Source organism: Pelobates fuscus, chromosome 1, assembly GCF_036172605.1.
Source record: "Pelobates fuscus isolate aPelFus1 chromosome 1, aPelFus1.pri, whole genome shotgun sequence".
Classification (NCBI taxonomy): Eukaryota; Metazoa; Chordata; class Amphibia; order Anura; family Pelobatidae; genus Pelobates; species Pelobates fuscus.
This window is the reverse complement of record NC_086317.1, coordinates 442,364,358-442,507,933: the sequence shown is the minus strand read 5'-3', so window position 1 is coordinate 442,507,933 and position 143,576 is coordinate 442,364,358. Positions and strand designations below refer to the sequence as shown.

Below are 143,576 nucleotides of genomic sequence, written 5' to 3'. Positions count from 1 at the left end.
TCCTCCCTCCTCCTTCAGGCTCAGCCCCCAGCATTAGAAATGCCGCCGGACCGGCGAGGCTGCCACCCGGTCCGGCGGCTCCAGTGTGGTATGCGGCCGCCCCTATCAGAGTATGTGCCACCGGACCGGCCACCCGGTGGCACATATATTGCCAGAGCAGCCTCCAGGTGCCGCGGCCCACCGGGAAATTTCCCGGTATCCCGGTGGGCCAGTCCGGCCCTGTTTGCAATGCTCCACTTGAGAGGGAAGATTCCCACACCGATAGAACTCCAAGTGGTGTGCTCACTGGAAACTGGTAGTACTGTGCAATATAGGACAGAGAGAGGCAGAACCTCCAATTGAATAGTATCAAAGACAATTTATTGAAAAACAACGGTTAAAAACTCTTACTTTGCGAGTGGTGGGTTATGCTGACATAGCTACCCACATAAAAGCATGTAAACAGCAGCTAAAAAGTCACTTCCTGGTTTCGTCCGTCCCGATCACGTGATCACTTTCGGGTCCGCCTCTCTCGTGACGTGTGCGTGACGCGTTTCGCCCGCCTCCACAGGCTTCCTCTGACAACGTCATGGACATCCAGCCCTTTCTTTTAAGTGTCTCACTCCTCCCCCTCTGTTATTTTATTGGTCTGGGGGCATGGTTTACTCGTAAAGGCTGGTTTCATTCTTCCTCTATGGGAATCTAAATCTAATGTCCCGCCTACATTTGCATGTATATGTTTAATCAGGCAACCAATATTTAAGGGCTAGTGTCCAACCTACTATTGCACATAATGACTAAATTAAACACACAGAATGTCATATATAAATTTGCCTTTATGTTGAAACTATATTGGTACAGAAATATTAAAAAATTATATCATAAAATTCAGGATAAATTCAGTATACAACTTATGTAAGCAGAGACTCCACTTAGAGATCCAAATGTAGACAGCTAATTGTTAATTATCAAGAATATCTCTGTATTATAATTAAAGAATAGGTATTGCTGAGTTCAAATACAGAATTTAAAGGGATATTCACCTCCATAATATCACACCTTATTATTACATATGGTTTAGCGACCCAATATAATATAAGGGTCTATATTTATCCTAAAGGGATAATAAATCTAACCTTTAATTATTTCGGATCAGTAAGAGAAATCCTGCTAAAATACAAATAATGGAGAAAAAAATAAATACGATCACATTCCATACTATATCTTGTCATTTGAGATGGTATTCTTACTAGAAGAATACTTTAAAAATGGAAGTAGTGGATACATTTAAATAGGATACATCATATTTAAAGCCCAATTTCTAAATGACACACACTATGTACACATCTAACTATGCTGTGGAGAGGAGATTTCATATACAAGTACTAACAACTTTTCTTCTAGAGAAAAACGAAAGAAAGAATGTTAGGAATCATAATAAGCAGACATAACAAGCTTCAAGACCCAATTGTCAATTATAGAAAATGGCAGATCTCAAAGTCCTCATTTAGACCTTTAGGGAATAACGACTTCAACTTAAACACCCATCTCATCTCTTGTTTTGCCAATTTATTATCCAGATCCTCCCCCCTCCAATTCCTATTAACTCTTTCAATCCCAATAGGCAAGGCATTGCAATGTGAACATACCGGACCTTAGAATGGCCGGACTAACGTACGGAGAATATAGAGAATGGTCAGAGACAAGCCGAGGTCGAGGGAACGAGAGGACAGGTAAGCGAGGAACAAGCCGGGTCAAGGATAACAGAGGTAAACAGAGTAAGTCAAACAAGCCGGGTCGGAACCAAAGGGATAACTGAAAATACCAGAGCACTGTGTGACTAGGCAGGCTAGAACCACGACAGGGCAATGAGCAAATGAGAGAAGCACTGTTAAATACCCTGGCTCAGAAGGGTAGACACGCCTCCGACGAGTCCTGATTAGTCTCCAAACAATTGAGTGACAGGTCGTTCCGGGTTGGCGTCATGACGTCGACTTCCGGACGTCATGCTACAAAAGGAAGTGACTCCCTCGCGGCCGGCGTTTATGTGACCGAGTGGACCGCGAGGAACATGGGAAACAGACCGTCCGGATGGATAGACGTCTAAGTCTCTACCTCTCCCAGAGGTAGAGACCTCAGGTACCCTGACAGTACCCCCCCTCTCAGATACGCCCACCGGGCGGAATGAACCGGGACGAGATGGGAAGCGGAAGTGAAACGCCCTGCGGAGACGAGGAGCATGAACATCCTCTTGAGGCACCCAACTCCTCTCCTCAGGACCATATCCCTTCCAATCGACCAGATATTGTACTCTCCCCCGGGAGATTCGAGAATCGATGATAGCGTTAACCTCATACTCCTCCTGACCCTCCACCTGAACAGGGCGAGGGGAGGAGACCGTGGAGGAAAATCTGTTACAGACTAGTGGTTTCAGCAATGAAACATGAAATGAGTTAGGGATGCGTAAGGCAGATGGAAGAGCTAGACGATACGCAACTGGGTTAATTCGAGTCAGCACCCTGTAAGGTCCAATAACGAGGAGCGAACTTCATGGAAAGTACTTTTAAACGAATGTTTCTAGTACTCAACCATACTCTATCACCTGGAACAAACACCGGAGCCGCCCTTCTACGTTTATCAGCGTGTTTCTTAACCAGCATAGAATTGTGCAGAAGAATTTGTCGAGTCTGATCCCACAACTTCCTCAAATTGGCAACATGAACATCAACCGACGGTAACCCTTGGGAAGGAGAAGCCGAGGGAAGAATAGATGGATGAAAGCCATAATTCATGAAGAAGGGGCTTGAATGAGTAGAATCACAAACGAGATTGTTGTGTGCAAACTCCGCCCAAGGAATCAAACCAACCCAATCGTCCTGGTGTTCAGAAACAAAACAACGTAAATATTGTTCAATCTTTTGGTTGGTGCGTTCAGCAGCTCCGTTAGACTGAGGATGATAGGCAGAAGAGAAATTCAATTTGATACCCAGTTGAGAGCAGAAGGACCTCCAAAAACGGGAAACAAATTGGGAACCTCTGTCAGACACAATTTGGGAGGGTATCCCATGTAAACGAAAAATCTCCCTTGCGAATATCTCTGCCAATTCGGGGGAAGACGGGAGTTTAGGCAGAGGAACGAAGTGAGCCATCTTGGTGAATCTGTCAACCACGGTGAGGATAACAGTTTGTTTTTTAGAGATAGGTAAATCGACAATGAAGTCCATAGCTAAACAGGACCATGGCTTCTCTGGAACCTCTAAGGGATGCAAAAATCCACATGGGAGCGTATGAGGTTGCTTAGTCTTAGTACAGACCTCACACGTACCGATGAAATCCTTAACATCCTTAAGTAAAGCAGGCCACCAGAAATCTTTGGAGATTAAAGCATACGTCTTGCGAATGCCAGGATGCCCAGCTACCTTGCTGTTGTGGAAACACCGTAACACTTCCAGTTGGAGAGCAGGAGGAACGAAGTGTCTATCCCCAGGAGTCTGTTTAGGAGCTAGATGTTGTAACTTCATGATCTCAGCAAGCAACGGAGAATGAATCCTGAGATTCGTGTTAGCGATGATATTACATTTAGGAACTATCGAGGAAAGAACTGGCTCAGCTATAGTGGACGGTTCATATTGGCGAGATAAAGCATCGGCTTTAGAGTTCTTAGAACCAGGTCTATAAGTAAGCACATAATTGAAGTGAGTCAGGAATAAGGACCAGCGAGCTTGCCTGGCGGATAGGCGCTTAGCCTCCCCAATATAGGACAAGTTCTTGTGGTCCGTTAGAATCGTAACAGGATGTAAGGTCCCTTCTAATAAATGTCTCCACTCCTTTAGAGCCATAATGACCGCTAACAGTTCCCTGTCACCGATGTCATATCTGCTTTCAGGGCCAGATAGTTTCTTAGAGAAAAAACCACAAGGGTGTAACGGTTTGTCCACCCCTAACCTTTGTGACAGAACAGCACCTACTCCCGTCTCAGAGGCATCGACCTCGAGTAGGAACGGCAGAGTCGTATCAGGATGGACTAAAATTGGGGCAGAAGCAAAAAGTTATTTGAGAGTCTTGAAAGCAACAAGGGCCTCAGTAGACCAGGTCTTAGTATCAGCCCCTTGTTTGGTCATATTGGTAATAGGCGCAATAATAGAAGAGTATCCCTTAATAAAGCGCCTATAATAATTAGAGAAACCAATAAACCTCTGAATCGCCTTGAGTCCCTTAGGCAATGGCCAATCTAAAATAGATTGGAGTTTGTCAGGATCCATCTTAAAGCCTTCCCCAGAAATCACGTAACCAAGAAAGTCTATCTGAGACTGGTCAAAACTGCATTTCTCCAATTTACAGTATAAGCCATGTTGCAGAAGTTTGTGCAACACCTTTCTGACTTGTCTGTGGTGGGTCTCAATGTCCCTAGAGTGTATAAGTATGTCATCCAGGTATACAATAACACAATCATGTTGAAACTCCCTAAGAACTTAATTAATCATATCCTGAAATACTGCCGGAGCATTACAAAGACCAAATGGCATAACCGTATATTCATAGTGACCATAACGGGTATTGAACGCTGTCATCCACTCGTGTCCATGCTGGATTCTCACCAAGTTATACGCCCCTCTGAGATCTAACTTGGTGAAAATTTTAGAGCCCTTTAAACGATCAAACAGCTCGGTAATCAAAGGAATCGGATAGGCATTTCTGATGGTTATCTTATTCAAACCTCGGTAATCAATACAAGGTCTCAGAGTACCATCCTTCTTTTTAACGAAAAAAAAACCAGCCCCGGCGGGAGAAGAGGATCTCCTAATGAATCCTTTTTCTAGATTCTCACGAATATATTCCTCTAGAACGGAGTTCTCTTGAGTGGATAGAGGATATACATTGCCCCTCGGAGGCATAGTACCAGGTAGAAGCTTAATTTTACAATCAAATGACCTGTGTGGAGGTAAGGTATCAGCATTCTTCTTGTCGAATACTGCTTTTAAGTCCTGGTAGAGAGACGGTATCTGTCTCTCTGTAGACTGAGTGGAAGTACCTGGTGTGTTTATTACAGCCAATGGAGAAACCCTGCGTAAACACCTCTCCTGGCAGCCCTGACCCCATGAGAGTATCTCCCCTAACTCCCAATCGATAATAGGGTTATGTCTTTTTAACCAAGGGTACCCCAGGACTATGGGGACAGAAGGGGACGGAATGAGCATAAGTGATAACTTTTCCTCGTGTAAGATACCAACAGTTAAGTTAACGGGTATGGTCTCACGGGAGATAACAGGCTCAAGTAAAGGTCTACCATCTATGGCCTCAACGGCCAAGGGTGTATCCCTTAACTGGGATGGGATAGTGTGTTTAGTAGCAAAGGCTTGGTCGATAAAATTCTCAGCAGCTCCGGAATCTATCAAAGCCATAGTCTTTAGTACTCCCTTCTCCCAAGTTAAAGAAACTGGTAGCAGAAGCCTGTGATCTTTATAATTATGAGTAGAGGACAAAATAGAAACACCCAAGGCCTGTCCTCTAGAGAAACTTAGGTGCGAGCGTTTCCCGAGCGATTAGGACAATTCAGGCGTAAGTGACCTCTGACTCCACAATACATGCATAATCCCTCTCTTCTCCTGTACTGTCTCTCTTCTTCTGAGAGGCGAGTATTGCCTATCTGCATAGGTTCAGGAAACAGTGAGGTAGTGGAATCAGGACTTTGAAATGCGGGAGCTAATTTAAAGGAAGGTCTAAGGTTCCTCTCTCGAGTGTTTTGTCTCTCTCTTAAACGCTCATCAATACGAGAAATGAACTAAATTAAATCCTCCAAATTTTCAGGGAGTTCTCTAGTAGCAACCTCATCAAGGATTACGTCTGATAGCCCGTTCAAAAATACATCTATATAAGCCTGCTCATTCCACTTAACTTCTGACGCCAGAGACCTGAACTCTAGTGCATAATCCACAAGTGTTCGGTTCTGCTGTCTCAGGCGCAACAGTAATCTGGCTGCATTGACCTTTCTACCAGGGGGGTCAAAAGTTCTTCTAAAGGCAGCTACAAAGGCATTATAATTATATACTAACGGGTTATCGTTCTCCCATAGTGGGTTGGCCCATCTCAGAGCTTTCTCAATGAGTAAGGTGATAATAAATCCAACCTTTGCCCTATCTGTAGGATAGGAATGAGGTTGCAATTCAAAGTGGATACTAATCTGGTTTAAAAAACCACGACACTTCTCAGGTGAACCACCATAACGTACTGGTGGGGTAATGCGGGAGGAGGCACCTACAGTGGCTACCTCTAGGCCAGAACTTACAGGGGAGATAGAAGTAGTACGTGTCTCCTCTGGTGGATTATTGGCACGAGATAATAACGCCTGTAGCGCTAGGGCCATTTGATCCATTCTGTGTTCCATGGCTTCGAACCTAGGATCAGAGGGACCAAGCTGACTGTTTGTACTTGCAGGATCCATTGGCCCTGTCGTAATGTCAGGATCGGGACAGGGATCCAACACGCAGAGTACAAACAGGTACAGGATACGTATACCGGACCTTAGAATGGCCGGACTAACGTACGGAGAATATAGAGAATGGTCAGAGACAAGCAGAGGTCGAGGGAACGAGAGGACAGGTAAGCGAGGAACAAGCCGGGTCAAGGATAACAGAGGTAAACAGAGTAAGTCAAACAAGCCGGGTCGGAACCAAAGGGATAACTGAAAATACCAGAGCACTGTGTGACTAGGCAGGCTAGAACCACGACAGGGCAATGAGCAAATGAGAGAAGCACTGTTAAATACCCTGGCTCAGAAGGGTAGACACGCCTCCGACGAGTCCTGATTAGTCTCCAAACAATTGAGTGACAGGTCGTTCCGGGTTGGCGTCATGACGTCGACTTCCGGACGTCATGCTACAAAAGGAAGTGACTCCCTCGCGGCCGGCGTTTATGTGACCGGGTGGACCGCGAGGAACATGGGAAACAGACCGTCCGGATGGATAGACGTCTAAGTCTCTACCTCTCCCAGAGGTAGAGACCTCAGGTACCCTGACAGGGCGGCCACCCGCGACATACATTAAGGGGCTGCTGCTACAGTGTTGCAAAAGTGTGTGGTCTCCCATTCGGTAGGTTATTCGTTTCACGAACAGTGTTGAAATTCACTGTTTGTGAAACTGCAAGCTGAATGCGTGCGGCATTCGTATGCCGCTAGCATATGAATGATATCTATTGTATGCAGAGCGGAATAATGAAGAAACACATATCCAGGCAGTTTTTAGGGCAACAATATTATGGGTACACAGTCTTAAGTGCCACACGCGTTGTATTTTAAGGATTTGTTAAATAAAAATAATTTTTCTGACTACCTATCCACTTGGTCAATCTTTATACTTTTTTTGATTTTCATATTTCCTTTGTACCTGACACATCCCATTATCTACAGCATAAGAGTTGTCATCCAAAGAATCCTAGGTGGGGATTGTCCACCCACGCTTGGCAGATAGAGCGGTTTGTCTGCTCTAAAAATTGTAAGTATATCTCTTATTACCCTTAACACTTACTTATATAGAGAGCACTATGGGCCTCCCTTTTGGTTTTGTTCTATATGACCTTAACTGCAACTACCGTCAGAGGGATATCCTACAAGTGGGGAGTTTAAATACCACTGCACACTGTTTTACCTGGAGCTGGGCATAGCTCCTTTAAATGTAAATTGGCATTTTAACCTCTGTCTTGTCTGGAGCCATTTTTCCTACATTATTGCACTATTGGTCCCCCCTGTTTCTATTCTTTTTGCATATGCTGCTGATGTTCTGAGCTACACCCAAGACGTTACCTGAACATTTGAAGACTTTTGTGATCTATAGACTTTTTATTACTCCTATCTAGTATCATAATTTTTTATTGTATTTTTATCGTTGTTTTAGCTTTTTATTAGCTTTTAATTTTGGCGCACCCGGACACAGTTGCGACCCATGCGAAAGTGGTAGTTACACAACTGGCTTTGGGGTAGGTTTAAGGTTAGCTTAGGTTACAGGAGGTTTAGGGTTACAGGAGGTTTAGGGTTACTTGAGATTTCGGGTTAGATAATATCTGTCTGCAAGATTCTGTGGACTGCAACTATCATGGCTCATATGCGATATGTGGTTTAGATTGATGGGGTTTACATTCTACATCATCTTTAAGATGAGCCTCTAACAACAAGCCCCCCAATCCCTTACCAATTCCATAACCTATGTCTCTAATCCCTAAGCATCAATACAAAACAAGTGTACAGATTGCTAATTTGGTCCTATAACATCATAAAAACCTGGCAACTGTATACAGAATGTGATGAGTATTTCTGTATCAAGAAATGTGGCTGAGCACAATTTACTACAGTAAATCACATCAAGTTTAATAAATACTCTGTGAAAATGTAGTGTGCATGTAAAAAAAAAAAATGAATAAACTTTGAAATAATTTGGTGAAAAAATAGCCCCACAATAAGAGTCAAATTATACCACGTGACATGCCTTCAACGTGTCTACTTGTGTAAATAGTATGCATTTGTGGCATATTTTAAATTTCAGAGGTTTTCAGACCCAGCACTGTATTTTAACTTTAACAAAAAATAAGATGAAGTAGACAAAATTGTTAAGTTCACAAAATCCTGGAAATGTATACATGGGGGTACTGCTGTATTCATGAGATATAGCCAAGTACAATTTAAAAGGGACTCTGTAGGCACCCAGACCACTTAATCTTAATGAAGTGGTCTGGCTGCCCTGTCTTTAAATCCTGCTACTGAAAACAATGTCGTTTTGCAGGAACAGCAAATTTTTCACTGCTGGGTGAACACGCACCCCTATATTGACTGTCTTCCAGAGAGCCACTAGAGGTTCTACTGCAGGTATAACTGTGTTAAACTCTATATAGCTCAAATGACTAGAGAGCATTTGATTGGCACTTCCATAAAGGGAAATACTGGATTGGCTGTGATCATCAATCATGATGATCACAGTAAGGGAGGCTGAGGGCAGGACAGAGACCAGCATGTTGCAGAATTTAAGGTAAGTAAATCTTACCTTTTTAACCCCTGCAGTGGAGGGGGACTATAATTTTAGAACACGTTTGCATTCATAAAACTATAGTGTTCCTTTAAGTTGTTTTACTGCAATAGCAAATACCAGATTTCTGAAACACACCACTAAAATGCAAAGTTCACATGCAGAATCCAGGAAAACATTATTACCACAAACAAAGAAATTGATTATTAAATGGATGTCTTTAAGCAGCACTACAGCACATATTAATCTTTCATATTACCTTGACACTGCCTAAATGACAGGTCCCTCTTTTTTTGGTCATAACGAACCCGTGATTCTCCCACTGCTCACCAACATTGCAATTGCGCTATATTATCGTTTAAGTGAGGTAACCAGCCTCCTCGGCTTCCCTAGAGGTATATCTCTTCTTGATTACACTGCTCGTAACTGGCGGCATTATCTGCTCCATGCCCTTACGTATCGCTCTTACCATTTTCACAACTTACCATGGGCAGCGGATGCAAGTTATTTAACTTACTGTTGAATCTTATGTATTTTAATCTAAAAATATAAAAGTCACACGGCCCCAATTACCCACTGCGTAACTACTCTACATAAAGTACTATGTTGTTTGTGTTTTCCGCTCCTTACTTTTTTTGCTTACTGTATAGAAAATTGACATGCTGCCCGTGAATAAAGATAGACTGAAAAAAAAAAAAAAGAAATTTAAATGGCTGCCAAGAATGAACAGATGTACAGATTCCCCAACACGCAAATCCAATACATAAAGGAAAAGCTTGTATTACAGGTCCTTAGAGGTGAACAGAATGACAATACAAGGTCAGAAAACTAGAGACCAGCAAGCAAAGTCAATGTACAAGCCAAAGTCAAAAACCAGAATAGTAATAATACAGAGGAACACACTCTCATTCTACTAGAGACCACAACAAGGAACTGATCTCTACAAGGTGCGAGTATATATAGGCCTTACATCATCACTATGGGACCTGGAATGACACTGTGTTTGCGTCATTTTGGCTGTGTAAAGAGCTATGGAGAGCTTTTCATGTCATTCTTGAAGCTGATATGACACACATTGTCAATACGGAGATGTTGGTGATTGTCATCATCGATACAAGAAGGTGCAAGGCATCTGTAACATGAAGAGATTAGACTGGTCTCAGGCTTGAGGACCAGAGCTGACCTGCCACAGTGTTCGTCCCTTCAACCTGTCCACAACAGCTCTCTGAAGCAACCTCCAGGAGTTATTTTGCCAGTAATTTTGTTTCGCAAGTAACCCTCAGCCAGCCACTTGAGGGAATGTTGAATATCTCTTTTGCATCTCTCCCCAAACACCAAACAAGACTTAGTGAAAGGGAATAACAATATGTGTTTTATTAAAAGGAATATATTTTTATATAGGGAAAAGAAAGGGAGGGATAAAACATAAAAACCAGTAAGAGCGACAGGACTTTGGAAAGTAACTAATAACAATAACATCTTTAATTAAATTACACCCAAGGGCGGGCTTAGGACATGCAAGCTGTGCTACCACACAGGGCGGTTTGCCAACAGGGCAACACAGCTCGCATTTTAGAAAACACAAGGGAGACAATTAGGATGGACATTGGCATAGTAAATGAAAATTATTCCCTTATTTCAAAGTGCTCTAAAGTGAAAATTGTCAGGAATTCAAAGTGAATTTCACAGTGAGCTATGTTTTCAGTTCAGCTATTTTAGATTTGGATTGCCGACAATTCTCTGTTTAGTAAATTACCCTGTATGTAGGAATATGCCTGTTTATGTTGGTGCGTGCTTATGTATGTGTATAAAGGGCTATAGTATATACTAATCAGCCACAACATTCGAACCACCTGCCTAGTATGGTGCAGGTTTTCCCTCATGCTTCCAAAACAGCTCTGATGTGTCGATGCAGGTGTAGCGGAGCTGAGTTAAGTAACTCTGTTAAGAACCTCTCCCTTACCCTACAAAGTAATTGGTGATTATAGCCCTCAATCAAACATTAGCCAATATACTTGATGAAGGGTGAAAATACTGAATACTTTTTTTGTGTAAAACCCCAGGTTTATATACACAGACCTCCAGCACGGGGTCTCCAGCAAAAACATAGGTAAGCCTGCTCAGGCGCCTCTGTGTTTGAGAGAAGATTGCAATTTGCAACACACACCGCTTAACTCAATTAAATTACGGGCACATCCGCGCTAATACAATTGTCCCCCAAACATATTTAAAAATTCCAAAAATATACAAAAAACAGTGGTAACCCCCACACATGTGATTTCCCCAGATAGCACATCCCTGATCGCCCAATCTGGTAAAATAGCACTCTGATCCGAAGTCTGTTGCGGAAACACCACCAGGTGAAAATTTTGACTGCGATTCAAGCCGAAAACAGTTCCATAAGGCCGACATGAAAACAGTGCTAGCTCCCCCTCGAGTCTTGCTGAAAGGGACAGGTGGGTTGTGGTCAGAGCGCTCTTGCTGGGGGTGTCTGACAAAAACTCAGGGTAGCCATTTTAGCCATTAGCAGCAGGTCCTTTTAAGTTCTGCATGTTGCGAGGTGGGGCCCAGAGCATAACACTGCCTCAAGAGGGCCTGCCTTCTTCCCATAGTGCATCCATCTGACATCTCTTCCCCCGGTAAATGACGCACTCGCTATCCACCTGATCCAGGGGCGTTCTGGGATGGGGGCAGGGAGGCAATTGCCCACCAGGCCGCCCTAAATCCAGGGCCGCCTGCATTCAGCAAAAAAGGGAAAAATCTGAATCCCCTGCCTCTGGATCCGGCCCTGCCTCTGGCTGGGGACTCAGATTTTTCAACTCACCTCTCTCCCTGCAGCCTGCAGCCAGTGGAGTCGGCCGGCCTCTTCTGATGATGTCAGGAGGAGGGGGTGTGACTTCCACTGCTCTTCTCCCAGGACCGCTGGGGAGTCTGGGAGAAGAGCAGAGGAAGTCACGCCCCCTCCTCCTGACATCATCAGGAAAGGCCGAGTTCACTGACGGCTGCTGCTGTATGCTGGCTGCTGCCCACCCCTCCCTGGCCTAAGGTAAGACTCAGGGAGGGGGGAAATACAATTTAGTGTTTTTTTATCCCCTTCCTCAACCCTTTCCTCAGACCCTATCTCCCTTCCTCACTTCCTGCCCCCTTCCTCAGCCCCTGTCCCTTTCCCAGCCCCTGTCCCCCCTTCTCAGCTCTGGACCCCCCTCTTTGCTCCTGCCCCAACCTTCTCAGTTCCCTCCCCCCCCCCCTTTCAGCTCCTGTCACCCTTCCTCACCCCCATGCCTCCCACCACAGCCCTCATAACAACCCCACTACAGCTCTTCTCCCCCAATTGCAACCCATATCACCGACACCACAGCCCTTTTCCCAAATTGTAGCCATCAACCTACTTCAGCCCCTATCCCTCCATTACATTTCCTAACCCCCCAATTACAGCTCATACCCTCCACTACAGCCCCTGTCCCTCCCACTACAGCACCCATCCCCCTACTACAGCCCTGTGCCCTTACTCTACTGGCTTGTTTACTGGCTTTAAAAGTGTAAAGTTTGTATGTGTGTGTGTGTGTGTGTCAGTATGTCTGTCTGTGTGCCAGTATGTCTGTCTGTGTGTGTGTCAGTATGTCTGTCTATGCGTGTGCAAGTATGTCTCTGTGTGTGTGCCAGTTTGTCTGTGTGTCAGCCAGTATGCCTGTGTGTGTGTCAGTATGTCTGTCTGTGCGAGTCAGTATGTGTGTGTGTGCCAGCACGTCTGTCTATGTGTGTGCAAGTATGTCTCTGTGTGTGCCAGTTTGTGTGTGTGTCAGCCAGTATGTGTGAGTCAGAATGCCTGTAAGAGTGTGTCTGTCTGTGTGTGTCTGTCAGTGAGTGTGTGTGTGTGTGCGCGTGTGCCTGTCAGTGCCTGTTAGTGTGTGTCAAATCAGCAAGTGTGTGTGCTGTCAGTGAGTGTGTCTTTTTAGGTGACTGCCCCCCCTCAACCCCTTCCAATCACATGGGAAAGGTGTTTTTACTCTCCTCTTGGTGCAATGGGCCACTTGACTGTATTTGCCCCCCAGGCCTAAGGCTGCCAGCCCTCCCCTGATCTGATCTAAAAGAAAACGGGATTCAATAGACCAGGCAACCTTCTTTCATTGCTCTGTGGTTCAGTTCTGAGGTTCACGTCTCCATTAAAGGTGCTTTCGATAGTGGTAAGGGGTCATCAGGAGCAAGCACTCTGACCGGTCTGTGGCTACACAGCCCCATATGAAGAAAACTGATGCACTCTGGCACTTTTCTATCATGGCCAGCATTACGTTTTTTTTTTTAGCAATTTGAGTTATCAAAATTTGGCCCTTATCAAAGTCACTCAGATATTTTCGCTTGCCCATTTTTACTGTTTCCAAAAGATAAAATTCAAGAACTGACTATTCACTTGCTGCCTATTATATCCCAACTCTTGACAAGTAACATTGTAACAAAATAATCATTAAATGTTTTTCACTTCACCTGTCAGTGGTGTTAATGTTGTGGCTGATCGGTGTAAATAAAGTGGTTAGTTTACTACACAGCATCCTTCACAGTAAGCGTCCCTCTGTGGGCGATTGTCCCAGGGCTCCACATAAACTGTAATTCCTACCTCCCGAAAGATTCAAACATGATAGCAATACATCTACATTGTAAATCACCTTAGTGCTGAGAAGCACTTCTGTCCCAGAGAGATCACAGAATACCTAGGCCCTATAAAAAGTGCATACGCTCAAAGTGGCAACCCCTAAAAGGACACTCCAAGAACCATTATAATATATGGATATTCATTATTTAGCAAGGAGAGAGAAAAAATAGATCAGGGGAAGGGACGTGTTTATATATCAAACTTGTACTAAAGAAATTATATGTGATGATAAAGGTGAGAATGTGGAAGACTTATTGGTAGAAATATTCAAAGGAGGAAACAGGGGGGTTCTTTCATTGTAGGAATATGTTGCAAACCCCCAAACATTAATACTGATGAGGATAAGCAACTGTCATCATAAATTTATAAGGCTGAACATCTAGGCTACTTTTAACTCCTTAAGAACACAGCTTAAGAACACATTGCCCCTGCCCCCGCCCCCCATACACACACACGTTGCCCCTGCCCCCCATACACACACACATTGCCCCTGCCCCCCATACACACACACACACGTTGCCCCTGCTCCCCATACACACACACATTGCCCCTGCCCCCCATACACACACGCATTGCCCCTGCCCCCCATATACACACACATTGCCCCTGCCCCCCATATACACACACATTGCCCCTGCCCCCCATACACACACACACACATTGCCCCTGCCCCCATATACACACACAATGCCCCTGCCCCCATACACACACACATTGCCCCTGCCCCCCATACACACACACATTGCCCCTGCCCCCCATACACACACACGTTGCCCCTGCCCCCATACACACACACACACACACACATTGCCCCTGCCCCCCATATACACACACATTGCCCCTGCCCCCATACACACACACATTGCCCCTGCCCCCCATACACACACACATTGTCCCTGCACCCCATACACACACACATTGCCCCTGCCCCCCATACACACACACATTGCCCCTGCCCCCCATACACATACATTGCCCCTGCCCCCATACACACACATTGCCCCAGCCCCCATACACACACATTGCCCCTGCCCCCATATACACACACATTTGCCCCTGCCCCCATACACACACACATTGCCCCTGCCCCCCATACACACACACATTGCCTCTGCCCCCCATACACACACACACACATTGCCCCTGCCCCCCATATACACACACATTGCCCCTGCCCCCCATATACACACACATTGCCCCTGCCCCCCATACACACACATTGCCCCTGCCCCCCATACACACACACATTGCCCCTGCCCCCCATACACACACACACACACACACAGTGCCCCTGCCCCCCATATACAGACACATTGCCCCTGCCCCCATAAACACATTGCCCCCATATACACATACACTGCCCCACATACTTACATTGCCCCACACACACACTGTAACTGTCACACACACACACACTGCACCCCTGACATATACTGCCGCCCTCACGTACACACTGCAACCTTCACACATTGCACCACTCACACATACCACTGCTCCTCTGCCCTACTACAGCCCCATTTCCCAGAGGACCTCAGGTAAGTTGTCAAACAGTTCTTAAACAGTTTGACTACTTACTCTGGGAGGGGGTCTTGGCATTATTGGCACTATAACCACTACACTGAGCTGTAGTGGTTATTGTGTCTGGATTATTTATTTAACCCCTTAAGGACATATGACATGTGTGACATGTCATGATTCCCTTTTATTCCAGAAGTTTGGTCCTTAAGGGGTTAAATAATCTACAAGTGCCCCTCCCGAGATCAGGCTCTGGATCCGCCACTGTTCAAAAGCTTGTCTTACCCTTAAGGACACAAGCCATTTTTGCATTTTTTGCGGTTTGTGTTCAAACGCAATTTGCATCTCTGTCATTTATTGCACCAACACATATTATATACCGTTTTTTTAGAGGGCAAACAGGGCTTTAATATTATGTCACATATACATAGATACATTCTCATTAATTATAAAAAATGCCAAAAAATGGGGGAAAGAAAACAAAAAAATGTTTTATTTTTTTACAGTTTTGGCAATAATAGCGTGTGCAAAATATGTCCAGCTTAGAAAAAGTAATTCAAAATATTTATGTGTCTTGATTTATAGAGTTCATAATATGTATAGGATTTCAGCTTATTTTGAAAGTTACAGGTCACAATACAAGAACTAAAATAACATTTTAATGTGAAACAATTTTAGAAGTTGGTATGTTTGTCTTGTAGGTTTAGTAGCCACCACAGAGAACAAAATTGCCGCACAAAAGTATATATTTATATAAAGTAGACATCACAGGCTATTTACCTAAGGTTAGTTTGACACTTTTTACGTAACCATTTCATTGCCTATCTCTGCTAAATATTGGAGTAAAATTTAGTTTTTTCTCTATTTTGGCATATACACATATAAGAAGCTTTTTGTAATGTGTATTTCATAAAGCTGGTGTGTTCTATTCCTGCGCAGAACCCCATATTGTATTCAGCTACATTGTATTCAGCTACATTTGCTGAGTATAACGATATCCCATTGTATGCCTTTGGCATTATTCTGTGAAGCTACAATGCTATATAATAGACAAGACTATTTCAGTTTCTATAGTTAGAATTGTCGTAGATGCATTTGACAGGCCTAAGTCTCAGTTTAGGGTATTATAGCTAAAGGGCCCACAAAGGGCTTTTTTATTTGATAAAGCAGACACCCCAGTGTATCTTATATGGTGTATATTGATCCTTAACTTGTCACCATTTTTTCACCAATTTATGTCAATGTTTGTGGTGAGGGGGAAAAAATTAAATCTTTACATATATGTTGCATTTTTGCTAAGTATTTCTTAAACTTGATATGTACCACTGTCATAACCCCCCCTCCCCCAAATTATGCTCAGTTACATCTTCTGAGTAAAACAATATGCCCAATGTTTGACCTAGACTCTATTTTGTGAAGTTACATTGCTGTAAAAGAGACATAACAAGTTCAGGTTTTTAAGTGTGAATTTTCATGGAGGGTTTTGATGCATCTGTGTCCCACTTTGGAGCACTTGAGCAGGCTACATATTCCAACTACACCATAAAGGCATACAATTTCTTAAAGAAGACATGCCAGGGTATTTCAAAAGACATATTTCGAACTAAGCGTGGGATACTTTTTCCGCTAGCTTGTACCAAGTGAAGTGGTAATAAGCATTTTTTCTGCCTTTTTGACACACAAAGTGAGTTTGCACAGTATATTTTGCAAACCTTATGAGTGCCACGACTGTATAATACTTCATATGTTACTCAGCTATGTCAGCTGAGTACAGCAATACCCCCATATGTACCTTTGCCAGGTATATGTGGACATTGAAGGGGCACATTTGAGACACAGCCATTTCAGTTTTTTTCAAACCTTGAATTTTTACGCTGTGTCCATGTCCCATTTTAGAGTATTTTAGCAGGCTATATAATCCAACTACACCATAAAGAAGACATCCAAGGGTATTTTAAAAGGTATATTTTGAACCTCAGCATGGGATCTTTTTTTCGCTAATATGTTCCAAGTGTAGTGGTAATGAGAATTTTTTTAAAGTTTTTTTTTTTACTTTTTAAAACTCGTTTTAAACTTTTTTTTTTTTTTTACTTATTAAATGTTTTAAACTTTCTTAACTTTTTTTTACACTTTTTACCGTTAACCCCTAACAAGCAGTAAGCAGCACTAACAGTAAATTCTCCACTTTCCCATAAGTCCCACCCACCCCAGCTAGCAAAATATATAATTTTAAAATATTTAAATTAATGAATGAAATAAATTGAACCCCTGAGGGTTAAAAATTAAAAGTTAATCCTCAGGGGTTAAAAAAAAATGAGTTCACAGTATAATACTGTGATCTGTATTTTGATCACTGTAGGCAGTGATCAACTGGTTAAACACTGGAGATTTTAATTATCCAGACACGGAGTGGGCCAGAGGGACTAGCAGTACAGTTAAAATGGATCACTACTTCTGGGGTCTTTGCATATTTCGCATAGACCCCTAAAAGTGACAGATCTATTGTCGGTCCTGTGGCAGGGGGTGCAGGGGTAGGTAAATTTGAATTATGATGTAAGGACAGAAGGTGGGTGAGCCTTAAGGGAATTGCCAGTGATACCACTTGTGTCACTGGCTGTAATGGAAGCCTTAGTTAGTTTGGCTCACGGAGGGGCATGGAGACCAGACTCCTACCTAGAGACCATGGACCCTTTGCTGATGAAACTGGACTCAGCATTTACTATGGCTAATCATCCAGTTTACAATAGTTGGGACTCTTTGTATTGTATGGTTGGACTTGAGTTAAATGTATTGCGTGCATTTTGAGTGTTTCCTTCCTCCCCTATCCCTACCTTGTTTTTCCAACAGGGCGTAGTCCCATTGTGTAGTCCCAGGGCTTTCAGACTTGTTAAACTGGCTGTTCTGCCACACCCTTAAGTCTCCCATGTGGCCCACAGTCCTTCTCATTGTCTGTCCCCACCATTCCTTGTAAACATTGTACTGGCTGTAATTTAATGAAAGGGATACTCTAAGTGCCAGGAATACAAAGATGTTATTCTGGCTTTATAGCTCCCTCTGCCTCCCCCCCTCCCTTTACTTACCTTATCTCCCTGCACTAATCTCCCTTGACACAGGGTTGCGATTCCGCCTCCTCTGACGTCCCACGACGAGCGGGTGCTAATTCAAATGCCGCGCGGGCATTAGGCCTCCCCATAGGTGATTCTCAAAATCATGTGGAATGTGAGGACATCCAGCGTCAGCGGACTAAAAGTCTGTTAGCAGCCAGAAAACGTCTCCAGTGGCTGGTAGACAGCCACTGGAGGTGGACTTAGTGCTACATAGTAGCTACATAGTATATATATATATATATATGGTATATATATATATATATATATATATACACACACACACATACTGTGTCTGTCTCAATAAAGGAGTACTTGTGTCTTGGCTGATGTTTGGGGAAAATGCTAAATAGACTAAAATCGTTCTTGATGTCCAAGCTATACTAGGGAGGGAGATTAATGTAGATACTCTAGCTGAGCGCGGGAGTTCAATTACACTGGCGACATTCAAATTGGGCTGTCCCTCCATGACCTGGTCCCGGCTCCTCTAGTCCAGAACGGTCTACTTGGATGGACTCCAAGTGGGCGACTGTACCGTGATCTCAGAAGAAAGCAGGAGTGTTTTCAGCATGATAACTTTGTTCTGCCTCCAAGCCTGTTTTTTTTTTTTTTTATAGAGGATATCTTGTTGCTTATTTTTACATTTTTCTTCTCCTTTTCCGTGCTTTTTTATTCGTTTTGTGAACCTTGTTTGGTACCTCTTTGGTTATGCTCAGTTTATTTTTAATTGTATTCATATTTCTTTGAAGAATTTATACAGACTATAGGAATGGATGAGAATAATGAAAATGAGCTTTTGTAGAGAAATTAAAAAAGAAAATATATAAATATCAAAATACACTTAGAATGAAATACATTTTATATACATATATATAATAAAAATTGTATATATATATCTATATATGTATTCTTTAACTGTATTTTGATGGTAATATATATATATATATATATATATATATATATATATATATATATATATATATATATATATATATATATTAAAATACACTTAGAATGAAATTGTATGCACCCAAGCAGAAAGTGTATGCACAAAGAGTCCGTCTCCATGCCAGATTTCCCCTGGCGAGATCTGCATAAGAGGCCAATGACATCTCCTTAAAGAGATAAGATGATTGTCCTCTGGTGGCAGCCAGGACTGCTGCTTTATCCTTATGGCTTTGGAACTGTATCACCACGTCTCCATGAGCTGTAAGTGGTGCCTTGGCTGGTCTTGTAAAGCGGAATATTCCCTTCAGCGTGACTGCCCTGGCCAGTTTTAGAGTCAGCAAAGGGCACGAGGAGGCGTCTGGTTAAGTGTGGCAATTCGGCCTCTGGGATACTCTCCGAGACCCCCCTCATTTTCCGGTTCTTCTGAGTTGTCTATCCTCCAATGTGGCAAATCTGTGTTCATAGGTGAGATTCTGCTGCTGCAGCTCGTTGACCACTTGTTGTACCTCTAATCTGTTGTGTGTGATTGCTGGATGTGCCTTCCACTACACTGAGTCGGCCACTTAGACTCCGAAGGTCCCTTCGTATCATGGCCACATCAGCCGAGATTTTTTGTGGAGGTCCGCCATAAGCTCTTTGATAGCATCTATTGTCACCGGTGCGGAGTCGGTGAGGTTCTCTAGGCAAGCTTTCAGCTTAGTCCAGCAGGGGTTCAGGTTGTGACCATAGCATATGAGTCCGAGGTAGTCGGTCTAGGCACAAATTCTGTAGCGTTCACTGAATCCCAGCGCGTGGGGCCTGCAGCCTGGGCGGGTAGGCCAGGCAAATCAGGAGGAAGTGGTTGCGGCCTCTTGGAGGACGTGTATGGTGTACGTTGTGTCCCCCCCGGGAGACAAGCAAGGTGCAGGATAGACTCCAGCAGTAACGGATATTATGTGTATGTAGGAGTAAAATGTTTAATGCTGATGATATCATCAATGAATGTGCCGTTTGTGTTTGAAAAATTAAAAAAAAACTAATATAAAGGCTAACTTTGGCTAGGGTTTGTGACTAAGTGGCTAGTAAAAAAGACTGGACATACCCCATTTTGAATACCTCCTATAGACTGTAAGCTCATTTGAGCAGGGTCCTCTTCAACCTATTGTTTCTGTGACTTTTCTTGTAATTGTCCTACTTATAGTTAAATCTCCCCCTCGTATGATATTTTAAAGCGCTACGGAATCTGTTGGAATCTTTTTTGTATTTTAACTCAGATTTATGATTCATATATAAATATTTTTGGCGGCAACACCCCCTCTTTTGGAGATGAAACCATTATTGGAAGATATTTGTTTTAACTCCAGAAGCAGTAGTGTTGGTTCAAAAAGGCACAGAAGCTTGCACGTTTAGAGCTTAATCGCAAAAAAAAGGGGCTCTTTTAAATGTCAGTGGAACTATACTCACTATATATTGGATAATATACCTGATTGCACTATTATTTTTTCTTGCATATAATTTGACTTCCCCAACGTGCATAGGGGTAAATTGTTAACTATATCTAGAGCTGCGTTCCCACTTTGTTTTGTGTGGTGAGTTTCATCATCTAAAAACACTAAGTAAATGCCGTTTTATTAATATTATGGAAGTGTATCCACAGAGTATCCACAGAGTGCCACAGCGGCTATCTTCATTAAATACCTTATCAACCATCACTTTATAAAACACCGCAATACTCACTTTTTGGGGCAATTTTTTCAGAGTTTAGAAATGAGTTTGTGTAAATAAGACACATTATTCTTGTTCTAATTCACATTTTACTTGCACAAACTGTTATTAGTAAGTTACCTCAAATTTCTCGCTCCTTACTGCTGGTCCCAACCCCCTAAAACTAAAGTGTCACTCTTTGCCCATTTGAATTGTTGGGAGGTATGAAACAATGGTAGATTTGGCAGCCTTAATCCCATTTTATGATAGAGCAGTCTGTTATGATTAACAACTAGTAACTATGTCTGGATATATAACACCAGCAATGGGATTAAGAGAAACTCAAACCACAGTGGATATGACTACCAGAGTGGGAAAGTGACTTTCATAATCCCTGAAGGTTATGGGAGCAACAGACACAGAGAGGGAGCACCCTGATGGCACCACCCAGTGCTGGAAAACCCTGAGGGCACCACCCAGCGCTGGAGCACCCTGAGGGCACCACCCAGCGCTGAAGCCAGCGCAGCCGCCATCTTGGCTCCTGAGTGACGGAGCTGGGTCTGGCTGTCACTGCCCCAGACCTTGTTCTCACTCCCTCACATCAATAACGAGGCTCAGTAACCAAATAACTGCGTGGGAGTTACCCTCCTGGGTACAATAATAAAAAAACAAAAGACAATGAAGCGCCACTGCCACAGATGTGAATGTGGTGTCTGCAAACAAAATGGTGGCCGCCACTTGTTGGGTGTGGGGGGTCCATCCCTGACCGGCTGCTCTGAGGGGGGGGTCAGTGCTCAGGGCGAGCTGGGAACATCGAAACAACACGAGTTTACCTCGTGAATTGCGTTAAATATCTATATGTGTTAATGTTATCCCCATGTTAATGAGGACAGGGAGCCTCCACACTGCCTCCCACGGATGGCGGCGGGAGATGTGTGTACATGCGATGCGTGACCAGTGGGGGAGGGGGAACCCGCCAGGCGTCCCCAGCTATCGCCACCGTCGTACATAGCCGCGTAATCGCAGCCAATGCGTATAATCATAGACTGAGCGATACAACTCCCATGATGCTCTGCCATCCAGCAGGCAGGCACATCGATGGAGCCCTATCTCCAGCCCGGCCTGTGGTATGCTCCCTATGACGCACAGCCAGCCGTGTGAAAGGTCCGCAGTGGCCTCGGGCGGGTTATCTCGCTCCCGGGCTATGTACTAATCTGGGAGAATTACATCATGTGGGGGTGAAGGGGACCCGGATAATGACTCCGGGGGCGGTGAGGGAAACAGAGCTAGGACTGCCACCCCCAGCCATGTCGTGTCTGCCTGAGGGCTGGGCTCACACTGGGAGTTGTAGTCTGTGTGGTGATTGTGTGTATAACAGAGGGTAGGCGGATTATCGCGCCATGTAGCTTTCCCACAGGCACACAGCGCTGCGAGCTAGCATTCCTTCTCACAGACCCCTCCCGCCCTCCTCCTGCCGAGCTACAAGCAGCAATGGGTGGAGACTGCTGCCTTGGCAGTACAGCGCCATGCTAACACAGGCAGCTTCCACCTCTCCCCCCCTCCTTCTCCCATTGACTGCAACGCATGGGCGGGGCCTCCCGCGACACACTGTCAGTACTGCGCTTTAACACGGACGAGGAGGGGGAGGCGGGAAAATAGCTTCCCAGGTAGAGCGACAGCACCGCTGGCCAATCAGCGCGCGGGTTCTGTAGCAACTCGCCGATCGGGTGCAGCCAATCACAGGGCGCTGGTGGGCGGGGCTTCTTTGCGCCCCTCCCTCGCCTTCTCCAGCTTTGCCAGAGCAGGCTGGCTCCTCCCCCTTAGCTCCGGGACCGGACGGGAGAGCGAGGCTGCTGGGGGACAGAGCGCTGTGAGGATCGGGCGGCTCCGTCCGTTCGCTGTTACCCACCCGCAGGTCAGTGTGCCCCCCCGCCGACTGTGTGAGGGAGTCCGAGCGGTTACCACTCCCCCCCCCTCCTCCTGTGACGAGGATCCCCCGGCCCGGCTAACCCCTGCCCCCTAGTGGGGGCATTTCATAAATACCCCGAGCTGGGTCCCCAGGCGGCTGCAGGCCCCCCTCACGGCCACGGCGTGCTGAGGTAACTCCCCGGGCGGGTTATCCCCCAGTGCCCTGTGAGGGGGTATTTCCCGGGGGGGGTGTGGGCTGCCCCGGCCGGGGTAGGAGAGCCGCGCTCGGTCACAGCATTGTTTGCTGACTCTCTCTGTAATGGCGGACAGGAGGCAGCCGGGGCAGATAGCGGCCGCCTGGGCGGGGTAATACCCCTCCTCGGGGGCAGCTAGGGAAACGGAGGTAAATCTCCTCACAGCAGCCGCCAGCGATATAACAAAGCTGCCCCTTACCCCCGCCCGAGGCCCTCTTACCCCAGGCCCGGGCTCCCAGGATGGGGGAGGGGAGAGTCTGGCTCGGGGCCAAGGCAGCCACTGCCGAGCTCTGCACTCCACCTCCCCGGGCCGGGACTACCATCATCCTCGGCCAGCTTAACTGAGTCAACTGACAGTTCCCATCATGCTCAGCCAGTCGACATTTTGTTAATCCAGCCTATTAAAACGGGTACCATCACGCTCAGTCAGCCATCTATCTGGTTTATCCAGCCTTAAATAACGGATCCCATCACGCTCAGCCAGCCATTATATGGTTTATCCAGCCTTAAATGACGGATCCCATCACGCTCAGCCATCTATCTGGTTTATCCAACCTTAAATAACTGATCCCATCACGCTCAGCCAGCCATCTGTCTGGTTTATCCAGCCTTAAATGACGGATACCATCACGCTCAGCCAGCCATCTATCTGGTTTATCCAGCCTTAAATGACAGATCCCATCACGCTCAGCCAGCCATCTATCTGGTTTATCCAGCCTTAAATAACTGATGCCATCACGCTCAGCCAGCCATCTATCTGGTTTATCCAACCTTAAATGACAGATCCCATCACGCTCAGCCAGCCATCTATCTGGTTTATCCAGCCTTAAATAACTGATGCCATCACGCTCAGCCAGCCATCTATCTGGTTTATACAACCTTAAATGACGAACCCCATCACGCTCAGCCAGCCATCTATCTGGTTTATCCAGCCTTAAATGACGAACCCCATCACGCTCAGCCAGCCATCTATCTGGTTTATCCAGCCTTAAATAACTGATGCCATCACGCTCAGCCAGTCATCTATCTGGTTTATCCAGCCTTAAATAACCGATGCCATCATGCTCAGCCATTCATTTTGTAAATCCTGTTCCCATCATGCTTAGCCAGCCAAAAGGCTGTGAACCCTGGTTTCCCATCATGCTCAGTCAACCATAAGGTTGTAAACCATTATTCCTATCATGCTCAGTCAGCCAACAAAAGCCTGCTTAACGCCTTCCAGTAGGCCCAGTCAGCCACAAATGTGGACTACGTTCACCTTATCTAAACGTGTTCTGGGTTATATTTCCTTGCATGCTGAGCAAACTATGTTGACTACGGTTCCCATGATGCTTAGCTACCCTATTGTCGACCTGGTCTTCGTCAACCCGCCTGTTGGCGAATCATGGGAAATGTAGTCCACAGCTGCTCTCATGCCAAACGTTATCCTCCTCTAGTCTATGGCACTAGTAATTTGTATTGGTCTTTCTCCTCCAGGGCCCGATTTTAATGTCGGCCGGCCTGCAGCCCTGACAAGGCTCTGCTGTGAGTAAATATCTGTATTTACAAAGAGGGGGTCTGTGTGTCCACGTGTAGCCTGCAAGGTCCTGTGTGCATTGTTTGGAAAATGTATCTGAACGTTTTGTGGTTAATACAGCAATATGGATGAATGTTATTTTGTTTTCCTGCATTTTATGGGAGGCTACAATTATTTATGGCATAGTAACGTTGACATAGTTAAACCTCTCTGTTTATGTAACTATTTCTCATGGGTACCTTGTGTTATTTTTTTTTTATTATAGTATGTAGGGAGGAAGCACTAGCGTTGTGGGGGTTGGCTATAGAAAGGCAGTCATGGCTGTGAGGTTGATAGTGGGAGGGCTCAGAGGTTTGTATTTCCCTGCAATACAATCTTTGGCCATTGGGATTTCTCTTGCAGTCTGTACCCCCCACGCAGTGTATAGGAGCACATGGGATTGTCCTATGCAGCATTTGTGACAGCTCAGAAGACCAGCTTTATTACTCTGGGCAAATGTTTGTGGCACTTGTTTTTTTTTTTTTTTTTTTTTTTTTTTTTTAATTTATTTAATAAACCTCTTGTGCAGAAGGGTATTTGAGAGCTTAATTATGTTCTTTAAAAATGTTTTTTGGCAATTTGATTGGGTGCTGTCTTTGCCAGTTTTATATGTGTAACTGTTAAGTCTGTTGTTGTACGTTTAGCTTATATTGTTATGGGTAATAGTAAGACTATTACATGGCCAACAGCCGTTGTGCTGCAAAATTTACATTTATAATATCTTTGCTGCATTCAAACTCTAACTCCTGATGGTTGGCCTGGTAATTGTTAACTCTATGTATATTCTTAATGGCATCTGTAAAAATAATTAGGAACAATTAATGTAGAAAACCATAGACAGTCTCACCATTTAGCTCTTTTCATTTATTTTGCTTTGGTACATTAACATCGGAGAGTCCACCTTATTTATGTAAAATAAAATAAATATAAAAAAAATACAAAACAAAGTACAAGAAGTGTAACATCTTTTGATTCCTTGTATGTGATATACGCATTAAATCTCAATACTTGCCTGCATGTATCTTACACATTTAATATCAATCATTTTCAAAGTGGAATAAGCACAACGTGGTTTTATCTCAATCTATTTTATGATGACAAATTCATTTCAATTTATTTTTTTCTAGCAGGGCCAAAGACACACAGTTGTAGAAATCAGTCTTCGATGCATTATTTCTGGTCTGTTTGTTATATGGTTTAACAAGGATACTCAATGGTGAACATAATGCAGCCATTCTGATGAATAGGTCATGCTCCTGCAGTGTCACTGCAGGAGTTAAATCACTGTTTATATAGCCCTAGTCACATCTCCCTGCATGTGACTTGCACAGAAGTCCTAATCTTTTCCTTAAAAGGAACCTAGGTATTCTATGTTCCTTTATTGCACAGTCTGTTTAATCTAGAATATCTTATTGCCTGCTCTGTTAAGTCTTCTAGAGTTCAATTTTTATAGAGCAGGAGATGAAAACTTTTGAAAATTACCTTTTTTTTTTTTTGTCACAACCAGTAAAGGTGTGGCTAGGGCTGCAAAACAAGTGATTTAACTCCTAAATGACAGAGAATTGAGCAGTGAAACTTCAGAGGCATAATCTATACACAACTGCTTCATATTAAGCTAAACTTGTTATGATGCATGTATGTAGCACTCCTTTAAGGCTGTAGGCTCTAGCAAGCAATTAACATTGCAAGATATAAGAACTTCTAAATTTAAACTTTTGGCAAAAGGGGAAGCTGAAAGAAACCGTCTAGACACCATAACTGTTTTATCAGAATAAAGTTATGGTGCTCAGTGTTTCCTGGCGCAGGTTTTTCTTTTAGGGGTTAAACAACTCGTTAATGGATAATCCCTAAAAGGAAGTAGGTGTCAAGGACCTCCTAACACAAAAACAACTTTATTCTAGTAAAGTGCACTCAAATGTTAGAAATGCAAACACATGCTCCTAAAGTTGTTTTTTCCAACCTATTTTGATTTATTGTCCCCTTTACGTTGAAGATAACCTGTCATGCCTGAAACTACCTTTGCTCTTTTTAAAGAACAATAAATACCATCTATATATTGTACTAATAGTTTTGATTGAAAATGTATAATTTGGGAGAAAACAGATCATTTAAATAATGAAGATTTACTTGTAGTCCTCCAGTATGCTGCTGGTCCAGTCCACATATGGAAGCATTTGGTGGGCAATCACTGCACCACTCCTATCAGCATCTCCTTATAGATTTGCATTGGCTCAAAGTATCTCTATGGGGAACGTTACAATATTCATGCAGATGGTGACAACACTGAACATTGACCCTGCAAAGATTGTAGGTCTGCTTCAGGAAAACGTCCCCATGAGCGGTTTCAGCGACAGCCAATATTAGTTGCCTTAGAATGCAAGTAATCATTCTTTTCTCAAAAAAGCAGTGTTAATATCGCTGAGACTGCAAGGACCAAACCAACTTTAGCTTAATCAAGCCATTTTAGTGTACTGATCTGAAATTAAAACAAGGTGAAATAGAGGGATAAAAATAAAACCTGCAAAGTGATAATGTCTCCTTTAGGAGCCTATTCAAAACTGGATTGGCACACTCAGTTACTTTTTGTCAAAATGTATAGAGCTGCCAAAAAGTATATAAGTGAAACCTTCTGTTTTGGCATAGAGTATACAGGGTCATATTTGTGATGTGACCATAGAGCAGCAATTGGTGCTTAAGGGTGAAATTAACTATAGCTAGATTTTTGCACGTAGCTTTATTTAACAAAACGAGTATATCTTCATAGGAGATAATTCAGGATTTGCAAGGTAATATGGGAAAATAGGTCCTGGCGCAGAGAATTAATGCCCATGATCTACAAGGGAATAGACTGTTTCTGTGCTCTTTGCAAAGACACAATTTCTGTTTGCGCACTGCATCTTTAAGTGATGTGATATAGCATGCTCCTGAGCTGTTAATGAAGATGTCGTACAGGGAGAAGAGCTGTCTCTGCAACTGGATCATACAGATACAACATGCTCTGTGCTAGACCAGATAGAATGCTGCATCTCCTGATCTTGGCAACTTCCTCACTGCCGACACAAGCGCATGCACAAGAATAGGGTACTGTATTGCCACCTAGGGGTTAAACATTATTCCAAATGTTGCTCTGTGTGCAATGCATAAACTGCTGTTGCTTCATGTTACTGAAGCAAGATCTCAACAAGATGAAATAAGCTGAAAGTACAAACTATGCAGAACAGACTTTTTGGCAATATAGTATAGTGCCAAAAAGCTTGTACTTTCAGCTTATTTAACACAATATAAACAATTGTCTCTAATGAAATTCTTGAGCATCTTCAATCTGTTTCTTCACCTCTATATTCTATCAAGACTAGCATAACAGATATGGATAGAGTGAAATTATTTAACTAGTAATGGCACATTTTGCTTTCTCTAATTTACAAGTACATCCTAGGGTTAGGAAGATTATACCCAATTTAAAGGAACTCGATAGCCGTAGGAATACAATTGTGCATTCCTAATCCACATGTTCTTGTCACATCCCCCTCCCCCAAGGGTTAATAATAGTTAACTTACCTTAACTCCCACTCTACGCTGGGCCTGCCTCTTTGCTGAGATCATTAACCCCTTAAGGACCAAACTTCTGGAATAAAAGGGAATCATGACGTGTCAGACACGTCATGTGTCCTTAAGGGGTTAATCTTGGTGATCTCAGTCAATCCAATGCTTTCCCATTTTTTTTGCGCATGTGCAACAAACCACAGCGCTTTGCTAATCAGATGGTACCTTGTGGCTGATTGAGTGATTATTTAAACAATGAAAGATGAAATGCAATGAAAGAATTTACTTTCCTGTAGGAAAACAAAATATTTTCACTTGCAGGGTTAAAACTAGAGAGGGATGAACTGGTCTGGGTGCTCATAGAGTGCATTTAAAATACCATATGCACCAAAATAACTTTTGCTTAATGAATCCCTTTTGGTGTTTAGATAATGGCCCTGTACTCACTACTCCGTTGTCTGCCATTTTGAAGTTAAATCACTTTGTAGCCACTCCTCATCTGTGTGCAATTCAGTGTCCATGAAAAAAGGTTTTGTGTACAGCATAGTGTTAACTCCTGCTCTGTTAATTGACGTTTAATCACACACAGAATGCTGTTGTAGACACTAATAGGCAATCAACATAAGAACAGATATTAAACACATTGTGCAAAAAGGGAAGTTTAAAAAAAAAAAAAAAGTAGGCTAGTTTTCAGTTAGTGCATATAGGCTGTGTGAGTCACAGCCTAAGGTGGTGTGGGTAGGGCTGCGTAAACAAAGTGATTCAAATGAGCACTATAGGGTCAGGAACACAAACCTAAATTTCTTGCCCTATAGTGTTAATCCTTAACCCCTTAACGACGTAGGACGGTTCAGGACCGTCATCGGCATTTTCCCCTTGCCGACCGACGACGGTCCTGAACCGTCCTAAATTTAAGAGGTACTTACCCGATCGGCGGTGCTCCCGGTGTGGGGAGACTGCCTGCAGCCCAGACAGTCTACCCATGGCGGATTAGGACCCCTGGGGCCCATGTGATCGCCCAACAGGGCGACCACATGGTCACAATAGGTGTCCTTGTCTCTGCCTGCAGGGGGACTGTCTGTGCTGACAGGCAGTCTCCCTGCAACTGTAAAATCATAAAAAAAATTAAAGTGAAAGTTAATTAAAAAAAAATATTATATATATGATATATAGACATATATTATACCTATATATGTCTATATATCATATATATATATATATATATAATGTCATACTAAGTGTATTTTTATATTAATATGTACATATATTAATATAAAAATACACTTATAATTAAATTACACACGTATATATAATAACTATATATATTGTATATATATATTATTATAAAATACAAATAATAAGTAATTTAAATTAAATTAAACATGTAAAAATAATAATAAAAATGTAAAAAAAAAATATATATCTATACGAAATTTTATTCTAACTGTATTTTGATATTAATATATATATATATATATTTATATCAAAATACACTTATAATTAAATTGTATATTTATCTCTGTATATATAAATAAATAAAAAGAATACGAACTATTCATATGTCCATATACAAAATTACATAAATAATTATATAAATATACACGTAGACTTCAAATATATAAATATGCATATATATTTAAATTCTCGTGCGTATTTATGTAATATTTTTACATAATTAAGTTATTTTATTGATTGCAATTTAAGGGACCTGCCTGCCAACCCAAGCTGAAAGTCCAGAGAATTTAATTTGCTGTCACTGTATTTTACCCTGTAACGTTCTACGACACCCTAAAACCTGTACATGGGGGGTACTGTTTTACTCGGGAGACTTTGCTGAACACAAATATTAGTGATTCAAAACAGTAAAACATATCACAGCGATGATATTGTCAGTGAAAGTGACTTTTTTTGCATTTTTCACACACAAACAGCACTTTTACTGATGATATAATTGTTGTGATACATTTTCCAGTTTTGAAACACTAATATTTGTGTTCAGCAAAGTCTCCTGAGTAGAACAGGACCCCCCATGTACAGGTTTTATAGCGTTTTTGAAAGTTACAGGGTCAAATATATGGGTCAAATATTTTTACATTGATAATGGCCAGGTTGGTTACGTTGCCTTTGAGAGCGTATGGTAGCCCAGGAATGAGAATTACCCCCATGATGGCATACCATTTGCAAAAGAAGACAACCCAAGGTATTGCAAATGGGGTATGTCCAGTCTTTTTTAGTAACCACTTAGTCACAAACACTGGCCAAAATTAGCGTTCAATTTAGTTTTTTACTTTTTTCACACACACACAAACAAATATGAACGCTAACTTTGGCCAGTGTTTGCGACTAAGTGGCTACTAAAAAAGTCTGGACATACCCCATATTGAATACCCTGGGTTGTCTACTTTAAAAAAAATATGTACATGTGGGGTGTTATTCAGCGATTTATGACAGATAATAGTGTTACAATGTCACTATTGATACATTTTAAAAATGTAAGTTTTGAAACCGCAATATCCTACTTGTACTTATAGCCCTATAAAATGCAAAAAAGTAGCAAAAAGCATGTAAACACTGGGTATTTTTAAACTCAGGACAAAATTTTGAATCTATTTAGCAGTTTTTTCATTCGCTTTTGTAGATGAGTAAAAGATTTTTCACATAAAAGTCAAAAAACATGTATTTTTTTCAATTTTTCATCACATTTTTTCATTTTTTAAAAATTAAATTACATGATATTATATAAATAATGGTATGTAAAGAAAGCCCCTTTTGTCCTGAAAAAAACAATATATAATTTGTATGGGAACAGTAAATGAGAGAGCAGAAAATTACAGCTAAACACAAACACCACAAAAGTGTAAAAAGATGCCTGGTCGCAAATGTACAACATCGCAAAAACAGTCCGGTCCTTAAGGGGTTAAGGACTAAACCAAATGTACACGTTTTGGGAAAAAAAAACGTAAACAAAACCTGGAATTCAACTATATGTCCAACCGTAATTCACCTCTTTCATATTATGTGCACCCGCACATATATCATGTTGTTCAGGAGAAACAGGGCTTTCATTTAACATCAAATATTTACCTATGAAACATACCGTATATACTCGAGTATAAGCCGAGGCCCCTAATTTTACCCCAAAAAACTGGGAAAACTTATTGACTCGAGTATAAGACTAGGGTGGGAAATGCAGCAGCTGGTGGTAAATTTCTAAATAAAATTAGATCCTTAAAAAATTATATTAATTGAATATTTATTTACAGTGTGTGTATATAATGAATAGTGTGTGTGTATGAGAATGCAGTGTGTGTATGAGAATGCAGTGTGTGTATGAGAATGCAGTGTGTGTATGAGAATGCAGTGTGTGTATGAGAATGCAGTGTGTGTATGAGAATGCAGTGTGTGTATGAGAATGCAGTGTGTGTATGAGAATGCAGTGTGTGTATGAGAATGCAGTGTGTGTATGAGAATGCAGTGTGTGTATGAGAATGCAGTGTGTGTATGAGAATGCAGTGTGTGTATGAGAATGCAGTGTGTGTGTGTATGAGAATGCAGTGTGTGTGTGTGTATGAGAATGCAGTGTGTGTGTGTGTATGAGAATGCAGTGTGTGTGTGTATGAGAATGCAGTGTGTGTGTGTATGAGAATGCAGTGTGTATGAGAATGCAGTGTGTATGAGAATGCAGTGTGTATGAGAATGCAGTGTGTATGAGAATGCAGTGTGTATGAGTGCAGTGTGTGTGTATATGAATGCAGTGTGTGTGTATGAGAATGCTGTGTGCATGAGTGCAGTGTGTGTGTATGAGAATGCTGTGTGCATGAGTGCTGTGTGCATGAGTGCTGTGTGCGTGTATGAGAATGCTGTGTGCATGAGTGCTGTGTGCGTGTATGAGAGTGCTGTGTGCATGAGTGCTGTGTGCATGAGTGCAGTGTGTGTGTATGAGAATGCTGTGTGCATGAGTGCAGTGTGTGTGTGTATGAGAATGCTGTGTGCATGAGTGCAGTGTGTGTATGAGAATGCTGTGTGCATGAATGCAGTGTGTATGAGTGCAGTGTGTGTGTATGAGAATGCTGTGTGTATGAATGCAGTGTGTGTGTGTGTGTAATGCAGAGTGTGATGCAGAGCCTTGGTGGGAGGTGGGCATTTTTATTTTTTAATTATTATTTTAATATTTTTTTTGTTTCATTGCATTTTTTTTAATTATTTTTTTATTTTATTATAATTTTTTATTTAATTATTATTTTTATTTTATTTTTTTTTATTTTTTTTATTATTATTGCTATATATAAATTTTTTCGTCCCCCCTCCCTGCTTGCTAGCTGGCCAGGGAGGGGGGCTCTCCTTCCCTGGTGGTCCAGTGGATGGGCACTGTGTAGGAGGGGGCTGTGGGGGCTGCAGAGAGATGTTACTTACCTTTCCTGCAGCTCCTGTCAGCTCTCTCCTCCTCCGCCGGTCCGTTCAGCACCTCGGTCAGCTCCCAGTGTAAATCTCGCGAGAGCCGCGGCTCTCGCGAGATTTACACTGTGAGCTGACAGAAGAGCTGAACGGACCGGCGGAGGAGGAGAGAGCTGACAGGAGCTGCAGGAAAGGTAAGTAACATCTCTCTGCAGCCCCCACAGCCCCAGTCTGTATTATGGCAATGCAAATTGCCATAATACAGACAATTGACTCGAGTATAAGCCGAGTTGGGGTTTTTCAGCACAAAAAATGTGCTGAAAAACTCGGCTTATACTCGAGTGTATATACGGTAATTTATAATATGAATAAAATATAAAAAAATTTGAGAAGTTACAAAATTATTTTTTTTAGTTCTGCATGACATTTTAACTGTGAATGTCATAATACTGTTGGCTTTTACTGCAATAAAATACACATATTTGTATTCAGCGTTGTCTCACATGTAAAACACTACACCCTATGTACAGGTTTTATGGTGTTTTGGGAAGTTACAGGGTCAAATATAGCATGTTACATTTTTTAGTTTTTTCACATTGAAATTCGCCAGATTCGTTATGTTGCCTTTGAGACCATATGGTAGACCATGAATGAGAATTGCCCCCATGATGACATACCATTTGCAATTGTAGACAACCCAAGGTTTTGCTAATGGGTTATGGCCAATCTTTTTTAGTAGCCACTTAGTCACAAACTGCTATTCCATCCATGTGACCGTGAGGTCCTCGCGACCACATGGCCCAGGAGGGCCAGATCAGACGCAGGGGGACTCCCTGGGATGCCTGCTTAGTAACCCCCTTTTCGCAATTGCCAGCGAGCAGGTAAGTGGGAAGGACGGCGTGGACGTACAATGAAAACCACCGTCTAGCCCCCCCTGTTCCCCTCTTGCCTCCCTAAATATAGTAAAGCCTAACTTGTATTCAAGCCTGAAGCTGCTGGCTCTGCCCCTGTCTGTTTCAGAATTGCAAGCTGTCTGCTGACCTCATCAGAAGTGTTGTTCTGAGCCAATCACAATCCTTCCACATAGGATTGGCTGATACTGTAAAGGAGGCAGATCAGGGGCAGAGCCAGCACAAGTCAAACACAGCCCTGGCCAAACAGCATCTCGTCATAGAGATGAATTGAATCAATGAATCTCTTAGGAAAGTTCAATGTCTGCATGCAGAGGGAGGAGAGACTGATATGTTGTGATGCACACTAGGCAAGATTGAGCTAGAAAGCAGCTCTAGCAGCCATGTGAGGAGTGGGCAGTGAAGTTATTACTAGGCTGTAATGTAAACACTGTAGTTTCTCAGAAAAGACAGTGTTTACAGCAAAAAGCCTGAAGGGTATGATTCTACTCACCAGAACAAATGCAATAAGCTGAAGGTTTGGTGACTAGCGTCCCTTTAAAGTCTTATATGACAGATAACTGAACAGTGAGAGCCCAAGGGCCATGACCTAAACATAAAAACACCTTCATGATTTCTTTTGGTGCTTGGTGTCCCTTTAATTGAACTTACGTTATGAACCTCAACATGGTGAAAGGCTGAGTTGGCATACCCTACTGGTTCTCTGCATATTTTGTTCAATGGCTATTCATGACCCCTTTCTTATCCAATTATTTCTTCTGTTTCCCTGCAATATTTATGTAGCCCATTTCATATGACAACTTGCTATGCATGGAAACGTTTTGTAAAACAGTGCTGTGCAAATTAATAATTACACACACAATTACATAGTTACATAGCTGAAAAGAGACTTGCATCCATCAAGTTCAGCCTCCCTCACATTTGTTTTTTGCTGTTGATCCAAAAGGAGGCAAAAATAAACAATAAATAATTTGCTTGCTTGGGGTTAGTGTTCTCCAGTATTTTGCATGGGGTAGTATTGCCTCTGAATGTGTCCTGTGGCATCTGGTACCAAGACATTAGCAGCAGATCTTTTAAGGCCTGCAAGTTGCGAGGTGGGGTCTATATGGGTCAGATCTGTTCTTTCAGCACACCCCACAGATGCTCAATTGGATTGAGGGTTGAGAAAGGTCCAATTCTGACGTTCACATCCCCAGGGGGGGGGGATGAACGGGGGTCACCATGGGCACTCAGACCGGTCTGTGGCTGTGCAGCAGACTGCAAAGCACTGCCGGCATTAAAGGGGCCCTCCAGACCTCTAAAGCACTTTACCTTGCTGAAAAGCTTTGTGTGAAGCGTGTGTCCTATTTTATTTTCGTTTTGCAAAAAGTGCAGATTTCAATAGAACTGACAGTTTTGTTACACCCGTCTGGCTTTCAAGTAGACAAGCGGTCCTGTTACTTCCTAGTTGTTTAGCTCAGTGGACCTAAGCTCAAGAAGAAGCAATTGCTCAGAGCACCTACCTTGCAGAGACTTCTCATTGAGATACATTGCAATTTCTGTGATTGGACAGATAAAGAAAGTCTGGGTGGGGTTAGAAGGGGGAGACTTTGCAAAGGCAGCAAACAAGAGAACTGCAGATTTGCAAGCTGTTTAGATATACTAAACTTACTGTTTTGGAGATGCTGTGTGCAGTCGTCTAGCCATCACTATTTGGCTCTTGTCAAAGTCACTCTGCTCTTTTCACTTACCCATCTTTTGCTTCCCACACGTGAAATTCAAGAACTGACTGTTCACATGCTGCCTAATATATCCAACCCCATAACCAGCGCCATTGTAAAAATACAATCAATAAAACCTCCAGATTAGCCTTTCTAACCCAGGAAACTTTTTGAGGTTATTTTAGCTTTTACTTTTAAACTCAACTGTGGAAGGATTACGGAATTAATAATACCTGATTAGCATTCTTAGTAAGACTTGATTTTTTTTCTTTTTGTATATATATATTTTTTAATGTATTCAAAATACAGAGTTGGACCAGATCTCAGAAGTAGGGTAGGGTTGGCCTTAACATTGTTAGTGCTGGTGCAAGTGCTGCAACAACTATTCAATATAATAGATTTTGATTGCCAGCAAATCTCATTATCAATTAGTTGGCCTGTGCGGCCGATTTCTTAGTGTTGCAAGCGATGCAAAACTGTATTCTTAGCTCTATAGGAATTCTGTCCTTCCACCTTCGCGATGTGAAGGGTTAAAATAAAAAAAATACTTATCTGATTCCAGTGCTGATGTATCTCCGCACTGGGACAGGTTTCCTTCCACCGATGTTGGCCAATGCGGGGGACCTCCATGCTTTCATATGGGGATTTTGAAGACTCTGGACAAGTTTGTGCAACGGTTGAGGACGTCCAACTTTGTTTCACAGACTTTAGCTACATGAAACTGGAGGAAGCCCTTCTAGTGGCTATCTTAACCCTGCAATGCTTTATATTGCAGGGTTAAGGGAACAGGTACACTGCACCCAGACCACTTCAATGAGATGAAGTGGTCTGGGTGCCTACAAGGTCCCTTAAACTTTTAATATGTAGTTTAGCTGGTGTATACATATACCCTGTAGTAGTACATAAAATTAGCAGCTGTTTAACATGCATAATGGCCAAGTGGGTGCTTAAAGGAAAACTCCAGTGCCAGGAAAACAATCCGTTTTCCTGGCACTGCAGGTACCCTCTCCCTCCCACCTCCCATGCCAGGTAGCTCAACGGGTGAACTTGGTGGTGGTTTCGGGTCGGCGTCGCTCCTCCGCCCGCCGGCTGAGGAAACCTAATGCGCATGCCGCGCACGCACATTAGGTCTCCCCATAGGAAAGCATTGAAAACGATTTTTAATGCTTTCCTATGGGGAATAGAGCGACGCTGGAGGTCCTCACACAGCGTGAGGACGTCCAGCGACGCTCTAGCAAAGAAAATCTTTGCTATGAATCAGGAAGTGCCCTCTAGTGGCTGTCTAGTAGACAGCCACTAGAGGTGGAGTTAACTCTGCAATGTAATTATTGCAGTTTATAAAAAAAACTGCAATAATTACAGTTGCAGGGTTAAGAGTAGTGGGAGTTGGCACTCAGACCACTCCAATGGGCAGAGGTGGTCTGGGTGCCTGGAGTGTCCCTTTAAGGTGGGCGTCAGGAAAACTGTTTTCCTGGCACTAGATCTCCCCCTCACCCCTCCAAGTCATCCAAAGACCTGGAATTTCCTTTACTGTGTGTATATGTATATAAGCTACTCCCCCAAGGAAATAAGCATAATCTAGAGCAGGGGCAGGCAACCTTTTAGCAGCACTGTGCCAAAATAGGATTCTGATGTCCCGTAGCGTACTGTTTTTTTGTTTTTTTTTAAGTTGCATTGTATTTGTTCATGAGTTTGTGGTATCGTGTATGATACCTATGAATGTGCATGGGGACTGCTTGTAGAATTGTGTGTGGATGGATATGTCACATGGTGTGTTTAGGGTATTGCATGTGGGGTAGTGTGTGTGTGTGTGTGTGTGTATGTGTGTGTCGATTGTCAGTGGTGTTGAGCTTGTGTGGATTGTGTGTTTGTGTGTGGGCTGTTCTATTATTTGTATGAGGGGAGGGTTATTCTGCATTTCTGTGTATATCTAGCAGTGTGGGTGGGTTCCAGTGAGGACCAGGCTGGCCAGGTACATGTCAAGGACAGGAGCTGCAACAGCAGCTGCTGGCTGCTCTACTCCAGTGTGGATTCCCATTCACAAAGTGCTGGAATAAAGTGATCTGAGATCACTTCCTCTATGTGCTGCAATGCTTAAATTGAGGATTGCCCGTTACCACCTTTTTGTAATGGCAGGTATCTAAAGTTTACCTGGGACTCCTGATAGGCCAGAGCCTGTTTGGCTCTAGTAGCCTTGAGAGCCGTGCAAAGACCCCTCGAGTGCTGTGCATGGCACACGTGCCGTAGGTTGCCTATCCCTGATCTAGATCAAAGCAGCAGCATGAAACAAAAAATAAAGGAGTAATCAAATGTATTTTGTGTTACAGGGTGTGTGTGTGCAAAAAATTACTTTAATTTGTACATGTGCATAGAGATCTGAAACGATAAGAAAACTGTAAAGACTCATATTCATTTCAAAAATCCAAAATCAAAGACTGAGATATGTTAAATTAGATTTGGTTACAATGTAATGGAAACTTTAAATAGTCCACAGAAGTACTTCTGCCTACTTTTCTAATAGTTTTTTCTTTTCCCCTCTCAAATTAGGTACCCTGGAATGGACATTGGGACTGTAGGAAGATTGGATCATATACATACAAATTCACAATTTCATCATAAAACCATGGCTACTGGATTGACAAATGTAGGGAATGCTTTTGGAGGGCAAACCTCCTCTGCCTTTCAAAGCACTCCTATTGATGACGACGACGATGATGTGGTTTTTGTTGAGCCTGTACAGGTTACTCAAAGTACACCACATACTGATCAGAGAAGGGTAGGATTTCCTAAACCAAGGAAAGAACAGAGGGCAGACCCCAAATTACATTCTTCCAGCAAGGAGTTGGATTCTCTTAAAGGAACAATAAGTGAGACAATCATCATAGATGACGAGGAAGATCCTGAACCATGCCATGTGCAAGAAAAAAATGCTTCCAGCTTTGGTGACAGACTTCTAGACACCAATAGACCTATCAGTGTGGATTTTCCCTCCTCCTCCAGCTTCTCAAGGAGCAAAGCAAATTCTGGGATTATTAGTACTGGTATTACTACTGAGCCAGACTCTGAAATACAAATTGCAAATGTCACCACTCTAGAATCTGGCATAAATTCTGTGAATGATAGCCACCTTCAAAATACTGAGGGGCGTGATATGAATTTAATGATTACCCATGTAACCTCTTTGCAGAATCCAGGATTAGGAGAGGTCCAGAATGGATTGCATTCCAATAATTTTGGTGTTCATGTGCAAACATATCCCCCTACCCTTGCATCACAGACTAAACCTGCGATGGGTCCATACAACCCTGGAAGAATTGTTAGCGGAGATGTTTTTCAAAATGGAGAATCTGCAACTCATCCTAATCCTGGTAAGTATCGCTGTGCATATTTAATTATAAATACGAATGCAGGCATATCTATCCAAACCCTCAAAGACAAAGGGATTCTAGTCACCAGAACCACTAAATCCTAATGTAGTGGTTTTGGTGACTATGGCATGTCTCTGCAGTGTTAGCACTGTTTACATTGCAAACTAGGGACACCTCTTGTGGCAGTCACTCAGACAGCGACTGGAGGTGCTTTCTAGTCCAGTGCTGCACGTTTGAAGCACTGATGTTCAGAGACACTGAATGTTCCCTATAGCGATGCATTGATTTAATGCATCTCTATGAGGAGATGCTAATTGGCGCAGCGTGGCGTTTTGCTGCACATGCACAATAGTCTCCCAATGCCATCCTAAGCATTGGATTGGCTGAGATCATCCAGATTGAGAATGGAGAGGACCAGTAACCTAAATAGTCACCTGACACTATAGTAAGAGGGTTGCACTCAATCATAAAAATCACAGGGTGCTAGCAGAGTATGGGTCAGCATACCCCATAGAACATGTATCAAGGAAAAAATCTTAGGCACTTACTGTGATACGTTAAGCAGCTTTAATGGATACCGCAACGTTTCGAACTGTACCCGGAGTACAGGTCGAAGCTTTGCTTATCCATTAAAGCTGTTTAACGTATCGCAGTGAGCGCCAGAGTTTTTTTTGCTTGACACCTGACTCTATAGTGTCAGGAATGCATTTTTGTTTTTCTGACAAAATAGTTTTCCTTAAAGGGACACTCCAGGCACCCAGACCACTTCTGCCCATTGGAGTGGTCTGGGTGCCAACTTGCACTATTCTAAACCCTGCAAGTGTAATTATTGCAGTTTTTTTATAAACTGCAATAATTACCTTGCAGGGTTAACGCCACCTCTAGTGGTTGTCTACTCGACAGCCACTAGAGGGCACTTACTGGATCATAGCACAGATTATCTGTGCTAGAGCGTCGCTGGACGTCCTCACGCTGTGTGAGGACCTCCAGCGTCGCTCATTTCCCCAAAGAAAAGCATTGAAATGCATTTTCAATGCTTTCCTATGGAAAGCGCTAATGCGCATTGCCACGCATTAGGTCTCGCCGTCCGGCGGGCGGGATCAGTCTCGCCCACTTGCCGACGCAATGCGGAGGAGGAAGCAGCAACGTGGGGATTGGGGGGTGGGAGGGAGAGGGGACCTGCAGTGCCAGGAAAACGGATTGTTTTCCAGGCACTGGAGTTTCTCTTTAACCCCTTAAGGACACATGTCATGATTCCCTTTTATTCCAGAAGTTTGGTCCTTAAAGGACCACTCTAGTGCCAGGAAAGCATACTCGTTTTCCTGGCACTAGAGTTCCCTGAGGGTGCCCCCACCCTCAGGGACCCACTCCCGCCCGGCTCTGGAAAAGGGAAAGGGGTAAAAACTTACCTTTTTCCAGCGCTGGGCGGGGAGCTCTCCTCCTCCTCTCCGCCTCCGTTCCTCCCCGTCGGCTGAATGCGCACGCGCGGCTAGAGCTGCGCGCGCATTCAGCCGGTCACATAGGAAAGCATTCATAATGCTTTCCTATGGACGCTTGCGTGCTCTCACTGTGATTTTCACAGTGAGAATCACGCAAGCGCCTCTAGCGGCTGTCAGTGAGACAGCCACTAGAGGATTAGGGGGAAGGCTTAACTAATTGATAAACATAGCAGTTTCTCTGAAACTGCTATGTTTATAAAACAATTAGTTAACCCTAGCTGGACCTGGCACCCAGACCACTTCATTAAGCTGGTCTGGGTGCCTAGAGTGGTCCTTTAAGGGGTTAAAGTGGCACTGTCAGACTTGTGATAGCTGGGGAGGAGTGACACATCTAGAAGGCAGTAGCTCTGCACAGTGTCAGGTGTATGTAATATACAGAGTCAAAGTACTTCTCCCCCTCACCCCCCCAAAGTGGAGGGAAAGGGTGACTGCTGCTTTTAAACATTGCATTATTGTAAAGTCCATTTTTGTGATGTGCATGCTACCCTAGGGGGAAAAACGTTCTAGATCTGCCAAATTGACAGTTGATGTGTAAATAGTTACAGTTGGTGCATGCAAATTTGTTTTTATTTTTTTGTGGACAAATGGTTACTACTTAATGTATTATAAAAGTTAGATTTTCTCATTTGAGAAAAAAAACACGTTCGCTATTTATATTTGCATTAAATGCTGTGTTCAGTGACATGTAATATGCATAAGGAAAACTTTTAAAATTATTTAATTACAATTAAAATATTTTGATTAGTTTTGTTAATATTCTTACAAAAACTATTTGATATTTTAATATGTGGATTTTTTTTTTAAAGTTTAACAAAAAATATTAAATCATTTAGAAAGCTTATCCAACAGTATTAAAGGGACACTATAGTCACCAGAACAACTACCACTTATTGTATTTGTTCTGGTGAGTATAATCCGTCCATTCAGGCTTTTTGCAGTAAACGCTGTTTTATTTCAGAGAAAAGGCAGGGTTTACATTACAGCCTAGGGATACTTCCAGTGGCCACTCCTCATATGGCTGCTAGAGGTGCTTTCTTGGGGCAGTGCTCCACCCTCTGCATGCAGACACTGCACTTTCCTCATAGAGATGCACTGATTCAATTCATCTTTATGAGAAAATGCTGATTGACCATGGCTGTGTTTGGCTTGTACTGGCTATCCCCCTGATCTGCCTACTTGACAAGCTCAGCCAATCTAATGCTTTCCCACGGGAAAGCATTATTGGCTCAGATCAACGCTTCTGATGTCAGCCAAGCAGGCAGAGCCAGCTGCAGCAGACTGCAATAAAGGTAAGATTTTACAATATTTATGGTGGCAGAGGGGCTAGATGGTTTTTTTTTTACACTATAGGGTCAGAAATACATGCTTGTGTATTTGACACTATAGTGTTCCTTTTAAATCAAGACCTGTGTTCCTGTTAATTTCTTGAAAATTCAACATGGCTGTTCTTGCAATGCTACAGATGTGGCAGGTTCTGGATATTTACTTTTTTATATATTTTTTTTTAATTGGTGAACCGTTTATATGGTTATAAAGTACACTGTAATGTTAATTGACAACATGATGGTGGAAGGATAACAAGACCTGCTTTAAAGGAACACTCACATAAGTTTGACGTTGTAATGGAGACAGGTGTCCGGGCACTGTTTGGCTTCAGGAATTCAACTGTTTAAGCTGGAAGTTGGTCCTCCATCACAGATATCTCATTTCCTTCCTCTCTGCTGCCACAGTATGAGGAAAGTGTAGCCAGCAGGCAGTGATTGACTTCATCTTAGACTGTCACCTCATAGAGAGAAATGCTTTAGAAAGGTACAGACCTTTCTAAAGCATTCTTATCACTAGCACCCATTGGATAAACTTCCATATGGTTGCATATTAGAACTGGATAATGGCACAGCAGTCAAGACTACAAACTTGGAAGTGTGAACCAGCTGCATGTGCGGCCTACTTACCTCCAAATGATACAGGGGCATCCACAAATCCTAATGTACACCTGCATGCTTGGAATTCTGGGGTGGCCATTGATATTGGGGCAATGACGAAGTACAGCTTCTAAGTTTACTACAGTCTGCCATTCTCTGTGCAGAAAGTATCTATTAATCTATATACTTGCTGTTAATTTCTTCTATAATTATCTGAATGTAAACGAACATTACCATATTAGACCTGTCTGTGAGAATATTTTGTTTGCTGGGTAGACATTTCTACTAGTGTGTTAATGTGCATCTGTCATAGAATATAAACATTCTTTCTTATTGCTAAATTTTATTTTATGGAAATGTTTCAACCCTTGCTGTCTAATTTAAATTGGAGTAAACTCAGGGCCCACTTTATTTCTTTTTGTCCTCCTTTAGATTCTTGGATATCCCAATCTGCTTCTTTTCCAAGGAACCAGAAGCAACCAGGAGTGGATTCCTCCTCACCGGTAGCCTCCCTTCCAAAGCAGGTTCTTCAGTCTCCATCGCAGCAACCACAGCCACCACCTCCGAAAGCGGTTAAAGTCACTTGTGCGAATTGCAAAAAGCCACTCCAGAAAGGGCAGACTGCATATCAGAGGAAAGGCTCTACACATTTGTTCTGTTCCACCAATTGCTTATCATCATTTTCGCATAAACCAGCTCCAAAGAAGCTCTGCACAATGTGTAAAAAGTAAGCAACTTTCAAATGAATTTGTTTGTGATCCTTTATCTGATCCTTTCTATCCTTAAGAGTTATTAAAATGTGACGAATCAAAACTGTAGCTCCTTATCTTTTGCAGTCAATCAATTGGTTGAGCCTTGATGGGGAACACCAGTAGAACTGCACATAAATGTGTAATGCAAAAAAAAAAAAAATAGTTTCAATGTGAACAGGCATTGCAGTAGGATGAAAAGCACCTCAAATCCATCATTTTGTTTTCATTTTTATATTTTCATTTTTTTTATTTTCTAGTACTTAAAACGTAGGAGACATTCTTCCACATCTACTCATAGTAGCTGTATCATGCCATAGTATCTGCATTGTGGAATTGTTTCATTATTTATCTTAAATAAAACCTTAAAGGACCACTCTAGGCACCCAGACCACTTCAGCTTAATGAGGTGGTCTGGGTGCCAGGTCCCTCTAGGATTAACCCTTTTTTTTTTTTTATAAACATAGCAGTTTCAGAGAAACTGCTATGTTTATACTGAGGGTTAATCCAGCCTCCAAAACCTCTAGTAGCTGTCTCATTGACAGCCGCTAGAGGCGCTTGCGTGCTTCTCACTGTGAAAATCACAGTGAGAGCACGCATGCTTCCATAGGAAAGCATTGTAAATGCTTTCCTATGCGACCGGCTGAATGCGAGCGCGGCTCCTGCCGCGCATGCGCATTCAGCCGATGACGTCACAAGGAAGAAGGAGAGTAGGAGGAGGAAAGCTCCCTGCCTGGCGCTGGAGAAAGAGGTAAGTTTAACCCCTTCCTCCCCCCAGAGCCCGGCGGGAGTGGGTCCCTGAGGGCGGGGGCACCCTCAGGGCACTCTAGTGCCAGGAAAACGATTGTTTTCCTGGCACTAGAGTGGTCTTTTAATTTACAGAACCACTTATCATGAAACACTCATATGTATGTGAAAATGTCAGCATGTGAATCTGGCTCATGTCTTCTTTAAACCTATTACTTTCCTTAAAAAACAATCACATTTCAAATTGGTTATTGCTTTATTCAGTCTATTCAGCTCAAACCAAAGTAGCTTTTATATTTTACTTTCCCTCTATTAGCTCACATCAGGATTACAATATACACACTGAAATGAAATCAGTCATCCACTGAACTTCAAAATTTAAATCTGAATCTCAAAATTTAGCTAAACATAGCTGATTTAAATAACTTCTCAAACTCCACTATAGTTTATTTTAGCTCTTTGTTTTATTTTTTTCATTCAGATATCACTTCATGAGTAGAGTGAATTACTCAGACTGGTGTGCTTGTACGAGTGAAAACCACAAATTAAATATAACCAGAACTTTTGGATACAATGACCTCTTCTAAGCTTATTGGGCCAGCATATATTTTTTTAAAAAAAAACAAACAAACATCCAAGTGTATTTAATTTTTTTTTTTTTTAAATGCTTTGAATTTGTAATTCACATCTTACATTTGCCTTGTATCTTACTAAATTGATCAACATATTACACATGAGGCACCATCATTATACCCAACTGGAAGACAAGTAAACGATGGAACACGTTTTCTCCAGTTTGTTTCAAGGGGAAAAAAAAACCTTGAAAGTTTAAAGTTTTATAAAATCCCATAACAGCAGTCTATATGCTGTAAAAGGTGCATAAAAAAAGTTTAGTGAAACGGTTAATGGATCCATTATTCGATACACACACTTTTTACAGCCTTTTGATAGCAGTGTAATTAAATATAATCTATAGTTCTGTATTGTTTGGTGGGTTTAATTGGGATTTAATTTGACGCTTCCTTGTGTACAATTCCTAATTCATTTTTCTATTTCTTATCTAACCTAGGCCTTTATTTGCTATGAGAAATACTGAGGTTATATAAAAAAAAAAATGCTGCAGTTCATTTGATCACAATAGTAATGTGATCCAGATCAGTGCTGTGACTGACCGCCTGGCACCCCGACCGGTTACCTCAGTCAATTGCTGCTTCCTAGTACTTGCGAGCACCACTGGGACACCATAACTACCGTAAACCACACAAGCAGCAGCTTGGTTGGGGTCTTGCTGTCCTCCACCCACCCTGGACCCCCAGGATCGAGTTTCCAGTGGGTAGACCTCTCCTAGTCCAGAGAATGAAGCAGGTTCTCTTACAAGACCAAGTGTTGTGATCCAAGGGAGTATAGTAATTATAGCAATCCCCAGAGTGGATATAGCTCTCCAATCCCCCAAATATGAGCCTAGACTTCATGAAGGGTAAAACTAATCTTTTTAATGGCAGCCACAACTGGCCTTATATGCAGGTTCCCATGCAAAGGGCACTCTCCCCTGGAGAGTAGACTACAGTAAAAACATATACACAATCACATTGTCTCTCAGGTCCAGGACGCTCCCATATAAAATAGGTCAATCCCTCCCCTATGCCTGGGAGATAATTGAGTCAGTACTGTACTAAACTCAATTATCTCCAGGCACAGAAAACATAAATTTTTACAAAACCCACAAAAGTTATATCCCCTGATCTGGGTGACCAACATATCCAAAAATCACCCAGATCAGTTCATAATTTGACCGACCACCCGCATGGTCCCATGCCCAAAACCGTTCCAGAGAATCAGGGCTTGCGGTCGGTTTAGTTCAGTAGTTTAAAAATGAACAAACTACCGAACAGAGTTAATAGTCTTATCCTGAAACTTGATCCCCTTGTTCGTGGGAACGTTTCCACCGAACAGTGCCTTTCTAAGTGTTGTAGAACCGAACACAGGCGATGCTTGAAGTCCAGCTGTATTCGGGAGTTTGTCATTTTTCAGTTCCATGAGATTAATGCCCAAACCCTGCTGCTTACGTTCGCAGGAACAACATGTCTGCCACTTCGTGGTCATCCATTGGAATTGCAGCCACTCAGACGAACACTTAGAACTCTGTGATGGAAATTGCTACAAAGTAGCAATTAGGCTCAACAAGTTCCAGGATGGTCTCTGGTTCGTGCGGCTGTTTGGTTCCCGAGCCAAATATAAAATCACACGGACCAAGTGTGTTCACCTAGTTTTTTAAAGAGCCCATAGTCTTTTGGTAAGAGGCTGGCCAGCAGACCCCTCCAAGAACACGTTACGAGGCTCAGTTCGTCACAAGTGCTTACCAGCTTAGTACTTAACCCCTTAAGGACACATGACATGTCTGACACGTCATGATTCCCTTTTATTCCAGAAGTTTGGTCCTTAAGGGGTTAAAACACTTACAGTCCATGACTTGGGCAATTCCTAAAGGACCACTAAAGTTCTCAATGAAGTGGTCTTAGTGTACTGGCCGTGTCTTCTTAACACTGCATTGTAAAACCTTTATTTAGTAACCGCAATGTTTACATTGCAGTGTTTAATCCATCTCTAGTGGCTATCTTACTGACAGCCACTAGAGTCACACCGCTCACCGACAGAATAATACAGTCACATGACTTGGAAACTAATAGGTAAACATTGAATACAGTAGAAGCCATGCTTTTTTTTGTTGACGTTGCGGAAGACTGAGAGGTGAGCAGCACCGAGGGAGCCTTGACATTGAAAAATGCTTAAGTTAAACTTTTTATTGTTTAGGAGGGGGCTGTATATAACTAGGGACAGTTGTAGTGTTCCTTAATCCTCTTCATATGGGCTTACTGACCAAACCTGGACTGTGGTGTTCTTTGAGAACTGGGTGATGCTTATTGGATTAAGCATGAGATCTAATCTATATGTCATGCAAACAGTTTTGCTAGCAAATGATTAGATTAGGAGAAAAACCCATTTAAAAATAGGTTTCTCTCCCAGCTATCACCAATGCGGAGGTATTACTGCGAAAAGACTCCCACACGAGATCCCTCTGCACTCCTCCCATAGCAATTACAGCACAAGGGCTGCAGTTACTATGGAAACTCCATTGCCAGGTATGGAGTATTGGAGGAGTATAGGCAACAAAGCCAGCGTGCCAACGTCACTGACTAAATATTCTCTGCTTGGGTATACGTCCTAAGCAAGGAAAATCAAAGAAAAACAGGCGGAGCGAAGCAGTGGAAGACTATGTCCGCAGGTGGGTGTTACACAAAGAACCCACGAAGCATGAAGATTGCTGTGCTGGAATGGAGTAAAAGTTAGTAATTCATTGTTTTACATTGAATGCACCATATATGTTTGTGATATATTGTGTATTCAATGTACATGGGTGCGATTTTAAGGTAAGTTAAATCATTCGTAGCATCTTCACTTTAACCTTGCAATTTAAAACCAATGCAGTTTCTCAAACTGCACTGTTTTACTTTGTGGGTTAAGATGACAGGGACACGGTTTCCAGATTACTTATTTGAGACAAAGTGGTGTCGGTGACTATAGTGCTCCTTTAAGTTCTCACCTCTCTCAGATAATTTATTTTTGATTCTTTACTTGTCTACACATTGTTTTTGACATACCTGTATTCTGCTATTTAAAAAAACAAACAAAAAAAAAAACCTCTTTTGCTTAATTACTACAATTTGTCACACATAGTCAGTTAGAAGAAATAGCCCCTAGATGGCAGTAAAACATTGACTAAACTTGGTTTACTCCCAAAACTGCAATACAAATTTGATATACTAACCAGACCTGTCTGAAGGAAAATACAATTGGTAAAATAATTCATGTTGTATAAAAAGTGGTGTAATAAATCAACCTATCTTTCAACTATTATATAATCTATATCGTTTGTATCTATATGCTGGACAAACTGACTTTCCTTTTCCATTTTCAACGAACATTCAAAATATTGATATAGCAGTAGATGAAACCGTATGACTGTTCTGAAACAGCAAGAGCTTTACATATATTGTCTTGTCCAATTTGTGAAAGGCAAATAATCTATCGTATACGATCTTTAAATGTTACTCCTTTCTAGACATGTAATGTCAAATAAATGTGTCAAATTAATCAAAACTCAGTTCAGCAGACCTAACCATGTACTTGTTAGGGTATTTATTAAATGGTTCTGTTCAGTTACAACTCATTTTGTAACTGTATCTTCTTTTAAATGCCACTTTAAGTATGATAGCTAGTATAAACCTATAGCAGCTACGATATGGATTTTTTTCTCACTTATTGAACAGTTGCACTCATACAAAATGAAAAGCAAATGGATGATTATATATTCCATAAATCGTGTTGGGAATAGACCAGAATGAGAGGCTCCTGATTGGTTGGGCTTTTGGGTCTGTCAGCTGCATATATAATGATCCGTTAAACGGACACTCCAGTGCCAGGAAATCAAATTGTCTTCCTGGCACTGCAGGTCCCCTCTCCCTCCCATGTTGCCGGCGGTGGTTTAGGGTCCGCCCACCGATTGCGCGTGCGCGGCTGCCTGGCGGGATGAGACCTAATGCGCATGTGCGGCAATGCCGCGCACGTGCATTAGACCTCCCCATAGGAAAGCATTGAAAATTCTTTCAATGCTTTCCTATGGGGATTTTAGCGACGCTGGAGGTCCTCACATAGCGTGAGGACGTCCAGCGACGCTATAGCACCTGTGCTATAGACCAGGAAGTGCCCTCTAGTGGCTGTCTAGTAGACAGCCACTAGAGGAGGAGTTAACCCTGCAAATAAAAAAACTGCAATAATTACACTTGCAGGGTTAAGGGTAGTGGGAGCTGGCACCCAGACCACTCCAATAGGCAGAAGTGGTCTGGGTGCCTGGAGTGTCCCTTTAACCCCTTAAGGACCAAACTTCTGGAATAAAAGGGAATCATGACGTGTCACACATGTCATGTGTCCTTAAAGGGAAACTCCAGTGCCAGGAAAACAATCCGTTTTCCTGGCACTGGAGGGTCCCTCTCCCTCCCACCCCCCCAATCCCCAGTTGCTGAAGGGGTGAAAACCCCTTCAGTGACTTACCAGGGGCAGCGACAGGTCCCACGTCGCTGCTTCCTCCTCCCCCGCCGCTCCTCCTTCTACTTACGTCGGCCGGTGGGCGAGACTGATCTCGCCCGCCGGCCGAGGAGACCTAATGCGCATGCGCGGCAATGCCGCGCATGCGCATTAGCGCACCCCATAGGAAAGCATTGAAAATGAATTTCAATGCTTCCCTATGGGGAATAGAGCGACGCAGGAAGCAGGAAGTCCCTCTAGTGGCTGTCTAATAGACAGCCACTAGGGGAGGACTTAACCCTGTAAGGTAATTATTGCAGTTTAAAAAAAACTGCAATAATTACACTTGCAGGGTTAAGGGTAGTGGGAGTTGGCACCCAGACCACTCCAATGAGCCGAAGTGGTCTGGGTGCCTGGAGTGTCCCTTTAAGGGGTTAAAGATAAAACCACAACAGATTTAAAACTGCTGATCTTATTTTAGCAATAAGGCAAGTAGTTACACATATTTATAACATTTTTCTGTCATTTTCCATGTGGTTTGTGAATGTGTGTACTTCAAACTCCGACTATTTAAAATGTATTGCAATCATTAACCAGTGATGATTTCTCCCCCCAGAGATATTACAACAATGAAAGGAACAATTGTTGCTCAAGTAGATTCGAGCGAATCTTTCCAAGAGTTCTGCAGTACGTATTGTTTATCAGTCTATGAGGACAAGCAGAATTCTTCCAAAAATCAAAGCAAATCGAGATGCACTATTTGTGGCAAATTAACAGAGGTATGGATTAACAGAAATGTTTGTATACTTGTATTTATAATGCATCTGTTGTGCATATGACATCCTGGTACATCATAGAGCTTAACTTTTCACTGTTGGTGTTGGCCAAATGGCTTGTAAGCATTTATCAAAATCATAGACTTCTATGTTAGAGGAACACTTTCAGCAATATACCCGCCACAGTCCATAGTGGTTATGATGTCACGAGTGCATGTGCCCTCCCAGAGTAGTTTGTCAAACATTTTTAATAAGGTTTGGGAACTTACCTGGGTCCCCAATCACTTGCACCACATTCAGTCTTTTCCTAAAGAAGAAACTGGATGTCCTCACCAAGCAAAGCCTGCCTGTCTGCACTCTATGGTTGATGCTCTCCCTATACCCACTACAGCAGGCTTTGTGCTTGGCATTGTGGAATGAGAGCATATATCGCTTTGATTTTATCTTTTCTGGACATTAAAGTAGGTCTGTCCTGTATTTTTAGTTTTGTTTTATATCATCCAGGGAACAAGTTTTTATTGCGTTTATAATGGGTATTGAAGTGTATATGAACAAATTATTAGAAAAGGTTGAGGTGAACATAAGGACTGTTTGTTCTTGCAACGTTTTTATAAACTTATTTATCAGTTTTTGTTTTCTTGCATGCTTGCTGGCACCCTCTGCTGTTTAACATTATTGATGTTTGAACTCTGACAACTGTATGAAGTTAAATATTTTGAGATGTAAGGAGGATAGTTTAAGCCAGAGGTGCCCAACAGGTAGATCCCTAGATTTTCTTTTAAAACTACAGCTTCCATGATGCTTTGTTATTCTTAGTGTTTTTTCTGCAACCTCTGCCCCCTTGATTTAAAAATTGCATGGTACTTAACCTAAATTTTTTTTTTACCTCATTAAAGGACCACTCTAGGCACCCAGAGCACTTCAGCTTAATGAAGTGGTTTGGGTGCCAGGTCCCTCTAGGATAACCCCCCCCCCTCCCCCCCCCCCCTTTTTTATAAACATAGCAGTTTCAGAGAAACTATAATAGGGTAATCCAGCCTCCAAATCCTCTAGTGGCTGTCTCACTGACAGCCGCTAGAGGCGCTTGCGTGATTCTCACTGTGAAAATCAGTGAGAGCACGCAAGCGTCCATAGGAAAGCATTGTAAATGCTTTCCTATGAGACTGGCTGAATGCGCGCGCAGCTCTTGCCGCGCATGCGCATTCAGCCGAAAGGGAGGATCGGAGGCGGAGAGGAGGAGGAGAGTTCCCCACCCGGCGCTGGAATAAAGGTAAGTTTAACCCTTCCTCACACCAGAGCCCGGTGGGAGGGGGTCCCTGAGGATGGGGGCACCCTCAGGGCACTATAGTGCCAGGAAAACGAGTATGTTTTCCTGGCACTGTAGTGGTCCTTTAATAACTGTAAAGGTGAACACTATCAAGAGGATGGTGGTATATTATCCACGTCTTCTATTTTACTTTACCTTTATTGAAAGCAGATTAAAATGTTTTTTATCTGTCAAGAAAAGGGTGCACATGTTTGGTTGTTAATTTAAGCTCATTAACTTTAAATTATACTTTTTTAGTTGGTGTTTTTTTTTTTTTTGACGTGACTTTTTTTTTTTGTACTTGTTTTCCCCAGATTCGCCATGAGGTTAGCTTTAAAAACATGACCCATAAGCTCTGCAGCGATCACTGCTTCAATCGATACAGGATGGCTAATGGCTTGATCATGAATTGCTGCGAACAGTGTGGAGAATATTTGCCAAGCAAAGGCGCTGGAAATAATGTACTTATGGTTGAAGGCCAGTGGAAGAGGTTTTGCAGCCCAGCCTGCCTCAATGATTTTAAGCTGGTAAACTCACTTTCAACTTGTCACAACTTGTACTACTAGAAAGAAAATAAATCTTTCTTTTTGATCCGTTCTTTGTCACAGGGTCTGCATACAGGTGATGTGCAAATTGTGACCAGATCCTTTGACAGTGAAAAGGTTAAATAATTTTGTATTTGTTTAACAATAGAGACAAAATTGAACTGTTTAATTTGTGTGGCATATACTCATACATAATGTGATTTTGTGTGTGTATATACATACACACATATATACTGTTACATATATTTATCTTCTGATTCTTGACAGTTATTGTTTTGCATATTCTTATTTTATGTAGTTATGTAGTCCATATATTGCTGTTTGTAATACCTAGCACTGTGTATGCAACTCATTGTTACAAACAAGGATTCATATGTTTGTAGATTCTTATTTGGTTTTACCCTGCAAAACATGCACTTTCAGTTCGTCACAGGGTGCACTCACCATTAAGAGAACAAAAGCTTTGATGCCATTAATTTGACAAGGTGCAAAGTATTCTGTGCCATGCCTTTTTGAAATCACAGCAATTAAACTATCCCTGTTTATTAGTATGAAGATGTATAGATGGATATAGTGCTAGCGTAGCATTCTCTAAAGTTTTGTGTTTCAAATTTTGTAATAAGGATAAAGAAACCTCACTCTGTTCTAAGTGCTTTGACTGCATCTCAGTTTAAGGAAAATATAGTATAATGATAGAAATATACAATTTAAATATATTTTTCTGGTTGTGGGTTGCATAAGCATTTATTTTGATATGATATACAAGAGATTCTTTTTTTTTTTTTTTTTTCTTTTTTTTTTTCTGCATACTATTTGTATTGTAAACAATACTAATCCTGATAGTGTATAGCAGTTAACCATTACAGTGTACACCAAAAATAGTACAGTTGGTCACCTAAAAATTGTAGCAGGATTATCACTACCCTACAATCCAGGCACCAAAACAACGTAATCAGAATGAAGTTATGTTATGAGTGGATCCTGCCAACAGCTTACCTCAAGGGGTTAAAACGATCAGCGTGTCAATAGCTCCACATTCACAAAACTGCTTGAGAATCATTTAAAATAAACTTATTTTCTCTAGCTGTTTTGTGGAGGAGGAGCTATTGATAGGCCGTGAGCATCCTGTTTGAGGCTTCCTGATTCAAGTCTAAATCTACACTGCCAGATTCTACACTGTTCGTTAGCGGTTTAACCACTTACGGAGCCAATTGACCTCCTCAAACAAAACATCATCATTACAATTAAGTTATGGTGCCTGGAGTGTTTTTTTTTTTTAACCACTAATGATATGTTGCGATTTCCAAAGTTTAAACCCTTAAACCTCATTTGGTGCCTGAAAAGGGATATTTTAAGGTAAATATTTAAAAATGAGTTATTTTCATAATTGATATGTTAGGAAATGTAGAAAATATTTTATTTAAGAAAATGTTTGTGTGCAAACTACTATATAGGCAGTTGACGCGTGGTCTGTTTGAGAATGTCCATGTTTCGTCGTCCCTCTCTTCATATATTGTTAGGAAGTGGGAGGTTTTCAATTTGATTTTGCTCCATCACCCAGTGACATTCTAAATCTGTATGTCATGTCCCAGTTTCATGTCAAACTGCAAAAGTTTAGAGAACCCTGGACTAACCACTAACCTGTCCCTAACTCTCTTAGCCAATGCCATTCAGATTGGGTAGGTCTGACTAAAACCTATTTCTATTCCATGTTGACAGTGTGGCTGGGGAGTAGATGGCTTCGAAGTGCTGTGGAGAACACTGGCTTCCATCAAACCACTCTCTAATAGTTTGATGATAACCATGAGGGGAGGGGTGGGCGCTGGTATACTTGTTAAATACTTCAATAGCACGAGGTAGTGGATAAACAGGCTCTTGGGTATAGAAAAATACCTATAATGTATTTCTAGTTCTAGAGTTGAATTCATTTAAACATTAAATGCTTGATTTTGTAACTTTGTATTTGTGTTTTTAAGCTGATAATTAGATTTTATTTCACATAAATGCTAATCTACACACTTTGTCATATATCTCTAATTATCTACCCCATCATAAATCTCTGTAATTATCTACCCCATCTGTATATGGTTACATTTATTGCCAAACAAGATACTGTGGTAACTAATCTAAACACTTGTTTCAAAGACATTGCGTATCTCGTGATGCTTGGTTTATATAAAAAAAAAAAAAAATACAACTCTAAGTCTTTCCAGGCTCTAAAGGTGAGAATCTGGCATAAAGGCAAAAGATTTTTAGTGTTGTGCCAATATATAGAAAACTTTGGCAGTAAAGAGCAAGTACCTGATATTCAGATGCAAAGACCTGGGGGGGCGAAAACAATTATTGTGAGAATAACTTCCAAAGTCAAGGTGTTCATCTGCAATACATACCCGTTCGACTACAGTTGGTTATTGAGCTGCCGCCAGTACTCCTCAACCCCCACCCCCAAAGTGATTTTCCTCAATGGGAGGACTTGGACTGACATCATCAAGTGACGCTTCTGGCTTACAACAGGCATTCTTTGCAATGTTTATTTGAAGCGAAAGATCATGAGGGACAGAGGGATCTGGAGGACAGGTGCGGTTTGGAGCCCTTTGTTAAACCATTCATAAGTTTAACCTCTTAAGATGAGATGGTGCTCAAGGCCCCAATACATATGATAAAAACCATAGAAAAAAATTACTTGTGCAGTATCCTAAATCGCTATGCACATTTATATGATTGGAATTTTATTTTTATTTTATTTTTTTGTATTACTCCAATGGCCATTGAAGTGTAGGCTCACCTGCCACGTCAAGGCAAAACCTCACAGGTAGTCCTACACTAATAATTCACCTTGCTGCTTTCAGGGTTAATAAGTGTGTTACAGTTTAGAAAAATATCCCTCTCTGCCTTTTGGTTGAATGTACAAAGGTGAATTGTTGGTATAGGACTCACCTATGAGGTTTTTCCTTGACATATCAGGTGAGCTCGCACTTGACTGCCATTGGAGCTTTACTACAAACTCTACAGTTATAAAAACCAAAAAAAAACAAAATATATGTGCATAGGGATTTATTGGGCAGTAAACTTTAAAAAAGAAAGTCACCCTCCCCTCCCCCCCTTTGGTTTTTAACATATTGCAGTATCTTTGATCAGAAATGTTGGCAACCTACCAATTAAATATATTTGAATATGCTTTGGACAGTTTGGGTAAACACTTTGTATTTTTGCAACCTCATGGAATGAGTAATATTGAGCAGTAGAAAATTGCAAGTTTTTTGTTTAGTTTAAAAAAAAAAAAAAAAAAAAAAAATTCCCCCTTCTTAAACTTATATTTGTTGAGTTGCCTCACGAGCAGAGGAGCGTGTGTAAAATAAAAAAGAAAAAGGACAAAGTCGTGTTAAAGTTGCACTCCATGTTGGAGCCAACTAACTTTTCCTCCAATAAAAAAAAAAAAAAATATGTATAAATAAAATTCAAATCCCTACCAAAAAAGATATTTTAACAAAAAAAAAAAATAATGAAACCTGTTCAATTATAATTCAGCCAATGATTTAACAACACTCTTTAGCTAACAAGAACTACTTTCCTGCCGCTGTTAGTCACTGTTCTTACATATGGGACATGTACATATTTAGCCATGCGCATGTGCGCACTGATCCCAGTTAACATATGTGCAAATGATGCAGTTGTGCATACACTATTTCATGCCATCTTATGGAAAATGTTAATGCATGCATTGTAGCAGCAAGACTGCTGAAGTTGACACCAGTGCAAACAATACTGATATTGCTGCATCTAGTAATGACTGGGAAATTTCTGCTACCTTAAGCTGTCTTTGTTGAAAGATGACAGTGGAACGTTATTCTGCAGGTTTTACATGCCTAATGGATTCATTAACTTTCCAAAAACTGTTAATTTAGGCAGACATGTGAAAGTAAGATAATTTTCCTATCTTAAGCTTTAAAGGGAAACTATTTTGCTAAGCGTTTCGGCTGATGCTGGATGTCCTCGTGCAGAGCTTGAGGAAGTCTAGTGTCAGTTCCTCTGTTGACTGTCAGTGGAGTTAGCCCTGCAAGGTAACTATTGCAGTTTATCAAAAACTGCAATAATTACAATTGAGACGTTAGGGGGACTAGGACCTTGCACCCAGACTACTTCAAAAAGCTGAAGTCGTCTGAGTGCCTATAGTGTCCTTTTAATGTGCATGTTGGTTTTCCGGATGGTTGGAGTGTCCCTCTAAAGTCTGGATGTCTGAGTATTAAAGACACTTGGCACATTAGCAGTTGTCATTTGTCACTGGCAGGTATCTATCTGCTGTTCTGTTCTATGAAGTGATTTTATCTGCAAATCGGCATGCGCTTAAAAAAATATGCTTAGTTCACTTAACTCTGCTTTAGTTGGGCTAAAATACAGTATCCCCCAGTTTCCCTTTTATTCCCAAATTTCAATCGAACTTTTTGTGCCTGCTTTTCTGAAAATGAACCACCTTATATAAAACACATACATTGTATTTGCTCAGTGCAATGGACGTACTGCTTTTCATAAAATATTGTTTATATGTTTGTTTTGGAACTGCGGTACAATTTCCTATACAGAAACCAAAGATTTGTATGGTTAAAATTAGTGCTTTTTATACTGCATACATTTGTTAGTGGAAAAACAGCACTGTAACTGTTCTTCATTAATGTTTGTAATTATCATTAAAATGTAAAAATATTTAAAATAAACAGTGTTGATGTAATTTATTTTAGCACTACCATTTCTTAACTACCCTACATCCAGTGGTTATGCTGTATACCTGTTAAATAATAAGTGTAAAATACAAGCAATGTACAAATTAAAGGTTCACTCCAGACTGGATCTTACCCATTTTTTAGTGCTTTATGTAGATGCACTAAAAATATGGAAATACAGCAAAAACAAAACATAAGATACATTTTATGTCCCTGCATCTGCTGCGAATCCCCAGACTTTGCAGCCTTTACAGTGATTTTACAGAAAGCCACTCCTCCATCCGGCATTTTTGGGGTTAAACAATACATTCATGGACTACAGTGATTTATGGGCAGTGCAGTGCTTTCTGTGAGCTGTAGTTCACTGTCCACTTTCTATTGTAGAAAGCAATTAGGTGATCTGAAATTTCGCAGACACTTTCACAGTGTAGCCTGTCAACATCACATACAACTTTTTTTATTGAAAAATAAAACGGTGTAGATTAGGAAGACGCAGAATTGGTGTGCTCATTGGGCAAAGTTATTAAAGGAAGAAATATTAAGGTGGAAAAAGACACAGAATAACTGACTTGCACATGTGTAAGTGCCTGGAGTGTCCCTTTAAGTCACATGGTACTACTTTATTATCAATGGCAAAACAGAATCTGCTATACCGAATTGTATACATAACACATTTAGTAAAATTAGATTTTTTTTTTTTTTAAATATATAAACTTTCTTTAAAATAATAATAATCCTGAAAGAACTAGTTCTGGAATAAGTTGCATGGGTATCTGGTTAATTACTTACAGCCTTGCATTGAAAACTCGCATGGTAAATTATTCTGGAAGACAAACTGCCAAAAGACTTCAACATTTTTATACAAGAGTACATTCGAACCTGATATCTCTCAATTTAAAGTCCTCCCCCTCGCCAATCCCCCCCCCCTCTTTTTTTTTTTTTTTTTTTTTTTTTTTAACATTTATCTTTTTATACACACTAACCAGTGGAGAATACAAACTTGTAAGTAATTTTTTTTTTATCTATATATATTTTTTTAGTGGGGGCTTAACGTTGCCTCTCTTTTAGACTTGGGGATATTCTTATACTTGCAAGAATGCTTCAGGCCTACTCCTTCCTGACTGGGTTGCACATTGTTCTGATATTTTTTGGATTTTAAGTTTTTTTTTTCCTTTCTCTAATTCTGTATGTTTTGTTGGAACTTCTGTAGGATTGATGAGGGAGAGAGGGAGAGAGGGATAGAGAGAGAGGTTTTTCAGGGAGATTAGATTTAACGAACGCATGAGATTAAGTTATGTTTACTTTAAGTATGGAGGATATCCCCTTAAAACTTCTAGGTTGAAGAGCTCCCGCCATCATTACAATACTTAAAAGATCAGTAATGACTACACATAATTTAAAAATAAAATTTTTGTGTAAGAGCACACAAACTGATCGACACTCTAGTAAGCAATCAGTAGTGCTTCACCAAATATGCATATTATAGTATACATACTCTTGTATCTCATCTATCCCAACGCAGTGCTACTGCAGTACAACAAATTACGAAGAACGTGCCCGAGTTTTATTTCATCAACTAATACGATGTTTTTTTTTTAATGTGTTTTTAAAGAGGCTAATCCAAAATGTAAAATTAGATCAGACAAGAGAATGGAGGTATATCTAACGTTTAATGATCCAAAACAATACCACTAAGACACAAAACCCAAAATATAGGAAATTGGGCATGAATTGTATTTTGACACTAAGCGCTCTGGGAATGGGCATTCAAGATTTTACATTCAGCGTTGCTGATCTCTTCCTCCCGAATTTGGACACTTAAACCCTGCACAGAAATAGTTCTTTGGCCATGAACATTTTTATCATGTTCTTATTTTTGATGGATTCATTTTACACTGTAACTATTGAAAGCAGTGGGTAATACATGCCATAGAAAAAGGGTTATTTGTTCTAGTTCTTTCTACTCTATCACCACCCCCCCCCCTTTTTTTTTCTTTACCCTGTTTTTAAAACTAGATATTTTTCCTTCATGTTTGCCTTTGGAGTGCACCATTTGTGTGTTCTCTAGGTGGAACAGTATCTATTTTTATTTTTTTTTATTTTTTTTTAAATTGGAACAGTATCTTTTAAAGGCAGGAAATTTAAAAATATAAATACAAATAATTGGTTGAGTCACTCAAAAAGAAATAAAAAAAAATGTAATGTGTTATGGAGGTCGCCCCGTCTCGATCCACCTCTTGGCTGACAGTTTGATTAAAGCCAATCCAAGGCTTTCCCATAGTGCTGAAATTGAGAAGGAGGCGGGTCAAACGGCGGCTTAGCCAATCAGTACCTCATTGAGATGCATTGAATAATATATCTCTATGAGGAAAGTTTAGCGGAGAAGCTGAACAGCACAGGAATCTGAGCGGCCACTGGAGATGTCCCTAGGGGGAAATGTAAACCCTGCCTTTTGTCTGAAAGGCTGTGTTTACATGAAAATGCCTGCAGGGAATGATTATACTCTCCAGAACAATTACATTAAGCTGTAGTTGTTCTGGTGACTGTAGTCCCTCTAAGCTTACCCATGACATTCAAATTTGGGTGTTTCACCCATCTCATTTGCACCTTAGTTCCAGCTCCATGCAAGTCTGCCAATAAGCTGTACCTGATTATGTTGCTTGAGGGCTACCTTTTGTCTCAGTAGTGAAAAACCATCATGTTAATCACACATGGGATTGACAATTTTTCTTTTTCTTTAATGCAATGCTCAATGTATTAACCCCTAACACACAGGACTATTTATAGAAATATTTGACGAAATATGTAATTTTTTTTTTTTTACTAAACAATCCTTTAAATTAGTTTATATAAATGTGAATAAGTTGTACGAGATCCTGTTTATATTGTTAAGGACATTTAATTAACACTACTTGCATGCTACAGGAACATCAGTATGATTTCTTTTATGGGAAGAGGCATATTACACCACAAAAATGTTTACCAGAATTGCAAAACTGGGAGACAAACTGTTGCCTTTCTCAGCTTCTTTGTAGTTTGACTTCTGTGATTTCACAAAGGGATAGATACATTTGAACCATACATCCAGTGACTCCAGAAAAAAACCTGACTCAATTCAAACTTAACACAACAGATTGTTGCGCAAAAACACAATTTCTTTTTACAAAGTACCTTGTTAATATTCTCAATTCCAGAATCATAGTTTGAGTATGCACCATACATGTTTGGAATGTATACTGTAACTTTAATTCAGCTATCAAAATATACATCACAGACTGGATACCCTGGCTTTTCCTCCATACCTCATGTTTCACGTGAATATAAACAGGTCTGTGTGCTGGTGTTTTTCCACTTAGTAGTAAGCAAATCGGACTCTACAGCGATGTCAGCGTTTAGCATGCCAGTTTACCTGTGGAAATATAGAATACCTATTAATCGCTATATTAAACTTTTCACATCAGATTGTTGGGGGGGGGGAAGGAGGAACTAAGTTTTGGAACCTGTGATGTATATTTTATAAGTGTACATTTTCAGTTTTTACTGCAGTGTTAAAAAAAAAAAAAAAAAAAAAAGTAGTGAGTCTTTGTTTGACTTTTAGAAAGAAAAATCTTGTTTTGTGATAGTGGGTCTGTCTCCTTCAAATGACATTATGATTTTGTGCTTTTACAATTGAAGTACTTGGTTTGTTTTGTTTAGAAACATGGCAAGCTAACAAGTTGCACGGGATGTAAAGCGCAATGCAGGTGCTTCGATATGACCCAGTGTATTGGAACGAATGGGCACATGGAACCATATTGTTCAACCACGTGCATGAATAATCACAAGGCAAAATATGCAAAACCTCCAACTCAGAGTAAGTGTACAACTGCTATTACTGGATGTGTATTTGAGAAGTTTCGTAATCCATTTAATGAATTGTATTCCCATATGGTAACAGAACACTGCAACAGATACTGGCAATTTTTTTTTTTTTACTTGTACACCATTGCATATCACTGAAACCAGTGTCTGACTGTATTCTATACAGTCACAGTAACAGTCTATGTAAAGCTTCACTGTGTCCACTATTGAGTTCTGTGAAAGTTTGTGTATTTCATTCCTTGTGAGCACTGAGTAACTGCCAAATATATTTACAGTAGTAACTAAGTAGACCATTGAAGTTGAAGCATTTGTTCAGGCAGATGCATATTACTTTGTTTGCAGAGTGTAAGACAACATTGCTTGAATTTCAGATGTGCGAGTGTAAATGTACTTTTGTCTAGTATCCTAAAAATATGATTTCCTGGATTACTCCAATCTGGTTATCTTGGTTTAAAAAAAAAAACAAATTATTTTATATATTCTAAGAAAATAGGAGACTTGAGTTTAAACAATAAGATTAGATTAGTATGTGTTAATAGAAATAAAGTAATTGTGTGTATATATATATATATTTTTTATTCCATGCATCGTTTAGGCATTGCGTTACTTTGTGGTTGTAAAAAAATATAGTTGTTTTACCTATAAATACATAATTTCTCCCTTGCAGATGCGGGAATTATTTGTCATTTTTGTAAAAAAAACTCTTTACCTCAGTATCAAGCCACAATGCCTGATGGAAAGCTGTACAACTTCTGCAGCTCTGGATGCGTAGCAAAGTTCCAGGTGAGTGAGTGTGTTTCACAATATTTATATGTAAACATATGGCATACAAAAAGCTGGATTTGTATCTTTTAGTAGGAATATAAGCTCTGGAGATTAGTTTCATTGGGAACTGCAGTTAGCCTGAGTAAATAGATGTTTTACTGCCCTCCCCCCCCACCCCTTTAATTTATTTTATATAATTTTTTTCTTTTTCCCCACACTTTCAAATGGCAGGAAAATGCAGCTATCGGTGTACCATTTTTTTGTTTGTGTGATTTTTGTTTTCCCAAATCTTTTATCATTCTCAAAATTCAGATTAGCTAAACCACTATATGATCAAAATTTAGCTGTCCCTAATTTTTTTTTAATTGTATTTTTGGGCAAAGTCAATTTTGTATTGTTTAATTTTTTTTTTTTTTCAATTTCGTGTACTTAATATTTATTTTACTACTTGTTGGGATATTGCTGTTGATGTAGAGATTTTTGTAAAATAGCAGGGGATACTAGAAGAAAATGAACTTGCTTATTCAACACTGTACTTTTTTTGTATAAAATTATTATGAGATGGTGCACACATTTAATGTGAAACTTTTTTTTCTTCCTCTTCCCCTCTGTGTAGACTCTTAGCATGCAATCAACCACAAATGGTCAGCATGCCAGCAGTGACATTCAGCTAAAATGCAATTACTGTAAAAATGTGTTTTCTTCCAAGCCAGAAACGCTGGAGTGGGAGGTAAGCCAATTGCGACAATGTTACATGGTTTGCATATTTACTATAATTAAAGCTAGCTATTTATGATATATTTCTAAAAATGCAGGAAGATGGATTTAATTTATAGCACCTAGAAATTTCTGGTCTAGTGTTTGGCAAATAAGCCACTATTTACCAGCGTTTCACTAGTGCTGAGCAATTAAGTATATTGATGGAATTCTGGGTATATGAACCTGATCATGTTAAATCATATTAAAATTCAAAACCTTCATATAATATATATTTTCTTTAATCTTTTAGAAAAAGTATGGACTACTTTAATAAAAGGATATATAAATGCATCACTCTGAGGCAACGGTCTCGTTCAAAAGCTTTAACTTTTAGACCGTTGCCTCACTCTGCAGGCCTGAAAAAGTAGATCAATATTTGTTATAAATTATTTATTTATTTTTTTACAACTTTTTTATGCTTTCCGCTCCCACTTTGGCTTTGATCTAACGGATTATCCTGTCCCTAGGAATGCTGAAAAAGTGCATTGGGCATGCCTGACAGATTTACACATTTGCAGTTGGAAGTTTTCTTCACTTTGCAACATCTGACAGGGGATAGGGGAGACTTATCAGTGTGATCATGTAGAGTAGGCTTCAGTGTTTGGTTTCTCTTTCTCTCTCTCTCTCTCTCCTGCACAATGATGCACTATTTCTGTCACTAGTGGACTGGTCTGATACTGAGATAGGTGTCTAAAAGCGGGAGGGGATGCTGAAGAAACTTCCCTAGCTGAGAGACGTGTTTAATAATGCAATTGGACCAAGTCTATGGTACTTATATAAATCTTCCTTACATACCTTGCAAAGTTTTTTCTTGCTTTATTTTGGTTGGGATATTAGTTTAAAAGGGTTTGCTTGCTGATTTAAAAAAAAAAAAATAGCTGTCAAGTGATGCAGGTCTCTTTCCTTTAAAGAGTAGCTGTAACTCCTGGTATTTACGCCATTGAGTAAAACATTAAAAAAAATTCACCTCTAGCTTGTGTTAACCTTATTCCAAAAGATGCTAAGTTTTTTATTTAAATTTGTATTAGACATTTTATCATATGGCATCTAAATCCAGTTCAGACAATGGAAAACCAGTCCAAACATTGCTGATGAAGAGAAGAAATAGAAACTTTGTTTCATTTCTCCTCTTCTGTGTATGCTTTTTGTATGGTGACTGTCGGCTACAAGGACATAGCTTAAAACAATGATTGACAGGGAGATAAGATGGAGGTACCCATTTGCTGGATATAGAGGTATAGATGTCTACATTTTATTTCTGACACCTCACAAATACAGAGTTGGCAATACAGTGGATAACTTAAACAAATATTAAAAGTTGTGGTAGGGGAAAGAGCCACTTTCATTTTTGCACTTTGTAATTTATGTATAATTATTTTGTCTATGCAGAATAAAGTTAATCAGTTCTGCAGTACCACTTGTTGTGAGGATTACAAGAAGCTGCACTGTATTGTTACATACTGTGAATACTGCCAGGAGGAGAAGACTTTGCATGAAGTCATTAAATTCTCTGGTGTCAAGAAACCATTCTGTAGTGAAGGTATGCTAAAATTGTTTTGCCTGGATGCAATATGTCGTGTTTAAAACAATGTTTGTAAAATGTGCTTGTATGATTTATTAAAGGGACATTGTAAGCAAATTAAGCACTACAGATTGGTTTGACGTATATCTGGGGGAATGGCAACTACACAGAACTATAGTGGTTATGTTTTAAAGAGCAGAGATTCAAAATCCAGTCCTACATCACTGACCTCAAAGCTTGCCGTACTCAAAATTTCCAGAAAAATTCACTACCTAACTCACCTGATTTTTTAGGAACCTCATAAATGTGTGATTCGCTGACACATTATCAAACTTGCTTTCACCTGCAAAAAAATAAAATAATTTAATGCGAGGGTCCTCTTTCTCTTGCATCAAATAGTGGCTTTTGAAGACAAAAGTATCTTTAAAAAAAAAAAGCAGAGTATCTGAAACTAACTTCCCTCCGTTCAAAATTGAACTCGCTCTTAAATCTCCAAGTCAAACTGACTCTTAAATTGATTATAAATACTTTTATGTGTTTAGTAACCAGAGTGGCAAGATATTGGCTAGAGCACACGTTGACAGAAAACATGTCAGTAAGATCCAATCAGACACACACACTATTCTCCCACATCTATTGCTAATGCCTTTAGGAACTACTAATCTTCCCTCTACAATATCCCCCCCGATGGAGACCGCATCGCCAACGTGGCGATAGAGGTAGCCCCTGTTACATCGCTCAATACAATAAGGGTAAACACATGTGTTGTGGGCATTGAGCTGAAAAGGAAGCCACACTAACTGGAGACATCTGCCATTTTTATGATTTTTAATGTTACCGATCCCTTCAGTGATGTCAGAATTCGATAAGTTTGGTCACCTTTCTAATCAAAACTGCTTAATGAAGCAGTTTGGTTTTATAGATCGTGCCCCTGTATTTTCACTGCTCAATTTTCTGCCCTCAACCACAATTGGTGGTTATGTTCTGAGATCAGATTATTCTAGAATGCTATCAACACAGTTTCCCAGCTGGCGGCCATTCCACTTTTATTTAATGAGAGAACTTACCTGCTCTATCTTACAATGCTTCCAGTACGATCGTATCGGAGATCTGTTCTTCCCCACTTGATCAATGCCGCCCTTAGCCTTATAACCATCTTTTGGAAGTGGAGAGAAGCACACACTATACAAGATTGTACTTTTAGAGTGCAGGAAATCCGCACTTGCAGCAACAGACAACCATCAACTGTATACTGACACATGGTTTCACTGCATTTGGTGGCTCTTTGATTGGTTGGTGGCGTTTGGGGGAGGGGATGGACGGACAGGGACACTTTTCCCCTAATCCTGTGGGTACGATTTATAGCTGCTGGTAGTGGAGCTCTGCCTGGTCTTTTGCCCTTCTTTGACTGATCCCCACACTTAATTTCCACCTGATTGACTCTTTCACTTAATCTAACGTGGCTTTGCATCTTCTACCACTACCTTCTTCCTCTTTCCTGTGTGCTCTATCCTGTCTCTCTAAACTTCTTTATTTAATCATTTAAGGGCTGAGGAGATTGTTTTTAAGCATTGGACAACCACCTCATGCCATTACACACTAAGAGTTTTCTTCTGTTACTATGGTTATAACATCCCTGACACTCATACACATATCGTATATTCGACTGTTCCTGTTTTTGAACACTGAATATCATGTATCGGTACTTATGCTTGTTAAGTGTTCTATTTTTCTTTTTCAATAAAAGCTGATCTATATAAAAAATTAAGTCATAAAGGATCAACAGTCCAAGATTTAGAAATCTTTTCAATTCATTTTCCAGAAAAAGTACAAAAACGTAATTGTTTTTGCGACTTGGGAACCACAATTTGTGTATTTTAAAGGAGCACTATAGGGTCAGCAACACAAACATGTATTCCTGACCCTATAGTGTTAAAATCACCATCTAACCCCCCATGTCTCCCTAAAAATAGTAAAATCTCACTTGAAGTTAAAGTCTGTAGCTGCTGGCTCTGCCCCTGTCTGCCCTGACCTGCCTCTGTCTGCTGACATCATCAGAAGTGGTGGTCTGAGCCAATAACAGTGCTTCCCCATAGGATTGGCTGAGACTGTCAAGCAGGCAGATCAGGGGCAGAGCCAGCACAAGTAAAACACAGCCCTGGCCAATCAGCATCTCCTCAAAGAGATGAATTGAATAAATGCATCTCTATGAGGACAGTTTAGTTTCTTCACTGCGGCAGTGAATGGCACTTTCTACACTGAATGGCAGTGCTGCTAACTCTGCAGCTCTGTGTTAGGTAGCACATCCAGTAGCCATCTAAGGAGTGGCCAGTAGAGTTATCACTAGGCTGTAATGTAAACCTTTCATTTTTACAGCAAAAGGCTTTAAAAACCTGTTTACAGCAAAAGGCTTGAAGGGAATGATTCTACTAACCAGAAAAGTACAATAAACTGTAGTTCTGGTGACCATAGTGTCACTTGAAACATTTTTTCCCCACACACTACTCTGTTGTTATTACTAGAAGCTACATTTGTAATGCTGTGTGTATGTGGTTTACATAATTGAACCCTTAATTAATCCTGTAACTTTGTGATATTTCTCTACTTCTAGGTTGTAAGCTTCTATACAAGCAAGATTTTGCAAGGCGACTAGGACTGAAGTGTGTAACTTGCAATTACTGCTTTCAGATGTGTAAAAGAGGGGCAACTAAAGAATATGATGGCATGGTTAGAGATTTCTGTAGTGAAGACTGCAGCAAAAAATTTCAGGAATGGTACTATAAGGTAACGTAAAGAGAAAAGAAAAAAAATTTACCATCTGAAATAAGCTTTTTGTTTATCGAAGGAAAACATATGCTCCAGTAAAGTATCCGCTATTTATTTTATAGATAGTTGTATTTTATAAATGAGGTAAAAATAATTACGGACTATCCAATGCTGTAAGTGTTTAGTCTGGAAGCCCCTTTTTATGTAAGCACGGAGTCCTCATTCATAATGTGTAGCTGAATAAATTTTGACTAGTTTGGCACTGCAGTTAGAGCTTAAAAACTAAAGTGCAGTAATAGTTTATGGTCTAATAGGGATAGCCATCCTATTATGAAAAAAGTAACGTTTAGCTGTTTAGGGTAATCCTGAACAAGGCTGTAACCGGATTCAAGCTCTGGTTCTTGTCTTCTAAAAAAAATGTATATAGGTTACAACATTTTTCGTTCATCTTTTTATGGGCAGGCTGCAAGGTGTGATTGTTGTAAAACTCAAGGAACCCTTCGGGAAAAAGTACAGTGGAGAGGAACCATAAAAAACTTTTGTGACCAGCAGTGCTTATTGCGTTTCTATAGCCAGCAAAATGAGCCCAACATGTCAACTCAGAAAGGACCTGAAAACATGCATTATGGTAATTTCATTTTTTTTTTCACTCTTGTTTTTATTAGCCTAATGTGTATGGTAAAACAGATGCACTAAAATGTCTTAATATTTTTAAAACCTCATTATGGTCTATTTCAACATTCACTCATAGTTTGTAAAATATCTATGTATTCATATTGATTCCCAGCTTGCACTATACAGTAGATCAGATACACTTTCTTCTCAGTATCAACATATTTAGTTTTTGTTATTCCTAATTTTGTATATTGAATGATTGTGAGGAACTAGTGTAACGCAGTGATATGTAATCTCGATTCTCACTCGTCACATTTTACTATCAATGTAAGAGAGCATGCCATTTTCATCTTTATAATCGTAAAAGTGATTGCAATTTCTGCTACCTATTCTGTTAGTGTTTATATCTAACAGCAACATGAATGGTTAATAGATGTTTGATGTATGAAATCCTCATGCGAGCACACTTAAGTCTAAATGCCATGTTGACTAACTCTTATTTAGGAAATGAGAATCTTTTTGCATTTTCTATCTTATGAGGTTTTCCTGACCAGGAAATGCTAACTACTTGTCCATAATAGAGAACTCTTGATTTAGGGAATAAACCTTAGTATTACTTTACTGGACTTTCCTTTTCTAAGGATGATCATCAATAAAAAAGTCGGTTCTCAAATATAATTATTGAGTATTAAACCACCAGACTCCCCAGAGTGAGCAAAGATTTATATTACTTAATGTCTAAATGCTTTTTTTTTTTTCCCCTCTCTCTTAGCAGATCAGGGTGTTCACACTACCCGAACAAGATCTACGGTAAGTAAAACTAATGCATAAAAACAGATCTATCTGTGATAACTGTATTTTATGTATGGATTTGTTTTTCCTATAATATCATGTACTCATTTGGTAATCGCTTTTTAGGCTTCTTTTTGCTGTTGTCAATACACAGCATACCTTCTGGCTCACATTATGAAGATGTTACACATTGCTTTCTCACCATTGTGATCATACTTGCAAAAACAGAATATTCAAGAATATAATCTTTCAATGTAGGGTAATAACTGCTTGTTCCAGGAATCTGACTGCCATTCTGGGGTCAAGAAGAATTTTTTTCCTCGCTTGTTGCAAATTGTGCTTCAAACTGGGTTTTTTTGCCTTCTTTTGGATCAACAGCAAAAAACAAATGTGAGGAAGGCTGAACTTGATGGACGCAAGTCTCTTTTCAGCTATGTAATATAGGATTTAAGGTGATAACTATGTGTGAGAATTTTGAAAAATCTCCCTAGGGAGATTTAGAGCTGGCAAAAGTAAGTTTGGACAACTGTAGTGAGTTGATACATATAAATCCTAGTAGACATGGAGTATATATAGAAGGGAGTGGGAAGCAAAAAATGCTCCCCTGTACCAATTATAGTGCCCTTGTAAAGAAAAAAATGAATGAATTACCTATGTCTTTAATGAAAATATAAATAACAAGGGATCACTAGATTAAATTCCCCCTGAATGGCCGATAATAATGTATACAGTTACCGTGAAGAATATTGCCAGGGGTAGAGAAAGTTCCCTCTAAATATAAGAGTATAGGCAGCAAGCTTAAAAATGACTACACTATCATTGGGAACATGACAGAACAATGCTTTCAATCCACATAGGCATTACAATTATTTATACACTACTCCCAATGATATAGGTACATAGATTATATAAAGGGTGTATGAAATATATCTAAGTGCTCCACTCGGTATATAATGTCCACTATTGCAAATTCTATAACCATTAAACCAACTTGACACCCCATCAACATCGGATCGGCCGACATTGACAGCTAAACTGTCAATCCAATGACGTTCTCAGACATACCCCGCCTATGCTTCCACCCACAGCCACGTGGGACGATACCTCATAGGTGACGCAGGGTCACGTGAAAACGTCACCGATGACGATGGGGGAACTCCGCTCATCATTGGCTAAACACACATTTAAAAATCCTGGCCTTTTCACACTACGATCCTCAGCCCCTGACAAAGGTGTTCTTATGCACCGAAACGCGCGTCGGGCAGGGCGAGTACTAGCTCGTTCTCACCTTTTTTTCACTTAGGGATACTTTGTAGCATTTAGAATCATTATTTCCTTTGACATTGTGCTGTTCCTTATTAGTTATGGAGATGGAAGACTAGGCAGCAATTTCATCGCCTGTATCCAGCTATAGTTAGAACACCCTTGAAGGTGTTACAGGAGACTAGGGGCTAGCTTAGAGGAGTTTCTCTTTAGACCCCCCCAAGAAGCTGTTTTCAGCCCACTTACTAGTACAATACTACTGGATATGAGCTATGAGAAGGAGTAGTGGCATTGATAGATACATTTACCTTTTTCAAGCTTTTTAGAAAGAAACATTATATCTAACCTCCACTCCTGTCTCTCTCTCTTGCTGCCTATACCCTTATATTTAGAGGGAACTTTCTCTACCCCTGGCGATATTCTTGTAACTGTATACATTATCGGCCATTCAGGGGGAATTTAATCTAGTGATCCCTTGTTATTTAGATTTTCATTAAAGACATCGGTCATTCATTCATTTTTTTCTTTACAAGGGCACTATAATTGGTACAGGGGAGCCTTTTTTGCTTCCCACTCCCTTCTATATATACTCCATGTCTACTAGGATTTATATGTATCAACTTACTTTTGCCAGCTCTAAATCTCCCTAGGGAGATTTTTCATTTTTCAAAATTCTTTAGCATATCTGGGTACAAGCCCCTGGTGAAACTGGCACCACCCTCTGACCAATTTTTCCCTGTTTTTTACCTTTCATACCTCTCCTTTCCACCCTTGCAGGTGATAGGTTTAACAGGGAATATTCATCTACTTATGATAACTATGTGTGGTTTCTTTTTTAATGTACAGGGAGCTGGTCCCTCCTCTGCACCTGCAATGTCTAAGGACATGAAGAATAAAGCTGTTCTGTGTAAACCATTATCGATGACCAAGGCTACCTACTGCAAACCTCACATGCAGGGAAAGATTTGCCAGACAGGTATACATTCATGACCATTTATTTAGATGTATTACCAAGAGTACAATACATTGTAGGAAAGCTTTGTTATAGCTCATACCAATGTGACACGCCAAATTAAAGATTACTCCTCCTAAGTATGTTCCAAATGACTCCTCTAAATCCTTAATTACTCCAAAAATACAAAATCTAAACAAAAACAGAAGAAAAAAACAGGGAACAAAAAACAAATATGCAATTCTCATGGGGTAGGATCTATTAAAATAGTCACAATGTTATAATACCACAATTCCGTATGAAATACCAAAGAAATGTATTAAGAATAACTCAAATATGAAATGAAAAGAGCATATAATATCATCCAGACAAAATAATCTCAACCTTTCAGACATTGACCATTTTCTTTCTTTTCTTTTTCCTTTTCCTTTCTTCCCCTACGGTAAACATGCATGTATTTTTATTTTTATTTTTTTCTGCTTTTTTTATTTGGGGGTATATGAAAGAAGAAGAAAAAGTTTGCAAAAACTGCAGACCTGCAGTTTTTACAATTCCTAATTTTTACTTCCCCAGCACAGACAATTAGTAAGTCCTAGTGAGTAATCTAAACACTAAAGCCTTGAGCGGGCATACGCTGGTGATCGTGGCTTTTCTATGACTCTCAATGAGCTGTAATATACTAGCATAGTGCACTATCTATCATGTATTCCATATTAAAAAACTAATAAATAAAAAAAATTAAAGGCATAAACATTTAGTGCAAATATATTCAATTATAAATACTAATGTAAAAATAATGTGGGTGGAAAAATACAGATTGAATGGCAGAACATTTGAGTGTTGTTCTTAATACATTTGGCATTTATGCTAAATTACACTTTTGTGATCATTTCTAACCTCCCACATTGTATTGATATCTTGTGGTCAGAGAAAAACTGAACATTCTTGAATAAGACACAATACTAACCATGGTGTTATGCTTATTGATCAAAATGAATTTTAAAATTCACTCACAAATGGCAGTTCCCTATGAATGTTGTATATTGTGTTTTCTTTAGTTTTTTTTTGTGGCTCTTAAAGCCCACATTCACAACAAGTATCAGGTATTTAATTTTTTTAACCAAATAGCCAACTATGGGGGAAAACCAAAACTCGTTTGAGCTAACATTTTAAATTCCACAGTTAATTTCTGACAGTTTGGTTTTCTGAATATCTAACTTTGTTGTCATTGCACTGCATGCCTCCTATTAGTGAATAAAGTCTTTTGTTTTTTTACAACAGATAACACAATGGCAGTGACTTCTTCAGTGGAAGAATTGAACACAAAGTATGTCCCAGTGCCTATTCCTGTACCAGTGTACTTACCGGCTCCTATGCACCTCTACAGTCAGAACATTCCGACTCCCACTGCTGTTCCTATTCCTGTATGTATAATTCAGGGTTATAATGTGCATCTTTGAGCAAAATGTCTCCAGCAGTGATCTCACCTTTAGTGTACTGTAATGTTATTCCACGTCCACTGCTGCTTCAGAAAAAGGAAAGATCTACTTATCAGTAGAAATGTTTTATTAATAGTTGTTTTAGTAAGGAGTTGGTCATTCTGTACTTTTATTTATATTCAGTTTTGTTGAGTTAACACGAACATAACCAGATCAGGCAATCTCATTATACTACAGCATAGTATGTCATTGGTTGCTGTGGGAGAGTTAATAACTTAATATAGGAAAAACAACCTTTGCTTAATTTTCCATCTGCACTTTATTTTTTTTTTATTTTTTTTTCTAAATTAAATGTTGACAAATGCTTGCAGAATGAAGTCTGGCATCTTTTGAAGAAAAACTTTGTTTTGAGGCTAGGAAAATGGTAAAAATGTCTACATAGCTATCAATTTTAGTAAAAGGTATTGAAATTGTAATTATCGTATGTAAAAAAAAAAAATCTACTAATTAAGAATCTTTATTTGTCCCAGGTCCCGATTCCAATCTTCCTGCCAGATTCTCTTCTCCGTAAAGTCCAAAACGGTAAACTACCTGAAGAATTCAGAGGGATCGCAGAATTAGTGGCTAAGAGCACCTTATGTGCAGAAGAATCAATGGAGACACTTCCTTTAGCTACAGAAGAAACATTGGAAAAGGATCAATCTGCTCCCGAAGAAATATTGGAGGAGAATTCCCTTCCCCCAGAGGATGTGTTGATGGAGGATCCTCTTCCCTCAGAGGATGTGTTGGCGGATGATTCCCTTCCCTCAGAGGATGTGTTGGCGGATGATTCCCTTCCCTCAGAGGATGTGTTGGCGGATGATTCCCTTCCCTCAGAGGATGTGTTGGCGGATGATTTCCTTCCCTCAGAGGATGTGTTGGCGGAGGATTCCCTTCCCTCAGAGGATGTGTTGGCGGAGGATTCCCTTCCCACAGAGGATGTGTTGGCGGAGAATCCCCTTCCCTCAGAGGATGTGTTGGCGGAGAATCCCCTTCCCTCAGAGGATGTGTTGGCGGGGAATCCCCTTCCCGCAGAGGATGTGTTGGCGGGGAATCCCCTTCCCGCAGAGGATGTGTTGGCGGAGAATCCCCTTCCCTCAGAGGATGTGTTGGCGGAGAATCCCCTTCCCTCAGAGGATGTGTTGGCGGAAAATCCCCTTCCCTCAGAGGATGTGTTGACGGAGAATCCTCTTCCCTCAGAGGATGTGTTGGCGGAGAACCCCCTTCCCTCAGAGGATGTGTTGGCGGAGAATCCTCTTCCCTCAGAGGATGTGTTGGCGGAGAACCCCCTTCCCTCAGAGGATGTGTTGGCGGAGAACCCCCTTCCCTCGGAGGATGTGTTGGCGGAGAACCCCCTTCCCTCGGAGGATGTGTTGGCGGAGAACCCCCTTCCCTCGGAGGATGTGTTGGCGGAGAACCCCCTTCCCTCGGAGGATGTGTTGGAGGAGAATCCCCTTCCCTCGGAGGATGTGTTGGAGGAGAATCCCTTTCCCTCGGAGGATGTGTTGGAGGTGAATCCCTTTCCTTCAGAGGATGTGTTGGAGGAGAATCCCTTTCCTTCAGAGGATGTGTTGGAGGTGAATCCCTTTCCCTCAGAGGATGTGTTGGAGGTGAATCCCTTTCCCTCAGAGGATGTGTTGGAGGAGAATCCCTTTCCCTCAGAGGATGTGTTGGAGGAGAATCCCTTTCCCTCAGAGGATGTGTTGGAGAAGATCCCTCTGTCTCCAGAGGAAATATTAGATAAAAGTCCACTTCCTATAGATCTAGCACATGAAGAGAGCCCCCTTCATACAGTAGTGGTATTGGAGAAGAGTCCCCTACCCAGAGACGAAATAATGGAGAAAAGCCCCCTTTCTTCAGAGGACATGTTGGTAGAAGGTCTCCTATCTACAGATGAAATGCTAGAGAAAAGTCCAATTCCTACAGAAGAATTTTTAGAAAAGAGTGATCTAGATGAGGAAAGTGTTAAGAGTCCCTTAGCGCTCAGTGACATAGACGAGTTGACTGTGATCGAAGTAGATCCTGAAGATAAAGAAATTTGTGAAAATATTACCAGTAAGTGTGATTAAGTAATTCAAGCTGAATGCGTGAGCGTGTTCTTTTTGGCTTAATATTTACTGATTATTTTTAATTACAGTTGAAGCAGTTTCACAGATATTGGACGTTGTCCCTTTTAAAAGCTGCCTTACAGAAGAGCAACTAGTGTTGCCAGATGTACCTTATGATCCAGAGCTTGATATTGAAGTAGATTTTCCAAGAGGTGTGTATTTATTTTAATTTTTTTCCCATGTGTTGGCAAAGTTAATTGCTGGGAAAATGTGCTTTGAGGTACATCCAGCAGTGGGCATCAGTTAATAATTGCACCTTAGAGTGACCTTTTTATGAAAACAGCCTTGATTGGTCTATTTCTTATCTTTGTGGAGTCTCACTACTTTATGGTTGATTTAATTACTAAATGTGCTTGTTTCGATCCTGTGCAGCTGCAGAAGAGCTTGATACAGAAAATGAATTTCTGCTACCTCCTGTGTTTGGGGAAGAATATGAAGATCAACCTAGACCACGACCCTTTAAAAAGGTATTTATGTGAAATGGTTCTTCTGGCTTTATGTACGGTGTTGTAAAGTACCAGTTTTCAGAAAGTTTGTTGAGTAACCGTTTTAAATTACTTATTTTCTGACTATGGAATATCTGTTTGCGATGGGTGCTATGTATAAAACCTGTCACTTTTGCACCAGTTTTGTTTGTCTTAAAACATTTACTCCACCTTTATATGCCAGGGACTTTATTCTGTCTTTTCTGTAATGTGACAAAGCAAACCTGAAAAATGTGACAAAGATGATAAATAAAATTGGCGCCAACAGAAAATGCAACAATTTTATTGTGAAATCAACCCCATTCTATCTGAAGCCTTAAAGATAAGAAGGAGCCTCACCTTTATGATATTATTAAACTTTTATCATGTCTATTTTACATCCTGTTAGTGTCCCCAATAGGCAGGACTGATCATTTTTGCATCAGTATCTCCTCTTAAAAAAAATAAATAAAAAATGGTATTCTTTATTTTTGCAATGGCAGATCGCACGGCAGATTAACAGTGTGTGGCTTGTGCAAAAGCCAGTACATACATCGACAATGTAGTACAGAGAGAAAAAAGTTGCTATTTTGTTACGGCATTTCTTCATGTTGTGGTGATCGACGTGGTCGCGATCCGCCAGAGTTTAGTTTTTTATAGTTCTAGGTAAAAAGAAGAATAACGGAAAACAAAGAACCATAGAATTAAGTGTATGCAACATATTGTGTAGTAGCGCAGCTGTGTTTGTAGCAGTGTTTGTCAATGACATTGGTAGTGTATTGTTGTCATAGGATGTGTTATGCATGTGAGATGTGATCAGCATCCGCTTGCATTGGGTAGGTAAAGACCCATGTATAACAATGAAAGTAATAACCATATAATCAGTGTTGCATGTCCCAATGCCATATAATACTGAATGTCATGAGTATTTAACTACTTTACAACATTTAATACATTTGCTCTAGATATGTATTTCTAATAGTAGTTTGCTCTTTATTATCCACATTGCTTTGATTGTTCTTCAACCCATGGATCTATATATGTTGTTTTTTCCCTTTTCTCTTTCTTCCTCCTCTCCCTCCCTTCAGACTTTTTCGAAGTCAATAACTATTTACAATTCCCGTCCACTAAATGTCCCCGTTCATGCTTTTTAAAAATATTATTTTTAATGCATTTTAGTATACAATATATATATATTTTTAATTGTACTTTCCCTTTGCTCTTTAGGGTGCAAAGAGAAAGGCTCTTCTGGATTGCCAATCCCTTGATGATAGCCCTGAGAATACAGAATCCGTTTTTCCTTTTAAATATTCTTATGGTCTGAATGCTTGGAAGCACTGGGCCAGAACACATGCCTGTAACAGCGATGAGATGCCAGAGTTGGAAGAACCAAGCTGCAGTAAGCATATTCTCACTTTCTTTATAGCTTTATGATTATAATATACTTTGAATATTGAGTTTTTTTTTAATTTTTATTTATTTACTTCAAAAGCTAAATCTGTGAAGTTAAAAGATCTTCTACAACACACTCCACATGAACTCAGCTGTTTGCTGGCTCGTTTTGTCAACGAGGTCCGAAGACCAAATGGAGAAATCTATGCACCGGACAGCATTTATTATATATGTCTTGGAATTCAGGAGGTTAGTGCTGCAGGCAATTTCAGACAAATGAAAGAACCATAAAATATTTTATAACAATTGTCTATTAATGCCCCCCCCCCCCCCCCCCCCCTTCCTGATTCCCTCCCCCCCTCCCCTTGTGACCATGGTAATTTTTTACTGTTACTGACCTATTCTACTCTTGCTTGTCAGAAATTATAATTTAATTCATCTTATGACCCACAGACGCAGCAATCATTTTCAAACCATTATCATGATTTCATGGTACAAACACAAATCAAACTGGTTAGCTTTTAAAGGTCTAAGTGTTAGTTTTTTTTTTTTCTTTTCTTTCTTTGCAGTATACTTATATTGTGAAACATTTTCTGACAACTGCATATATTATGTCTTATATTGTTGTTCTTTTTAGTTCTTGTCTTGCTGGAGAAAGGACAATATCTTTGTAGATTCAGACTACCAGGAATTTGGACAGGAATTCTGTAAAATCTTAAGAAGTTGGCAGCCTAGTATTCTTCCTGATGGTAAGATATTTTATTTGAAGATCTTATTTTTGACCTCTACATTTTAATGAGCTTATAAAAATGCAACCTGACTTTTGTGGAAACAAAATGCACATACTTTTATATTCTAAATGTCCTATATGCAGAATAACTACCCCACCATGTTCTAGTTTCTCAACTGTCCTAGAGAATAATTTTTATATTTATCCCCTCGGTCTGCTCAGGCACCAAACAGTAGGCTTTCAGCAATTTCAGCAATTTCTCAAGCGATCTTTGGGTGGCAGAAATGGGTCTCTCATACTACAATACTGAATGATGATGAGGATATTATGAAAGCTTGTGACGCTGCAGGGGTGGATAGGTCATATTAACCATGGCACATTCAATGTTAGAAAAAACATTTTAAAATAAAATCTGACGGTAAATAATGCATTGCATATGAATGATCTATTGTGAAGAGAACAAATTAGCGATGGGTTTCTGCCTTTTTTTTTTTTTTACATGTCATGCTTTGCGCATGGGGCACAACATGCAAGTCAACCCCTGCAGCGCCATGCACACAGCCGCGTACATCACTACTGAAAAAATCACACAAACCTCTACGTGCAAATATGGTATTTCTACGTAGGTGCGTGAGAACATCTGAGGCACCTACAACGTGGAATTGCACAGGAGACAGATGTGTTTTAGTGCTGTATTCACCACAGTAAATGCTGCAATAATTTTTGGGGGCATGAGGGAACTGTTAAGTTATGGTTTTGCTTTAAATGAACACTGTACCGTTAATAACTGTTTAGTTCTTAGGCCCCACTTAAAGGGGTCTTATCGGCACCCAGACCACTTCATCTCATTGGGTGCAATGTCCCTGTCTCCTTAACCATGAGACGCGATCAATCTGACAGCCACTAGAGGCACTTCCTGTTTCCTAGGCAACGGTTGGTGACCTAACGGACGCTGGATTTAATTAACCTCTGCATGGGGACATCCAGCATCCTTAAAATTCCCATAGGAAACAACCTGCACAAACGTATTATATACAATGTTTTTCGCACTGTTTGCCCCCAGTATCATGGTTGCCGTAAACTTAAGTACCCAGTGGCTACCACGCATCAGACCTAATCTAGCTTGTTTATTTATTTACTTATTTTATTTAATAATCTTCATGTCTGATGTTTATTTTTGAATCTCCTGCCTTGTCTCTCATGCAGACATGTATGTTCAAGCATTCACTATACTGCAGTAATCTATCTAACATAACCCCAATCCACACACATACTATACTACATACCAGTAACTCTAAATTTATGTTAAGCCTGTTTTTTTTTATTGAGCTTGTTTATATTTAAAAATGTGCCAATGCTAAGCCTGTATGAATCTATATGTATGCTGTTGTGGCGTTTGAACAAAATCCCCATAGGAAAGCATTGCAACACTGCTTTCCTATGGGAAGGGCCTAATGCGCTTGTAGCATTCACCCAGTTGGGTGACGTTGGAGGAGGCAGAGCGCCGAGGGAAAATGGCACTGAAATCTGGTAAGTACAGTCAGGTTTTTTTTTTTTTTTTTTAACTCTTACACTGCCTTTAAAGGGTCGGAGCAGAGGGAGCTATAGTGCTAGGAATAAAACCTTTTAATGAAGTTATGTTTGAGCATTTTATTTGCCTTATATCCACTGCCACTCCTCCACCTAGGTAAACATTGGGAAGATTCTAAATTCAGTGTATCTCTATGGCGGGCGTTCAGCACAAAACATTAGTCCTGCAATCTTTGAGTGGCATTATACAGCAATCTAAACACTGCCTTTTCTCAGAATAGACCGCATTTACACTGCCAAGACTGCAAGGACAGTCTATTTGCCCCAGAATCAGAAACATTAAGCTGCTGTGGTTTTAGTGCCTATAGTGTCCCTTCTAGCATGGTGGTCACGATACAGTTCTGAATTGAACAAATACCATTGACTCATGCAGTTGTAGTACTAGTCACTGTACCGTTAGAATTTGGAAATATTGATATGTCTTGCTTATTTTTTTTAAATAAATGATTTGGCACAAAAAACATCTGTGGGGTTATAAATTTTCTGACTCTGTTGTAATGGCAACTGGTATAGTTAAATGAGTTTATTATATTTGTCTTTCTAATAATTGTATTGTGTCATTTATGTTCATTTGATTGGTAACAATGTGTTTATTGGCTTTTAGGGTCCATATTCTCACGGGTTGAGGAAGATTATATGTGGCAAGTAAATCAACTTGGAACTCAGTCACCCATGTCCCTCATTTTTACCCTGTTTTATTTCAATACAAAGTATTTCAACCTGAAGACTGTAGAACAGCATTTGAGACTATCATTTGGCTCTGTTTTGAGACATTTAAAAAATAACCCTCTAACTAAAGAAAACAAAGCTTGCCTTCAATACCAAGTTTCATCGCTCTGTGAGAATGACAGCACAGGTATGTTTGTTTCTACTGATTTGCTGCCAGTCACTGTCTTTTTGGGACTTTTGATTTTCCTTGACCCATAATACAATATTATATTTTGTGCCTTAAAGATAAAATTACCTCCAGTAAAAGAAAACACGAGGATGATGAGCCAGTATTTGAACAGATTGAAAACACAGCTGATCCATCACGATGCCCTGTGAAAATATTTGAGTACTATTTATCCAAAAGGTAACAATAAGAAGCAAATTATTTTACAAATACTAGTTTAATTTTTTTTATTGGTATGGTGGTGTAGGTGTGTGTGTGTGTTTTTTTTAAAGGGGTCCCAGAGGCATCTGGATTCTCTCGATTGATATACTTGCCCAGAATGTTCAAGGGTTGGCACAACCAACACAGTGCTCCTAGCCTGCTATTTCCTTTTAACCTCCCTGGCGGTATGATTATGTCAGGAATTTTGTACCAAAAGCGGTACCATTTTTTTGCATTTGAATTACCCGCCCAGTTCCGCCCCCATGAGCCTCTGCGGCTCACAGAGACGGAACCAGGAAGTCAGATGGAGGCATCCGCCGGGGCTCTCACCGGCAATCACAGCGCGGGGACATCGCTGGATCGCAAGGAGAAGTTAACCCCTTCAGGACGGAGTCAATAGTGCACGTTCTGATCAAAACAAAACGTAAACAAAAACTGGAATTTGCGCTCTGTCTGTTCACCCGTAGTTCCCCTCTTTCAAATTATATGCACCCACACTTATTATATATAATTTATTATCTATCATTAACTATTCATATATGGAACATCATTTATTATGAATAAAAGTAAAAAAAATGTGAGAAAATAAGATTTTTTTTTAAATTTGCATTTCCGTCTGACATTTTCTCTGTGAATGTCATAATGCTGTTTTTACTGCAAAAAAATGCACATATTTGTAATCAGCGATGTCTCACGAGTACAACAGTACCCCCCATTAACAGGTTTTATGTTATTTTGGAAAGTTACAGGGTCAAATATAGAACATTCCATTTTCAAATTGAACTTTGCCAGATTAGTAATGTTACCTTTGAGACGGTGTGGTAGCCCAGGAATGAGAATTACCCCCATAATGACATACCATTTGAAAAAGTAGACAAGCCAAGGTATTGAAAGTGGGGTATGTTTAGTCTTTTTTAGTAGCCACTTAGTCACAAACACTGGCCAAAGTTAGCGTTCATATTTGTTTTTGTGTGAAAAAAGCAAAAAACAAATATTTGGCCAGTGTTTGTGACTAAGTGGCTACTAAGAAAGACTGGACTTACCCCACTTGCAATACCTCGGGTTGTCTACTTTTGCAAATGGTATGCCATCATGGGGGTAATTCTCATTCCTGGGCTACCATACGCTCTCAAACGCAACATAACCAATCTGGCAAATTTCAATGTGAAAAAAATGAAATGCAAGCCTTATATGTGACTCTCTAACTTTCCAAAACACCATAAAACCTGTACATGGGGGGTACTGTTATTCTCGGGAGACTTCACTAAACACAAATATTAGTGTTTTAAAACAGTAAAACATATTACAACAATAATATAGACCATAAAAGTGCAGTTCGCTTGTAAAAAATGCAAAAAACGTCACTTTTACTTAAAATATCATCGTTGTAATACAATTTACCAGTTTGAAACATGAATATTTGAGTTCAGCGAAGTCTCCCGAGTAAAACCGTACCCCCTATGTACAGGTTTTATGGTGTCTTGGAGAGTTACAGGGTCAAATATAGTGCTTGCGAATTAAATTCTCTGCACTTTCTCCCTGTGTTGTCAGGCATGTAAATCAAATTTTAATTAATCAAATCACATAATTACGTTAAAAGATTATTTAAATATACATGTAGAATTTTAATATATATGCATTTATAGGTATTTAAATTCTACGTGTATACTAATGTAATCTTTTATGTAATTATATGTATTTATCTATATATATATATATATATATATATATTTGCGGTTATTTGTATTTTATATATATAGAATGTCATTCTAGGTGTATTTTGTTACCGATATATATATATTAATAACAAAATACAGTTAGAATGAAATTACATATGCATATATAATTTATATTAAATTTTGTTTCAATATTTTATTTATTTTATTATTTTATTTATTTATTATTTTAATTATACGTATTTATATATAATATATATGTACATCTATTATATATATAATATATATACATATTATATATATGTAACGTCATTCTAAGTGTATTTTAATATTAATATATACTTATATTAATATTAAAATACACTTTGTATGACGTTACATATATCTAATATGTATATATGTTATATATATATATATATATATATATATATATATATATATATATATAATATATATATACATATTATATATATATAAAAATATATTGAATTTATTTTTACACTTGTCTTTTTTTTTTTTTTTTTTATACTTCCCACCAGCAGGGGGACTGTCTGATATTTCAAACAGTCCCCCTGCTGGCAGATCCACAGCCAGCTATAGAGGGCCATGTGATCGCTCTTTGAGAGCGATCACATGGCCCCCGGGGGCCTGATTTGCCGTGGGAGGGCTGCCTGGGCTGTGAGGCAGTCCTCCCGAAGCGGATCGCGGCGGAGGTAAGTACATCTTACCTCCAGGGGCTGGAAGCTGCCAGCTCCCAGCTCTGTTATCTACCCCGAGCGTGACTCAGGGTTACCGCTTTTGGCAGCGAAAATTAACCCCGAGTCACGCTCGGCAATACCGCCAGGGAGGTTAAAAAAAACATTGATTGCAGGGAAAATGTGAATGGGAGTGAGTTGTTCTCATTAATTTCAAGAAAATTGAAATAGGAATTTATAAAAGATATCAGTCTCTCAAACTTGAAATGTATGCATTCAGTGAGCCAAGCAATTTGAGAATTATACAACAAAATAGGGACTTTCACAATTTTACAAGGTAAGTGCTTAGGTGAAAAAAGTGCATGTAATAGATGGCACTTTCACCACTTCACAAGATAAGGTGATTTAGTGGAAAAAGGTGCATATAATTTGATACCCAACTTCCCTTATAGCAATAATGGAGTAACCCGAAGCTCTCCTCAAATCTTCAGTCAATACAAATACAATAGGAACAGTACAACATTGGCCACTCACACTTTGGAGCCAAATATAGAGCCTTCAGATAATACGTTGGTGAATTTTGACACACTTTTCGATACGTTTTATTTTAGTGTATTGGAAATCGTGCTTTGCTAAATATTTTCTCACGTAAAGTGCTGTTTTATTTCTTCAATGAATGTGTGGCAAGCTTATACATCATGTTGAGACTCTGACATGGAATCAATAACATTTTATTTTTGTCTCCAAGTCCTCAGAATCTGAAGCAAAGAATGGATCTTTTCTATCTGAAACCAGAAAGCTCTGCTTCAACTGAATCGCTTGTGTGGTACACCTCCTCTTCATTGGATCGCAACACCCTGGAAAACATGCTTATACGGGTTCTACTGATAAAGGATATTTATGAAAAAAATAGTTATGAACTGGATGAAGATACAGACTGAACTTTGCAGATGGTTTAGCAGTCACAAAAATGGAAACAGCATTAGATAGTCAAGCTGCTAGAACTAATTACAGAAATTTCCGAGTAACAAAATTTCATGTTTACTCCCCATGTATTTTATGAGTTTTGTAGCCGAGTACCCAGTTTGGGTATTGCAATGTAAATACGTGTGACATTTGCCATTTTCCTTGTAGTGAATTTTAGGATACATAACACACGCACACATAACTCATTTTTTTATTATTTATTTGATTAGGTATGTTTGTAACTTTTTACATTACAAAAATCTGAATGAGAATGTGCCATGTGTATTTTCCCATATTGTAGAAATCATTCTTCATATTGCACAATTCTACTGTTGCAGAGCTTCCTTTTAAAGAAGCTTTTACCAGGTTCTTAATTCAGATTTGTGACTGGATAGCACTACCGATATTTAGAAGTATGCTGTGTCTGGGGGTTTTTTGTTTTGTTTTTTTATTATTACTTCTGAACTAATAGCGTTTGTTTTGGAATAAAAAAAAAACCCCAAAACAATCTCTATTAGTTTGAGAAATATTCCATCTTCTGTACCAAAAATTAGGCAATTGAAAAACAAATGCTGGTTAATATTTGTGTACTGTAACGTGAAGCTATTCTTGTGAGAATAATTTTTTTTTCCTCCCTTCCTTATTCCTGCTACCCCATTTTAATTTATCCACTTTGATTAAACCGTTACCATGTCTTTCCTAATTTGTGATTCTTATACCCAACAAATAAAACCTGTAAATTTGTGTCAATAGCACATAAGACAAATATTTTCTGCATACCTAAACTACTGATGCCTTTTTGTTTTGCTTTTCGTTCTCCCAAGATGGGTAATAACTTCACCTACATTTTGTTTGATTTAATTGAGTCAATTATATTCCACCTAACTGCTTTTAATGTTGAAAGTGCCCCTTGTACAAATTCAAACTGTTTTACTGTTTGATTGCCAAACGTTAAGGAAATATATTTTCTCCTATAAGAGAAGAGCATGTTGTGTAAAGTGTTCTGATTTTTGCAGACTCCTTGATTCAATTTTCCTTTGCACTGTTAGTTTGTGCTGTACTTCGCAGCAACAGCATACTCAGGAAGTACTAGGAAATAGTAGAGTTCTTTTTTGTGCTTATAAATTCCTCCCCCCACCAAGTAGTAATAGTTTCACAGTTTCAGTTATGTATTTTTGTCATGAAATCTTTTGCCTGCTGTTTATGTACAGCTCTCATAATGTACAGCCAGCAGCAAATTACTTATTTCACATTTCTGGGATAATTTGAAAAATGTAGCTCAGTACCTGGCAAAGTCAGTGTTGGTTATACCTGCAATACTAAAACCTGCTCTAAAATATAGGAGAAACATTCACATTTGTACTAGATTTTCTTTACAGTTAGATTATGAAGTATTTTACACAGCATACTTACTCATATACTTACAGATTGTTTCATTTTCTGCTCTTTCAGTGCCTCTTTGGAAGTGTTGATTGTCTAATCACTGATTTACGATCAGGCAATAAGCAAGCAATCTGAATCGGCACATGTTTAGAATTCCTGCCTTAACACTTGCAGTGGTAGATACCATACATCTATTCAGTTACAGATAAATAAGACTTTTATGCATTCGGTCCACATTTGCTCTGTGAAGTAATTTGTAAACTGTTGCTGTGTTAGAGAGGTTATTAGCATGTTTCTTTAATGGTAGAAATCCAGTTCTTATATTAAACAAACTTAATATAACATTTGTTTCTTTTGCCATATGTTAAAACTGGGTACATGGCCATTTCCCGTACAAGCGACGTGACAAGTAATTGCAAGGCACAGAGCTGCATCTCAATTCATCTCAACATTTTCATTTTTGGCAAGATGGGCTTCTCAAGCTTGTACATATTGCCCTCAATGCCCCCTGCATTTGGGTTTCTATGAATCTAATTTACGTTGTGACTTGTCAGTCTTATTTCCTTTAATCATTTTAAACCTTTATGATTACAACTATGCAAAAGCAATAAAGTTCTGCTTCAATGTATTCGGAGCTATACATTTGTTGGTAAAATAAGATGCAAACTATAATTTTAAAATACTTTATGGACAACTTTATATAATAGCACACTACACTACAGCTTTTCAAATAGTTTGGCACAAACCAGGAGTTTTTCACCCCCTAAAGCCCAGACGATTTGCTGCCTGTCAAATAATGCAGTGCAGAATTTTTCTGCATTATTTGTACAAATCTAGGGCAGTAATGATTGGCTAGCAGTGGAGATGGCTTAACCCGGTGGTCATAGCCTGTCCTTGCCGTGCAATTTAAGACTGGCTTGAACATAAAATTAAGTCCTATGTCTTGGCGTACTGCTCAAATTGTTTAAAGGGGTTCTATAGAGTAAGAAAAGAGCATATCAAGGGTTAAAACAAACAAAAAAAACTACTCATCTGATTCTGGCACTGGGTTGGCGCTCTGCCTCTTCTGATGTCATCCGATGGGGTGACGCTCATGTGCAGAGAGGCCCTCCCTCATAGGAAAGTATTGCCTCAATGTTTTCTTATGGGAATTTACCGACTCTGGAAGTCCTCATGCAGAGCGTGAGGATGTCTGGAGTCCTTTGGGATCCAAGAAGTGCCTCTAGGGTCTGGCTTGGCACTGTAATGTAACTATTGCAGTTTCTCTAAAACTGCAATGATTTACATTGCATGACAAAGTGGGACAGGAACACTGCCTCCAGACCACTTTAAAGAGCTGAAGTGGTCTAGGTGACTATATTATCCCTTTAACAAAGGGGGATGGGGGATGGCCCCAGATGTTGGTGGTTATGGTGTACCTTTAATTAATTTAGACATTGCCTATGCCTACAATTTTGCATTAATGTTTTCTTTAATGTATGCATTTTTATTGGTACATTTATGATTTTCTGATATTAGAAATCTGTTCTTTTACAATCCTTTAACCAAAGTTATTAAATTGAGGTCATATTCTTTACTTTGGCTCCAGATAAGATGAGGATCTCTATAACTGGGGTAACTTACTCCATAGTGAAAGTGTATGAATCTTCCGGAACTTCTGAATATGGACACCACCAAATAGTTCCTTCAATGTCAAAATCATGATTCAGGTCCAAGCAGGATTGTAATCCAGAATGTGGACATTTGTAAAGTTGTTGATTTAGACTGGGAGGTCATCCTACAAGGTTCAGCCCCAAGCTTGAACTAGAAATCCAAAAACGGAGTTCATTGTGACATGGATGTGGAAGACCGGTCTGAAGGTAAAACCAGAAGCCAAAGATAACGAAACAAATGTAAACCTGATTATGCCAAGGAGCACATGTAGCTGGCAGAATTACTAAACTTGGGCAAGTTTATTTTGAAGGTATTATTTTTCACATGAATGTTAAAGGGCCAATCCAGGCACAATCAGCCTTGTTAAAGGAAAACTCCAGTGTTAGGAAAACAATCCGTTTTCCTGGCACTGGAGGTAGCCTCTCCCTCCCACCCCCCAATCCCTGGTTACTGAAGGGGTGAAAACCCCTTCAGTCACTTACCTGAGGCAGCGACGATGTCCCTCGTCGCTGTCTCCTCCTCCGCGCCGCTCCTCCTACTGTCTCCGTCGGCCGGTGGGTGAGACTGATCCCGCCCACCGGCCGAGGAGACCTAATGCTTAGCGCTCCCCATAGGAAAGCATTGAAAAAGATTTTCAATGTTTTTCTATGAGGAAATGAGCGATGCTGGATGTCCTCACACAGTGTGAGGACGTCCAGCGACGTTCTAGCACAGATAATCTGTGCTATGTGTCAGGAAGTGACCTCTAGTGGGAGGTCACTTCCTGACTAATACACTTGCAGGGTTAAGAGTAGTGGGAGTTGGCACCCAGACCACTCCAATGAGCAGAAGTGATCTGGGTGCCTGGAGTGTCACTTTAAAGGCACCCAGACCACTTCTGCCCATTGGAGTGGTCTTGGTGCCAACTCCCCCTACTGCAAATATTGCAGTTTTCATAAACTGCAATATTTACAATGCAGGGTTAACTCCTCCTCTAGTGGCTGTCTACTAGGCACTGGAGTGTCCCTTTCAAGGAATGTCCTGACTGCGCAAGTCACTTCCTAGCCATAGCTCACTGGCAAGTGCCTCTACTAGCGAGAAGTTTTTTTGGTTTTTTTTTTATTATATGCATTATTTATTGTATGTATAGATTTAGATATGTGTGTAAAAAAAAGTTATTCTTAAAGCTGGTACTTTCATAGTCAAATTAAAGCGGAAAAAGACAAACCTAGAAAAACAATGAAAAATGCATGTCCGAGACCTATTGCATAGTAAAAACATATTGTATAGCCAGCAACTGGAAGAGCTTTTTAGTAAAACAACATAAAGTATAAATGCTGCTTATTAGCTGCCTACCCCCCAAAAACAAAACACCACTTCTCAGGAGTCTCAAATGTATTACAAACTTCTCTAAGCTCTTTCCATAACACATTTCTACTTTATTGCCAGGCTGTGCGCCCATTTACAATCTGCATATTCCTTGTATTAGCAGATGCATTGATCAGCTCCAATCCTTTAGTGGAGTATTTTTTTTCTCCTTCCTATGTCTTTGTGGGCACAGAAAGTTATTTTCATATTTTTATTTTTAATTTTTAGCTGAGCAGAAGTGGGTGGAGATGGGGGATGGACGTAACTGTAATAAAACTTCACATAAAGTTGGAGACTCATGATAATAAATGTATGCTTACTAATGCAAGGAGCATAAGTAACAAAATGGTGGAACTAGAGGCAATAGTTTACTCTTAGCAATATGACTAGTGTTGTCGCGAACCCGAAATTTTCGGTTCGCGAACGCGAACTTCCGCAAATGTTCGCGAACCGCCATTGACTTCAATGGGCAGGCGAATTTTAAAACCAACAGGGACTCTTTCTGGCCACAAAAGTGATGGAAAAGTTGTTTCAAGGGGACTAACACCTGGACTGTGGCATGCCGGAGGGGGATCCATGGCAAAACTCCCATGGATTTCTGCCCCCATAAAGGGCAGAAATCACCTAACATTGACACCTGTCCTCAAAGCCCCTGATACACACTGACACAGAGCAGAATAGAGACTGTTCCCCGTCCTCAGAGACCATGATACACACTGACACAGAGCAGAATAGAGACTGTTACCCCTACATAGGGTCACTTGGCAGATATGGCGGGGTCGTGGGAGGGGGAGGATGACTTTCACCTCTTCCCCTGTTAGATTCCCGTTGTGCTGTGACATCACCCTTATACGCTGTGTAAAGCATACTATTTAATTTGATCAGCATGGCCACTTGAGTTTTTATAGTTTTCACGCTGCTTGTAGTTTATATATGGTTCACAAAAATCAAACAAACGATAAAGTAAACATGTAAGGATTCAGAATATTCTTTCAAACCCTTACACATTGTGTGTACGTATTTTTTGTCTTAAGTTTGTGGCTTTAAAGAGGTTCACGTTGTTTCTATGATGTGCATAACATGTTCTTGTAAATGTTTGTTAAATTTTTCCTGGAATTTTAATTTTTGAATCTGAATAAAGATAGTCAAATCCCTGATACACACTGACACAGAGCAGAATAGGGACTGTTCCCCCTACATAGGGTCACTTGGCAGATATGGATTGACACCTATCCTAATGATCCCTGATGCACACTGACACAGAGCAGAATAGAGACTGTTCCCCGTCCACAGAGACCATGATACACACTGACACAGAGCAGAATAGAGACTGTCCCCCTACATAGGGTCACTTGGCAGGTATGGATTGACACCTGTCCTCAAAGCCCCTGATACACACTGACACAGAGCAGAATAGAGACTGTTCCCTGTCCACAGAGACCATGATACACACTGACACAGAGCAGAATAGAGACTGTTCACCGTCCACAGAGACCATGATACACACTGACACAGAGCAGAATAGAGACTGTTCCCCGTCCACAGAGCAGAATAGGGACTGTTCCCCCTACATAGGGTCACTTGGCAGGTATGGATTGACACCTATCCTAATGATCCCTGATACACACTGACACAGAGCAGAATAGGGACTGTTCCCCGTCCACAGAGACCATGATACACACTGACACAGAGCAGAATAGAGACTGTCCCCCTACATAGGGTCACTTGGCAGGTATGGATTGACACCTGTCCTCAAAGCCCCTGATACACACTGACACAGAGCAGAATAGAGACTGTTCCCTGTCCACAGAGACCATGATACACACTGACACAGAGCAGAATAGAGACTGTTCACCGTCCACAGAGACCATGATACACACTGACACAGAGCAGAATAGAGACTGTTCCCCGTCCACAGAGCAGAATAGGGACTGTTCCCCCTACATAGGGTCACTTGGCAGATATGGATTGACACCTGTCCTCAAAACACCTGATACACACTGACACAGAGCAGAATAGGGACTGTTCCCCCTACATAGGGTCACTTGGCAGATATGGATTGACACCTGTCCTCAAAACCCCTGATACACACTGACACAGAGCAGAATAGAGACTGTTCCCTGTCCACAGAGACCATGATACACACTGACACAGAGCAGAATAGAGACTGTCCCCCCTACATAGGGTCACTTGGCAGGTATGGATTGACACCTGTTCTCAAAGCCCCTGATACACACTGACACAGAGCAGAATAGAGACTGTTCCCTGTCCACAGAGACCATGATACACACTGACACAGAGCAGAATAGAGACTGTCCCCCCTACATAGGGTCACTTGGCAGGTATGGATTGACACCTGTTCTCAAAGCCCCTGATACACACTGACACAGAGCAGAATAGAGACTGTTCCCTGTCCACAGAGACCATGATACACACTGACACAGAGCAGAATAGAGACTGTTCACCGTCCAGAGAGACCATGATACACACTGACACAGAGCAGAATAGAGACTGTCCCCCCTACATAGGGTCACTTGGCAGGTATGGATTGACACCTGGCCTCAAAGCCCCTGATACACACTGACACAGAGCAGAATAGAGACTGTTCCCTGTCCACAGAGACCATGATACACACTGACACAGAGCAGAATAGAGACTGTTCACCGTCCACAGAGACCATGATACACACTGACACAGAGCAGAATAGAGACTGTTCCCCGTCCACAGAGACCATGATACACACTGACACAGAGCAGAATAGGGACTGTTACCCCTACATAGGGTCACTTGGCAGGTATGGATTGACACCTGTCCTCAAAGCCCATGATACACACTGGGGGGAGCTACTGTCCTCCCCAACCCCTGCGCGGTGGGTGGGGGCCATAAATCACAATGGGGGGACCTACTGTCCTCCCCCCCTCGGCCCCCACCCCTGCGCGGTGGGTGGGGGCCATAAATCACAATGGGGGGGCCTACTTTCCTCCCCCCCTCGGCCCCCAACCCTGCGCGGTGGGTGGGGGGCATAAATCACAATGGGACGGACCTACTGATAGGAGTGGAGTATTGTTCATATCAGTTTAATACCTTCCGCGTCTCCTATCAGAGGACATGTATATGGCAGCCATTTTAGGAACCGCACACCTGGGACCCGAGCAAGGTCACCTCTTTCAACAGGCGACATGATTTGGCCCTGTAAAACTATCCTGGATATTCTCTACAATTTCTATGGATATGGCATTGATTTATGTAACAGGGAGATGGAAGAAGATGCTTGGTCGGTCCTCTTACTTGAAATTTGGGGCACTGCGCGGGCAAGCTAATGTGCCACCAGATAGGAGTGGTGAGTTTAGTATTGTTCATATCAGTTTAATACCTTCCGCGTCTCCTATCAGTGGACGTGTAAATGGCAGAGATTTTTAATTGTTGAATCACCTCCCCTTTTTAGGCCAAGGTGGGAAGATGCTTAGACCACTGGTATATTGGTGCCATCTTGGAGGATTTTGTTTTGTTTTGGTTTTTGAAGCCACAGTGCTGCACCAGTGGGCCTAAAAATTAGGCATGTACACATGCCTGAAAAATGTGGTATTGTTGCAGCCGCTGCTGTAGCAGCGGCCAGAAAAATTGATGTTTGTTTCACAGGCAGAAAGTGCCCTAAAACATGGCGGCTTGAACCCTAGTTGGTGGCGGATAAGTCACGCAAGTCAAACGTCATTCAGAGCTAAAATACAGCAGCGTGTGGACCATTTTTAGCCCAAGGCAGCTCATCTCATCAGGCCTTTTTTAATCGAATGTATCGCCCAGTGTCAGTCCCTTCGGGATCCATCCCTCATTCATCTTAATAAAGGTGAGGTAATCTAGACTTTTTTGACCTAGGCGACTTCTCTTCTCAGTGACAATACCTCCTGCTGCACTGAAGGTCCTTTCTGACAGGACACTTGGAGCAGGGCAGGCCAGAAGTTCTATCGCAAATTGGGATAGCTCAGGCCACAGGTCAAGCCTGCACACCCAGTAGTCAAGGGGTTCATCGCTCCTCAGAGTGTCGATATCTGCAGTTAAGGCGAGGTAGTCTGCTACCTGTCGGTCGAGTCGCTCTCTGAGGGTGGATCCCGAAGGGCTGTGGCGATGCATAGGACTTAAAAAGGTCCGCATGTCCTCCATCAACAACACGTCTTTAAAGCGTCCTGTCCTTGCCGGCGTGGTCGTGGGAGGAGGAGGAGGAGGATGACTTCCACCTCTCCCCCTGTTAGATTCCCGTTGTGCTGTGACATCACCCTTATACGCTGTGTAAAGCATACTTTTTAATTTATTTTGCAAATGCTGCATCCTTTCCGACTTGTTGTAATTCGGTAACATTTCCGCCACTTTCTGCTTATACCGGGGGTCTAGTAGCGTGGACACCCAGTACAGGTCGTTCTCCTTCAGCCTTTTTATACGAGGGTCCCTCAACAGGCAGGACAGCATGAAAGACCCCATTTGCACAAGGTTGGATGCCGAGCTACTCATTTCCCGTTCCTCCTCACTGATGTCATTGAAGGTATGTTCTTCCCCCCAGCCACGTACAACACCACGGGTACCAGATAGGTGACAACGAGCACCCTGGGATGCCTGTTGTGTTTGGTCTTGCTCCTCCTCCTCCTCAAAGCTACAATCCTCCTCTGACTCCTCTTCCTCACAATCCTCTTCCAGCGTTGCCGCAGGTCCAGCAAGCGATGCTGATAAGGCTGTTTCTGGTGGTGATGGTGACCACAACTCTTCCTCTTCCTCTTCACGCTCATCTACAGCCTGATCCAGCACTCTTCGCAGGGCACGCTCCAGGAAGTGGTATGATGGTATGATGTCGCTGATGGTGCCTTCGTTGCGACTGACTAGGTTTGTCACCTCCTCAAAAGGACACATGAGCCTACAGGCATTGCGCATGAGAGTCCAGTAACGTGGCAAAAAAATTCCCAGCTCCCCAGAGGCTGTCCTAGCACCCCGGTCATACAAATATTCATTAACAGCGTTTTCTTGTTGGAGCAGGCGGTCGAACTTTAGGAGTGTTGAATTCCAACGTGTAGGACTGTCGCAAATCAAGCGCCTCACTGGCATGTTGTTTCGCCGCTGGATATCGGCAAAGTGAGCCATGGCCGTGTAGGAACGCCTGAAATGGCCACACACCTTCCTGGCCTGCTTAAGGATGTCCTGTAAGCCTGTGTACTTATGCACAAAGCGTTGTACGATCAGATTACACACATGTGCCATGCACGGCACATGTGTCAACTTGCCCAACTTCAATGCCGCTATCAAATTTTTTCCATTGTCACACACCACTTTGCCGATATCCAGTTGCTGCGGAGTCAGCCACTTTTCCACCTGTGCGTTCAGGGCGGACAGTAGTGCTTGTCCGGTGTGACTCTCTGCTTTCAAGCAAGTCAAACCCAAGACGGCGTGACACTGCAGTATCCGGGATGTGGAATAGTACCTGGGGAGCTGGGGGGGTGCCGTTGATGTGGAGCAAGACGCAGCAGCACAAGAGGACTCAGCCGAGGAGGTTATGGAAGAGGATGGAGTAGGAGGAGTAGAGGAGGTGGCAGCAGGACTGCCTGCAATTCGTGGCGGTGTCACCAACTCCTCTGCAATGCCACGCATTCCTTGCTTGTCAGCCGTCAGCAGGTTTACCCAATGCGCAGTGTAGGTGATATACCTGCCCTGACCATGCTTTGCAGACCAGGTATCAGTGGTCAGATGGACCCTTGCCCCAACACTGTGTGCCAGACATGCCATGACTTCCTTTTGCACAATCGAGTACAAGTTGGGGATTGCCTTTTGTGAAAAGAAATTCCGGCCGGGTACCTTCCACTGCGGTGTCCCAATAGCTACAAATTTTTTGAACGCCTCAGACTCAACCAGATTGTATGGTAAAAGCTGGCGGGCTAATAGTTCGGACAAGCCAGCTGTCAGACGCTGGGCAAGGGGGTGACTTGGTGACATTGGCTTCTTATGCTCAAACATGTCCTTGACAGACACATGACTGTGGGCAGATGAGCGGGAACTGCTCAAGGCGGGAGACGGAGTGGTGGATGGTTGAGAGGGGGCAAGAAGGACAGCAGTGGTTGACGTGGCTGAAGATGCTAGACCAGGAGGAGGATGGCGACTTAGAGTAGGCGTGCTGCTTGTACTCATGTGTTGATCCCATAGGCGTTTGTGATGTGAGATCATGTGCCTACGCAAAGCAGTTGTACCTAGGGAGGTGTTGGACCTCCCACGACTCAGTTTCCTTTGGCACAGGTTGCAAATGGCATCGCTGTTGTCCGAGGCAGACACACAAAAAAAATGCCACACTGCTGAGCTCTGCAATGACGGCATTCTGGTGGTGGACACAGCATGCGTTGATTGGCGTGCTGTCGGGCTGACCCCGGGTGCCAATGCATGCTGTCTTACTGTGCCACTAGCTCCTTGCGACGACCCCCCCCTGCTTCCAACTCGTCTCCTCCTCCTCTCTGTCTCCCCATCTGAACTTTCGCCCTGTTCTTCTTCTTGCCGAGCGGGCACCCACGTGACATCCATGGATGCATCGTCATCATCAACCGCTTCGCTTGTATCTGACAACTCAGAAAAGGAAGCAGCAGCGGGTACAACATCATCATCATCACACCGTACCTCCATGTGTTTAATGCTGCCTGTCTGAGACATATCCCTGTTATCTACATCCTCTAGCAATAATGGTTGCGCATCACTCATTTCTTCAAACGGGTGTGTGAATAACTCCTCTGACATACCAAGTAAAGCGGCTGTGGTGCTAGTTTTGGTGGTGGCGGCAGGCGGGTGAGTGGTATCTTGAGAGGTGCCTGAAGCTAAGCTGGAGGAGGATGGTGCGTCAAGGTTCCGAGCGGAGGCTGTACAAGATTGGGTGTCCTGTGTTAGCCAGTCAACTATGTCCTCAGAACTTTTCAAGTTCAGGGTACGTGGCTTCTGAAAACTGGGCATTATTCTAGGGCAAAAGGGAATCACAGCACCACGACCACGATGGCCCCTGCGGGGTGGCCTGCCTCTGCCTGTCATTTTTTGTGGGATTAGTGGTACTATGCGTGCAAGCTACTGTGAGACCAGATATGATTGGCAATGTGAACTGTAACAGTTCTGCAGAGCACACACTGTAGGCCTGACACACCCGCTTGAAGACAAGTAACTGCTATTCAATCTATAACAGTGAAAAACAAATTTTCTTTGTAAAAGCATGCTCTAGAGACACCAGATATGATTGGCAATGTGCACTTGAACAGTTCTGCAGAGCACACACTGTAGGCCTGACACACCCGCTTGAAGACAAGTAACTGCTATTCAATCTATAACAGTGAAAAAAAAATTTTGGTTTTAAAAGCACGCTATAGAGACACCAGATATGATTGGCAATGTGCACTGGAACAGTTCTGGAGAGCACACGCTGAAGGAAGGACTGACAGAGCCGCTTGAAGGACACTGACTGGCTGCTATTAGCTTACACTAGAAACCTTTTTTCTTTGTAAAAGCACGCTATAGAGACACCAGATATGATTGGCAATGTGCACTTGAACAGTTCTGCAGAGCACACACTGTAGGCCTGGCACACCCGCTTGAAGACAAGTAACTGCTATTCAATCTATAACAGTGAAAAAAAAATTTTGGTTTTAAAAGCACGCTATAGAGACACCAGATATGATTGGCAATGTGCACTGGAACAGTTCTGGAGAGCACACGCTGAAGGAAGGACTGACAGAGCCGCTTGAAGGACACTGACTGGCTGCTATTAGCTTACACTAGAAACCTTTTTTCTTTGTAAATGCACGCTATAGAGACACCAGATATGATTGGCAACTGTCAAAGCACGCTGGCACAGGTCTGCAGAGCACACGCTGAAGGAAGGACTGACAGAGCCGCTTGAAGGACACTGACTGGCTGCTATTAGCTTACACTGGAAACCTTTTTTCTTTGTAAAAGCACGCTAAAGAGACACCAGATATGATTGGCAACTGTCAAAGCACGCTGGCACAGGTCTGCAGAGCACACGCTGAAGTAGGCCTGACACCCAGACGCTTGCAGACAACTAACTGCTCTTCTATTACAGTGAAAAAAAATTATTTCTTTTAAATCTAAAGCTTAACCTATTGTAAAAACAGATATGAGTGGTGGCACTGACTGTGCAAATGGGCAAGGCATCCAACCTGACACAGAAGCTGGCAGGCAGGCAACTGCTCTTCTATTACAGTGAAAAAAAATTATTTCTTTTAAATGTAAAGCTTAACCTATTGTTAAAACAGATATGAGTGGTGGCACCGACTGTGCAAATGGGCAAGGCATCCAACCTGACACAGAAGCTGGCAGGCAGGCAGGCAACTGCTCTTCTATTACAGTGAAAAAAAAATATATTTTTTTTTTTTTTTTAAAATTCTTTATTTTTGAGCAGACGATATTGAGATTTACCGTATAAGCTTTTACATTTATGCATTTGATATCACATTTGCTGGTATAGTTTTACAGAGAGTCAGCGGTATAAGTTACATTATACATTTTTTATACGTTGCTTTTCTATTATACATTTCGTCTGTTATTTTCTATTTTGTTGGCAAGCAAAATCAACTATGTACAATAGCATGTAGCTAGAGGGTAGGGTTGGGAAATAGTGTTTCGGTCCCTGGCCCCGGAGGGTGTGTGACCGTTTACCTGCTTCCCATTAGTTGCTACTGCTAATAGGTGTTGTGATTTATTCCCTCATTTGTCAGTTAATGAATTACTAGAGCTTGCATTCAATAAAAGAAAGTTAAAGGAAAGTAAAAGGTAAGTAGTAAGAGACAAGTACATAGATATCCGTTGTTGCTGAGGTTGCGTTTTTTTTTTTTTTTTTTTTTTTTTTTTTTTGTGTTTTTCGGGTTTGATCCCTCACACGTCCGGTGGTGGTGCCGCTGCCACCCGTCCGGGTGATGGGGTGATAATTGGTAGTAATCGTGTTTTTAGATTTCCGCGTTTTGAGCTGCGTGGATGCTGCCCTGCTCCCCGGGTTGCTCCCTTAGGTGTCGTATTGTTCCCATAGGTCCCATACTCTTTGGAACTTAGGCATTGAGTTTCGTACCTGGGCGGTTAATTTATCCATTATATAGTTATCTCGCATTTTAGTTTTGACCAGGGAAATACTCGGGAGGTCTGGACAAGACCATTTTTGTGCCAAGGCCCTGCGGGCCGCCAGGTAGAGCATATTGAGTAGCCTTTGTTCATGCCTGGGGAGGCCTTCAGTGGGTCTCGAGAGTAGGCACGCCCAAGGGTCCATTTCCAGTCGTCGTTGTAGGATTTGGGAGCTAAGGTCTACTATATTGCGCCAGTAGTTTGCTACCTCTGGGCATTCCCACCACATATGGATATATGTTCCTTTCCCTCCACATCCATGCCAGCAGTCATCTGTGGGGTTCAGTCTCATGTGCTTCTGTTTTACCGGTGTCATGTACCACCTAAATAGTGTTTTATAGGATTGCTCTTGAAGTGTTATACAGATTGTGGTTTTGGTGCATGCTTCCCATATCTCCTGCCACTCCGTGCCCTCTAGTGTCTCCCCCAGGTCGGTTTCCCACTGTTTGGTATAACGCAGTGCGTCCTCTCCGTCCGGGGCCCCTATGAGATGGTTGTACATTAGTGTGATGAGTTTGGTTTGTGTTGTCTCGTTGTAGCATAGTTTTTCGTAGAAAGTCAATGGTGTTAGGGCTGCTTTCCTTACGTCGGGTTTGTGTGCAAAGTCCCTGATTTGCATGTATCTAAAGTAGTCTCTGGTATGTAAGGTGGCTTTGGTGGCTAGGTGATCATAAGTTACTACTTGTTGGTTTATATATAGGTGGGTATATCTTTGGAGCCCTGTGGCTTCTATCCCCTTGTAGTCACCTGCCCTCATTCCCGGGGGGAAGGCCCTATTTCTAAGGATCGGTGTCATGGGGGATAATTGGGTACTGAGGGTGTACTTCGTTTTAGTTTGGTCCCAGATCTGAATGGAGTTGAATATGGCTGGGTTCGCGGTTCTTAGCATGGCTCTTTGGGATTTGGGCGCCCATATGAAAAATTGTGGGAGGTCCTGACCTGTCATCAGCGACTCCAGGTCCACCCATCTTCGTTTTCCTGGTGGTGCGTGCCACTGTATTATCTGTGTCAGCTGTGCAGCTAGGTAGTAGGCGTATATGTTGGGCAGTCCCAGTCCCCCCCTAGGTTTTGGTCTATACATGAGGGCGCGCGCTATCCTTGGTCGTTTATTATGCCAGATGAAGGCATCTATCGCTCTTTGGATGCCTATTAGGTCCCCTTTGGTTACCTGTATCGGGAGAGCCTGAAAGAGGAATAAGATCCTCGGTAATACGTTCATTTTTATAGAGTTTACTCTTCCCAACCATGAGATGGGCCTGTCTGTCCACTGTTCTAGTTCCTTAAGGAGAGTTCGGAATAGGGGTGTATAGTTGCGGGTAAATAATGAGGAGGTGTTTGCTGTCAGTCGTATCCCCAGATACATGAATTCGTCAGTGGCTATCTTGAAGTGATACCTGTCGTGTATGTGGGCTACGTCCGTGGGTTCTAAGTGGAAGGGCATGGCCACGGATTTGGAGTAGTTTACTTTGTACCCCGCAATCGTCCCAAAGCGCTCCAGTACTTGTGTGAGGTGTCGGAGAGACTGCATGGGTTCCTGAAGCGTTATCATGACATCGTCAGCATAGGCTGATACTGTGAATGGTGTGTCTCTTATTACGATGCCCTGTATGTTTGGGTGCTGTCTAATGGCTTGTAATAGTGGTTCTAAGGTTAGAGCAAAGAGTAATGGGGACAGTGGGCAACCCTGTCTAGTGCCGTTCCCTAGCGTGAAGGGTCTCTTGCGGGCCCCTGAGATGAGTATTTGCGCTTTTAAGTCTGTGTATAGTGCTTGTATTGCTGTGACAAAGGCCTCTGGGAACCCTTGAAATTGGAGTAGTTCAAATAAATAAGGCCATAGCACTCTGTCAAACGCCTTCTCCGCATCTAAAGAGAGTGCCAGAGAAGGCGCCTTGGAAGCCCCCATGTGCCAGATCGTGCTAACTCCCCTGCGTGTGTTTTCATATAGTTGGCGGCCTGGCATGAAGCCCACCTGGTCCGGGTGGATCAGGCGCGGGAGCAGGGGGGTCAGTCTGGATGCCAGGATTTTAGCGAATATTTTAAGGTCGGTGTTGATTAATGAGATGGGCCTGTAGCTCGGGGCCAGTGTCTCGTCCTTCCCTGGTTTTGGCAGAAGGACAACATTTGCCATTGCCATGTCGCCATCGGGTGTCCCTCCCTGTAGAAAGTGGTTGCTAAGGGTTGTGAGGGGTGGGGCCAATACGTCTTTGAATTGTTTGTAGTAACTAATGTCATAGCCGTCTGGTCCTGGTGCTTTGTTGCCTTTTAGGGATGCTATTGCTGCCTCTACCTCCATCTGTGTGATTGGTGCCTGCAGGTCATCGGCTTCGGCTCCGCTCACCCTTGGAATAGTGAGTTCGGAGAGGAAGCGACGCACGTTTGCCATATATGTCGTGTTGGTGGTCTTGAGTTGGGGGGAGTGGTTGTAAAGGTCGGAGAAGTAGGATGTAAACACTTCGTTTATAGTTTCAGGAGTTTTGACTAGTGTGTTTGTTGTTGTGCGTATTTTTGTTATGATTTTGCCTTGCGGTCTCGGGCGGAGGACTCTTGCTAGGAGTGTATCTGTCTTATTGGCCTTTTCATAGAAAAGTCGTTTTGACCATAGAATGGACCGTGAGACCGTCTCTAGAGTGATGTCCCTGATTGAGTGTCTGATGTCATTGAGTTCCCTGAGGAGTGGGTCTGTTGGGTTTGTCTTGTGTTGTTGCTCCTTTTTGCGTAGAGCAGATTGTAAGTCAAGTAGCTGTTTCGTTTTGGCCCTCTTTTTCTGTGTGGCCAGTTTTATGAAGTGTCCACGTATTACTGTTTTATGTGCTGCCCATACCGTGGTGGGGCTAACCTCGGGGGTCGTGTTTATGTCAAAGTATTCTGTGATGGCGTGTTGGATGGTTGTTCGTGTCATGTCATCCCTTAAGAGGCTATTGTTGAGCCTCCACGACCAGTTGGATTTGTAGCATAGATTGCTGAGTGTGAGTGTGATGTCTGCGTGATCTGACCATGTGATGTTGTTAATTTCCGTGTGGATTGTTTTGGCCATCCCTGCTCCGTTGAGAAATATGTTGTCTATTCTGGAGTATGTGTTGTGTGGTGCTGAGTAGAACGTGTAGTCTGTTGTGGTTGGGTGTTGCAGCCGCCAGGCGTCAAGGAGGCCTGTGTGTGTCAGGAATGTGTGTAATTGCTTGTCCTGGCTCCCTCTGCCCTGTGATCTGACGGTGCCTGGTTTCGTGCTTCTGTCAGCTGCTGGGCTGGGTACAGCATTGAAGTCGCCCCCTACCAGGAGGACCCCTCCCCCTGTTCCCGCCACCAGCATTTCCAGGCTCGCCCAGAACTGTTGGTCTGGCTCGTTGGGAGCATAAACATTAATGATGTGTATTTTAGTGGTGTAGAGTGTGCCCCCTATGTATATAAATCTCCCCTCTGGGTCGGCTTGGATGGTGGTAATGTTTAGGGGACAGTTTTTATGTTGGAGAATCGCTACTCCTGCCCGTTTCCGTAGTGCTCGTGCTTCGTGAACTGTCGTGTAGTTTCTGTCCGTCAACCTAGTGGTCGCCGACCTGGGGAGGTGTGTCTCCTGTATTAGTGCTATGTCAATTTTTTTGGCTTTTAAGTCCCTCACCAGCAATCTGCGCTTGTTGGGGGAGTTAAGGCCTTTGACATTTAACGATAGTACCTTAAGGGCCATTTGGAGATGTATTCAGGGCATTGAATGTGGCGGGGTCCCCCTTCCTCCAGGAACCGTGGGCTGAGGTGGGCGCTGAGTTGCTTACGGGGCTCCTCCTCGGGGGCGCAGGCAGCATCCAGGCAGAGAGAGCGGGTGAAGAATCTGTACTTGTCTTAAAGAATAGAGTAGGAAAAAGAAAAATAACTTGAGTAAGAAAGAACATTTGCATCATATATTCACATAAACAATTAACATAAACATTCGTGAACCATCTGGTCTTAACCTGTGCCAGATGAGAATGGGGGTGTTCACCCCCTCCGAGTGGCGTAAAAAAAATCACCTCTCGGAGTCGGTGATTGCCCCGCGTTAATCCACTGTGGCGTGAGCCACAACCATCTTCGTGTTGTCGCCCCTGGGGCCTGTGGGACCTCCCCTGCGAGTGTTCGCTCTAACTTTCATACCCTCCTGAGTTAGTCTATATAGGGTGTGGTTAAGGTTTACAGGAGTGTTGTGTGTCTTGCTGTATGCCCTCCCGTTCTCCCTCCATCATTGTTTCTCGTCAGTGCATTAGGAAAACATTCCTGCCCTGTGTGTTAGGCACATTAACGGGATGGCTGAGTAAGGTGTAGTTGGGAGCGTTTCAGCATGCCTAGGAGCGTCCCCCTACCTGTGTGCAATCTGTACCTGAGAGTCACCCCCCCCCCCTCCTCCCCCCTCCCTCTAGTGCTCGGGTGACCATCCCGGCTCCTTAGTAGTAAAATGTATTAAAGGTGTAATATATTAAGTCGTGATGACATGGAATTTGAACTGTCTCAGTGCATCACTCCCAGTGCAAGCAGCACCCTTGCGTTAAGTCCATTCAGGCTGTGTTCGTGGTCTGCAGTGCTGTTGGTGTCAGTGCCGCTGTGCAGCATGCAGTGAGGTCATCTGCTCTCTCCTTCCTCTCTCTCCCCCTTGTTTTACTGAAGACAGTACCATCCATAGGTTTTAAACAAATTGAGGAGAGGGTTGTCGGGGGTTTAAGGGGTGTGTGAGTCCTGGTGTCTGCTCTCAGAAGAACTTAATCGTCCAGAGCGCCAAAATTGCTGCAATAGGTCTTGTGAGCGCTCTTTTGGAGTTGCGCCTGGCTGTTTGCGGGTCTCAGTCCTCTCGGTCCGCTTGTGCCGTGATCGTGTACCACTCTCTCGGGAGGGGTGTAAGGGCTGGTCGGGTAGGCCCAGGTAGGGCGAAGTCTTGCGGTGGCGTGATTCCTAGGTCCCTGAGGAACTTGTGTGGGTCTCCTCCCGGTGTGTAGGCAAGTGTTCTTCCAGCTGTGAAGGCCACTATTTTGAATGGGTGTCCCCAGGTGAAGCGGATTTCATGTTGCCGCAATATATCTGTCAGCGGCCTCCATTCTCTCCTTCTTTGCAAAGTGCTCGGGGCCAGATCTTGGTATAATGCGATGGATTTGCCTTTGTATGTGAGTTCATGTTGCCGATTATACCGCAGTAGGGCCTCTTTGGTTGAGAAGTGATGGAAGCATATAATGATATCTCGTGGCACATCTGTGTTCGAGCGTCGGGCCCGCAGGGCTCTGTGCGCCCGGTCCATAGTCCATTGGGTTTTAGGGATTTCTGGTAGGAGATTGCTGAAATATGCCTCCATGATTGGTGCCAGGGGGCCCTCTTGTGTTGCTTCTGGCCATCCTCTGACTCGGAGGTTATTCCGCCTCGTGCGGTTTGATAAATCCTCCACTTGCATTTCCAGGTCGCTGATGTAAAGGTTTAGGGACGTGGAGTGCTGTATCACTGTGTTATGGCCTTGCACTATGGTTTCCACGCGCTGCTCCAGTACAGCGGTGCGGGCGCCTAGGGCCTGAATCTCGGCCTTGATATCTCGGGCGCTACGGGTGATCTCTCCCGCCAGATAGGTTCTCACCTCTGCAAGCTGTTTCGAGATTTGTGCGGCGGTATCCTCACTCTGTTCGGGCTGTCCCCTATCTGTGTTGGAGGATGGGGAGTGGGAGCCTCGTGTGCCCGCCCGGCGGCCATCTTGTGCGGCCTGTGTGGATCTGGAGGCCGCGAACATGTCGGCCACTGTGGGAGAGGATTCTTGCGGTCCCCCCTGTTTTTTCTTGCGTGGGGTGGCTCTGGGACCTTTGTGGGGCATGTGAGTACCTTTTAGCGGTTGCGATGCTGTTTGCCGGTGCTGGATTTAGTGTGGATTCGCGGGAGCTCCCTTGTTAGGCTGCCATCTTCGTCGGCTGCCAGGCCACGCCCCCCCAAAAAATATTTATTTTAAATGTAAAGCTTAACCTATTGTTAAAACAGATATGAGTGGTGGCACTGACTGTGCAAATGGGCAAGGCATCCAACCTGACACAGAAGCTGACAGGCAGGCAACTGCTCTTCTATTACAGTGAAAAAAAATGATTTCTTTTAAATGTAAAGCTTAGCCTATTGTTAAAACAGATATGAGTGGTGGCACTGACTGTGCAAATGGGCAAGGCATCCAACCTGACACAGAAGCTGGCAGGCAGGCAACTGCTCTTCTATTACAGTGAAAAAAAATATTTATTTTAAATGTAAAGCTTAACCTATTGTTAAAACAGATATGAGTGGTGGCACTGACTGTGCAAATGGGCAAGGCATCCAACCTGACACAGAAGCTGGCAGGCAGGCAACTGCTCTTCTATTACAGTGAAAAAAAATTATTTCTTTTAAATGTAAAGCTTAACCTATTGTTAAAACAGATGAGTGGTGGCACTGACTGTGCAAATGGGCAAGGCATCCAACCTGACACAGAAGCTGGCAGGCAGGCAACTGCTCTTCTATTACAGTGAAAAAAAATTATTTCTTTTAAATGTAAAGCTTAACCTATTGTTAAAACAGATATGAGTGGTGGCACCGACTGTGCAAATGGGCAAGGCATCCAACCTGACACAGAAGCTGGAAGGCAGGCAGGCAACTGCTCTTCTATTACAGTGAAAAAAATTTATTTATTTTAAATGTAAAGCTTAACCTATTGTTAAAACAGATATGAGTGGTGGCACTGACTGTGCAAATGGGCAAGGCATCCAACCTGACACAGAAGCTGGCAGGCAGGCAACTGCTCTTCTATTACAGTGAAAACAAATTATTTCTTTTAAACGTAAAGCTTAACCTATTGTTAAAACAGATATGAGTGGTGGCACTGACTGTGCAAATGGGCAAGGCATCCAACCTGACACAGAAGCTGGCAGGCAGGCAACTGCTCTTCTATTACAGTGAAAAAAAAATATTTATTTTAAATGTAAAGCTTAACCTATTGTTAAAACAGATATGAGTGGTGGCACTGACTGTGCAAATGGGCAAGGCATCCAACCTGACACAGAAGCTGGCAGGCAGGCAACTGCTCTTCTATTACAGTGAAAAAAAATGATTTCTTTTAAATGTAAAGCTTAGCCTATTGTTAAAACAGATATGAGTGGTGGCACTGACTGTGCAAATGGGCAAGGCATCCAACCTGACACAGAAGCTGGCAGGCAGGCAACTGCTCTTCTATTACAGTGAAAACAAATTATTTCTTTTAAACGTAAAGCTTAACCTATTGTTAAAACAGATATGAGTGGTGGCACTGACTGTGCAAATGGGCAAGGCATCCAACCTGACACAGAAGCTGGCAGGCAGGCAACTGCTCTTCTATTACAGTGAAAAAAAAATATTTATTTTAAATGTAAAGCTTAACCTATTGTTAAAACAGATATGAGTGGTGGCACTGACTGTGCAAATGGGCAAGGCATCCAACCTGACACAGAAGCTGGCAGGCAGGCAACTGCTCTTCTATTACAGTGAAAAAAAATGTATTTCTTTTAAATGTAAAGCTTAACCTATTGTTAAAACAGATGAGTGGTGGCACTGACTGTGCAAATGGGCAAGGCATCCAACCTGACACAGAAGCTGGCAGGCAGGCAACTGCTCTTCTATTACAGTGAAAAAAAAATATTTATTTTAAATGTAAAGCTTAACCTATTGTTAAAACAGATATGAGTGGTGGCACTGACTGTGCAAATGGGCAAGGCATCCAACCTGACACAGAAGCTGGCAGGCAGGCAACTGCTCTTCTATTACAGTGAAAAAAAAATATTTATTTTAAATGTAAAGCTTAACCTATTGTAAAAACAGATATGAGTGGTGGCACTGGGCAAGTAGGCACAGTATCCAATGTGAACCTCACACAGAAGCTGGCAGGCAGGCACCTGCAATTACATTACACAGGAAAAAAAAAAAAAGCAGCCTGATGTTATAGCCCTAAAAAGGGCTTTTTGGGGTGCTGTCCTTACAGCAGAGATCAGATGAGTCCTTCAGGATTGTAGTGGACACTGAATACCCTAGCCTAGCTATCAATTTCCCTATCTAATCAGCAGCAGCTAAACTTTCCCTCCTCTCACTAAGCATGCAGCTTCAGAATGAATCGAAAATGGATGCTGGGAGGGAGGTTGGAGGGTGTGGAAGGGAGGTAGTGCGGCTGGAATGTGTCTGCTGACCGAGAGGCACAGGGTCAAAGTTTGCCCAATGATGACGAATAGGGGGCGGATCGAACTGCGCATGTGTCTGCCCGCCGCGGCGAACGCGAACACGCTAAGTTCGCCGGCGGACAGTTCGGTACATCACTAAATATGACGTAATAGGCATAATGGGTACAGTGGAATGAGACACATGACTGGGCAGTTAAATTAAATGGTTACATTATTTTATTTTTTTAGGAAGGATAGAAAAAAAAAACCATAAAGGTGGAGCGATATGTTTGTATGTCAACCACGAGTTTAAGTGAAATATTAAGCAGGTGGAATGTGACGAGGAAATGTGTAAGCTTTATGAGTATATATCTCTGCTTGGGGCAAAAGTAGACAAATTAATATGTTCCAAACCACTTAACAGGGCCTGACCGTCCATATTTCCCAATGGGGCCATGGTCCCAGGAGGAACTTTAAAACAACGCCCCTGGTATTATCTGCCTGTGTTTCCCGATCAGTCCCTCCTCTGGGTTGGGCTGGGAACCCAGAAAATATAAAAAAAAAATAAAAAAATCAGGGGCATTGCCTTCCCCTGTAGCTACCTTGTACGCCATGTAGAAGTATCGGAATGTAATATTACTCTGGCCCAGAAAAAGGGAGCTGCAAAGCAATGCCCCTCCCCGCCTTAAAATATGAATCGGAACTCTGCAATTCACTGTTAAGTGAATAAACTCCTGTGTCTTCTGTTTGGTTTGCACAATGCTTTATAAAAAATGCTTGTTGGTGGAATTTGCGTGCAGGGACAAGTCCTGTTATATATATATATATATATATATATATATTCTCTCTCTCTCGAATCCATCACAACAGCAGCACAAATATGCAAAACAGGTGTAGTCTCAAGCACACCTGATGCAACTAATCAAGGACTTCATTATTGTGCTTGAACTGTAACACTTGAAATACATGAACTACCTAGGTGCTTGTTGAGTGTCACGTTTAACTGCATGTTAGAAATATAAGTCAAAAGAATGGTTCACAAAGTTAAGAGAAGAGATTATCGTCCTTCACAAACAAGGAACAGGATCCAAAAAGATAGCGAAGGCACTGAATGTTCTTAGAGACACAGTTGGAAGCATAGTTTGCAAAGTCAAAGTTGAAGGAACAATGGTTACACTACCTGGACAGGGCATAAACAGAAAGCTATCAATGGCTGCAACCAGATTTATGAGACAACAGGCACTGAGGTTACAGTGAGGCGTGTACTAAACGGAGAAGGTTTCCATGCCAAAACTACTACTGATCCAAAAGCACAAGAAAAGTCGATTCCAATGTGCTCAAAATGATATAAATAAGCCACAGAAGTTTTGGAATTCTGATCTGTGGAGAGATGAAACAAAACTGGAATATTTAGACCCAATGGATCAGCGCTATATCTGGAGGAAGAAAAATGAAGCAAATGCTGAAAAGAACACTCTACAGCTACAGTTAAGCTTTGTGATGGCTCGGTGATGCTCTGAGGCTGCTTTGCATCCACTGGCACCAGAAGCCTGCAGCATGTGAAAGGCAAGATGGATTAATTGGAGTATCAGGTATACCTTGGTGAAAACATCATGTCGTCTGTGAGGAAGCTGAAGCGTGGCGTAATTAGACCTTCCAACAAGACAATGATCCCAAGCATACCTCAAACTCCACCAAGGCTTTGTTGCATAAGAAGTCCTGGAAAATTCTACAGTGGCTATCACCAGAGCCGCCATCAGCAATTCTGGGGCCTCTAACACAGCTCAAGGATCTGGGACCCCAGAAGTCCGCCCACAAGAATGCAGTGTGTGTGTAGAGTGTGTGCGCATTTTGGATGTAGTGTGTGTTCGTGCATCTGTAGTGTGATGCAGTGTGTGTATATTGTGTAGGGACGAGAAAGACCCTCATGGGTCGAAACGTCGATCAGAACGCTGTTGTTTGCTGTATTTGGATGAATTGATTAAACAATTTCACCAGTTGGAAACCCTCTGATTGCACCCCATATTTTTGGATTATCTATGCAACCTGGGTTGGCACCAAGGTATTAAAAACAGATATGAATTTTGGTTAAAGTGAGTGCCAAGCTTCATTGTTTATATATATATATATACATACACGTACACATACACACACACACAATGTGTGTTTAACCCCTTAAGGACACATGACATGTGTGACATGTCATGATTCCTTTTTATTCCAGAAGTTTGGTCCTTAAGGGGTTAAAGCATGTTTTTGAATGGAATGTGTGTGAACGTTGGTGTTTGAATGTAGGCATGCATTTGTGTGTCGTGTATACATTTCCAAAGACACTAATACACATACACACACACACAGATACACACACTGTCACACCAATACACGCATACACAACTCACTGACACATGTTACACACACAATGACACATGTTGGTAATTGGTAAGGCATTTGATTAGCTAGGTGTTTGCTATTGATTGTTGGTTAATTAGGTATTATTTGCAAGTAAGCATAGGCCTACGCAGGTGTTAAACATTCCTAGTGGGTAGTGCTTTTAGGAGTTATATAAGAGTTGTCATAAGCCTGGCTAATATAACTTGGTTGCTGCATCTAAGTGCTGCTTCAAAGTGTGCTTGGAGATATTCTGGAGATAAACTGAAGGTAATTGGAGGTATGCAGGAGGACAATTTTTTTTTAATATTTGTTTGATTTAAATTACTCACCTCATTAAAATGGCAGAGTTCGGGCGGGTGGGCGGGCGGTGACTGACATGGTGGATAGAAGTGTTTTGAGAGCTCTTCTCCTCTACTGATTAATAAAAAGCTGTTTTGGCCTTAATAAGCGTAATTTGGCTGGCATCCTGCAACTTACCTGCTCCTTACCCAAACTGACAATCCCTGCAGGGGGTCAAAAACTCGACAAGTGCTCATCTATTAACCTCTGGCAGGCTACCTTGCTCAAAAAATACCACGGGGCAAAACCAAGTCGGCTGAAGCAAAATTTTCCGACTCCCCTAAGATGGCGCACACCGCGTGGTCCCCTGACAACCAAAGGGAAATGCAAGATATCATGTCCAGACGTCAGATTTTTCGCTACCTTCTGAGAATGCAGCAACCTTTACCCAGACAATCAAGTGCCTACTCACCAATAGAGCAGAATCCTTGCCTAAAACTGGAGACCCTGACTCTTTAGCGCAAGGTGCCCCAACATGGCAGCGAAGCGGGGAGCACACACTGCTCCAGCATAGAGCTGCACACAGGAGGGCACCAATACAGTCCAGCGCTGGAACTCCCACATGACCTGCAATGGCACCGCGCCCGTGGTGTCCCCCGCGCCATCTCCAGGATTCAAAGCCTGAAGGGTTCCTGTACATCCATGGATCTACCAGTTGCTGGCACCGGGTGACTGTGGACTTCCCCATAACTCTGTCTGCTTCTCACACATACAGCCTAAGTCCCATTGCCATGTTCTGGCTTACACTCATTCACCTATTAAGCAATTACCGTAGTCACTTATACCTCCACACTTACTCCCTGTCACGATTCCGGGAACCCAACACGCTAACAGACACACACACACACACACACACACACAGAAAAGGTGCCGTACCGGACCTTAGAGTGGCCGGGCTAAGCACACACAGAATAGTCAGGAGACAAGCCGAGTCAGGGGAACCAGAAAACAGGATAACGATAAACAAGCCGAGGTCAAAGGGTAGGAGAAAGTCACAAAGTCAGTTTAACAAGCCAGAGAGTACGTAACCAGAAATCACAAGTTCAGAATCAATACCATACAGCAAAGACCACAACAGGGCACGGAGGAACAGGAAAGGTGAGTATAAATACCCTAGGTTAAATTCTGATTGGATAACAATTAACAATCACACGTGGGAGATATCTAAGCCTCCCACTGTGATTGTGGTACTGTTGCTTTAATGCCGGGTCACCCACGTGACCCCGGCGTTTGCATAAATCAACGACCTTCCAGCGTGCAGCGTTATACATGCTGCCGCTGGGAGGCGTGACGGAAGCGAGCGGCGAGCGGCGGAGAGGAGACGCCGCTCGCCGACAGGTAGGAGGAGGGGAGACCGCGGGCGGCGATGGACTGAGGGTGAGTTCTGCGAGTTGCGAGCAGCCTCCCCTACTAGCCGCCCGTGGACCCCTGACATAACCCCCCCCTCGAGGACCGCCCAACGGGCGGGAAGCTGAAGGCTTCAAAGGAAACCGCGCATGAAAGGTAGCGGACCAAAGAGGGCACGTTCACGTCAGAGGCAGAAACCCAGGACCGCTCCTCAGGGCCGTATCCCTTCCAGTCAACCAGATACTGCAAGCGACTCGAGAAAAACGAGAATCAAGCAGGGCAGCCACGTCGTACACGTCACTAGAGGCTGCGCGGAGGGAATCCGGACGCCTGAGAGGACCAGAGAATCGATTACAGAGCAGGGGCTTCAAAAGGGAGGTGTGAAAGGTGTTAGGAATACGCATGGAAGGAGGTAAGGCCAGGGAGTAGGACACAGGATTGACCCTACGCAATACCTTGTAGGGGCCAAGGAACCTGGGTGCGAATTTCATCGAGGGGACCCTGAGGCGGAGATTCTTAGAGGACAACCAAACCCTATCACCCGGAACATAGGAAGGAGCAGCACCTCTACGGCGATCAGCAAATCTCTTCTGAGCAACAGCCACTCGAGAAAGAGTAGCATGGACCTGATCCCACATCTTCCGTAAGGAGGTTAGGTGCTCGTCCAAAGCGGGTATTCCCTTGTCGGAGAATACGCCGGGAAGGACAGAGGGTTGGAACCCATAAGCAACCAAAAAAGGACTTAAGCCAGTGGACGAATGAGTCACAGTGTTTCTGGCGAATTCAGCCCAGGGAAGGAGGTGAGACCAGTTGTCCTGGTGTGCATTCGTGAAGCAGTGTAAATACAACTCCACAGATTGATTTGCCCGTTCGGCAGCTCCATTGGATTGTGGATGATAGGAGGAGGTAAATGACAAGGAACTCCCCATCTCAGCACAAAAGCTCCTCCAAAACCGAGAGACAAACTGAGGACCCCTGTCGGATACGATATCCTGTGGTATACCATGCAAGCGGAAAACCTCATTGGCAAACACCCGAGCCAACTGAACCGCAGAAGGTAGTTTTTTGAGTGGAATAAAGTGTGCCATCTTAGAGAACCTATCAGTCACAGTCAAAATTACTGTCATTCCATCGGATGAAGGAAGATCAACAATAAAGTCCATGGATAGGTGGGTCCATGGTTTCTTGGGTACGGACAGAGGTATCAGGAGACCCGGGGGTTTAACAGTAGGGGACTTACACTGTGCACAAACACGACAAGCCTGCACATAATCCAATACGTGAAGGCCACCAGAATTGTTGAAGGAGACCCTTGTATGTTTTGTTAACCCCTGGGTGACCAGCCGTTTTGGCGGTGTGAAATAAAACTAACAATTTCTTTCTATCTCTTTCTTTCACGTATAATCTATCAACAGGTGTCTCAGAGGGTGCTTGGGTTTGGTATGCCTTGATACCATCCAGGAAAAGGGACGAAATAACCAAACGGGTAGCGGCTATTATCTTAGACGTGGGTACAATGGGTTCAGGAGCGGGGGCAATAGACTCCAAAGGTTCGTATTGTCGGGAGATAGCATCAGCCTTGACATTACGGTACCCAGGCCTATATGTGATAATGAACTGAAAGCGTGAAAGAAATAAGGACCATCTGGCTTGACGAGAGGACAATCTTTTAGCATCAGCTATATAGGAGAGATTCTTATGATCACTTATAACCAGGATTTCGTGTCTGGCTCCACTCTTTAAAAGCCATCACAATAGCTAATAGTTCCCTGTTCCCGACGTCGTAATTTTTCTCCGAATCAGATAATTTTTTAGAAAAGTAACAACAGGGATGGAGGGGTTCGTTATAGGATAGTCTTTGTGATAATACAGCTCCCACACCTGATTCTGAAGCGTCTACTTCCATTACAAAGGGAAGGGAAGGATCGGGATGGTGTAGCACAGGGGCAGTGGCAAATGCCTTTTTGAGAGTCTCAAAGGCTTTAATGGCTTCAGGAGTCCAAACCCTGGGGTGCAAACCCTTTTTAGTCAGTTTAGTAATAGGAGAAATGACTGATGAAAAGTTTTTAATAAACCTGCGATAATAATTGGCAAAGCCTATAAATCGCTGTATTGCTTTAAGGCCTTGAGGAAGAGGCCAAGACAGCATGGCTTCTAATTTTGAAGGATCCATGCTGAACCCCTGTTCAGAAATGATGTACCCTAGGAATTGTACTGATTTTTGGTCGAATAAACATTTCTCCAATTTACAATAAAGACCATTTTGTAGCAATCTCTTAAGTACCTTCCTCACATGGGCATGATGAGACTACAGATCAGGAGAAAACACAAGTATATCATCGAGATAGACCACGGCACAGACATGTAGTAAATCTCTAAGGACATCATTTATGAGGTCCTGAAAGACAGCAGGAGCATTACACAATCCGAAAGGCATAACTAGATACTCGTAATGCCCACTGCGTGTATTGAACGCTGTCTTCCATTCATCGTTTTCTTTTATACGAACCAAGTTATAAGCCCCAAAGTGAAAACAAAATAGTATACTAACCAATTACAGATAAAAATCTATTAAATTGAAGGGGTCCTAGGTGAACCTCACTGATCACCCAAACACCATACACCATCACCATACAGTAGTGCAGGAAGAACCACGCCAGGCATTTAATAATGATTCTAAGTCTATACAAGATATCACACATACTCCTTTTAAACCTACTTCTCATTTCTACCCCTGGTCTGCCAAAAGCAAATACTTGGATATTTTTAATGAATTAGTTCAAGCAGACCTTGATAAACTAACCAACAACAAATACCATCTTAACTTGAATAGAAAGGAAAGAGACGCTTTAAAAAGGTTAACTGAGAATCCGAATATAATCATTAAGGAGGCTGATAAGGGAGGCGGTACAGTAATAATGGATAGATCATACTATATGGAAGAGGCATATAACATTCTAAAGGACACTAATACGTATGAAATTTTGTCACAGAATCCGACTTCGGGGTTTTTACAATCTCTAAAACAACTACTGGACTTGGGTATTGAAAAATATATTCTAACAAAGAAAGAACATGATTTCATCTATAATCCTAATTGCAAAATAGCTACCTTTTATTTTTTACCCAAGATTCATAAGAACCTTCAAAGACCTCCTGGCCGCCCTATAGTCAGTGGCATTAACTCCCTCTCCTGTAATTTGTCAGAGTACGTTGATTTTTTTCTCCAATCGTATGTTTCCCGCATTGATTCATATATTAGGGATACTAAGCATATTCTACAAGATATATTCTCAATACAGTGGAAATCCACATATGTTTTGGCTACTACAGACATCACAGCCCTATACTCAAATATTCCACACGATAAGGGCACTCAGGCCATTAAAGACATACTCATTAAACATCAATGTCTTCCACCTATTCAAATTGAGTTTCTAATACAATGAATGGGGTTTGTACTAACCAAGAATTTTTTTTGGTTTAATGGTCAGTACTTTTTGCAGAAATGTGGCGTCGCCATGGGTACTAAGTTTGCCCCCAGCTTTGCTAATATGTATGTTTCCCATTGGGAACAGCGCCATATCCAACTAGGCCCACAGCTGGGGGGCAATCTGGTCCTATGGCGGCGCTACATAGATGATGTGCTAATTATATGGGAGGGCTCCATGGAGAGTTTGGATCTTTTCTTTAATCATGTCAATTCGAATGATTATAATCTCAAATTCACTTATAACACCAGCTTAGTGTCCTTGGATTTTTTAGACCTCACTATCTATATAGATCAAAATCAGCTTCAAACTAAGACATTTTTTAAACCAACTGATTGCAACAATGCTATAGATTTGTCTAGTGCCCATTACCCTCCCTGGCTCTCCAATGTTCCAAGAAGCCAGTTAGTTCGGCTCAGGAGGAATTGTTCAGATAATGTTACATTTGTACAACAAGCTCAAGTAATAAAGGCACGTTATTTGGAAAAGGGCTACAATCAGGATCAAATAAATACAGACATACAAAATATATTAGCTACAGACAGGACTATATTTCTGAAAAATCATCATATAAAACAACACACTAAAAACAAAAATACGGTTGACCCTAAGAGCAATAAATTTCAATTTGCATTTGTTACCCAATACAATCCACATGCCAATAAAATCAAAAAGATTCAAAATAAATATTGGTACATTTTACGACGCGATAGTGTACTCAAAGAGATCATTCCTGATAAGCCCATGATTATATACAAAAGAGCGACCAATCTAAAAAACAAATTAGCTCCTAGTCTTCTTCCTGCACTCCCTCCATCTACTTCTGGTTCTTTTCTTCAACCTCTAAAAGGTTTTTATTGTTGTGGACACTGTTCCACGTGCAAACATCAAAAAAAGAAAAATTACTAGTTTTGTCAGTACCCAGACTAAAAAAACATATGTAATTAAAAAACACATACAGTGTTCTACCACTTTTGTGATCTATATACTTCAGTGTGGATGCGGAGCCCAATATGTGGGTCGTACCACCATAAAACTCCACATTAGAATTTTGGAGCATTTTAACAACATTAAAAGGGGTACTCTGGATCACAGTGTTCCCAAACATTGTAATTCATGTCCCCTTTTTTGTTGGGAAAATTTCCAAGCTTTTGGTATTGAACATATCACACTGGGTTGCAGAGGAGGTGACACGCTCCAAGAATTAATCCGGCAAGAAGTATTTTGGATTTATATATAGACTGCCTCAAACCACACTTACCCTCAAGGTAATAAGACAAATAGGTAGCCTACCTGAGGTTGAAGGCCCCAAGATTAATGGGCATGTCTTCTGTAAAACACAGACATGCCTCCGCATCTGAGGCGTTGTAAGAACACAGGCCGTAATGGTTAGGGTATGCAACTACCTGTACCGTACTTTCTCACGACCTATGTATCACTTGCCACCATACTCTGATGAGCCTAACACGCACCACAAGCACTTGACCTGCCTACACCTACCCGTATATTTGAGTTTAACTGGAAACTTACTTAAAAAGTACACAACTAGGTTCACGTTATGTACCCTTCAGTGTCAGAGCCTCAAAGTACCATAGCCCGGGAACAAGAAGGTATCTTACTGACACCAAGGTGGTTAACTTATAAATGTTAAGCATTTTTCTTTTTTCTAAATTGTTTTAAAACATGTCTCCACTGACAGTATACTCATCTAACTCGGTTGTTTAACATTCTAAAAATGTATATTTACTCATGCTATTTTCAAAAGTGTGTTAATGTTGCTGTTTGCTTAGCGTGTCTGTTCAATTTACGCTGCTGTTTAGAGTCTTATAAAAATATAAAAGGAGGCACTTAGAGCCCGGAAATGTAAAGAACACTGATACCGCAGTATTCATCAATATCTCTTGTGAAATACCCGTGCATTTCCCTTTTTTATATTCTGTACCCTTCATATCTGCCTCAATAAAAATACAGATTGACAAAAAAAAAAAAAAAAAAAAGAACAGATAAGGATAAAGAGAAAACGTAGTCAGAAACAAAGCCAAGGTCAAGTACGAAGGAACACAACAAGCGCTAAAGGTAACTGTAACAGAAACCACAATAGGGCAAGGAACTAAGGGAAAAAGGTGAGTATATATACCTTAACATCTATTTTGATTGGCCCCTGTCACATCCACGCCACCAAAAGGTAAGTGTATGGGGAGTGTGGCATGACAGGGACCAATGGGAGGCCTTTGCCAATTTAGGCTCCCACTGTCCCTTTAAGAGCGCGCCCGAGACCCGCGGCGCGTTCTTAGAGTCAGGCGGGACACGTGACCGCTTCTCGTGGTCACTGCACACCTTCTTGTTGCAGCCGTCGGATGAGCCGCGCGGGGATAGCCAGGCCTGGCAGGAAAACGAGAATGGAAAGAACGCACAAGGCGAGGAGCGTGAACAGCGTCAGCGGAAATCCAACTGTGCTCCTCAGGCTCATAGCCCTTCCAATGCACCAGGTACTGAAGACAACCTCTAAGGAAACGAGAGTCAAGAACGGCAGAAACTTCAAACAGAGACAGGAGGGGGAGGAGGAGTATGCCGGGTATAGCGGTTGCGTACGTAAGGCTTCAACAACGAAGTGTGAAAGACATTAGGAATATGCAAATTCTTAGGAAGACCCAAGGCATACGAAACAGGATTAACTTTATGCAAAATACGATAAGGACCAATAAAGCGGGGAGCCAATTTCATAGAAGGCGTATATTTCGCGTGGAAAGCAAAACCCTGTCCCCCACGACATAAGAAGGAGCCGCCCTGCGATGCTTGTCAGCCTGCACCTTCTGGCGAGCAGCGGAATCCACCAAAGAACGCTGAACCTGCTCCCAAGTATTACGCAAACCAGCCAAATGCTCATCCAGAACTGGCATGCCCTGTGAGGAGAAAGCAGCCGGAAGAACAACGGGATGCTGGCTATAGACAACGTAAAAAGGACTTTTGCCGGAAGAATCATGAGTAGCGTTATTCCGAGCAAACTCAGCCCAAGGAAGAAGGTCAGCCCAATTGTTCTGATGGTAGGATACGAAACAACGAAGGTACTGCTCCAGAGATTGATTGGCACGTTCAGCAGCTCCATTAGATTGGGGGTGGTAAGCGGAAGAAAATGAGAGAGTAATACCCATTTCTGAACAAAAGGCTTTCCAGAACCTGGAAATAAATTGGCTACCCCTATCGGACACAATAGATACGGGAATGCCATGCAACCGAAACACCTCTCTAGTGAAGATAAGTGCCAGTTCCCTAGACGTGGGCAGCTTGCGAAGAGACACAAAGTGAGCCATCTTCGAAAACCGATCTACTATCATTAGGATAACTGTGTTACCATTCGAAGGGGGTAATTCAACAATAAAATCCATGGACAGGTTAGACCAAGGTCTCTCGGGAACGGGTAACGGATGCAACAGCCCACAAGGAACTCGAGAAGATTTCATACAGGCACAAGTAGTACAAGCACCTATATCAGGGGTAGGCAACCTTTTAGCAGCACTGTGCCGATATAGGATTGTGATGTCCCGTAGCGTGCCGGTCCTATTTTTTTAAATTTAGGTGTGTATGCTGCCGTATTCTGTTTGTGTTATTTTTACTGCAGTTGCTTTGCATCATTGTAGTTGTGCGTATATGAGCTATTATATTGTATATGTTCATTAGTAGTTTATGGTATTGTGTATGATACATGTGGGCTGTGTATGAGGGCTGCTTGTGGAATTGTGTGCGGATGGATATGTCACATTGTGTGTTTGGTAGTGTGTGTGGGCTGTTTGGGGTATTGCATGTGAAAGGCTGCATGTGGGGTTTGTGTGCATGTATGTGGATTGTTAGCGGGTTACGTTTGTGCAGATTGTGTGTATGTTTGTGTGTGGGCTGTTCGTATTATTTGTATAAGGGGAGGGTTATTCTTCATTTCTGTGTTATGAATGTAAATTAGTGATAGTAAAAATGTCTATTTACTGTGTATACCTGTATTCAATATCTACTCAAAATGGCTGCTAGAGCACCCGCTCCCACCGACTAACTACCTTGCGTAACAAGATGGCGCCTACATCTGGAGTAAAATCCCGGGATGATGGTGACATCACGCCTCGTAGGATGTGCATTGGATAAGACACTTAACACCTAACCAATTAGAGATGTATTCTCTCTGTTATCTAAATTTTTGCATATGATGTATTTTTGCCTTTATAAGGGGCTTGCCGCCCCCTGAGTAAACATTCCAAAGTTTTTTTATTAACCTGATACCTGTGTCTCAGTGTAATTTACTTCAAAACGTGCACGCATTTTTTTTTTTAACAATTTGGAAAGGAGCAGATACTCAGATAAACACTTGGTTTGATCCACAATATCTGTGTATATCTAGCAGTATGGTTGGCTTCCCTGGGTTCCAGTGGGGACCAGGCTGGCCTGGTACAGGTCAAAGACAGGAGCTGCAGGCTGCTCTACTACGTTGTGGATTCCCATTCACAAGTGCTTGGAGGAAGTGATCTGAGATCATTTCCTCTATGTGCTGCAATGCTTAAAGGGAAACTCCAGTGCCAGAAAAACGATCCGTTTTTCTGGCACTGGAGGGTCCCTCTCCCTCCCACTGAGCAATCCCCTTCAGTCACTTACCTGGGACAGCGGTGATGTCCCTCGCCGCTGTCTCCTCCACCGCGACGCTCCTCCTTGTGATTGCGTCGGCCGGTGGGCGAGACTGATCTCGCCCACCGGCCGAGGAGACCTAATGCGCATGCGCGGAAATGCCGCGCATGCGCATTACGTCTCCCCATAGGAAAGCATTGAAAAATCATTTCAATGCTTTCCTATGGGGTTTTGAGCGACGCTGGAGGTCCTCACACAGCGTGAGGACGTCCAGCGACGCTCTAGCACAGGTTTCGTGTGCTAGAACCCAGGAAGTGACCTCTAGTGACTGTCTAATAGACAGCCACTAGAGGTGGAGTTAACCCTGCAATGTAATTATTGCAGTTTATGAAAAACTGCAATAATTACACTTGCAGGGTTAAGGGTAGTGGGAGTTGGCACCCAGACCACTCCAATGAGCAGAAGTGGTCTGGGTGCCTGGAGTGTCCCTTTAAATTGAGGATTGTCCTTCACCATCTTTTCGTATTAGCAGATATTTGAAGTTTTACTGGGACTCCTGATATGCCAGAGCCTGTTTGGCTCTAGCAGCCTTGAGTGCCGTGCAAAGACACCTCGAGTGCCGTGCACAGCACTAGTGCCGTAGGTTGCCTACCTCTGACCTATATAGTCGGTGACATCCTTGCGTAAGGAATCCCACCAAAAATACAGAGAAACAGCTGACACCGTTTTGGAAATACCAGGATGTCCAGCAGTCTTAGTGTCATGATACAACGACAGAATACCCCGTCTCTCGGGAACATCAACGAATAGTTTATCAGTAGGCCTCTCGCTAGGTGCCATGCTTTGTTTTGCTTGTATGGCCTGCAAGAGGGACGAGGAAATAGACAAAATAGTATTAGCTATTATCCTGTCTGGGGGAATGACAGGAGTAACATCAATCTCCTGTTTGTCAGCAGTTTCGAACTGTCTGGACAGAGCGTCTGCTTTAGTGTTGCGATCACCTGGCCCATAGGTGATAATATAATTGAAATGAGACAAAAACAGTGACCACCTAGCCTGCCCAGAAGACAATCTTTTAGCCTCGCTAAGGTAGGATAGGTTCTTGTGATCCGTAAATATGAGGATGGGATCCTTAGTTCCTTCTAACAAATGTCTCCATTCTTTAAGTGCTAAAATAATAGCAAGGAGTTCGCGATTACCCACATCATAATTATTTTCTGCTTTGGACATTTGTTTGGAAAAGAAGCCACAAGGCTTTTCAGGCGACTCTCTTTGGGATAAGACAGCACCTACCCCGATATCGGAAGCATCAACTTCAAGAATATAGGGCAGTGAGGGGAGAGGATGTTGTAAAATAGGTGCAGAGGCGAACGTAGTCTTAAGAAATTCAAAAGCCTGAAGTGCCTCGGTAGACCAGACACGAGTATTGCCATCCTTTTTTGTCATACGGGTGATAGGCGCTACAATAGAGGAAAAACCTTTAATAAAGCGCCTATAATAGTTAGAAATCCAAGAAAACGCTGAATGGCTTTCAAACCTTGTGGTAGAGGCCATTCTATGACAGCAGAAAGCTTCTGGGGATCCATACGAAAACCTTTAGCAGAAATCAAATACCCCAAAAACTGGACTTCGGATTGGCCAAATAGACATTTTTCCAGTTTACAATAAAGACCATTAGCAAGAAGGGTCTTCAGAACTGTCGTAACATGTCTGTGATGAGTGTGTAAATCTGTAGAGTATATTAATATGTCGTCCAAGTACACGATTACAAATGTGTGAATAAAGTCTCTTAGGACGTCATTAATAAATTCTTGAAATACTGCTGGAGCATTACATAGACCAAATGGCATAACAGTATACTCGTAATGGCCAGATCTAGTGTTGAATGCCGTTTTCTATTCCTGGTCTTTCTTAATACGTATTAAATTGTATGCACCTCTAAGATCCAATTTGGTAAATACAGTAGCATGTTTGAGCCTGTCAAACAATTCTGTGATTAAAGGTACAGGGTATGCATTTTTGATAGTGATTTTATTTAGGCCTCTATAATCGATACACGGTCTTAAATCACCTTCTTTCTTTGATACAAAGAAGAACCCCGCTCCAGCCGGAGAGGAGGATCTCCTAATAAACCCCTTTTCTAGTGATTCCTTAATATACTCCTCCATGACACGGTTTTCTTGAACAGATAAAAGGTACACCCTGCCCTTTGGGGGTATAGTGCCAGGCAATAAATCGATAGCACAATTGTAGGGTCTGTGAGGCGGTAATTTGTCAGCCTCCCTTTTATCGAAGACAGTCTTGAGAAATAAGTACTGAGGGGGTATAACTGTAGACAAAGGAGGAGTGGTAGGAACATTAATAGAATTCAAAGGGGTGACTTCAATAGTACAAGACTCGTGACAAGCTTCGCTCCATGATTTTATTTGCCCTGACTCCCAATCGAAAATGGGATTGTGAGTACGTAACCATGGGTACCCTAACACGATGTGAGAAGAGGGAGATGTGATGACCTGGAACCGAATGGTTTCAAAGTGCAAAACCCCTGTATACATGTGTAACGGTACCGTTTCATGAGTAACAACTGGAGAACTTAATGGTCTACCATCTATGGCCTCAACGGCCAAGGGTATCTCCTTATCTCTGATGGGAATGTTGTTTTTCTTAACAAAACCTGAGTCCATGAAATTATCAGCTGCCCCGGAGTCAACTAGGGCTTGTATATGTTCAGCTATGCAACTCTCTCCCATATATAAAGAAACAGGGTGAAGAAAACGGTTAGGAGGCATAGATATCACACCCAAGGCCATTCCCCTATAAGGTCTTAGGTGTGAGTTTCCCGGAAGCACGGGACATTTTTTTTATCAAATGGTCTCTCCCACCACAGTATAGGCAGAGTCCTTCCCTTCTCCTATGCATTTTTTCAGTATAAGAGAGTTTGGCAACCCCTAATTGCATGGGTTCCTCTTCTGATACTTTGACAATCTCAGGTTTATCCACTCTGGGGTTAATAGGTGTAACCAAACGTCTATTCCTCTTTTTGGTATAGAGCCTGTCACGAATCCTGTTATCTATATCAATGAGGTAGTCAATAAGGTCCTCTAATGCAATAGGAAGCTCCCTAGCTGCTACCTCATCCAATATAGTGTCCGATAAACCTTCCATGAATGCAGTAGTTAGCCCATTGTTGGTCCAATCTACCTGTGAAGCAAGGGTATGAAACTGAATAGAATAGTCAGCAACAGAACTATAACCCTGTTTAATTTTCATTAATGTTCTAGCGGCATTCTTTGACCTTTTAGTTGTGTCAAAAGTTCTACGAAAAGCCGTAAGGAAACTATTGAAATTATGCACCATAGGTCCATTAGCCTCCCAAATAGGATTTGCCCACTCAAGTGCTTTATCGGTAAGTTGGTGCATAAGGAACCCCACTTTAGACCTATCTGTGGGAAAGGAACGTGGATACATCTCAAAGTGGAATTCTATTTGATTAATGAAACCTCTGCATGTCTTAGATTCCCCTCCATACCTAGGAGGAAGTGTTAAATGGGCCGAAGTATTAGGCAAAGTAGATACTTCAGGAGGAAGGGGTGTAGGAGGGTTAGGTGTGGTTGCTGGAATAGTTCTAGATAAGAACTTATGGAGAGCCTGGGCTATCTGATCCATACGGTGATCCTGCTCTACAAATTTAGCCTCATGAGAAGCCATCTGCTGAGCTAAATCTGCGGGGTCCATGGCCCTATCATAATGTAACGAAAATATACCCCAACACACAGGATTCAACTCAACAAAAAGACAACACAGAGGGGAGATACGTCTACCGGACCTTAGAATGGCCGGACTCGACGTATATGAGAGGAGTACAGAGTCAGGAGCGTTCCGAGGTCTAGGGCACAAAGAGACAGCGTAAACTAGGACTAGCCGGGGTCTGGTACACAGTAAACAGCAAGCCGGCAAACAGAACAGATAAGGATAAAGAGATAACGTAGTCAGAAACAAAGCCAAGGTCAATACGAAGGAACACAACTGAACACAACAAGCGCTAAAGGGAACTGAAACAGAAACCACGATAGGACAAGGAACTAAGGGAAAAAGGTAAGTTTAAATAGCTTCTAAACTAATGTGATTGGCTCCTGTCATATCCACACCCCAAAAAGGTAAGTCTATGGGGAGTGTGGCATGACAGGGGCCAATGGGAGTCTTTTGGCAATTTAGGCTCCCACTGTCTCTTTAAGAGCGCTCCGAGACTCGTGGCGCGCTCTTAGATTCAGGCGGGACACGTGACCACTTCTCGCGGTCACTGCCCGCCTTCCTATTGAAGCCGTCGGATGAGCCGCGGCTCGAAGAGAGGACCGCGGCCGGCCCCTGGATAAGGTAAGTAAGGCTACACCCATCTGAACTTTCGCCCTGTTCTGACAACTCAGCAAAGGAAGCAGCAGCGGGTACAACATCATCATCATCACACCGTACGTCCATGTGTGTAATGCTGCCTGCCTTAGATATATCCATGTTATCTACATCCTCTGGCAATAATGGTTGCGCATCACTCATTTCTTCAAACGGATGTGTAAATAACTCCTCTGACATACCAAGTGAAGCGGCTGTGGTGCTAGTGTTGGTGGTGGCGGCAGGCGGGTGAGTGGTATCTTGAGAGGTGCCCGAAGCTAAGCTGGAGGAGGATGGTGCGTCAAGGTTCCGAGCGGAAGCTGTAGAAGATTAGGTGTCCTGTGTTAGCCAGTCAACTATGTCCTCATAACTTTTCAAGTTCAGGGTACGTGGCCTCTGAAAACTGGGCATTATTCTAGGGCAAAAGGGAATCACAGCACCACGACCACGATGGCCCCTGCGGGGTGGCCTGCCTCTGCCTGTCATTTTTTTTGGATTAGTGGTACTATGCGTGCAAGCTATTGTGCGACCAAATAGGAGTGGCACTGTGCAGTGGCAGAGGTTGGCAGAGTACATGCTGTAGGCCTGACACACCCGCTTGAAGACAACTAACAGCTATTCAATCTATAACAGTGAAAAAAATGTTTTTGTTTTTTAATCAACGTTATTGTGACACCAGATATGAGTGGCAAAGTGCACTTGCAGAGGTTGGCAGAGCACACACTGAAGGCCTGACACCCGCTTTAAGGACACTGACTGCTATTAGCTCATAGTGAAAAACTTTTTTTCTTTTAAAGGCACGCTATAGTGACACCAGATATGAGTGGCAAAGTGCACTTGCAGAGTTGGCAGAGTACACGCTGAAGGCCTGACACCCGCTTTAAGGACACTGACTGCTATTAGCTTACAGTGAAAAACTTTTTTTCTTTTTAAAGGCACGCTATAGTGAAACCAGATATGAGTGGCAGAGGTTGGCAGAGTACACGCTGAAGGCCTGACACCCAGACGCTTGCAGACAACTAACTGCTATTCAATCTATTACAGTGAAAAAAAAGTTTTTGTTTTTAAATGCAAGCTTAAGCTATTGTGACACCAGATATGAGTGGTGGCACTGGGCAAGTGGGCACAGTATCCACGGTGAGCCTGACACAGAAGCTGGCAGGCAGGCAACTGCAATTACATTACACAGAAAAACAAAAAAAAAGCAGACTGATGTTCTAGCCCTAAAAAGGGCTTTTTGGGGTGCTGTCCTTACAGCAGAGATCAGATGAGTCCTTCAGGACTGTAGTGGACACTGAATACACTAGCCTAGCTATCAATTTCCCTATCAAATGAGCAGCAGCTACACTTTCCCTCCTCTATCTAAGAATGCAGCTTCAGAATGAATCTAAAATGGATGCTGTACAGGAGATGGGAGGGTCTGGAAGGGAGGGTCTGCTGTTAATTTGCTGGAATGTGTCTGCTGACCGTTAGGCACAGGGTCAAAGTTTACTCAATGATGACGAATAGGGGGCAGATCGAACCGCGCATGTGTTCGCCCGCCGTGGCGAACGCGAACACGCTATGTTCGCCAGGAACTATTCGCTGGCGAACAGCTCGGTACATCACTAGTGTCAATCCATATGTCAAGGTGTCAATATGTCAGGTGTCAATCCATATCCATTGTGATTTAGGAATGTTAGGTGATTTCTGCCCTTTATGGATTAAAACCAGACTCTGCATCAACTGTGCAATTTTCCATGGGAGTTTTGCCATGGATCCCCCTCCGGCATGCCACAGTCCAGGTGTTAGTCCCCTTGAAACAACTTTTCCATCACTTTTGTGGCCAGAAAGAGTCCCTGTGGGTTTTAATATTCGCCTGCCCATTGAAGTCTATGGTGGTTTGCCCGGTTTGCCGGGTCGCGAACATTTGCGGCAGTTCACGTTCGCCGTTCGCGAACCAAAAATGTTGTGTTCACGACATCACTAACAGGCACTAGGACCATATAGAGGGTTGTATGGTCCTGATAGCTGGAGGACAGCCAGGCTGTCTGTTGGGCCTTGAGCCAGTCCCTTTTTGGGCTGGTCTGTCCCCTTTTCTGCCCATTGTGGGCATCTCTAGTGATGCAGCTCACATCACTGGCAACGCCTTATAAGGACTCCACCCACGCATCCCAACTTAGGAAATTGAGAAGTTGGGAGGTATGCCAAAGTAATATATACGGAAACCCCCTTTGAGTGACCAAGGGATCTGACATACACCTGACCACTTTTATATATTTTCTTAGGAACAAGGGGTAATCTGGTCCTGTTATAAAGTTCCTAGTTTAAAAAAAAATACTTTGTATAACAATGTTGCTGTATATTTACTGTATATTTACAGGCACAAATCAAATTTTTGTCTAGATAGGGTTTTTCATTATCATTAGTGTTCCACTGCCCCTTTTGACCTCAAAGGCTCTGACCTGATGTGCGGTCACAGACTCAGTAAATGCCAATTCATCTGTGGTTTATGTGATCCTGTCCCCACAACCAGACGTGCAACTCTCGAAATAAATCCACTGTCCAACTGCCCAGGCTAATTACTAAAGTATCTAAAGGAAATGTTTTATATAAGAAAATTTATTTTGAAATTATGTTATTCTGCACTGAAATATAATGTTTTATGACATGTAATAAAGTATAATGCAATAATGCGTCTAATATTTTATATGTATGTTTATTACTAAAGAAGCAAAAAAAAAAAAAACAGTGTTGCGGAACGTAATAATACTAACGATACACTATAGAAAAATTAAAAAACTATATATATTTACATAGTAAATTAAATATAGATATAGATAAAGCATATACAATATTGTTTTGAACAACCAAAATGTAGAAAACATTACACGTTTCTATTAAATGATCTAAAAGAAATTCCCGACACTATAAATAGTGAATTTATATTTCCAGGGCTCATTTTGGAATGGTGATAAGAAGCATACATTTATTCTTTTGTTGTAGGTGCCTGAGACAGTCATGTGACCAGGTTTCCAGTCAATACATTACAAAGACTGCAATCTCTATATTTGGCATACTAGACAAAGAAAGGTTGATGTAACCACATTTTTGTTAACGGTGTGAAAAATCAGGAACATTGAACTCTGGTCAAAGCAAGTTTAAAGAGAATGTGTGTGTGTGAGTGTATAAAATTATATAATTAGCTGTTTTCAAGGAAAATTAGTCAGATTTATTTTATTTAAGAGTGACATCCTATTTAACAAAAAAATAAAGACCAATTTTAGATAATTCTGTGCCAACAATTAACAGTCAATACTAATTTCACATCATCTGATTGTTTCAACCACTTTAAACCAAACAGTGTGAATTTTCTTGTTAAATTTATTGGTATTTATTTAAATAGTGCAATTCAATTTATATTGCCATTGTTTACAAAAACTGATAAAATACCTAAAATGTAGACGAAGACCAAAAATACATCAACTCAACTCTGGAATTGTATGAACATTAGTGAGTCTTATAAAACCATCACCAAAGTTCTACTGGATGGGAGCAATAAGGATGTATCGACGTACAACGGTTGCCAGCCCAATACAGCATGAGTTAATTTACAACACTTTTGTTATTAAAATCCTGGCGTTCAGTCTCAATACACTAGGAGACACAATATTTGTGACCATTCTGAACAAACCAACAGTGTGGGCCACTTTCTAATGCACTGGTCTAGGTGAAAGAGCTCTCTCATTGCCCAGACAAGTTCCTGTGTGGTTCTAGGACTGTCGTGCTTAGATGACTTCCAGTTTTTGTACTTTTATTCGACCTGTTACATCTTCACAGTGATCATGGTGGTAAAGTCCATTCTGTGTGTCTCCTTGCCCCCCCCCCCCCTCCAGTCAGGGCTGGGTTAACATAGGGGCTGATGGAGCTGCAGCTCCAGGCCCATGGAATAGGCCCATTGTAAAAGGCTGCCTGACCATGACGGTACTGCAGTAATACCAGCAATACAAATGCTAATATTTTTCTCAGTATAAACGAAGATTACTCTGCAATACCAGCACAGGCCAGTGGGGGCTATTGTGTGTGGAGAGAGGCAGGGATAGGAAGTTACAGCATCTCCCTGCCTCTCTCTACTCACTGATCCGCGGGGGAGCAGCTACAGAGTCCAGACAGCAGCTCCCAGCCTGCAGAGACAGACTACAGCTCAGGTATGTGAAGGATGGGGTGAAAGGCAGCAGGGAGACATGGGGACACATGTCTCTCAGTGTCCCCATGTCTCTCAGTGTCCCCATGTCTCCCAGTGTCCCCATGACTCCCAGTGTCCCCATGACTCCCAGCCAGTGTCTCAGTGTCCCCATGTCTCCCAGTGTCCCTATGTCTCCAAGCCAGTGTCTCAGTGTCCCCATGTCTCCCAGTGTCTGTGTCCCCATGTCTCTGTGTCCTTAGTGTACCAATGTCTCCCAGTGTCCCTAAATGTCTCAGTGCCCCCAGCGCTCTCAGTGTCCCCATGTCTATGTCCACAAGTGCCCCATGTCTCCCAGTGTCCCCAAGTGTCTGTGACCCCATGCCTCCCAGCCAGTGTCCTTAGTGTCTGTGTCCCTATGTCTTTCAGTGTCCCTAGTGTCTTAGTTTCCCCAAATATCTGTGTCACCATGGCTCCCAGTGTCCCCTAGTCTCCCAGTATCTGTATCCCCATGTCTGTGTCCCCATGCCTCTCAATGTCCCCATGTCTCCCAGTGTCCCCATGACTCCCAGCCAGTGTCCCCAAATGTCTCATTGTCCCCATGTCTCCCAGCCAGTGTCCCTAGTGTCTCAGTGTTCCCATGTCTCCCAGTGTCTGTGTCCCCATGTCTCTATGTCCTTAGTGTCCCCATGTCTCCCAGTGTCCCCAAATGTCTCTGTGTCCCCATGTCTATGTCCACAAGTGCCCCATGTCTCCCAGTGTCCCATGTGTCTGTGTCACCATGTCTCTACGCTAGTGTCTCAGTGTCCCCATGTCTCCCAGTGTCCCTATGTCTCCCAGCCAGTGTCCCCAGTGTCTGTGTCCCCATGTCTCCCAGTGTCTGTGTCCCCATGTCTCTGTGTCCTTAGTGTCCCCATGTCTCCCAGTGTCCCCAAATGTCTCAGTGTCCCCATGCCTCCCAGTGTCCCCATGTCTATGTCCACAAGTGCCCCATGTCTCCCAGTGTCCCAAAGTGTCTGTGTCCCCATGCCTCCCAGCCAGTGTCCCTAGTGTCTGTGTCCCCATGTCTCCTAGTTAGACATGTCTGTGTCCCTAGTGTCTGTCTCCTCATTTCTCCCAGTGTCCCCAAATGTCTGTGTCCTCATGTCTCCCAGTGTCCCCATGTCTGTATTCACAAGTGCCCCCATGTCTCTCAGTGTCCTCGGGTCTCTCAGTGTCCCCAGGTCTCTCAGTGTCCCCTAGTATCCTAGTGACACGGGGCACACTGAGACATGGGGACACTGGGAGAAATGGGGACACAGACACTGGGAGACTAGGGGACTTTCAATTCTTTGGACAGACATGCCCCTTTTTTGGGCATGTTCGCCCCTTTTGGCTGTTTTGGTCACGTGATTCACGTCCCATGGACACTGCTGTTATGGGGTATGGATTTACTTGAAAGATGAAAGCATTAATTAGATAAAGAGATTAGCATAGAGTATGTGTTTTCTTATAGCTGCATCCTTTGAGTTTCCCTCCAACACCAACTCCATCAAATACATGACTCTTGAGAGGTATGACTGTTTTAGTGTTTTTGGTCGATAAGTTTCTGTAATTAGGCCCCATAATAATTGTCAGCACCAGGCACACTGGGCTCTTAATCTGGCCCTGCCCCCAGTGCTTCTATGTGTGTCTCTTTGTGCCCCGGCCCCTCTGTGTGTCTATGTGCCCCCCAGCCCCTCTGTGTGTCATTGTCTCCCCTCAGCCCCTCTGTTTGTCTATTTGTCCCCCAGCCAATATGTGTGTTGCTCTGTGCCCCCAAGACCCATTGTGTGCCTTTTTTCACCAGCACCTCTATGTGTCCCTTTTGCTCCCACCTTAGCCCCCTCCCCATCATGTGCACTTATGTAGCCCCCGTCCCTACTGTGCTCCTTCTTGTGCCATTCTTTTGTCCCCTCCCATTCCTGTGCCACCTTTAGCACCCCTCACCTCCTGTGCCCTTATGTAGCCCCCTCATGTGCCCTCCTCAGCACCACCTCCCCTTCTGTGCCCTTATGTATCTCCCTTCCTTCCTGTTCCCTCTTTAGCTCCACTCTCCTCATGTGCCCTTTTTGCCCCTTCCTGTGCCATTCTTTTGTTACCTCCCCTTCCTGTGCCCTCTTTAGCCCCCTCCCCCTGTGACCTTATGTAGCCCCCTTCTGTGCCCTCTTTAGCCCCCTCCCCTCCTGTGCCCTCTTTAGCACTCCAGCCCTCCTGTGCCCTTATGTAGCCCCTCTCCCCTGTGTCTGCTTACCTTCCAGCCCAGCCAGCCTTCCAGAAGCTCTCGGGGCTGTCAGGCTAGGGCAGCGCTATAAAGGAGGTGGATTTTAGTGTGAGGGTGCGGAACCTACTGCCGTGATGCGTCTCTTCTCATAGAGGTCGGTACCGCATTTGAATTGGGAAGCACAAGAGGCGCACGGCATAATGTAGGGGGGGGGCATGGCCCCCTCTGCCCCCCCCCTAGTAGAATGGGACTTTATTTTAGCGGGATGGCTAGGGGATTGGGGCTCTCCGAGAGGGGTGGGCAGGTGGGGCCATAAGGAGGTACATAACCTCCATTATCGCAAAATGGAGGTCTTATTGACTCCCATAGGATTTTCATTTACTTTTTAACTTTTTTTTTTTCATGGGCAGCTGGCTAGCAGTTAATTTTTAAAATGATCAATGCACTTGCAAAAAGCCAGTGAATGATAATTTGCAAATTTTCATCCTGTGGGATGCATTCGGTTTATCATCGGCCACCACGCTGTTGTTAATAAGGCTTTGATTCCGGTGCTATAAATTGGTCTGGATGCGGTCAAAGATGGCACTCAAGTAGAGAGATTGTTAATTGTCTCCCTCATCTGCACTGTATCAGGGCATTGCCGCAAGTTACCATGTCAATATTTTCATACATTCCCTGGTGCCTACTCTGCTATCATTTACCCGGCCGGAGGAGAGAAAGGGGGATGCAGCAAGGGAGCTCAGCCTTCCTGCTCCTCACTGCTCCCTCGCGCTGTCTGTAGTGATGCCAGGTGCCGGAATATCACGTCATATTACGGCACCTGGCATCAGTAAACTGCGCTCGAGGGAGCAGTGAGGAGCAGAAACACTGAGCTCCAGATAGAAGATCCCACTGGACCCCAGGGAATGATGTGAGTGAGTGAGTGTGTGTGTGTGTTTGTCAGTGTGTGTGTGTCTGTCAGTGTGTGTGTCTGTCAGTGAGTGTGTATGTTTGTGTGTGTCTGTCAGTGTGTGTGTCTGTCAGTAAGTGTGTATGTCAGTGAGTGTGTGTCTGTCAGTGAGTGTTTCTGTCAGTGAGTGTGTGTCTGTCAGTGCGTGTGTGTGTCAGTGAGCGTGTCTGTCTGTGTGTGTGTTTATGTCTGTCTGTGTGTTTGTCAGTGAGTGTCTCTGTCAGTGAGTGTGTGTGTCTCTGTCAGTGAGTGTGTGTCGGTCAGTGTTTTGATAGCCGCAGGATTTAGTATAGGGGGAGAACTGGGATTTAGCATAGTGGGAGGACTGGGATTTAGTATAGGGGGGACTAGTATTTAGTAGAGGGGGGTGCGGTATAAAAATAAACCTAAGTTTCTATGAAAATGTAAGTAGTTTTTTTTTTTTTGCAGCCCACATAAAATTCTGTGGCCCATGCTAGACTTTGAGTTTGACATGTTTGGCTTACATGCTAGAGGGAGTGGAGTATAGTGACAGAAAAGGTAAGGGTAGGGTAGAAATGTAGGTTGTTAGGATAGTATTCATTGAGGGCTTAGTGTTTTGTTTTAATGATTTATTTATATATTATTTTCAATGGCATACCCTAGCTTATTTAATTTCATATCACCCACAGTGTACAAGTTTATTAAATATTTAAAATGAACAAAACATTTAATTTGTTTTCTGATAGCTATTTAACAATATTGCTATACAATTAGGATGAATTGAAGAACTGCTCACTCTGCATATCTCAGACAGATGTGTGATATTCTGCACGTACAACCAGGAACAATGTTCCTCCAAGTCAATGGTTGAATAAATAAAATGTCAACAACTTCATCTCAATTGAAACAAAAGCATTCCATCCCTCATCTTTGGTGGGGCTCAAAGAGATTTTAATATTTAATTGTGATTATGAAAAACTTACACTGGAGTCTTGTATAGCCTTACAATATGTTGTTCTGTATAGCTACATGGGAAATATAATATTGTAATTTAAAGGGACACTCCACTGCCCAAATACAAAATAGATGAACCTCACTATTTGGTAGATATACCCCAAATAAAAACTTGCATGCATTTATTTATGTATTTTTTCATTGGAGCTATATCGAAAATAGTTGTTTTGTTTGGTAACTTTTTTTTAAAATCGTTTTGTGTGAACATTAAAATTAACTATTTAAACAAAAAAATAAAGGGACACTATAGTCACCAGAACAACTTATAGAATGTTCTGGTGAGTAGAATCATTACCTTTAGGCTTTTTGCTGTAAACACTGTCTTTTCAGAGAAAATGCAGTGTTTACATTACAGCCTAGTGATAACTTCACTGGCCACGCCTCAGATAGCTGTTAGAGATCCTTCCTGGGTCATGGCTGCCTAAAATGCATCCAAACATTCAGTATCTCCTCCCTCTTCATGCAGACACTGAACTTTCCTCATAGAGATTCATTGATTCAATTCAACTCTATTATTATTATCGCCATTTATATAGCGCCAACAGATTCCGTAGCGCTTTACAATATTATAAGAGGGGGGATTTAACTATAAATAGGACAATTACAAGAAAACTTACAGGAATGATAGGTTGAAGAGGACCCTGCTCAAACGAGCTTACAGTTTATAGGAGGTGGGGTATAAAACACAATAGGACAGGGAATAGCAATCAAAATAGGTTGGAGTGAAGCAGAGCTGAAGGATAGAGTAGAGTGCTGCCCATTAGTAGAGAGCAAGAGACAGGTATGTAAGGTAGAGGTTATAAGCTTTCCTAAAGAGATGGGTTTTAAGGCATTTCTTAAACGATTGAAGACTAGGGGAGAGTCTGATGGCAGTAGGTAGGCTATTCCAAGTGAAGGGAGCCACCCGCGAGAAGTCCTGCAAGCGTGAGTTGGCCGTACGGTGCGAGCAGCGGACAGGAGAAGGCCACGAGCAGAGCGGAGAGACCGGGAAGGGGCATATCTATGGATCTGTGAAGAGATATAAGAGGGGCTAGATTTGGTCAATGCTTTATAGGTATGGATTAGCACTTTGAATTGACTCCTATAGGATACAGGAAGCCAATGTAAGGACTGACAGAGGGGTGAGGTGTGAGAGGACCGACCAAAGAGGAAAATCAGTCTGGTGGCAGAAGTCATTACAGACTGTAGCGGGGCAATACTGTTTTTGGGAAGACCAATTAGGAGAGGGTTACAATAATCCACAAATTACTAGAGCATGGACAAGCTCTTTAGTAGCATCTTGCATGAGAAAGGGGCGGATGTGGGCTATGTTTTTAAAATGGAATCTACAGGATTTGGTAACATGCTGGATGTGAGGCTCAAAGGTTAGGCCAGAGTCAAATATGACACCAAGACAGTGCGCTTGCAAGGATGGACTGATGTGGATACCACTGACTTCAAGGGAGAGTGAAAGAGTAGGATCAGTATTAGATGGAGGAAAGGCAAGGAGTTCAGTTTTAGAGAGATTTAGTTTTAGAAAGTTGGAGGACATCCAGTCAGAGATGGAGGAAAGGCAAGCAGTGACACATTGCAGGATGGCAGGGGAGAGGTTTGGGGAGGAGAGATATAACTAAGTGTTATCAGCAATGAGGCAATGAGTTTGCCAAGGGGGCAGTATAAAGAGAAAATAGAAGGGGACCAAGGACAGAGCCTTGGGGGACTCCAACTGAGAAGGGAGGAGGTATCATTAGAAATGGAGACACTGAATGAGTGTTGAGAGAGATAAGAGGTAAACCAGGGGAGGACAAAGTCACAGAGACCGAGTGATTGAAGAGTTTGAAGAAGGAGAGCATGATCAACGGTGTCAAAGGCAGCAAAGAGGGCAAGAAGAATTAGTATGGAGTAGTGGCCTTTGGATTTAGCTGCGATTAGGTCATTAGTAACTTTAATAAGAGCAGTCTCATTAGAGTGGAGGGGCGGAAGCCAGATTGAAGAGGGTCAAGGAGAGAGTTGAAATTGAGGAAGTGAGACATATGGGTAAAGACAAGTCGTTTCAGAAGCTTTGAGGAAAATGGGAGTAGGGATATGGAACGATAGTTAGAGGGGGTGGACGGGTCGAGGGATGTTTTTTTCAGGAAAGGCATTACAGTAGCATATTTAAGGTCAGCAGGGACAATGCCAGAAGAGAGAGAGCAGTTGAAGATGTGTGTTAAGGAAGGCACAAGACAAGGGGAGAGAGATCTGGTAAGGTGAGACGGAACAGGACCAAGCAGGCAAGTGGTGGGGCGAGAGGAAAGGAAAAGAGCAACCACCTTTTGTTCAGTAGCAGGGGAGAAGTCTGAATGGCAGGAAAGGCATGATCTACGTGTGGTTGAGAAAGAGAAAGGCAGGGTGGGGAGAATTCTATCCTTAGCTGTTCAATCTTGTCGGTAAATAGCATGCAAAGCTCTCAGCTGTAAGGTTAGTTTGAGGGGTGGCCACAGCAGGGCGAAGAAGAGAGCTAACGGTGTCAAAGACACGTCTGGGATTGCGGGAGCATGAGCTTATGAGAGGGGAAAAGTATGACTGTTTGGCGAGGACAAGGGCTGTGCTCCATGAACATAATATGAATATATAATGTAGAAAGTCTGACTGGGTGCGAGACTTCCTCCAGGAGTGTTCAGCACAATGGGAGCATCTTTGCAGGTAGCATGTTGATTTAGTATGCCATGTGTCCTTCTCGATGTGCATGTTTTGAGTGGGGCTGCAGAGGCTAGGCAGAGGTGAGGGTAGTGTTATATGTGGAGATGACCAGTGAGGGACAGGAAAGGGAAGGGATGGATAAGAGTTGTGAATCAATATCAGCTGACAGCTGCTGGAGGTCAATAGAATTAAGATTCCTCCTGAGTTGAGGGGGATTAGGCTTAGGTTCAGGGCCGTCTTTAATATTGATTGGGCCATGGGCAAGCATTTGATGGGGCCCCCTGACCCCCACTCCCTGACATGCAATCACGCTCTCCACTTCCTAACGCAGTAGCGGAACCATTTTCCCATGCTTGCAGAGTTGTATTTAGCACTGAGGTGTGTTTGTGTGTTTGAATGGAAGCATGTTTTTGTATGGAGTATGTTTGTGTAAATGTAAGGGTGTGTTTGTAGGTGGTGTTGGTGTTTGAATGCAAGCATGCATCTGTGTGTAGTTTTTTTGTTTTTGCTTTTTAATGCTGGGGTGTGTTTATATATATTTTTGGTGTTTAACACAAAGATGTGTTTGTATGTATAATTGACGTTTCAATGCAGGACTGTGTTTGTATATAGTGTTGAAGGTTGAATGCAGGGGTGTACTTGAGTGTAGTGTTGGCGATTTGAATGATGAGATGTATGCACATGTACACATACACTGCCACACACACACACTGCGATACACACACACACACACACACACTGAAACACATGCAGACACACAGATATAAACACTGACACTCACACTAACACACATGCAGATACAGACTGACACAGATACACACACTAACACATACAGACACACAGATACACAACCTGACACACATACAGAGACATATATACAAACACTGACACATATGGATACTCAGACACACTGATGCATATACTGACACACATGCAAATACACAGATAAAAACACTGACTATATACAGATGCACACACAGATATACACACGCAGGTACACACACTGACAACATACAGATACACAAATACATACAATGATAACATACAGATACACACACTGACACACATACAGATATGCAGATACACAACCTGACACATATGCAGATACACACAGACCACATAGAGAAACATAGATATACTAAATACAGATACAGAGATATACACACATAGATATACATACTGACAACAGATATACACACTGGCAGACATACTGACACACTGAAATAGTGACACACACTGACAGACATACTGATACACACACAGAAATAGTGACACACACACACACAGACACCCTGACAGACATACTCACACACATACACAGACATACCAAGACACACAGAGACATACTAAGACACACACAGACATACTGACACACACAAATACGGACACACACAAATACGGACACACACATACATAGTGACACACATGCAAAGTTTAAATTCTTACACGCTGACAGACATATTGACACACACACAGACATACTGACACACACACACACACAAACACCCTGACAGACATACTGACACACACAGACATACTAAGACACACATACTGACACACTGACAGACATACTGACACACACACACAGACACTCTGACAGACATACTCACACACATACTAAGACACACACAGATATACTGACACACACACACAGACACAGACAGAAATAGTGACACACAGACACCTTGACAGACATACTCACACACATACTAAGACACACACAGACACACTGACAGACATACACACAGAAATGGTGACATAGACACACAGAAACCCTGACAGACAGACAGTCCAGCTGTGTAAAATGAGGAATAGGTTCCAATGAGGTTTTAATGACAGTAATTTCACCCATAACATAATAGGACATAATGTCTTTGGAAGATAATGCAAAATAATTACAACATGAAGCTATTGGAGCATCTATAAAACCTTATGCAAACATAAAATGGACATTGGCATGCATGAAAGCAATTCCCCTCTGGATTTAAAATGGATTCAGGCACAAGAATTAACCTGATATTGCAGGCATTTGTAAACGATCTATAAATATGTATAACAACTGGTCATTAAATCCATATGTAAAGGGGGGCGGAGCCTGACAGCACACGAGAGCGGTCGCCATTCTCCCGAGCTCCAACAAACTAGAGCAATAACCCGCGAAAAACAAAGACACCGAACCCCATCTAACCACACAAGTACCGGAAAACAACAGGGTACGACCCGCTGAACACGTCGATGCCGTTCTTCCAACCCGCGGCAAGGAAAACCCGCAGCCGCGGCTCCAAGGCCTACCGCGCGGGAAACCTCCAGCTCGAGGCGGACTGGGCTCCCCGCATGTGGAGCGACCTTGGCCTATCAGACCCGAGCACACACACAACAGCGGAGATGGGTCGGAAGCCACAGAAACAACCCACAAACACCCCCCAGTCTCACCATGACATCGGCCAGATGCTGCGAACGCCAGGGCCAAACACAGCCCAGAATCAACAGGTGGATGGAGGGGAATCTTCCAGCAGAAACCGGGAAACCTACCCCACCCGGGGCAGAAGACACAGCCCCTGCAACCAAGGGGGACATACAGGACATGCTAACCAATCTTCAAAGGAACCTCCGGCAAATGTGGGAAGCTGACCTGGCAGTGCTGAAAACAGAGGTACACACACTAAATGCTCGCACAGACACGAATGAGACAGATATACTTACTGTCACGTTTAAACATTTGTTATGAAGGAACACAACTGCAGATTTCGTATAGTTGAATATTTATTAAAGAAAGTAAAAGGTAAAAACTTTAATTCCAAATTACAGGCACTGTAGCTTAAGTAGTAAATGATAACTGAAGTCCACAGTTACAGGCACTGTAGCTTTAAGTAGTAAATGATAACTGAAGTCCACAATTACAGGCACTGTAGCTTTAAGGAGTAAACGATAGAAAATTGCAGACACTGAATCAATAAAGAGTCTCTTAATAGAGTTAACGGTTTAGGTGAGAAGTAATTACAATAGCTGTTCCATACTTTAACTTAAGCAAGCCAGATGCAGATAACTGATATGAAGTATGAGTTGAGTTTAGCTGTAACAGGATTGTTTTTACCGAAGGACTTTTGGAGACAGGTAATAACAGCTTTTAGATGCAACTCTTATCACATTGGTTTTACTTAGCTTCCTGCACATAGAACACTGGTTCCCGAGATATCCTCAGAGGCGTATGAAGATTGTTTAATCTTTAGTCTTGGATGAGGAGAGGTGAAGGGAACTTTGCAGAGTCTTTCAGTCCGGTTTGGTAGCAGAGGCTTTCACAACGAAGTTGTAGCCTGGTTGTGAGTAAGGAACGTAGTTCAATAATCCAGCCTTGATCAGCTGGTGCAGTCTGATTAAATAGGCAGACCGTGTCATACAGGGGTGTGGCTAGGCTCCGTGGAACCAGGAAGTAAGAGGATACCATAGTTAAGGCATTACACTTACCCTCAAACAGGGCCTCAAAGCACTAAACGACCAGATGCATCAAATACAAGCCCAACAAGTCAACCTCACTAACCAAGTCAGCATAATAGACGACAGGGGCAGGAGGAAAAACATCAAACTCAGAGGAGTCTCAGAGACAGTACCCTTAGAGGAACTACCACACTTCATTAGAAGGCTGGTGTCTTCCCTCATCCCAACGCGACAGGCTAAACACTTTGCCTTTGATGGGGTATACCGGATAACTAAATCCCCACAAGCACCCACTGCAGCACCACGGGACATCATTCTCCGTTGTCACTCGCTAACAGACAAAATGGGCCTACTAGCCGCCCTTAAAGGGAATACCCCGTACCAATTTGAAACCAGCACCATATCAGTCTTTCAGGACTTGAGCAGATCTACATTGTTATGGAGAAAGGGAATGCAGCCCGTCACGAAACTCCTCCAAATAGCAGGACTAACATACAGATGGTCAACGCCCAGAACGCTCTTGGTCACAAAAGATGGGAATACATATAAGGCGTCAGACCCATCAGACAGCACTGCCTTACTGACAGCACTGGGCCTCACTCCACAAGGACTACCCGCTCCAGAGACACCCAGCACTCGCCCACGCAGCACAGAAAACTCCCCTAACCTCACGGGCGGAGAAGAAGAAAGAGGCCACACGACCTGAACCCACAGACTGCTCATGTTGTTTATGCTAATGTTTTGCCTAATGTTTTGCCTAAGAGGAGAACCAGGGGGCGATAAATAACGGCAATGTTAGCAGATATGGGTTTGAATAAGCGAATTGAATGAATTTCAAGGATGAGAGAGAGAGGGAAAGGGGGGATGGGGTGGGTAGAGTTTTAAAGTAGCATTTGGGTGAAAGAAACCCTACACCACCACCTTTGCTGTCAGACTGTCTTGGGTAGTGCGTAAACTGTATACCATCGGATAATGAGGCAGGGGTAGCTGTGTCAGAAGGAGAGAGCCAAGTTTCAGTTAAAGCAAGTAAGTTAAGGGAGTGTGAGAGGAATAAGTCATGGAGGGAAGTAGATTCAGGGCCGGCCTTAGGGGTGTGTGAGCTGTGCGGCCGCACAGGGCGCCGTGGAGCAGGGGGCGCCAGATGGCCGACACAGCTCACACATGGCTGACTACCCGGATGGAGGATTACATTATTCTCCACCCGGGATTAGAAAAAAAACCTCCCAGCATTGCGGTGGGGGCGGGGCTTACCTTGGGGGCAGGGGCGGGACTAAAATGATGGCAGGCCGGGCTAAAATGACGGCTGCATGGGAAGCAGGAAAGAGTTCCTGCTTCCTCAACAACCAGACCCCAGGAGCTGCACTGCCTTCACTCCTCCCAGACCATAAAGGACAGAGGTAACCATGTATGACTGTCTGTTTGTGAGTGTGTGTGAGTATGTGCAACTGTCTACCTCTGTGTGTGTGTGTACACACACACACACACACAATATACAGCCAGCACACACAAACTATACAGCCAGCACCACTACACACAGGAAATCTAGCCAGCACACACCACACACAGTACATATAACCAGCAGTCATCACACACATTTCTTACAGCCAGCAAACACCACACACAGAATATATAGCCACCACACATCACACTTACAACAACAGCCAGCACACACATTCCATACAGCTAGCACACACCACACACAACATACAGCCAGCACACACACAATATACAGCCAGCATCCACCAAACACAGAACATATAGCCAGCAGACATCACACACATTTCATACAGCAAGCACACACCACACTCACACATTACATAAAGCCAGCACACACCACACTCACACATTACATATAGCCAGCACTCACACTCCACACAATACACACATTACATACAACCAGCACACACCACACAAACATATTACATACCACCAGCACAAACCAGACACCTAGCCAACTCAGACACACTATTTAATTCACAAATTAAATCAATAATGTAAAACTGAGGCAAAAATAGCCTGTTGTGGCTATAATTGAGTTGAACATTTTGGGGGGTTTAAATTTGGGATTTATTATTTGTTTAGGTCTATGCAGGGGGCCCAAACTTTCTAATTTGTGTAATGACAAGTAGATTGTAATGACAAACCAGTAGATTGCGCTACCACTTTAGTCCCTTGGACAAGTAGAATGTTTTTTAAATATGCACCCCCTCTAATATTACATGTCTACATTGACTTATTAACCCACACTTTTATTTTATAAACAACACATTTATACCAAAGAATTATCACACATTGGGAAACTGTCACGACAGAAAATATATTCCCAAGAATTGAATGTGGCCATGGTCAATACCATCTCTAAATGCATTATGCCTTTCAATTGGGTGTTAAACAAAGTAAAGAAGTTAGTGGAATGAAAAGGCAGACATAGAAGTGGATGGCGAATGCTATTGATGGTGTAGGGATCTAGAAACGTTTCACAGAATCTTCAAGAAACAGCGGTAAGATTGTTGGAAGACAAAAATAGTGGAAAGGAAGCCATCCATGTCAATTCACTGATGGAAGACCATCACTATGAATCTTCTACAGAAAAAACACACAAAATGAGCCTGTTGCTCAACCCCCACTACTATTGGGTGTCAGAAATGTCTATAGTATTTAACAACTCCAATACAAAGAACAAAACCCAGTAAAAGTTACCTCTGCGCTATCCCAAATCCCTTTGCAACTTAAATAGCAGGAGGGTTTAAGTATCAATAGTTCCAATAGCCATTAAAGAATCACTAACAACATCTAGACCAGTTTATCTCAATTAAGTGGTCAAGGTGCAGTGCGCGTTTGGTTTTAACCCTGCAATGTAAAGTGTTGTAATTTAGTAGACAAGGCATTGCTTATATTGCAGGGCTAAACACTTCTCTAGTACCTGTTTACCTGGCAAACTCAGTTCTCTCAGTGAACCTCCAGTAGGTGCACAACTCTGCCGCACATGTGCTTTTCGTCCACAAAGCTCTTCTATATGTAGAATTGGATTGGACATTTAGAATCGTCGGAATGAAGTCACTAAAGGCGGATCAAGGTGGTGGGAAAAAAATAAGTTAACTATTTTTAATTTTTTTTGTTTTTTTATTTAGTGGGGGCCCTGAATGTAAATAAAGAGGCAACACTTAAGCATTACGCATGCAAATTTGTATTCCTAAAGCTATAGTGCTCCTTTAAAGTGTAAGTTCACCTTTCACGAGAAAGCAACATCTAAAGTGAGCCCTACATTGACACCTTGCTGCTTTCAGATAAAGGCAACATCTGTAATATCTCAACATGTGAAGCACTTCATTCTGGAATACTGCACATACAGGGCTCTTGCACCGTGACCACTTCAAAATAAATTGGTAAAGGTGCTTGGAGTAGCCCTTCAAGCATATCTGCTGCAACTGGTGGTTTTCATTAACTTATTTGAGTTTAACATTATTTTTTTTATATTTGCATTAACATGTGTAGATTGCAGCAGAACATAAATGTACAGGTATTGCGGGAATTGTTCAGGTTTTCTTGGACGATAAGGCTGGGTGAAGTTATGGGCTAAAGGAGTTTTGTATTTTTTTTTTGTAAATTTCTGTTTATTAGAAATAATTGTTTGTTTTTTGAAGTTTCATAATGTATTAACAGTACAGGAATTGAGAACGTGAAGTAAAGTATTTCAAAAGGTAAGCATAAATAAGCGGTTGGATACGCAGATCCTCAAATAAGTAAATGGAGACGTGCAGGTCTCCGGTACAGTGCTGATACCAGAGGTTCTGTGGATTGTTCGGTGGTGGACCTCTATGCGGGGGTATGCTGTTATCAACCGTAGAAGTGCCCTGGCTGCTTTCAGGGATCCTGGCTGGTTTGCAGCATTAGCATGCTACACCCCTTCCCGGCCGTGTTAGCAGTCGGGTCGGGTAGAAAGGCTCCTAGGTTTTATGGCAATTCTAGTTATGTCGCTCTTCTGTTTAAATTGGCTGCCACAGACCTGTTAGCCAGTATAACTAATGTGTGTGAATCCGCAGGGGCAAGGGGGGCAGGGGTGCAAGAGGTGAGAGAGAGAAGGTGTACAAGAAAAGGGAGAGGAGAGAGGAAGGGGGGAGAATAGGGGAGACGAGACGGGATGGGGGTGGAGGTGCAGATGCATAGCCTGTTCATCGGTGTAGTTGCATCTCCAGATAGCAGTGGCAATGGGGAGAGTGCGAGCGGTATAGCTTAACCCCTTAAGGACCAAACTTCTGGAATAAAAGGGAATCATGACATGTAACACGTCATGTGTTCTTAAGGGGTTAAAGAGCACCGGCGTGGTGGGAGCCCTAGTAACCCCCCTGATGTATTGTGTCCAGTGTCGTCAATTCGAGTTCAGCATCTAAGGTATTGTGTTCTGTCGTTCTCGGGAGTCAGGTAGAGTGGTGTGGACCCGTGATGATTGTCCCCTTGACCGAGTCCGCGAGATGTCCCCCGTCTCCCTTAGTGATATGGAACCCCCAGGCCCTCCCCCCATGCAACCCCCCCCAGGCTGCAGTCCAGGAAGGCACGAACCAGGCAGGACCAGGGGCTACATTGGTTGCGTTAATGTTCCTCCCCCCCAGTCGTACAGTCTTGGGCAATAGGGTGGGGTGTGTGTGTCCCTTGCTGGGCCTGCTCGTAGTGCACATTGTAGGAGTGTGGAGTAGCCCGGCTGTGGTCTGTCTCAAAATGTGGGTAAAAATCGTTGAATGGTCGTCTAGACCTGGTTCCGGAGATTCGTCGTCCCTCTCTGTGTTCCTAAGGGTCTGTCTCATTGGTGATCTCCTGCTTAGTGAATGCGGGCTTGGAATTGGTTCTGTATTTTAGTTTTACATAAAACCCATGCAGATGGCATACAAAGAAAATGAAAAGAATTAACCTAGGGCCAAAATATAGATATCACAAGGTAGAGGGCACAAAAAAGGGGGTAACCCCTAAATGGTGAATATAGAGAATAAACAAACAAACAAACAAAAAGCCATTGGTCAGAATCCTGATAATCTCCCAATCAATTAAGAGCTTATGATTTAAATACTCCTATACTTGCCTGTATCTGGTTCCCCTCTGATGAGCTTCACTGGCGAAACGTGCACGTCAGGGGCTCTGGACACATACTGACACATTATTGGTGTCGGCACCTAACTCTCTGCTTATCAATTGCTAAATTACCGACATCAAGTTCTTTCATGTCCAGCATCCCAGGAGTGCATATTGGAGACTCTTAACACTAATTTTATGTACTCTGTACATACTTTATTTCTCTTTCTTTTTCCTTTATTATGTTTATGGGGGGAAATTGATAAGACCAGGCATTTTATTAAGGGGTGCCCTCGAAGGCACAAGACACAAGTGATCTTCTGTCACTGTCTGTATATTTTCTACCACCTAGGCAACCTGTTCCAAACTGTTTGCAAACCCTCTCTTTATACTTTGACCTATTATTTGGATGCAGCTAGCACTTAGGCAACTTGTGTGACTTTTAACCGGTAAACTGCCGCCTGTCAGCAGTCCTTCACAGGTGAGCTACTACTTTGTGCTCCACTGTGGTCAAGCATAGGATAACATCGTTCAGTGCAGGCAGCCGTTGTTACACTAGAATATACTGCTAGGTATCTTGCAGAAAAAACGGAGCCAGGTCAGCAACCCCTTATTTTTCACTTTACTGCTTGACAGAAACCTTTATTTATTATCAATATGCTGCTATGATCTAGGCAGCTTTTGTGATATTTAACTGGCTAATTTAACTGCCGTCTGTCAGAAATCTGTCTTAGCTGAACCATTATCTTGGATCTTTCTGAGGTTAAGTACCATAGAACATTATCAATTATTGTATGTGGAGTTAACCCTTGTCGTTAGTTGTATTATCATATAGGGATTTACTTATCCATAAATCTTTGAACTATTGACAGCACTGGTTTAGCAGTCGTCTTATCTCCCTGTCAGGATCGGGACAGGGATCCAACACGCAGAGTACAAAGAGTGGAAAGGTACGTATACCGGGCCTTAGAATGGCCGGACTAACGTACCGAGAGTAAAGAATAGTCAGAGACAAGCCGAGGTCGAGGGAACGAGAAGACAGATAAGCGAGAGACAAGCCGGGTCAAGGGATAACAGAGAAGCAGGGTAGTACAACGAGCCGAGTCAAAACCAATAGAGCAAACTAGAAATACCAGAGCACTGAGTGACTAGACAAGCTAGAACCACGACAGGGCAATGAGCTGAAGTAAGGAGTAAGCTTAAATACCCTGGCTCTGGATGGAAATCACGCCTCTGACAAGTACCGATTGGATATCGGACACTTGAGTGACAGATTGCTCGTGCTAGCGTCATGACGTCACGTATTGAGCGTCCTGCTAGAAAAGGACGTGGATTCCTCGCGGCCGATGTTTAAGTGACTGGATGAACCGCGAGGAACGGAGGAAACAGCTCGCCTGGACGGATACACCACCAAGTCTCTACCTCCCTTAGAGGTAGAGGCCTCAGGTACCCTGACAGTACCCCCCCTCTCAGATACGCCCACCGGGCGGAATGAACCGGGGCGAGATGGGAAGCGAAGGTGAAATGCTCTGCGAAGGCGAGAAGCATGGACGTCCTCCTGAGGTACCCAACTCCTCTCCTCAGGACCATATCCCCTCCAGTTGACCAGATATTGCAATTTTCCCCTTGAAATTCTGGAGTCAATGATGGAGCTGACCTCGTACTCCTCCCGACCCTCCACCTGAACAGGACGAGGCGAGGGGACCTTAGAGGAGAATTTGTTGCAAATGAGGGGTTTCAACAAGGAGACATGAAAAGAGTTAGGAATGCGTAAGGCAGGTGGCAGAGCAAGGCGATACGCAACCGGATTGATACGAGTGAGAACCCTGTAAGGGCCTATGTAGCGAGGAGCAAATTTCATGGACGGAACTTTTAGGCGAATATTCTTAGTACTCAACCATACCCTATCCCCAGGAACAAAAACAGGAGCCGCTCTTCTATGTTTGTCAGCGTGTTTCTTGAACAGCGAGGAACTATGTAATAGAATTTGTCGAGTCTGATCCCATAATTTCTTCAGGTTGGCGACATGATCATCAACCGACGGTATCCCCTGAGAAGAGGAAACCGAAGGAAAAATCGAAGGATGAAAGCCATAGTTCATGAAGAAAGGGCTAGAGCGAGTTGAATCGCAAACAAGGTTATTGTGTGCGAACTCCGCCCAAGGAATCAGACCGACCCAATCGTCCTGGTGTTCGGAAACAAAGCAACGCAGATACTGTTCGATCTTTTGATTAGTACGTTCAGCAGCTCCGTTAGACTGAGGGTGATAGGCAGAGGAAAAGTTCAATTTGATGCCCATTTGAGAACAAAAGGATCTCCAGAAACGTGAGACAAATTGAGAACCTCTATCAGAAACAATCTCTGAAGGAATCCCATGTAGGCGAAAAACTTCTCTCGCAAAAATCTCCGCCAATTCAGGAGAAGTCGGAAGTTTAGGTAATGGCACGAAATGGGCCATCTTAGTAAATCTATCCACCACCGTGAGAATAACAGTCTGTCTTTTGGAAGCAGGCAAATCAACGATAAAGTCTATGGACAAACAGGACCAAGGTTTCTCAGGAATGTCCAAGGGGTGTAACAGGCCACATGGGGATGCATGAGGTAGTTTAGTCTTGGCACAAGTCTCACAAGCTGCGACGAACTCCTCAATATCCTTTCGAAGTGAAGGCCACCAGAAATCCTTGGATATCAGAGAGTATGTCTTGCGAATACCAGGATGACCAGCTATTTTACTTTCATGAAAACATTGTAAGAGCTCCAGTTGAAGTTCAGGAGGAACAAAGTTTCTTCCCTCAGGAGTGTTTCCGGGAGCTAGATGTTGTGACTTCAAGATCTGGTCAAGTAGCGGAGAATGAATTTTGAGACTGGTATTAGCAATAATATTGCATTTGGGTACAATGGAAGACAAAAGTGGTTCAACTGAAGCAGAGGGTTCATATTGGCGAGATAGCGCATCGGCTTTAGAATTCTTTGACCCAGGTCTGTAAGTCAGAACGTAATTGAAATGGGTAAGAAACAACGACCAACGAGCCTGCCTGGAGGACAGACGCTTGGCCTCTCCGATATAGGACAAGTTTTTGTGGTCTGTCAGGATGGTAACAGGATGTAATGTACCTTCCAATAAATGTCTCCATTCTTTCAAAGCCTTGATAACCGCTAGTAATTCTCTGTCACCAATGTCATACCTGCTTTCAGTACCGGTCAATTTTTTAGAGAAAAATCCACATGGATGTAATGGTTTATCAACACCCAACCTTTGAGATAGAACAGCACCTAAACCAGTCTCTGATGCGTCTACCTCGAGCAAAAAAGGCAGAGAAGTGTCAGGGTGAACTAAAATTGGAGCGGAAGCGAAAAGCTCCTTGAGAGTCTTGAACGCAAGGAGAGCTTCAGTAGTCCAATTCTTAGTGTCAGCCCCCTGTTTGGTCATGTTAGTGATAGGTGCAATAATGGAAGAATAGCCCTTAATAAAGCGCCTATAATAATTGGAAAAACCAATAAATCTCTGTATGGCTTTAAGACCTGTGGGTAAAGGCCACTCTAGAATGGATTGGAGCTTATCCGGATCCATCTTAAATCCCTCCCCAGAGATCACATAGCCGAGAAAGGTTACCTGGGTTTGATCAAAGCTACATTTCTCCAACTTGCAGTACAAGCCATGCTGGAGAAGCTTGTGCAAAACCCTCCTGACTTGCTTGTGATGAATCTCAATGTCACTAGAATGAATGAGTATATCATCTAGGTATACAATGACGCACTCTTGCTGAAATTCCCTAAGAACCTCATTAATCAGATCTTGGAATACTGCTGGCGCATTGCATAACCCAAAAGGCATGACAGTATATTCATAGTGACCATATCGAGTATTGAATGCCGTCATCCACTCATGTCCCTGCTGGACTCTCACCAAGTTATATGCCCCTCTGAGGTCTAACTTGGTGAAAATTGTAGAGCCCTTCAAACGATCGAAGAGTTCGGTGATCAAGGGAATCGGGTAGGCATTTTTAATGGTTATCTTATTCAAGCCTCGATAATCAATACAAGGTCTCAAAGAACCATCTTTCTTTTTAACAAAAAAAAATCCAGCCCCGGCAGGGGAGGAGGACCTCCTGATGAATCCCTTGTCTAAATTCTCGTGAATATATTCCTCTAGGACTGAGTTCTCCTTTATAGATAATGGGTATACATGACCTCTGGGAGGCATGGTACCAGGGAGTAGGTTAATTTTGCAATCAAAGGACCTGTGTGGGGGTAAGGTATCGGCTTTCTTTTTGTCAAATACTGCCTTTAAATCTAGATACTGAGACGGAATTTGTGTCTCTGTAGGATTGTCAGAGGTATTCGATGTATTAGTTAATCCAAGAGGTAAGACCTTCCGCAAGCATTTTTCTTGACAATTCTCTCCCCACGAAACTATCTCCCCTGATTCCCAATTAATAATAGGGTTGTGTCTCCTCAGCCAGGAGTACCCCAGGACTATGGGAATAGACGGAGAAGAAATGAGCATTAAGGATATATCCTCT

The 143,576-nt window shown here is 42.4% G+C and overlaps 1 protein-coding gene across 4 annotated transcripts; it reads left to right on the top strand.

The window, feature by feature from the left end:
• Positions 1–22,681: 22,681 nt before the first annotated feature.
• ZMYM2 (zinc finger MYM-type containing 2) lies at positions 22,682–82,106 on the top strand. Of its 4 annotated transcripts, none has more exons than XM_063429901.1 (24): positions 22,683–22,803; positions 37,702–38,522; positions 42,376–42,670; positions 49,138–49,300; positions 50,918–51,130; positions 59,563–59,719; positions 60,395–60,510; positions 61,109–61,222; positions 62,641–62,791; positions 65,385–65,557; positions 66,002–66,167; positions 66,927–66,964; positions 69,056–69,185; positions 70,443–70,585; positions 71,131–71,784; positions 72,349–72,694; positions 72,777–72,899; positions 73,120–73,214; positions 74,439–74,610; positions 74,704–74,852; positions 75,241–75,352; positions 77,528–77,779; positions 77,878–77,998; positions 81,139–82,106. In XM_063429901.1, exons 2-24 carry the CDS (start codon positions 37,712–37,714, stop codon positions 81,329–81,331), a joined length of 4,887 nt encoding a protein of 1,628 aa, XP_063285971.1. In that variant the 5' UTR covers positions 22,683–22,803; positions 37,702–37,711; the 3' UTR covers positions 81,332–82,106. The 4 variants fall into 4 exon arrangements, with proteins under 4 accessions (XP_063285945.1, XP_063285971.1, XP_063285962.1 ...); XM_063429892.1 differs by having other exon boundaries at positions 71,131–71,949; XM_063429875.1 differs by having other exon boundaries at positions 22,682–22,803; positions 71,131–72,694.
• The last annotated feature ends 61,470 nt before the right edge of the window (positions 82,107–143,576 follow it).

Coding starts and splice junctions, on each gene's coding strand:
- ZMYM2 (XM_063429875.1), top strand. CDS start 37,712: ATGGACATTGGGACTGTAGGAAGATTGGATCATATACATACAAATTCA. Junction 60,511..61,108: donor GATGCGTAGCAAAGTTCCAG/GTGAGTGAGTGT, acceptor CCCTCTGTGTAG/ACTCTTAGCATGCAATCAAC. Junction 74,853..75,240: donor TATGTCTTGGAATTCAGGAG/GTTAGTGCTGCA, acceptor TGTTCTTTTTAG/TTCTTGTCTTGCTGGAGAAA.